We start from the raw sequence: 114,839 nt of genomic DNA on the forward strand, positions 1-114,839 counted from the left end.
TTAGTCAAAAGCGACACCGCTTACCGAGACCTCTAAGCATCCGTTTCCTAATTACAATATTATTATTATGTATGTGTAATGTACATTGTTTTTATTTCGGATATTATTGATTTTGGGTTTCAGTATTTTCTGAGGTTTTAACGGTATTCAATATCGGTTTAACTCATAATTATAATATTGTACCTACTTTGCATTTTGTATCTAGATTTACAAACACTTTTTCAACGATTGGACAGGTGTTTTTTTAATTATAGAGTGGTCAATACAGTCATTTACCAAAGATGATTTTTAAGCTTTAAGTGGAAAAGTTCACTTCTCTCTATCATAATCATGAAACCACCCTAACATAAAACATTTAAACGATTTTCTTAGTTTAAATTTTAGCTACAGAACATATATTTTACTTTTGAACTGAGCGATTACTTAATTCAAGCGTCAGTCTTAATTTATATTTTGTATATATAGGCGTATACCAACAAAAAACCTAAATAGTTATAATCAAGTCCTGGAAAATGAATGTTCATTTAAAGTAAAAATATATTCTATTATTTAATGAAGATTAAATAGGAAACGTTCATTGAACACTCTATTAAATTTGCTATAAATCGTTTATTTTACAAATACGGCGCTTATGTAATTTTCAATTTTCTTAATATTATACTGATACACTTGTCATGACAAAATTAAAACTCAAACGTGTGGGTACCTGAGCAATTAAATAGTTAATTTATATTAATTAGTTAATCCTCAGTCCACACTTAAGAAGATTCTAATTAGCAAAATACACGCAGCTTATGTCTTTCGCGTTATATCCATAAGCAGGGCTATACTGTGTTTTCTATTTCAGACTTCAATGAAAATGTCTTACTTGCTACAGAATTTTGCAATAAATATCTATATATTAGTGGTTTAATACATTAAAATACATCCACTATAAAATATTGCAGTCAGAGTTGTGCATCATTCGAATAAAACGTTATTAAAATAATCATCTAGATTACACATTATTCAAGTAAAAGTTTTTCAAATAATTTCAAAATGTATTGCTCAAATAATTTTTATTCGGTAATTTTTTTATTCAAATTATTCAAATAATTTTTAAACATATTATTTATATAGTTTTTAAGTGTTTTTTTAAGTAAATTTATTTTAAAACATTATTACTTATACATATATAATATATATATATTTTTTTTTTTACGAGTCGGGGTGACATGTCATTTTACAGGTAATTAAATGTATAAACATCATTACAAATAAACTATAGATAACACAACATAATATCAATTAGTCAAAAAGTCAACTGGTGTATATAAACTAAAATAAAATATGAAATAATGTCCTAAACAGATAATGGTAATTATATTAATGGTAACAATGGGTGGTTCTAAAAGGTAACGTATGAATCGTGTTTTAAAATTTTGTCGCTCCAAAATTCTGCCATTTTTATAGCCTTGCTATTTGCGTCTTGTAAGTCTGTTACGTCACATTTGATTGGGCATTCGTTGCAGTTTAGGAGGTGCGACATTGTCTGGACTTCTCTACATACACAGTTCGTGTCTTCATTCCCATCGCTTATTCCCCATTTTTTTAGGTTCTCCCTCGAACGTCCAACTCCTGTACGTAAGTGATTTAGTGTTCTCCAGACCATCCATTGATTGTTATGTCCTAGGGGTAACTTCTCCTCGACTTTTTGCTTTCTCTCTACCTCCCATAACTTTAATCTTGCTGTCTGTGGGTTATCTTCTAATTTCTTCGTGCATTTTAGAAAGCTCTTTCTTGATTTTAGTCGGAAACCTTCCACTTGTGTGTTATACATCGGATGCTTTTCATCCGTGATCTGTTTCGTCCGTTCTATGTCACTTGCAATTTGTCTACGTACATGTGGTGGCGCTATTCCTACTAGAGGATATAGTTTGTCTACTGGTGTTGGCTTTAAGCAGCCTGTTATAATGCGTACCGTTTCGTTTAAAGCAGTATCAATTTGTAATATATATATATATATATATATATATTACATTTAAAAAATATATATAAAAATAGTATACATAGGAAGCCAATTTTTTTTAAATACCTTAATTATCTTTTATTGAAGTATACGATCTGTATTTTTTTTCGAATAAGTATTTTTTTAAACTATTTACAATATTATATAATAGTATATTACATGATTTACATGAGGAGGAAACTTCACATTAGAGAGGCACTTCGTCATGTTTTATTCAAATAAACATTTTCACAACTCTGATTGCAGTTGTATAAAATAATATGCTTTGTAGTTAGGTACTAAATGAATTGTATACATACTTGGCCAATTGGGTTTCTGTTTTATAAGGCGGGATACACAGAATAATTATTGTTGGGGGCCGAAATCGGTTTGATAAAAGAAACAAATTATTGCCCTATCAAATTGGGTAGGTTGTAGGTACTCCATTGCGAGACGTTCATCCGTGTCCGCCATCATTTGTTTTTCTTCCGTAAATGACAATCATGGATATTTCTAAAGAAATATTTTTCTTACCAAGGTTATTCTTTTAATAATACATCTGAGTATTATGTCTATGAACCACCGAACATGCAACGGAGTTATATTATATATTATACCTACCTATATGACTATATTATTATTGACTATATAGTATATTATATAGCTGGTGTTAACAATCGAAGAAACAATATATGCAGGCGATTAACGCGGCAGGAAAAATTCGTTTTAGTTTAAAACCGTCGGTACAATGAAAGACTCATTTATCTATTGTTGTGCACTTTAATTTCTCACTGTGAGATAATAGTATGCATAATAATAAATATAATTGTTATGCCGTGCTTTCAGATTGTAGAAGTCCCAAGCCGGTAGTGTTAAGTAACATACAAACAGAAATCGAAAAAAAAATACTAATTAAAACGAGTTAAGTAGTAAAAAACAATACTAATAATAATAATAATAAGAATAGAATAACTTAGAACTCTCAGCTGCAAATCACAATTTTCAGTGCAGCATTTACAAAATTTAAAAAATATTGGAGATGGGAAAATTTATATTTTCGAGAATTTTAAGAAGTCACACAGAATTATTTTTAGTACCTATGCATAATTTTGCTCTATGCACTATATTATGCACTCATGACTAATATCTCCAATTACATAAAAACAATAAGTTATCCCAAAATGCACATAAGCTATAGAAATTAGAGAATTTCATTTTTATACAAAAACTTTATATGTAAACTTTATAGATTCAATTGTGTCTATTTTATATGCATTATTTATATATTTTTTTATAATATAAGAAAAATATACATTTCTTAGTAAATGTAATTCAGGCAGAATTAAATACAGAAAAGTCAATGATATTCAATAACTAATGTATTCTATACATAATATCACTTCTATAAAAAACAAATATAATTAGTACTAATTAACAGTTGAATTTAATTTCTATGTAGAACAAATCGAGGTAAAAGATAATTTGCTAAGTCTTAGCCGGAAATATATTTTTTTACTTTTCAGTTTTTACAACATAACTTTAGAAATTGAATCTAATACTGTTTGAAAGTGCGCAATACCAAAAAACTTTCTCAAATTATTTAAACATATATTTGTAAAATAAAAATAAATTACCCCTTGTTTTGGAAACTTCAATCATCGTTCCAAAATTGATAGTTCCTATAATGTTGTGAAATCGTGAAGAACGTCACGGGTGTCGAGTGGCCAAGTGGATTATAGCGGCCATTAAGAGGGCGTCGCGTCGCACCGGTGATTTTCAGTGGTAAAAACATGTTTAAGCAGTCTGAAAATAACTTGCTTAATTTTGGTTTTAGAGTAAAAGCACCCATTATAAAATTAAAAGAAAACAATATTCCGGAGGGCAAGACGGGGTTTTTTTAAAAAAAAAAATTAATTTTTTAGAAAGTTACAGTCATTTAAAAATGTTAAAACAGTCGTTATTTCTAAACTATGGATTGAGCGTTGTACTTAAAATAATGAAAAAAACGCACCGTCTTGTCCTCCGAAATATTGTTCTCTTTTAATTTTATAATTGGTGCTTTTACTCTAAATCCAAATTTAAGCGAGTTATTTTCAGTCTGCTTAAACAATTTGAGATGAAAAAACATTTTTAAATCGCTTTCAAGGATGATGTGATAGTCCAAAAAATAAATTAACTACTAAAATAGAGTCCTAGTTATTGAACTAAATATATAATTACACATCACAGTTTAACCTTTAAATTAAGATTTTGTAAAAAATTGTCTATACTTTACTCCTTAAAAATGGGCGGTGTAACGCCCTTTTAAAGTCCTCGCAGTCCCCGGTTTGAATCCCGAGAGTCTAAAACTATATTTGTAAAAAAAATATACTAAACCTTCATTGTGTATTGTTACTAGAAATATCTTTATCGATTTCATCATTCCCAATTTCCCTCGACGGGCCTGCCTTCTATGGGCGTCAGTTTAAAACTAAAATAGAAATATGTATACTAATATGTAACTCGCCATGAGCTGAATTACTTTTACCGTTATTTATATAGCATAACCGAATCGTTTAGGGTTAATTTATTAATATTTACATCTTTCACACTATTATCAGCCAATAATTCTACGGTTGTTGATGCCTACTGACATACTGATTGTCTATAATATTTTTTTGTCTGTTTTCTTCAACAACAAATGATTTAGTAAGCGGAATTTCTTCTGTAGGCTCATTTAAAGTAAATAATGTTTACTCCGGAACCATTGATTTTGTACAATTTTTAATTTCTTCATTTTGTTCAGTTGGCACTAATTCATCAAATATGATTTCACTTGAAGTCTGTAGAAAAAGTTGAAACGAAAGAATATTTCGTTTTAACTTTTTCTACAGACTCATTTTATGAACTTAAACTTAAATTTTCTTCTATTACATCATCTTCGGCTAAGACAGATTTATCAACTATATGTTTTAGAATACATGATTTCCTAGAATACATTTTTTGTCGAAAAGAAGTTTCTCGCTTATTACCAATAAAATCGTAATTTTCTTTTAAACCTAATTGATCTCCATTATTCCGATGAGATCTTTCTTGATTGTCTACAAGTTCATCGATATACTCATAGTCTTCTGTCACATCGTGAATATCTATTGAAATTACGCTACTAGAAAGATCTTCATCGATTTCATCGTTCTTAATTTCCCTCGACGGCCTGCTTCCTCTTCTATGGGTGTCAGTTTAAAACTAAAATAGAAATATGTATATATATTAAGTTGTGAACTACAAGAGTTATAAATAATTGGTATTTTTTAATAAAAACAATAACAACAATTTTAACTTGTAAAATTTAATTAATTAAATAAAGTTAAACTAACATTTGGGAATAAAATTAAAGTAACATTTTTTTTCATTGTTCCATGGATTTTATTAGCTAAACTACTTGTCAAAACCCAATCATAGCTATTATCAATCTTTATGGTCTTTTCTTAAGCCTTTAAACGTGGGTAGTTAGAACCGTGTGTCTTAAGAATTTACAAAGTTATACGTAATAAAAAAAATACATAGTATATCTTATGTGTTATTTCAATGGATGATTAAGAATAACTTTTGGGCCTACCGAGAAAAATTGTATTATCTTTTCTGTTTTACTAAATCAGTGTAATACTTTTTTACTGTGTATGTTTATACTGCTTGGTTTGGACTATTCTGGTTTGAACCTACTATCCACAGATTCACATCGAAGAGTTATAATCATTTTTGTAGATCTGTGAGTTGTGACTTCCCCGTCCCACTAAACTTCGACTACACAGTAATGGCTTATTTTTATTTACTTATTTTTTGGATTGTAGATCAGAAACGTCAACTTTCAAACATTGTTAAAAGTTTTATACAATTAAAATTTATCAATTATGTATAAATTGATTCATATGAAAATGCAAAAATATTATATATTTGTAAAAAATATATACCAACATTTCTTTTTGTTTCTTCTTCCAATCCTCCGAAAAGTTAATAACTTTGTTGAAGCGGTCCCTCATGCTGCTGGCACTTCTTTTTAACACCTAAACATCAGAATAAAAATCATTTTTTTAAATATTACAGTTGGACTGGCCAATAGTTCACACGTTCAACCGTGTGGGGTCTTTTCGATTTCATTTAATTTTAGTATATTTTTTCCCCAACTTATTGTTGTATTAAAAGCAACGATAGACAGTGTTTAAATTAATTATTATAAATATATTTTGTAATTAAAATGTTTGTGTATTTGAAGTGAATATTTCAATAAAAAACGTGAATCCAAAAAGGTTACGGTTTTAAAATTGCCTTTTAACACGATTAAATATGTTATTAGTTGATTGTTTTTGCTTGCTAGTTTATTGCCAGTTGAAAGTGTTGTTAAACAAAGATTATGTAAAAACATAGTAAAGACTACCGTTTCTTGCACACCGAGTTTGATGCCCCGTATACACGACTGCAGCACACACGTCCGATCCGGGTCTGTCCTGACTCCGATTTATTGGGCGCACACCAGTTGCCTCCCAAAAACACGAATTGCCTCCCTTGCTTATCGTAACTTTTAGGGTCAAAAAATACTAGTTGCCTCCCGTATCAGGTACTTAATATTTTTTATCCGAATTTCCTCCCAAAAATATCTGACTTCAAAAAAATTGTATCAATAATTTGTTTTTATACAATAATAGTATTTTATGCTGAATCATTTTTAAATCGTCAACGTTTGACGGCTATCGATATAGTTGTTATGTGTGGGTATTCCGATATCAATGTTATTATAAATTAAAGTAGTCTGTAGTGTCTAAAATGCGGTAATTGCGTGGTGTTTAATTTTAATTTAATTTGTGTAAAATGGAAGTAACTAAAGAAATGACAAACGAAATAGGTAAAACCCTAAACACTTTAAATGGTTTTAAATGTATTTTCCACAAAAAACTGATACATACAAAATTACTACTATCGGTTACCTATTACACATGCAAAGTAAAATACTATAGTTGGTTATTCTAAAATAGTATACAATTAGGTAGTATGCAGATTGCAAGTATTTATGTGAAATTATTAAAAATAAGTACAGTTTCGTTATACTGTGTACCTGGTTTAAAAGGGATCATTGGGAGGCAACTCGGATGAAAAATATTGAATACCTGACACGGGAGGAAACTAGTAGTTTATGACCCAAAATATTATGATAAGAAATAAAGGTCACCGGAGGGAATTCAGATATTCTTGGGAGGCAACTGGTGTATAATTTTGACAACTACCTGAGGATGGGAGGCAACTAGTGTGCGCCCTTTCCTGCATATGTTGGTCCATTAAAAAAAAATGTCCTACAATAGAACACTATTATAGGAAATTTTTTCCGACAGGATACTTATTACATAAATTATATATAAGACAGCGGTGTTTTTTTACTGTCCCCGTCGCATCGGTGCAAATGTACAAAACATTATTATTACATATTATAGGTATTAAAGCTGAATAATAATGTTTACATAGTATAACTAGTAAGTTTTAAGGAGCAGTGAGACTATCATGATTTTGTTTTTTGCAAATTAAAACTATTATCGTTGCAATCTTATGAATCTGCTATAGTTTGTAAGTCCGAGAATGTCGCTTGAGACATTAATCAATGTTAAATGTTAATTAACTAAGTGTAATGTATTGCGAAACATGGCTAGAGGAAGAAAAAAAATTGGGAATACCAGAAAGAAAGTTTCTAAGCAGGGGCGGATACAAGGGGGGGGGGCTATGGGGGCTTAAAGCCCCACCCTTATGTACTTAAATTGTATGCACTAAAAGTGATTTTTTTTTTATAATAATATAATATATATATTTTACAAAATGTATTTTTAGATTCGATGCGGAGCTGAAAAGGTATTGTTTTTACAATGTGTTTTTTTTTTGTCTGGATCTACGATATTTTTTAAACCGCTGAACTGATATCTTCGTGTAGCAGCTTTGTAGATCAGAAATCCTAAACAGGACCTTAAAAGATTTTAATTGGGCTAAACATTTTAAAAATTCACCCCTTCCTCCTAAAAATCGAAAAAACACCCAAAAAAATTCCATTTTTTTCAACTTAAAATTATGATGCTCTATAGCTTTTTTAAGAATAGTCAAATTAAAATAGTTTCAAATTTTCATGGAATATTCTTTAAACATAGTACTACTTAAACATTGACAAACGAAAAATATATCATAAGCCATTTCGCTTATAGGCTATAAGTTCATATTCATTTAAATAATTTTTGTGATTTAAAAAAAAAAACACTCCGTTATTAAAAACGATCTTATAACTTATAAGAATACAAAAATATTATAACATAATGTATTTAAAATCTTTTAAACATTGTTTTTATATTGTTATATTGTAATAAAAAATATTCTTAATGTGTAAATTTGTTGTATATTAGAATTGGGATAGTAAAAAATTAAAATTGTTTTGTTTAAACTTTGCCCCCCCCCCCTTTAAACATTTTGACCTTAGTCCGGCCCACGTGGTACAAAGTTCTGGATCCACCACTGTTTGTACAGTACAGTAAGGTGAGGATGTTCGTCATTATATACTCGTTTCCAAACCACCCATGAGGTAGAGTATTTGGCTCGTTTTTTTTAACGTGGTATCTCCATCTACGACGATGTTTCAAATTGTATTTACTGTAAATCACCAACAATGTGTGGTAGGGGTGGTGTCTCAGTGAAGTGATCTAATCAGTACTTAATTGGTATTGTGTGTGTAGCGTGCACTATTCAATGTTATTGAAGATATTGGGGGTAATGAAGATAACGACAATGAAGGTATCAAGGAGGTTAACCTGGAGGATCACGGGAGAGATTGAATCCGATTTGACGGCTTAGGCGACCATGCAACAGACTATAGTGGACTCAGGCTTCGAAGTCGATCCGGGCATAACTTAAGATTAACTTAATACTACAAAGAAATCCGGGTATCGACATCTTGGCCGGCCACCCAACAGACTATGATGGACTTAAGCGTAAAAACGAGTACCAATGAGGTTATCTAGCAGGATCGTGGGATAGATATTGGTAATTTAATTTATAAAAGAAATCTTGTTGGTGTAGTTATGTACAATGCGTTGTTATTTGATTAACTGGAGACGAATATTATGGTAAGTAATTGATTTTTACAAAGAAAACTCGAATAGTTGTATGAAGTATGAACTATAACGAGAACGATCTCAACGCGAAAGAGCGTAGTTACAAACGAAAAAAGGTTGTGATAGATATACCTACTAATGTTACCAAATAAACATGAAACATAAGACGTGCATTAGCGCCACTGTCGTCTGTCGATAGAATAGCTTTAATATGTCTGAAGAAATTTAACTACATTTAAGGAAATCTGTATATATTGTTCATTAGAATAGTGCACGCAGCACGAGTGTTACAAAAGTTAGCTGAATGATACTGAAATATGAAGTATTTTTAATGTGCGTTGTACCCATAACAGACCTACTATTGTGTAAGTAGTTTAGTTTAATTAGCTGAAATGATGGTAGTTCTAAAATGTGTAAATTTACATAAATAAATAAATTATAGTTTTGCAGTTAACCAAAATAGTTTATAAGGGGAGGACTGAGAATAAAATGGCATCATCGTACATAGACCTAATCCACACAGTATTTAGTAAAATGTTCAGATATTTTACCTTTATTTTTTATTCCAAGTGAGACCAGAATAGATTACTCACCAAACTCAGAATATGCTACATACCGGCCACCACCAAGCCTCCAGATGAAGCCCCTTCGAGTTTTTGGTCGACTTCGGTGGAACGCTTACGATAATTTTGTTTTGAATAGCTTGAAGGTCTTGGACAGCTTATGGTACATTATGACACTTGACAGTAATGATTAAGTCGTTCAAAAAAGTAATTGTCTTAACGTAAAATATAATTGCAGAGCGCTTCGACACGCTACATATTGTTCGTTAAAAATATTATAGTGTAGGTATTGACTTTTAATATATTATAAATGTACATTTGTTACTCACTGCTTGTTGTTAAACCAACAAGCAGAATTTACCATAGAAACGAATTGATTTCAGCCGTTAAAAACGCACATAGAATTTTGGCCACCAAAGGTTTGCAATTTTTGTGTTCAAAATTGTACAATTCGTTGTAATTACTCAAAATCTAATTTAAAAAATCATTAATAACCATAATATATATATATAAAGGCTAGCCTATTTCAAATAAGAATATTTCCGTTAGTACTTGGTATAGTTGCAAAAATTGTTCAAATTAAAGTACAAAACTAAAACGCATTTTGTTTACATAAAAAAAGAAAAAATCCATTTCAAACAAAACCTAGTAAAGTAGTCAAAACCCGTATATTTGTACAGATTTGAAATTTGATCATTCTACGTAGTCAACATTTTGGTCTAAAACGTCAAAAAATAAAAACAGACTGCTTTAACTTTTAAGTATCTTTAATGAATCTCCTTAATAATAAAAATTCACAATTTCAATCAAAATATGGTTATTAGGATTTGTTAATAAGACCAGAATAAAATAATATTATATTAGAAAATATATTGGATGTAAAAAGGCTTTTCAATAAAACTCATAGTATTTTATTGCAAGGTTAAATTTAGTACTTTTAACAAAAAAAATATAATTAATGCAAACTACTCACAATCTGTATTGAATTTCAACCAAAATTTGTCTGCTGGTGTTAAAACATTTTTCAAAGTATATTTTAAATAAGTAGTTTACATTTGGCTAAAGAGATATCGAAAAAAAATAAGACGGTTAAAAATTTACAAACGAATTTAAAATTTGACAAACCTTAAAGATGGAAAATTATTTTAGTAATAACAAAACTGTTATAATACTAATATATTGTTACTTGTTTCTCTGGAGATACCAATTTGTTGATTTAAAAATATATTTTTCACGTTCATATGTTTATAGGTAAATTATATTATATTAATAATTTAATAGGCGAAAATTCACTTTTTTTTTATTTATTTCACTTTTTCAAGCAAAGTTTTAGGAATTTATGGAGAACTAAACATAACTGGGGTAATTCGATCCAAAAGATTAAGTTGGCTAGGTGACGTGTTGAGGTCAAACACGATCACAAAAGTCCTGAATTGGAAACAACAAGAGAAACTTAAACAACGCCGGTCTGATAAAGTCGCATAGGATTTAAAAATACTAAGAGTGTATTACCAAGAGGCAGCGTAGGATAGAACTTGAAGGAAGTGTGTAGCAATGGACGTAAATGACCTTTGGAGCTGAAGAAAGAAAGGAGAAGAATTGTGTATAATTATTGTATCTGAACCCACGATATCTTCTAAATCACTGAACCTATTTCTTTATGTAGCAAGCTGCAAGTCTATTCATCAGAAATTGTACCCGGCAGGAATTTTATTGGGTCAAACTTTTAAGTTTAGCCATTCCCTTTAAAATCGAGAAAAACACCCAATACATTTTTCAACTAAAAACTACGCCGCATGCTTAAAATTCGAAAAATAGTCGAGAGATGGAATATTTTTGGATATACTCGTAGTTCTATCGATGTACGTTGAAAAATGAAAAAAAAAATATTAAAAGCCCTTACCCAGAGTGGATGGAAAATTTTTATTTTTCGAGCGTAGTTTTAGGATCTTAAATTTAAATATTAACTGCAGTAGATCTATAGTGGGATATAACATAATATTTTTCAATAGTATCTATATGAATGTATTATGGTAGGGTATAAGACATAAATAAAAAATTGGAGTATCAATTTTGTGACACAAAGGGTAGGGATGACATGGGTATCACATGATTGATAGGGGTATGGCAGGAATTAGGAATAGTAATAAGTGTGATAAAATGAAATCGATAATTCCTGGATAACTGATAAGATGTTATTGATAAAGTAATTATTATCTGATAAGAGATAATTGATGAGACAGAAAATCAACCGATCATAAGACTCGTCCATTAATGTCTTTCCTTTGAGAGAATGATTGAATTTTGATTTTTCTCAAAAACCTTTAGTCAAACTTAAGATTTTTGTTTGTAAGACCAAAAAGACAATTTCTATGAAGACCTGGAAGGAGTATATGATAGTTTACCGTTACATTGTGTAAAGATGGTAGTAGGGGATTTCAATGCGAAAGTTGGAAAAGAAAATAGGTTTAGACCAACAATAGGACCAGACAGCTTACATAACATCAGTAATAACAACGGAACCAGACTGGTCAATTTTGCTTCTTCGAAAGACCTTATAATTAGTAGCACATATTTTCCCCGAAAAGGCATACACAAGCATACATGGAAGTCACCTGATGGTAGGACGCAAAATCAAATAGACCACATACTAATAAACAAAAGACACGGTAGCTGCATTCAGAAGGTGAGATCGTATAGAGGAGCCGATGCAGATACCGACCACTACCTACTGTATGCAAAGTTCATTCTAAGACTATCAGTGAAATGGAAAATGGCATCGAAAAAAGCCAGAGAAAGATTCAACGTACAAATGTTAGAAAATATCGAAATAAGTAGAAAGTACGCCGAACATCTACAACAAAACCTAGAAATGACCAATAGTCACATAGAAAAGACGAATGACATGAACGTTTGTGTAAACAGTAGATGGACACAAATAAAACACGTAATGACTAACAGTGCAAATCAAGTCTTAGGAATGGAGAAAAAGCAGCGAAAAAAAGACTGGTTCAATGATTTATGTAGTGATGCCGTAACCAAGAGAAATGAACTGAGAAAAAGAATGTTACAAAATTCCTCACAGGAAAATATTGATATTTTCAAAGAACAAAGTAGGCAGACAAACATAATTTTGAGGAGAGAGAAACGGTTATATGAAAAGAAAAAGATAGAGGAGATTGAAAGGAGTAGATTCAATGCTAGAAAGTTTTTCAATGAAAGCGGAAGTATCAAAGCTGGTTTCAAACCACAGACAAGAATACTTTCAGATGATTTTGGAAACCTAATCACAGAAGAGAAGGATATAGTGAGCCATTTCAAAGAATACTTTAATCAGCTCTTAAATCAACCAGTAGTAGAGGAACGAAACTGTCTATTACTATACAGCAAAACCGAAGATAGAAAAACCTAAACAAGAAGAAATCGACAATATAATCAATAAGCTTAAGAACAATAAAGCACCCGGAGAAAACAATATAGTGGCCGAGTTACTGAAAAAAGGGGGTGCTAAAATAAGAAGAGAAATTATGGAGATGATTTCAATTATATGGGATACAGAAACCCTTCCAGAGGACTGGAATACTGCAGTAATATGTCCTATATTAAAAAAGGGGGATCCGACCAAAACAAAGAACTACAGAGGTATATCTCTCTTAGACACGTGTTACAAAGTGTATACGTCATTAATATTAGAAAGGATTAACCCATATGTAAACGAAATAGTCGGGGAATATCAAAGCGGCTTTAGAAAAGGTAAATCGACATTGGACCATATTTTTACACTGAGACAGATAATGGCTAAGTTTTATGAATTTGATAAAGAACTGCACCTTATATTTATAGACTATAAGCAAGCTTATGATAGCATTGATAGGGACAAACTATGGGAAGCACTGAAAGTACTAGGCATTCCTAAAAAGTACGTAAGTCTTATAAAAGGATGTAACAATGGAACTGTGTGCAGAGTTCGTTTCCTGCAAGAAATGTCTGAAACCTTTGAGGTAAAATCAGGCCTCAGACAAGGTGATGCTCTATCACCCACCTTGTTTAATCTAGCATTAGAAAAAGCAATTAAAGAAGTATGGGACGGTCGAAAAATGGAAATATGTGGGGAACGAGTAATATTGGCATACGCAGATGACATTGTAGTAATGGGAGAAACTAGAGATGAAGTCATAAATACTGCGTCCAAACTCTTGAAAGCAAGTAAAACCATAGGGCTGTGTGTAAATGAGGAAAAGACGAAATACTTAATGGTAACAAGAAGAAGTCCAAACATAGACCACATAACAGTAGATGACTATAGTTTCAAGAAAGTGGAGGTATTTAAGTACCTAGGTGTTAACATAAATAGCAACAACGACATGCATGAAGAAATCAATGATCGAATAGCATGCGGCAATCGATGGTACTATAGCATAAGGAGACTCCTTAAATCAAAACTACTGTCACATAACTCAAAGACACTACTGTATCATAGCTATCTACGACCAATAATCACATACGCGAGTGAAACATGGTCACTGACCAAAGGAGACAGCAGACGACTAATGACCTTCGAAAGAAAAGTACTGAGAAATTTATACGGCCCGAAATTCAATGCAGAAACACAAACTTACGAAAGAAGGAAAAATCAAGAACTACAGGAGTTATATAACAGGCCAAATATTATTTCATATATAAAAAGCAAACGACTAGAATGGTTCGGCCATGTTTGGAGAGCGGATGGACAAGTAATAAAAGAAGTCTTAGTTAACAAAATAAATAAAAAACGTCCATTAGGAAGACCAAGGACCCGATGGGTGGATGTTATAGCTCAAGATATCAAAAACATAGAAGAAGAGTCATCTTTTGACGACGCATACGATAGAGAGAAATGGAGAGGTTTTGTGATGGCAGCGATGGCACTTAATGGGCCGATAAGCTGAGGAAGAAGAAGAAGAAGAAGAAGACCAAAAAGGGGGACATTTCACTGACCGCATTAAATTCCCAGGATGTTATGTGTGAATAGTAACAGGTTTCTCAAAATATTGTCATTGATTTCATTATTGATTTTTCATTTCATGATACAAAATCTTAAATTTTTATTTAAAAAAGGTATTGTCATATTAATAGCAAATGTTTTTGGGTTATCTATAAAATAATAAAAAGCTATCCATTTGGGTAATCAATTATTATATAGATCTGTTGGGCCATAGAATAATAATATTCTATACATATTATTATGAATTCAACTGTGGTATTCTTAACAGATACACAGTTAATTAAAAACTAATAGTATCTTAAGTGATTTTTTTAATGTGTCTCACACTGCTACTATACTGTATATAAATTAGTCAAAAATCAAAATAAAGTGAACAACATCCCATAGTAAAATATAAAGTTCTTAATGTACTATTCTAATTTAAAAATTATAATAATTACAATACAAAATTATAACATCTGCAAAGTTGTTGAAAGCACTAAAAAAAGATTAATATGTAACAAATTAATTATAGTATTCAATAAACTGAATTCTGTGTCCCAAAGGAATTAATGCCATTACTATTAGGAAAAAACTGGGAACACCAAAGTAAGCATGGTGACAAATATATAAAAAGAAAACATTCAATTTTATAAAGATGTCATAGTTGGTAGCTCATTTGCTATCCAACAAACTTTGTATAAATAACTTATTACAGTATACTATTAAGATTATTGTGAACTAATGGTTTTTACTAATTTCACATAAACTAAATAATTTTAAAAAGCTCAAGCTGTGAATTTTTATGATTTAATGGATTGTTATTTATTATTTATAATTCATGTTATATTATTATCTATAAACAAAATTATTTTATAATTATCGTCAACAATACAAATTACAACCATTTTACTTATTTTATTATATATTTATTTTTACACACACTTTTAATTATAAAATAGTATAAAACTTAAGTAGTGTATTTGCTTCTGATTCTTTATTAACTATAAACATACACACAATGCTCATTATAAGAAGATAATTTTGATACATAATGTAAATAAAAAAAGGATGATTAGAATGATTTAACTAAACAGTTAATTATATTTATATATAAATATATTATAATAGAAACGAATGTTTTTTAAGTTGCCTAAACTGCCGTTATAGATTAATGAATTAATTGATGAGACCAGTCACGGATGGGTTTAGGTTAGGAAAAATGACCATATACTATGTAGAAATACAAAGAATAAGAAGTTTGCTGAGTGCTCAACGGAAAACAAATGTGTGGCAGTCCTAAACTGGTCGGATAAAATTCAAAATAAATAATATAGTAAAATAAAAATCATTAACTTAAACAACGACATCAAACACAGTCTTTTTTTTTTTACAATTCGTCGTGAGCTTCTTCTGATTTTGCTACAAGCTCTTCATCTTCATCTTCGTCTTCATCTTCAGGTACAGAGTCTTCAGATTTCTTTGCTTCTTGTTCTTCCTTCTTCCTCTCTTCTTCATCTTGGGCTTCCTTCATTTTCTTTTCACCCTCCTAAACACAAAACATCCGTAAGATCTCAAATTTTATTAAAATACTTAGAAGTTTATAATCAACTTACATATCTAGGTTTCCAGATAGCGTTAGCCTTTTCTTGGGCTAATTCAATGTCATCTGTGATCAGAATATTGTTGAATATGGTACCAGATTTCACTTGCCACAAATCAAATCCGATAGCACAAATTTCTTTCCTCGAGTACAATTTGTCATCTGGTTTGTATTCTGGATTATCAATCTCAGGATGCACCCAAACACCCTATACAATTTCATAAACAATCATGCGTCTATTAGTTTACATAATACGTAATACTATAATAATATATTATATTATAATATGTATTTATTAGCTTACAATATAAATATTTAAACATACCTTGAAGTTAGGATTATCAATTTGCTTAGGTTTCCATTCGCCCTTGAAATCTGGGTTATCGATCATTGCTGGTCCCCATTCTCCATCCATCTCATCATCCCAATCGTCTGGTTTAACAGCTGCAGGGTCAGGAATGTGTTCAGGCTTTTCCCAGTCTTCTGGTTTCTCGTCATTTGGATCATCGATAGTTGGCCTTTCATCCCAATCTTCTGGTTTCTTAGCATTAGGATCTTTGATTTTCTTAGGTGGTAAAAAGTCCCAATCAGCTTCCAACTCACCAGATTCTACCTTTTCATTGTCAATCAAAACTTCATAGGTATTATCTGGTTTTACAACAAGTGTGTAAAGATGTGAGTAGACATCATCACGGCAACGGATATCTTTATTGACTAATACATTTTTGCCGTTGTAACTAAATATTACATGTACTTTTTTGGTACCTGGTCCGCAAATATCGGGTCCTAGAAACAAACAATTAGAAATTCACAAATTAGTTTGATGTTTTAGTATTATTATTCTCATATGGAATTTTTGACTATTTTTTTTAGGCTTAGTTCAGCCTGCCCAGAAAGGGCAAGACTGCCAAAGATTGAGTATCAAACCGATGACAGTGAGCGCTAACGCACTACTATCCTAACCATTCTTCCTTCTATTTTATATATGGGTAAAACATATTATAATTTCTTTTACGACAAAAACCACTGAAAAAAATAGGTATACAATTTATATATTCTTGTTTTTATTTGTCATGAAATTTGATTTCATGTAACATTTTCTTGAAAAATATTATAAATAAATAAAAGATTGTAGCGACATAATAATTCTATTAAACTCATAATATCCCCTTGGTCTCTGTTTGAACATGCTACCATAATACATCATAAGTTAACTAGCAGATGATTCTAAATAACTAGAAAATATTTTAACTTAACTATACTCTATTCAGAATAAGAACAGGCTTTGGCGGCCGACCAGTTTTTGTCGGGCAGCGGTCTGGCACCGCCCATTTTATATTTCGTCTGTAGCCCCACCGGCGGCAGTGTTCAAGCTCCGTTGCTCGTAGTGAAGCCACGCCCATGCGCACAAGTCGGCCGCCGAAGTATGTTCTTATTCTGAATAGAGTATAGCTATTTTATTTTTGAAAATAATGTTCATTATCCCAATAGTCCATGTTAATAAAATAAATTCAGTGGATACTTATGAATAAAATAGTCAAGTGTTAAATCATATCATAATTTCCAAAACACACAGCTACAATCAACCTAAATCAATCAAATATAAGGGTGTGAGTTAAGCAGCTAAATGACATACGAACTTAGGTGGAATAGGGTACAGGATATTAGACACTATTGGAAAATGTCTAGGATGCTATGTGAGAGCGAAACAACAGTCAACAGATTTCTTAAAAATAGTTTTATTATTTAGTTAATTGCAATATATGGGTAATAACAGCAACAAATTATTATAGACAGACTATCAAACCTACCGTATTCTCTTAATATTCAAAATATAATTTTATACACATTATATCTTTTACAATGCTTTTATTAACTTTAGGACTTCTAACATCTACAGATTTGCATCGAAACATTAAATTGAAAATTATTTTATCAATTTATGTTATTAAATTGCTTTAATAACTTTCACCTGAATTTTTTTATAATCCAATATTTAATCTTTTTTTTTTAAATATTTATCAACCCGTTAATCTGTCTACTTTTGTTCACACCTATATAAAGTGCGTACATTTCTTACCTGAATCACAGTGACTAAATGTGACTTTGGTTGTTTTAACCTACAGCGCAACTAACAACAGGTTAAAGATATTGAATATTGTGTACCCATTAATAATTAATTATTATATTTACCTATAAATTAAGTGAAAATAACATACCTATTATTAAATTTGAACATGTAATATAATTTACTTATCTATATAAAAATTATTTAAATAAATCATTTTAACATAACAAATGAAAAACAACTTTAAAAATGTTATTCTTTCATTTCAAATATTACTTTTTATTATGATCTACCTTTTACTAATCCAAGTAAAATAACTGTCACACTTAAATAATACTATTCTTTTTGCATTGATTAACTACATATAGATAGGCGATAGCCTATTCTATATTGTGTTAAAGGGGACGGAGTGGCTAAATAGATTAAAGCAGCAGTGCCGCTGCACATTGTCGTTGGTTCGAATCTGATCATGAGCGTGACCGTTCACTAGTCAGAACAACCTAATTAGGACATGAGACCGCCATTTCCCTGCTATGCATGGCAAAAATGCCATGCGCTCACCTAGGCAACCAAACTAGGCCCTAATTCCCAATCAATATGCGCCATACGTTACAAAAAAAAAAAAAATTGTGTTAAGAACTTGCAGCTCATAAATTTCAGTCAGCAATGGGAGCCAGATAATACAGAAGCTAGAGTTCTAATTTTTATATTTGTATAGGGAATCTATGTGTAGTTAATCAACACTTAAAAGTATGGACTATACTTTTTTTAACTACATGCTTCAATCACTTTAATGTGATCATTATCTATTTAATGTCAAGATAGATATAATATTATATAGATATTGGTAATATATTATTTATCTGACGAGCAATAGCTGCAGATTCAATTGTTAAAGATAAATAGTTTATATTAACATACTATCTACATTCTAATTATTAGATTATCATAATTAGTGTATTTATATTTATTATATAACTGCCAACATTAAATAGAAAAGAATTCTAAACATTTGTCTAATATAAACTATCTCGTTTTCAACTAGTACAAAATGATTATAAAATGGTCATTGAACCAAATTGCTAATGCAAAGTTAGGATATAATATCAAAATATATCATACATGGAACTATCTACAAGGTGATCTCTCTTTATATTGTTTAATAATGTAATAGTCATACCAAAAAATGCATACTTTATACTTATACATTTTTTTATGGCTGAATGGCCTTAAAATAAAGCATATTATTACTGTTATGAATAATTCTGATGAAAATGACATGATAAAATGCTACAGAACATGTAAAAAAAAATACCCAGCCATTAATTTTATGGAATACTTGAATACTTCATACAACGTGAAAAATCATTGGTCAAGATAAGACAGGTAGATGAATAGGTACATAACTTTTAATTAGGATAAAAAATTTAAATAATAATGGAAAGTGATAGTATAGTATTATTATATTTACCGAACATAATTTCATAAGGAGTTTCGCCATGCATTTTCTTGGGCTCTAGTTCGCAGTTGAACAATTTGACATATCCACCGCCACAATCAATGTTTTGTTCGTGTTTGACTGTGTATTGAATGACCAAGTTCTTTCCGTCGTTGCTGAATGGTGAAAACTTCTTGGAAATTGCATAAAAACGTGCATCTTGTGACGTTTGTATGCCTTTGTCGGCTTCGCCATCGTTATAAAATGCTCCAGAACTGTGCACGAATTTTCCGAACTCTTTTCCAGGATGCTCGGAGTACGTCCATTCGTTTTCAAACGAGTCTGTTAGACACAAGCAAAATTAATTATAAGTAACATATAGGTAAATCTTGAGGGAATAAAACAAAACAACTTGGACAAACATTATTTGCGACTTGCAGATCATTGAAAAACACTCACCGTCGGGGAAGTTCTCTTCGAAGTAGATTTCCGCCCTGGCCACGGCCAAACAACAAAACAGAGCGCAAAACGCCAAATTTATCGGTGCTCTCATCTTGCGCGGGTGTCGCTTAAAGATTGTACGCTATGTTCCAATTGAATTATTATAAAATACAAATGGTTACACACGATAAAAAAGTACAATTCACACCCCGGACGAGTACTTGTGTAAGTAAATGTAATACGTGTTTGCCATAGACAAACGCAATCACCAGCGATGACAGTGACGAGTGACAACGACGGCAGACGTGAGCCGGGAGTTATCGCAATGTAGTTTTTGAAGTCGGCCAGATGGACAACGGTGATTGGCCCGGCTTTTCAGCCAACCGGGGTACAACACGCCGCGCCGTCAGTCGTGTCGACCACATAACCTAAAAATTATAATAAAAAAAACCTACTACATCCTAATATATTATTATGCGCGGCGTAATAGTGGTTCCCGCGAAAATTCAAAAATGTTGATTCCGTAGCGTGTGTAATGTTCTATACAATTGGATAAATGCACATTGAAACATTTTACATGAGAGCAAACAAACAGTAATTTGCACTTTCCTCCTATATGCAAATTTATATAATAATATTAAATGTAATATAATATTACTATTATTATTTTATTGTAACAATACATAGATTGGAGGATAAAACCGTTTTCGGAAAAAAATTGTATATAAAATATGTATATACATATCTATGTATAAATATAACCATACATTGAACTTTCTATTATTTAAAATATAACAAAGATAGTTAGATAATATCGCAAGTGTGCTGATATGTATAACATGATTGATGACAACAGCTGTGTACACGTATTAATTATTATTCTATTGATACAGCATTATATTATTAGGTTATAATTTGTATTTTACAGCTAAAAAAAAATGTTACCTACTCTAATTGTATCTAATTTATAAATTAACCGCAAAGGTATGTATAGAGCAATAGATTCACTAGGTGATGTTTCAGTTAGGTACTCTTTAATGTATTATATATTGATACTATTATGCGATGTAATAATTTATTGTATCCCATTTTATTCCCCATTTATTGTATTCTACCCTATACAATAGATCGCAATTACATGATACTCGATGTACAAATTAATTTTATATACATTACTTAGATCAACGTAGTATTTAATTTAAATTTTAATGTATTATAGTAATAAGAAGGCTACCTCCGCATAATTAAAACTATATTTAGGTAAAACAAAAACTAAGTCAAATTATTACTAATTATAATTAAAAGAAAAATCGTATTTAGAGTTATTTGGTCGTTATTTTCAAAAATTACCCTCCTTTCTCACAGTCATTATATTGTCATTAAACACAAATATCCATTCAACAATTTCACTCGTTAGTAACATTAAATTTTAATATATTCGCATTCTTTGGCTTAATAATAATTTTTTGATTTAATATTTTCTTTTTTTTCTAAATGATATAACCACAGAATAGTCTATTCTGTGATATAACTGTATCTTTTAAAAATACGATAAATATAATTTTTTAATTGTATAATTGTCATTCTACCTAAGTAATTAATTATAATTACAATAATTAATAATACTAATACATTTATCGGATATTTCAATTAAAATTAATGTATCGACTAAAAAATCATATAAAAGGTTTTAAATGTTGATAGTAAGTGGTAATTGTTAAAATACACAGTTAAAATATTATATTGAAAAGAAAGAATATAATTTATATTATTCACGTGTAAGATTAATTGATAGATATTCTAAACGACCTACGCAGGGCGTTAAATTAATTAAACTTGTTCGGTAATACCTAAAGTGTTCTACAGTGTTCTGTACATTTTTGCTTTTCAAATATTTATTCATTTTTATCCGGACAATGCAATTGAACCGAAGAACCAACTACGCTTAGATTTACTAACATATTTGCTCATTTTTACTTGATTACAAAAGAAGGTGGGACGTGGGTAATGTATTTTTAAAATATTGTGTAATATATGTATGTTGGTTTATTATTATCTTCTGTTAAACTTTAAAGTAATATAGTTCCTGTAGATACAGAAATCGATTTGAATACCAAATAAAAAGTTTTTATTAAAAACTCTAATATGAAAACTCAGATAAGCTTTCATTAGTTAAAATCTAGTAAGCTTGTGATAAAATATTTGTAAATCCTGTGTGAATTAAAAATATTTTTTAAAATTTGAAAAATAATAAACATTACAATGCGCTAGAAATGCTTTTTAAAATGTATAAGGTGTGAATAATTTATACGTATAACTATAAATAAATATGGTATGTAGTTAAAATCACTGTCTTGTATAATTGATAATATGGGTAAACATTTTAGTTATCAATAATATTGTATTTATTTTATCAACATACGACATACTACATGATAAATTTTGTTGAAATAAAAACTATAGAAATATAATCCATATTTCTTAATAAAGTATTTAAAATATTTTAACTAGGTTTTTTTCTTGTAAAACTACAGTCTACACAATATACAGATAAATGAAACTGAAAAATGTGTACATTGTTATTTAGGTGATAACAACATGCAATGTCCAATGATATCATAATTATAATTATTATACTAGGGTATTGTCAAACTTTCATTATAATAAATTATATCAAAACCAGTTCTAAACCATAAAAAAAACTTTATATGTAATCAGCAATTAGCAATAGTACAATGTTAGGTTAAATAATATTTTAAAACAAAAATAAACAACTTATGAAAATTGAAAACAGTTAGCATTTACGTAAAAGAAAAAACGATATGCACATACATTTTAATTTTTATTATAAATAATGGTCGTCTTGCAGTTTTTATGCATCGGAAAATATAAAACTGCATTTTGCTTTCCATAATATTTTTTAACATCCCCAGTTTTTTTTTAATTATATGGTAATTAATGGGGCATCTACCCTAGCATTTATTAAGGCGCATTGTAATTTTTCATTATAACATAACAGTTAAAATGTGTTTATATATATATTTAACGTTATATACTATGAAAAATATTCATATGCATCAAAATTAAAATTAATCTTATTCAACGTGTGTTATTGTATTATTGGGATGTATGCAACGGATGTAAACCACTGCACCATAACCACTTCCCCAGGATGTCTCTTGTAGAGCATGAGTCGTCCAACCGATCTAACAGGTCGTAGACTTGTTAGGTTAGAGATATATGTTTACAAATAGGTATTGTTAACATGCAATTTATTTCTCTTTGTTCCAAGCTAATTTATTTACCCTAATGATTTTCTTAAAAATACTGTAATATTGCATTGGCATTTCTCCCCTTCTTACTAGGCCTCAAGCCAAAAAAACTGTCAGCATAAAACAATGAAAATATTGCAAAATATATTGGCATTGTTTTTACTGATGAAAACTCATTTGGTTTCGAGTCCTACAGTCATTCTGCTCACTGATTGTAAACCTGAAGCTTGTATGTCGCCTGGGAAACAATGTTACTCTCTTGTGACTCGTGCTGCAACTTACCTGTTCGACCGACACCTGTATTTCATCAATACTGCTAGTGGCACTTTACTGATGTGTACCGGTGATGCCGTCCAACAGAACATCGAGCGCTATCGTGGGTTATCTGATAAATATGACTGGACAAGAACGGGTAAATACCAATTCTACATTTTTTTTTGCTCTATATTTGATAATAATCAAATCGTTTGAATGAATGTTTTTAGCACGAATAGCTATAGTGGGTACCATTCTGGGAACAGCACAACATTTCTTTTATCATAGGCTAGACAAAAAATATCCTGGTCAAGAAATGAAAACAATAGCAAAAAAAATTTTCTTCGACCAAACTTTATGCACACCTATTAACATACTCATTTTTATTTATGGCTTGGGATTTTTAGATAATAGAACATGGACTAAAATGAATGAAGAATTTAAAGACAAATTCATAACAATTTTTATGGTAAGTTATAAAATACATTTATCATACTTTAAAAATTTCAGTTAAAAAAATATAAATAAATTTGGGCCCTACTTTACATTGTTTACAAAACATAAGTATTATAAATATAAATTGAAGTAATAGCTTAATAGGTACTTATTGAATAATAGCACATTATCATCAATTACATTCCATAAAAAAAATTTATAACTAACAAAAAATGTATAATAATGACTAAAAAGAAAGGGTATATAATGGTTTGAAAAAAAACCAAATTAAATAATTATACTAATCAAACTTAATCTGAGAGGTAAGTTATTTAATATTTTTTTATTTTTTAGGTCGATTGTGGAATATTTATTCCAACTCAATGTGTTAACTTTAAGTTTGTGGGCCCAAAATACAGACTCTTATTCACTAATGTAATCTCTATTATGTATGATACATTTCTTTCATATATCAAGTACACAGTAAGTAGTAATATTTTAATTTTCTTTTAGAAATACTTTTAAACATTTTTAAATAGAATTCTATTTTTTTTCAGCATGATATTATCAAGTTAGTAGAAAAACAAAATAACAGAAATATTATAACAAATTGAATTAAGTAAATAAATAAAGGTTTATTTAATTACGTAATGTTGTTATAAAATTTGGTCTTACTGAAAGTGTATGCGATAATATATCTCTATAATACTAAATAAATAAAAATATCAAAAATATCAAAAAATGCAAGATTAGTTGAGATCGTGGACACCAGAAGCAACCAACTGTCTTGCCAGCCAATCAAGTCCATCGTGAAGGCCAGCACCACTCTGAGCATCACATGCTTGTATGTGCCAACTACGTCCACAACATAGTTTATACAGGCCAAACAATTCTGTTATAGTTTCAACAGTCACACAACTCGGTATATCCTGAGAAAAAAAAAATTGCATAAAACAGCTTTTAAGTGACAACGAATAATATTGAATTACTTGTTTGTTAGCTAAAATTAATAAAGCAGCATCTTTCAACTCTTTTTCTGTCATAAGCTTAGCCAATTCATTGGATGATTCTAAAAGTCGCTGCTGGTCACTAGAATCAATAACAAATACCACTGCCTACAAAGAAAAAAATAAAATTGAATGGAATTTTAAAGATAACTTTTTTTGATCAATTATTCGTCAAATAATTCATATTAAAAAAAATAAAAATGATTATTTATTTTACTTGTGTATTCAGGTAATAGTGTTTCCACAATGGTCTTAATTTAGGCTGTCCACCAACATCCCATATTGTAAACTTCATGTTTTTATAGTCAACAGTTTCCACATTAAATCCAAGTGTAGGTATCATAGTCATAAACTCATTCTGTTTCAACTTAAATAGCACACTTGTCTTCCCAGCTCCATCCAAGCCTAAAGTAACAACACGAATTTCCATTTTAGGACCAATGTGAACTCGATTATCCTAGAAAAGTTCAAAGTTGAAAAGTATTAATTAAAGCCATAAATTATAAATAACTATACAAAGATTATACTATACTTTTGTAAAAGTAATTGGTATACTGGCATCTGGTTGCAATTGTTCGGGCCCGAGTTCAGTAAACATTTGTTTGTGCTTTTCAATCACGTTTAAAGCCTGACTGATATCTGCACTTGCAGATATAATACGAGAATCATCTTGACGTACAGCCTGCTCACACTGTACACAAATTACAGCCACCTGGGATAATGACAAGGCTAAATCTTCTTGTAAACTTCTTAAAGAAGCCAATCTTTCACGGATATGTGTATCAACAGCACTCAATGCAGCAGCTTCTTGGACTTGTAAAGTTTCACGCAGATGTTGAAAGTACAATTGTACTCGAGCTCGTGCCATACAACCAGTACCATTGTTAGATGGATCATTATCGACTTGACTATTTGAATCCACTCCCTCTAGGCGTAACATAACTTGATCTTCAACATAATGTGACAAGTAATAGTTTTAAAATCAATCAGTTAAATATAAATATAAAAACTAACAGTATCTATTTGAGTTCAAGTGGATTATTTTTACCTAATCTTTGAATGGTATCATTGATTTCTTCCATTAGATTTCTCATTAATGGACCAGCACTTTTTACCATTGAACGTATGTTTTCTGCTTCCGCTTCAACTAAAGCATGCTAAATAATAAACAAGTATAATGAAGTATTATTTAACCAAGGATGGCAGTTTAAGTTTGCTAAATACCTTATGATTTTTATGAATACCATAGTCCTTACAAACAAAACACATAAGAGGAGGTGAAGGTTGACGACAACTATCTTGTAAACAAGTAAATTCAGCTACATGAGATGGATGTGATGGACAACGAGGTCTTTCTTGAGGTTTTTCCGATAACGGAACTCTTCGATGCTTCGCTAATGTTCGTGTACTGTGAGTTTGTTCAGAACAATAAAAACATAAATTTGTACAGCACACTGTACAATAAAGAACAGCTATATGGTTGTCATTTTCATCACAAGACACATGTAGCTATAAAATTATTGGCATTGGAATATTTTATAAATTAAATAATGGTTTTAATGTTTATTACTTGTTCTTCCTTTTTTATTGTCTCCGCATTCATATATGTATTAATATTCATCTCTGTTTTATTACTTTTTTGTAAGCGTTCTAATAGCTCTAACAGTGCAAAATTTTTTTTTAGTCCCCATACTCCTGATGACCCAATGGGTGTTGTTTGTCTATCAAATGGACATTGAACTGAAGAACATCGCTGGTACAATCGTAACAGACAGGAATGACATATAGTGTGGCCACAATATAAGAGACGTGGAACTTTATCTCCTTGAAGACTGAATATATCTTCACACACACGACATTCTAACAACTAAAGAATTAAAAATTTATTAAATATACATTGTAGTATAAATGCATTTATTTTTTTTAATTCATTTTTAACTTACTATATGTAATACAACTATAGATTGACAATTACAATAACATTAAATTAAGAACCCGTTTTTGAAAATAAAAGAAATCACTATTGGATCACTGGAAATGAATGGGAATTTAGAAGAAAAATATCAGAGATGGAGTAATCAAGAGAAAACAAAAAATTGCAAAAGATTTCTAATAAGTTCAGGACTTGAAGAAAAGATTGTCCATTGTGTCAAAGATTACAAAAAGGCATGTTATGATGAAATTAATATTTAAACCCTTAACTATAAACATTATACACTCATACACATGAAGGGGCTTAATATATATATTAGGTCCTTTCATTTGACTTCTAACTAATGAGTTTAATAATTGAGAAAAATACATATTTAAACATCAGTTTTTTAAGACTAATAAAAAACGTGCAAAATCTTCAATACATCGACTATAGATTAATTAATATGATTCGATCTTTTCGTGACCTTTCTTATTTAAAAATTGTAATTTGAAATAGTTAAAACTAGACACTTACGTCTATTTTGTCAGATACCGGCGCCACTCTGCTGAAAGACATCGAGCTATAATCGAAAGGACTGGCATTCATTATATTTTATTAGGTACCAAATAACAATATCACGAAATTAAGTTGAATCGCAATTAGAATCGTGAATCGCGATGCGTTATTAATTTATTTTAACGATATGCTGATATGATTATATGTTTGTACATGAAGGCCGAATAACTAATTTTACAGGGTTTATATATAATATAAATACTATAAATTATTGATAAAACATTATCAGTAATCAGCTGTTAATTCATGGACTACTTAATTCATGGAGAATTTTATTTTGTTGTATACGTAAAAAATGCAAGATGTCTTATCAATCATAAATAGTGTACACCGTACGGGCTAATGTTTGGAATTTCATTATAGAATTCCGTTTGTAAAGTGTACCTACTTTTTAGCAGAAAGGCAAATGCCATGTACCTATCAAGATTTACAAATTAATAAAAATTAACGTTAATTCTTATTTAAGCATTATATGCTAAATAATATTGAATTTTTTTGTTATTGTCGGTTTCCTTTCATTTTTTTTATATTTGGTATGTAGATATCGAGCCTATGTATTTTAATGATTAAACATTTTCATTTAATTTAATCGTATCCTCAAATTGTTACAACCAAGTTGTGAAAAGTGAAACGTGACTTTGATATTTGGCATTTTAAACTCATGTGAATTATAGCTTAGAACGCATTTTTACTGTAATATTACAGAAAACGTAAGTTTTTTATGACTCATATTTATAGATTAGTAATTAAAAAAATTGTACATTATTTTGATAAATTTAAAGAAGTACAATGTCAGAGCCTAATAAACTTACTCGGGACAGTGATGAGCTTTATGATGCATTAGATGAACTGATTGGCTCAGTCAATGCTCAAGAAAAAGAGGTTTGTAAAACATTTACATTTAATTATAAGAAAATAATCTTATTAAAATAACATAGGCATTAATGTATTGTGAAACTTTTTATTGTTGCTAAAAATTAGTATTAAGGCATTTATTATTATTTTTTTTTTTTATTGAACAAAAATAAAATGTAAATGCAGATAATATTAACTAATAATGACAAGTATCTATTCAATACAAATCTGTGATCTGCTAAACTATTATTGTGGTGGTTTTATAATGTGCTATTTCATACTGTATTGACTATTAGTAACAACATAACCAAATCAAAGCAAATGATACAGATTTAATAGTTTTATATGTACATCCAAATCTGTGACTGCCTGGACACTAAAAGCATACAAATTTATACATTGCAAGGTTTTTTTTTTTTAGAAAGAAACTGAAAAAAATAATGATTGCAATGGAACACAAAACAATAACAAAGAATATAATGGAATATCTAGTCCTGAAATCAGTAAAGATGAGGTAAAATATTAGAATAAAATCATTAAGAATACTATTTAATTTATAGCAAATTGAACTATTTTTATAATTAATTATTATTTATTAATATTATTGTTGTCTATAGTATGTATTATTTTAAATATTTATTTATTTCTATTATATTATTAAATTTTACAATTTGTCCACAATATGTATGAATTTTTACTTTTATAAATGAAAACATTTTTTATTGATTACACTCAGGGCCGTATTCAGACTGGTTTCCTCGGGTCATAGGTCCGTGGCTCGGCCCTACACCTATTTTTAAGGGGCCCGGATGATTTAGTTTTCCTGGGGCCCGGCAAAGCTGAGTACGGCTCTGATTACACTAGCTTCTTATTTCATAATGCCTAATTTTTATCATCTTAATTTTAGCTTCCATGCAAAGCTAAGATTGTATTTAATAATGTTTTTATTTACAGCAAGAACATAATCTCAAAGTATTGTCTGATATGATGGATTCATTTGATGCCCAAAATAAGCAATTAGAAGATGAAAAAGTTGACAATGATAACAGTTATAATGAAAGTAAAGATAGTCAAAATAACTCTGAAGATGGTAAAGAAGAGCTAGAGTTATCTGAAATGATTGTTTGTGATGAAGTAGCTTGTGATAGTGATGATGTATGTTACCCAATAATATTTTGTTTACTAGTATTAATAGTTAATTATTTTGTTTTTGTACGTAGGAAGACAATAAAATAGAAACTGACAGAAGTGAATCAAATTATAAAGACAAAAATGAAAAAGATAGCAAAAAACTAAAAAAAGATAAAGATAGTAATAAGAAGAAATCTGATAAAAAAACAGGTATGTTTTATGATAACTTTAATGCAGAAATGGTTCTAATTGATGGTTAAATTAAAAAATGTTGGAAACACAAAATTACGATTTTGAAAGAGAAAAGTTTAAGTTTTCCTTTATATTTGTTTGTAATAAATGCATTTATTTATGTTTACTGACTAGGTTGAAATATGGACTGATAATTTGCCACAATGTTGCAAAAAAAATATTCTCTCTATTTTTTATCGGATTATATATTAACCCACTGTTAGTCGCACAATTTTTGGTTACACTTAAATAAAGAGTGAACTACGTATATTTCTTACCTAAGTCACAGTGTGACTAAATGTGACTGTGGTCGTTGTAACCATAGCGCAACTCATAGTGGGTTAATAAATTAATTTTAACATTTTTTAATTAATCCATCATAATATTATTATATAACAATGAGTTGAGTCACATTACTTAATTTTAAAGTTAAAATGAACTTAGAGGTTAGATACTCAAACACATTAAAGTTTATGTGTTTGGCTCTTGAGCCTCAAATATAATTTTTTGCTAGTTATTTGTGATTTATTTCCTAAAACATTAAGTGATATTTTTTAGTGATTATGATTGCAAACTAGTTACATTAAAGAATAAATTACATATTCAAAGTTAATTAAATAATAAACATTATTTTTTAGTTAGACTTAAATTACTTGTGTTTTAGATTCTAAATCAAAAGAACGCTCAAGAAAAGAAGAATCTAGAAAAAGTGACAAGAAACGGTCACGAACCCCGAGTAAAGATAGGTCCAGCAAAGACAACTCAAAAAAGAGACCAAAAAGTGTATGACCCTTATTATTATTTTTATTATTTATAAATATATGCAAATTACTAAATTATAGTTTTAAAATTTTAGAATGATAAAGAAAAAGAATCGAAAAAACTTAGAGAACTCGATAAATTTTGGCAGACAGTACGTGATGATCCATCTGACTTTATTGGTTGGACATACTTATTGCAATATGTCGATGGAGCAGTAAGTTGGAGACAAATATATGCCACATGGAGAGGGATAAACTTTTTGTAGTTTACTTAAAATTTACAATTTTCTCTTAGACATTGCTTGCCTCAGGAATTAATTTATACCTAATTTTTATCCATTTTAAATGTGAAAATTAAGATGGTTTGTTACAGAGCTCTTGAATTTATAAGCAAACTCGAGCTCTCTCTTTCTGGCCCTCTAATAATGTTTAATTGCATACTTGTCAGACCTATATTAAAATATAGAAGCGTTCTTTGAGATCCTCCTCCTGCCACTTCTTAGCTCATTCTCATAACTAAACATGTTTAAAGGAAATTTCTTTGCTTTGTGGTTCTTACTCTAAATATTGAGTGTCCCCATGACTCATTTGTCAATACTTGTGTTTGATCTCTCTTGCTGATTGTAAGCTTACATCTGGTCTTTTATTTTTTAATTATAATTTATTTATTTAAAACTAGATTCTGATTATTGGTTGGTTAATATTTAATGTAATTTATAAGAAAATATTTATATTAACTAATTTTTTTATTTAGAAAAATATTGAAGCAGCTCGTGAAGCTTATGATGCGTTTTTAAATTTATATCCCTACTGTTATGGTTATTGGAGAAAATATGCAGATTATGAAAGAAAGAATGGAACAAAAGAGAATTGTGAAAAAGTAAGTGATTTATTTACAATTATTTCATTTAAAAGTTGTGAATGAAATACTTCCTTTTAAAAAAAAAACAATAAAAGTTAGTAACCAATAAAATTGGTTAATTTGGTATTTCAATACTTGAGGGGTACATTTAAGCAATAACTTATAAATGATTCTGTATGGCACATTTCATTTTCAACCCGTGTTGTGTTAACTAGAAACAGGTGGTATAAAAACAATAATTTTATTGTTTATCAGTTATTAGAATTTAATGACTTTAATAGAACATGTGTTTTCATATAGTATAGTTAGTTGTGAGTTTATAAGCATATTTGTTAAAGATAAAATAATTGTTTAGTGTTTTTAAATAGTTTTTATATAGCATATGAATCAGCATTCATTATTTTAACAGTTTAATTTATCTTTGTTATAATTATTTCTTTGTTAATATTAGCTTTAGCATATTATATACATTTTTGTAAAATTACTACTTTTTACTATGGATAAAGTTTAATAGATTATGTTTTCTAAATGTTTATTAAACTGTAATACATTTACTTATTTTGTACATTATTGTGATTTGTTGTTTACTATTGAAGTTTTTTAATTCATTTAATTAACAAATAATTATAAAATATTTTTGTAATAAAATTGTTAACTTAAATAAATACTTTAGTAATGATAAATTATAATTTTAACTAAAAGAGCTAAGATAAAGAAAAAAACAACCATTATTAGTTTTATTTGAAGAAAAATTACAGTAAAAAAAGTATAAAGAAATAATTCAAAACTTGATCACCGATAACTACATCTTTAACATTCAGACAGAAGATAAACATTTGACTTTTGGACAACAACTTTATTAAAAACGTGCAGTTTGGATGTGTAGCATTATTTGTTGTATTCAAGAAAAGCAATATTAACTTAGAACAATTTGTATATGATGTAAATTAACTTTTTATTAGTTTTTTTATTATTATATTATTCAAGTATTAAAATATATAGTGTAAAAAAAAAAATATCACAATTTTTCAGGTACTGTGATTGATTTTATCCTTAAACCTCAATTACAATTCCCTATGAGTAAACATTCTTTCAAGAATCCTTTTATAACTAACATGATTTTGGTCTAGATATTTTTTCATCAGGTTGCTGTCGGATAAAACAAATACACTTCATGCTTCAACTGTGGCCCAAATAAAGCACTATCATTTCACAAAAATGTATTAATTCATAAAATAAGCTAAAATTGTGTTTATTATATTCATTAATTTTTCAAATCAATTATCTAGTATATATATTATGTGTAATATGTCATCACAATATTTATCATGTATAAGGAAAAATGATCGTGTTTCCAATTTGTTTATGTATTTATGTATTGTTCAATATTTAGTAGTTAAGATCAGTTATTGTTTATTCTTGTCAATTAAGATAATTGCTAATTGTATTGTAATATTAAAAAGTTTTAAATATGTGGAACATTTCGACAGACGCCAAAAGCTGTTTTGGATTAATTTTGGGTAAGCGGTGAATTTATCAAACTAGTTTTAAGGTTATTTTTGTAAGTGTTAAATTGATATAATAATAATTACATTAAAAATTAAAAGGCATGTTTATAGTTTTTACTTTAAGTATATAATATGGCTGTTAATTAAACCAATGTGTTTATATATAAATGATAGTGATAATCTTGCTAAATATGTACAGGTATTTGACCGTGGATTGAAAGCAATACCTTTGAGTGTTGACTTGTGGATTCACTATATGGGTTATATGAAATCTGCTTATCCGGATGATCAAGACATGATAAGAGAACAGTTTGAAAGAGCAATAGAATCATGTGGAATTGAGTTTCGGTTAGTAAATTAATAATAAAAAAATATTTTCCATTTTTGAAATAAATATATATTAAATTGATAATTATAGATCGGATCGTTTGTGGGACCATTACATAAAATTTGAAATGGAATGTAAGCAATACTCAAAGGTGACTAGTATTTATGATCGCCTTATTGCCACCCCTACTCATGGATATTTAAATAATTTTGAAAAGTAAAACATTTATTTTTGTTAATAACCTCATCTTTCCTCCTTTTAAAGTTTATTTTTTATGTTTGCTATAGTTTTAAAGATTTTATTAAGAAGTATCCAAAAAATAAAATCTTGGAGACTGGTAAATTTTTAGAACTAAGGAAAGAAGTGTTAGTTGAAATTAAAGAAGCTGATGCAAAAAAGAATAAAAAAATGGATTCTGGTTCAGATTCAGATGACATGGCTGATCCCATGGAGCAGGTATTATAACTAATCATAATATTTTTTTGCTTTAAAATGAGAAACTTTTTTTGTTTTGTCCATTAGAGAACAAAAGAAGAAAACATGATGAAAGAAAGAATGATATCTGCACGAATACCGGTAAACAAGTCTACAGCAGAAATGGTTGCGCTGAGATTGCCTTATGAAGAAATGGTTAGCATTATTTAAAAATATGTCTAAAAATATATAAAAATACATATTACCTATTTCAGATAAAACGACCATATTTTCATGTTAAACCTTTGGAGAGATCACAGATAAGGAACTGGAAAGAATATCTAGATTTTGAAATTGGACAAGGGTGTTATAAGCGCATAATAGTGCTATTTGAAAGATGTTTAATAGCTTGTGCACTCTATGAAGAGTTTTGGACTAAAGTAATGATTAGTAATGTATAATATAAGCAACTGAGTATAACTGTTAAGTTTATTTTTCGTGTTAGTATGTGAGTTACTTAGAAAGCTTAGAATCTGATGACCAAGAGCTCAAAAATCGAATCGAAGATGTATATATTAGAGCCTGTATGGTGCATCATAAAAACAAACCGGGGATTAATTTATCTTGGGCACTTCATTTAGAAAACAATGGTAATGTATATTTATTTGTTATTTATGTAAATGTTACGTATAATTTGTTTTGTTATCATCAGGTAATTATAACAAAGCTGCTCAAATTTTGGATATGCTTGATAGTATTGCTCCCCACAAAATGATGATAATTCAAAGAAGGATTAACTTGGAAAGAAGAAGAGGTTGTAATGAAAGAGTATGCGAACTGTATGAACATTATGTCGGCACAGCAGACTCGTCGTTAACTTCAGTTTTGTTAACTGTTAAGTACGCTCGATTCGTTTGGAAAGTTAGTAAAATTTAAATTTATATTCTATTATTTTGTCGTGGCCGAGAGGGGTACCTCGGTGGTGTCTACGCACTAGCCATAGTTTGAATCTCGGTCGCTGGTCGTTTCTCTAGCTGGGCGGGCAACCGTCTGGAGTGAGAAATGCCATCCGACTGGTTCAGAAGAATGGGAAACCACCACACTATACCCACTTCCCCAAGAATGCAACTCCTGCAACGACAAGGCAAAACCTTTAGTAGAAAAACATGTTATTCTATTCAAATTCTATTTTTATGAAGATTTTGTGTTATAGATACAAGGTGATATTCATCGAGCTTCTGAAATTTTATGGGCTGAAGTAAAAAAACTTCAAGTAAATATAACGTCATTTAAGATAATTCATTTTTATTTATTTTTTTTTTTTTTGTATGTTAAAGAATGTACAAAAAAGTAGTCGTCTACTATTGCAACTAATTGAAATCAAAATGAATGACGATCCAATGGACATAAATGCTGTAGTTGAACTTATCGATAAAATATTAAACATGAAATCTATTGAAGTTGAACAGCAAGTGGTTTATGCTCAACGTAAAGTAGAATACCTAGAGGAGTTTGGCAAAGATATATTTTTGTAAGTCAATTGATTAACTTCATTTTTTTTATCTAAGGTCTCAATAATTTTATTTTGTATCTTTGTAAGAACGCAGTGGTGAAAATCAAAAAGATTTAAGTGATTTTGTATAGTTTTACTGGTGAGAAAAATAAATTGTATTTTGTTTTTTCAATATCTTCTTCAATAATTAAAGAAAAATTGAAAACAAGTACAAGTAGTAAGATATATTGTTAACAAATAATGCATGATTAAAAAGTCGTTTTTGAAAAATGGTCATGTGTAACCTTTTGGTTCAAATATAACTGAAACGTTACAATTCTGAAGACACTGTATACGTCTTAACTCCTGAATACTTATTCAATTATATAAAATATAAATTTAAGTCATTTATTATTATTTGACATTGACTGTAAGTCATTTCATTTTTTTATAATAACAGTGCACTAATGATTATATAATAAAAAGAAATAGGGTTTTTTTTTGTTGATAAATATCTCTTAAACACATTAGGTAATTAACGTTATATCACAGAATATAACCACTATCAGTGTCTTATCAGTAAACTGTGTTCTTTCATTTATTATAAACCTTTGGTAAACAATTTTTTTTATAATATCTTAATTAACGATTATTCAATATCATACTAGAAGAGTTAAACTGTTTAGTAATAGTTAAAATTATAACAGAGAAACATTATATTGTTTATTATTTTACTCCATTATTGAAAACATTAAAACATGCCGCTTCAAAGTTATATACCGTATACACAAGAATCACATTTTCCAATTGAAAATTTACCTTACGGTGTATTTTCTACTCAAAATGACTCAACACATAGAATTGGAGTTGCAATCGGTGAAAAAATACTCGACTTGAAGTCTACAAATAATATATTCGATCATACTTTAAGTGAAATATTTCAACAACCATCTTTGCACAGCCTGATGGCTTCGAGTAAGTATACATGGGCTCAGGCGAGGAAATCAATACAGTCATATTTGAGTATTGAAAATGCCGATAACATTAAAAATGGTGTATTTTGGAATCAGAATGAAGTTACTATGCATTTGCCAGTTTCAATAGGAGATTATACAGATTATTTTTCGTGTTACTATCATGCTATCAACTGTGGCAACATCATGATGCCACAGAGACCATTAGCCGAAAATTGGAAGCATATGCCTATTGCTTATCATGGTCGTTCATCATCTGTAATTATATCAGGAACTCCAGTTACACGGCCCAAGGGTCAGTTTTTAAAAAATGGACAGTTACATTTTGGTCCCACAGAAATGCTTGATTATGAATTGGAAATGGCGTTTTTCGTTGGTGGTACATTAAATTCTTTAGGTGATCCGATACAGACTACCAAAGCTTCTGATTACATATTTGGAATGGTAATGTTAAATGATTGGAGTGCTAGAGATATTCAACTCAGAGAATCTACTCCTCTCGGGCCGTTCCTTTCAAAAAATTTTTCCACAAGCATATCGCCATGGGTTGTAACAATGGAAGCGCTAAACCATTTTAAAGTAGATAACTTCAAACAAGATTTTGTACCAATGCAATACTTGCGTCATGACGAAAAATACAATTTCAATATACATCTCAATGCTAGTGTTTGCTCAAAAGGATCACAAAACATTAGTAGTATTTGCGATACAAACTATAAATATCTTTATTGGACGCCATTGCAACAAATAGCCCATCACACAATTAATGGTTGCAATCTACAGCCAGGGGATTTACTGTCTTCAGGAACAATAAGTGGTCCCAAAGACGAACAATGTGGTTGTCTGTTTGAGAGGACAAGAGGAGGCGAAAGGACTATTAATTTAGTTGATAGGGAATTGAAATTTTTTAATGACGGAGATGAAGTTATATTGTCCGGTTATTGCCAAGGTGACGGATATAAGATAGGGTTTGGGACTTGTAGCGGCAAAATTATTCCAGCTATATCATAACATTTAAAATTACATTAAATATATATATGTATAAGTATTTAAAAAGTTTATTACTACTAATTATAAATTAATTATTTGTTTTGGTGTGTTTGAATTATAGAATAAACAAAGCTATTTCTGAGCTAAAAGGCTACTTACAAATATATGGTGAAATTGAAAAAAAATCTATTGAAGATGCTACTGAAAGTAAAATAGCATAGTTTGTGTTAATAATTGTACTATTTTTTTTAATGTAAATAAAATAATATGTTTAGGCAACATTTTAATATTGATGCATTTAATTATGTTTTTCTTTATTTAAACTATTAATTTGTTGTTTTCATTTACTAAAAAGATAAAAAAAATATTGTGTTTATGTGCTCTATCTCACCATAGGCTCAACATAACATATTTATAAAATAAATAAAGTTAAAAAAACAAATTATTTATACTGTAAAAGGAAAGGGTTTTAATATATTGTAATATTAAATTTAAAAAAGTATATATATATTTAATTACTTGTTGTTATGTATCACAGTAGTTTTATAAAACCTTTCACAAAAATCAGTTGTACATTAATTTTTTTTTAATGAATAAAAGTAAAATTTACTGCACAAGAAATTTATAATTTACCTTAAGATTATAAATTTAAAATTCTATTGAAATTTATTAGAACAATATCCAAACCTAAATTCACAGTCCTCGGTAGGCTCTAACATTATTGATGACTCGTCTTCTAATCCAACTACGTTGCCTGTAAATTACACATGACAACTTAGAATGGTATACAAACAAGAGATTAAAATATTTACTAAATAAACTTACACAATTCTAAATTGTTGTATACTGGCCATGATTTAGAATAAATTGATTGCTTTTGAATATTTTTTATATGAATCATTTTAACACATTTCATAGTTTCTAGCATCTGTAAATGTTTTTTTTTAAATTATAAAACGGGTGTTAAAATAATATTAGCATGACATTTTAATACTTCGACAAGTTCTCGAATATAAACTGGCGGAATAACTGACAAATACTCCTTCTTAAGATTTTTCAAATAAATACCAGGTTTCATAATAATTTTTGACAAAACTGAATTCAAATAATATTCCATAACTTGTTTGTTGACAGTTAAGTCTAATCGCGTCCATGGCCGTATATTTATAAGGTCAAAGTCTTCACTTTTTTTCCTTAAAAAATTATTTAAATGGTCAGGAATAAAAACAAGTTTTAAATATGTATTGTAATTACTCTACTAGTAGTTCTCCTCGTAATTTTTTAGCGGGAGGGCTGCCTATACTGATGTCTGACAACCTAAAGAATTCAAAACATTTTATTGTGTTCATTAAATTAAAAAAAAAAAATTACCCATCTTTGTTTTCTTCGTTCATCTGATTTTTTTCAGTCTCTTCATTACAACTCCAATTGGCACTAGGTATTTTCGCCAACCACATGTTTGCAAATTTGTAATGAACATACATCGGAAATTCAATTCCAGCCCTCAATACCAAATTGTGGCTCATTAGATCTTTTAGGGTTTTCATAAGAACATCAAGAGGTATATTACTAAAAAATTCCTAAAAAAAAAAAAAATTAAAAATTAATATTCATGTATAAGGGTGTTATATTTTCAAAAACATTTTATACTTTAATATCTTTTTGTGTCGCTCCGTTAAGTTCTTTTGCCTTACAAAAAGATAATAAGCGTTCACTTAAATTATTGAGATTGTTAAGAACTTGAATGTTTGGATTAAAAGTAGGACACCTAGATGAAATTATAACAGTTTTTTAAGTTTTAAATCATAAATTATAAAACATATTAAACGATTATACGTAATTATAATTTTAACAATCTATTAAATCTTGTTTCGGCAAATAAATGTTTTTTTTATAATTGTCATACTTGCCTAATTAATTCCTCTAAAATAGAATTTATTTCTGCTTCAATGTTTGGAATAGATTTTATTAACTTACAAATAACCTAATAAAAAAAAAAAAGTAATTATTATATATTTCCTGTGTTTGTTTTTAAAAATTTACTTGATAATTATTTAACTGTTTTGTAACAGAAGTGATTATTTTTAAATATTCAACAGATTCATTACTAGTTGAAAGCAAGTCAAAATGGCGACTTCGCATACTGGAAAAAACAAATTGACATAAATTATTGAAAAATAGACGTTGTATGCTTAACATAGAAAATATTCAACTGTACCCTATTGAAGTAAAGTAACGCAAGTAGATTTTGTCAAAAATTAATTCTCTGTTTGGGATATATCCATTTAAAGATCATTATATAGTATATTAATCATATAAGTTTACATAGCCAAACAATTATAAATTTGAGTCATATTATCTTGTTCACACAATAATATAATTATTTCTCTTTTTTTATTCATGTAATATATGAGGTTTGCAACTTGGTTACTTCACCTCTGGGATACGGATACTATATGCCAATGATTTACCGTTTTAATGTGTTTTTTAAACAATTAGATCCAGTGTTTAAAACTTCTTCATCAGGCATGTATTCCAAATACTAAAAATAAATATAAAAATATTGTAGTACAGAAGTAATTTAAATTTAGCTAAATAAAAAGTGGCGTTCTAGCATGTTCATAACCCAAGTAAAATTAATTAATTTTTCATTTACAAAAAAACCACTAAAGAATCAAAATATAAATAGATTTCTTGCCTTTTTATCAAATTCTATAGAAAGCTCTATTACACCACTTGTGCATAAACTTGTAAATAATGTACAAAGTCCACAAGATGGATAAAGTAGGAGCATTTTTCTTTCAGACAAATCATCTTTAATTTCTCCGTAAGTAAGGTAAGCTTCTTTATAACGATTCACATCTACTTTCCCAACAATTGTGTTACTGAATCTATATTAATTTAAAACATAAGTTTTGTAAATAAGTAGGTACACGGATTATGAGTAAAAGTAAATTTATCAGATAATACTTATTACTTAGTTGAATAATCATAAGTCTTTGATTGAATAATATGTGAGGTAGACAGCAAAACTTGGAGGGATTCTTTATGATACTGACTGCACGTAATTAGGTTTTCTTCTTTTATGATATCAAATGCGTGCTTTAAAATTTCATCCGGATACTGTTTGAACGCTTGTAAATAACTTAACGAAATTCTAGGATCACTACTTTGATTGCTTAACGAACTCTAAAAATATAAAAATATTGAATTAAAATAAAGCTATTTCCTAATATAATAATGTTTTACATCAAATACAACTCTCACATGTATAAGAGAATTAACCAAAGATAATTGAATTTCACGTAATGAAAAATTGTAATCAATTTCTTGGCTAATATTTTGCAAATCAACAAATGATTTGGAGGTATTGTCAAATTCCATGTCTGACATTAAGTTATCTAATTTTTCATCATTGGGTTTATCAATTGGCTGTTCTATCTTATGCTGAAGTAAAGATCTGGTTTCAATTACAATTCCACGTTCTTGCAACAATAACACAAGTTTCTTAATATCCGTTACCATCAATTCTCTCATAGCTTTAAATTTTTTTGCTTTGTGCAGTTCATACTGCATTTGAATATCATTCTAAACAAAAATTGTAATTAATATTATACATACATATGTTATTCTTTAAATTACATAAATACTTTAAATAATTCTTGAATTTCTTCATCATTTTTAAGATTTTCATACAAATTGTTAACTTTGCTCTCAATCAATGAGTTCCTCATTAGGTAACGTATACGTCGAAGATAATTGTCAACACTTTTCATACGATAAAACTGTAAATATAATTTAAAAAAAAAATGTATGTTTTAGTTTAATTAAATAAATAATTTAAAATTACCTTTCCAAAAACTGTTTTTACAATGTCTTTGATACCATATGAAAGAAATGCATGACTCTTGACTTGTTTAATAAGAAAAGTCCCTATTTTCCAAAATAGCAGCACATTATCTTCGCCAGGTGTCCATTTATATCTCCTAAAATTTTAAATCTAGATAATTTTGTTTTAAACGCATATACACATAGGCATCTAAGGGTCATATATGTCCTGCGGTTGCTTGCAGCTTGTCCTGTTAACTAAGGGGGGATATTAAGTGGGCCTCACACGATCAGTATTACTGACTGAAATACTCTGTAGTCCTCAAAAGGTCAGTAGGTACTAATAGTGCCGATACTCTTTTTTTCGGTATTCAACTGCTGTACAGTTGACTTTGATGTCAACTCTCGTTTTTAATTTTTTTTTGTAAATACGTCTTTATATTATAAAAATATAATTAAATTATATTAATTTTTCATAAAGCTGTCTACTGTAGCTTCGGTTTTAGAGATTTATTTACAATTCGCAGTATATCATAAGCATATATTTTTTATTGTAATTTCAATAGTTTCTACTACCCACATCCCACAGTGCTGTTAACTCTCTATATTTAGCAATAAAATCTAGCTAAATTTGTCGCTCATGACTTTCTCATAAAATTGCTGTGTAAATAATAGTGAAAAACTACCATTATCCACCACATAACATCAATATTATAACCAGTAAACAAATACTGAGGATTCTATATCTGATTTTTCTATTTCTACAATATTATATTACGCGGTTCATTAGGCTTTTAAAATAGACCCTCTGGACACCTCCTCTTACACACGTCTCTAAATAAAAGATATTATATATTATTAAGTGTGAATGGTTTTTGTGATACGTGAAAAGGTTTAGAAAAAAGTTTAATATTTGATAAGATTAGGCAATAATAACAATAGTATATTTATACTTACATTTGATATAGTTTATTGGAAGTAATTTCTGCTTTTTTGGTTTCTTTTTTTTTACGATGTTTTTGCATTCTTTGTAATAACAAAATATTTAATTTAGTTTTTTTTTTAGGAGCCAAAATTTTTTTTTTCATATTCCAGTTTCTAGTAAGATGTCTAAAACATAAAAAGTCATATTATATTCTATTTCAGGAAAGGGATTATAAAAGTTTGCAAAAAACGAATAAGTATAATACAATTTAATAATTAACTAATATTATTTATTTTTTAAAAGTAATCTACAATCCTATGACATAGTCGATCTATTTCAACATTTCCTAATTTTCAGAAATTCTGAATTTTGTCTGGATTTTTATTCAGAATTTTCAAACTAGATTCGCAAGTTAAGAGCCCAACATTTTTAAGATTTTGAATCGTACAACTAATTATAAAATAAGATGTAATAAAAATGTTTGAAATACAAAACAATACAGTCTACTTACGAATATAAATGGCTATCAAATCCAGCAGCTCCTTTATTATCACCAGGTATAGTACCATTATCTTGAGATACAGCTTCCAATGTACTTCTTGATGCACAACATTCTTCTATGACATCCTTAGTTCTTTGAAGCATCTCTCGACGTTTGAGTTTATTTGAAATATTTGAAATTCTATAACCTAAGAATATAATAATATATATATTTTTTTAAATTTACTTTTTAAAGGACTCAACTATGTTACTTTTTTACTCTCTTCATTTTCTATTTTAGTATTTACTAACCAAGAGGAGTGTTTGTACAAAAGTACCAAGTGTCTAACCAATAGTTTTCTATCTCATAACTGCTAAAGAACTCATATGAACGGCGTTCATACTCCATATCAGATACTTGATAGTAGCTTGGACTGCTTTGAACAGTATTTAAAAGACAGGCTCGTCTATTTAAATAAGCGTAAATCTAAAGATATCGGATATGTGCTATAAAAATATAAATACTTATAAATTAGCATTAAAAATAAAAATTACCAATTCAGTATCTCTGTAGGTTTTTGGACCAAATTGTACCAAGCCTATAGTACATAATAGGCGTAAAACATTTAAAGTATTTCGAATGTGTCTGTAAACAAATAATTACACTAATAATATAGTATTATAAATTGTATAAGATATATTATACCTACTTCTTTAACCCTTGTGATAGCATGCTGCGAACTTCAGAGGACAAGGTCATTAGTGGTAAGTATTTATAAATAGGATGTGTAGCGTAAATTGCCAATTTCTCTAAATTAATTTTTGATTTATTGAAATTTACGATTTTTAACATCAAATCTAAGGGCATATGATGAATAATGTCGCTCACAAAGAACCATCCTTCAGGATATTCTAAAGAAAAAGGAAACATTTTTAAATTATGAAATTAAACATAAAGTAAAATCAATTGTTATACTTGGATATTTTGGTAATGGAGGCACAAACATTTTCCAACCAATAGTTGGGTTATATACTTTTGGGATTTGAGCTTCTTCCCCTCGAACTAAATCTTTTCTATAACTTGAAACAGTTTTTTCAGTTTCTTCACATGAGTTTACTAAGCTTTTATTGGGGTGATCGTATACAATATAAAATAGATACTCATGTAATGATCTCATTTTCATAAATCTTGGTAGTTTGAGACTAAATATATCCTAAAACAATATATATATATATATATATATATATATATAACTTTAGTATTTAAGAACAATTGTAGGTAATGACTAAGATACTAACAATTTTTGGTTCTGGAGACTTATGCACAGTTAAATTCCACTTTTTATTTGCCTTGGTTGTTTTCAATGTATTATTAAATCTATTTAAGAAACTGTTCATGTATGAAATAATGTCTGGCTGACCTAAAATACATATTAAAAATGAACATTTATTTACCTGATGTAACAAACATTTAATCTTTAATAAGGTATGTGTAGTATTTTAAATGTACTTATTTAGGTAAATGGATATACATCATCCTATACTCTAAAGTAGTAATTTAAATTATATTATAGAAATAAGAAACTTAAAAACATCTCGCTATCTCCTTGACTAATTAAGAGTATTGAGTATTTATGTCACTTAATTTTTACTTACAAAAATTGACACTGGGGGTAGCGACGAATGTTTGATTAATAGTTTTTGTTCCATAACTAACTTTGTACAAAACAGATTGTAATCTGCCTTTAGTTTCAAAATAGCCAACAATTTTTATTAATGTTTTAACATCAAGGGTACCAATAAATTTTGGATTTTCTTTTTCTGTACTAATAATTGTCTAGAAAACAAAAAGTAAAAATATTTAACATCAAATTAGGAATAAAATATTGATGGTTCCTGCTAAAGGGTCTAAGCGACATTTTTTGTAGTTTTCACGAGAGCTAAAAACATTTGTTTGGGGATTACATTTTTTTTTTTTAAACAGCAATAACATAATAGAGAGACCCTATTTTTTGAGCAGAAAACATATGAAGTGCTGTTTTGTAAACTTTAAATTTTAATTGTTTGTTAAATAATGGTCACAGCTTTTTTTGCACATGCACATTGGATGAAGTACATTTTTTTCCATCCAATAATATATCATCGCTGATACTGTAACACCGCGTATCTCAATTCCAAGGATTTTCAGGAGAAGCAAAATAAGTTATTCAAATGTATAGGTTTTGATATAAACTGTATTATCATTTTTATGATTTATAGTGAAACTATAAGTCTGATAAAAAAACACCATTAACAAAATATTTTCGGCGGCACGCGATTTATTTATCAATCAATATTGGTAATAATCTCATTTGGCCAAATTTTGATATACATGCTGTTGCAGTATCAGTGACGATACGCCATTTCCTTTGATCTTAAGAGTTGCTTAGAACCTTTTAGTAACCATCAATATTGTGAATTATTTTAGGGTTCAAGTGGACTAGTGATTGATGGTGGTGGAACCACCAAAGGGTGGACTTCAGCTCCCAAAACACGGTTTTATTTGCCAGACAGCAATTGGAGACTCCCAACAATAAATTCTTTTTTTTTTTTTTAAATTACTTACCTTTTTTAAGTTTATTAAACTAATTATATTATCTTTACTTAACAAATTGAATATAATTCTCTGTCGGAAGAAAAAACGATCAGTCATAGACACACTTTGTCTGTAACAATAGTAATAATTTATCATTAATAAAGTTTAAAATTATTATAACACTATATAATAATAAATAAATCACAAAAATGATTTTAGCATCAGATACACTAATATGAAGGGCACAGAGGAAGAAGTGTAGTGTTCTTTTATTTTCTTAATTTTTGAGTTAATGGTACATTGGGGCTAATATTGAATTTTGAAATCTATTTGGCGAAAGACTATTATAGTGGGGCCAACCAACTTAGGGCTTTGACATGTTCACCTCCAGTGCCGATCTCTAATCGGCAGCAGTAGTGGCCGCCCGCCGATCTGTGACCATTACTAGGTACATATCTAGAGATACGTTTATAAATGATTTGGCCATCGGGGAACGACCATTTTTTTTTACATTGGCTATGCAGTATGTGTCTATACTTAATTTCATGCAATTGGTTTAATTTTTTATCACGAGATCGCAGGACAGTGCAAGCAAAATTTTATCGGAAATCACGGCTACTGGCGCCCCGTCCGGAGTTTTACATGCAGAGGTGAACAAGTTAAAAATGGTTGACACGTAGATATGTACTCACAAACTTACTTTGTTTTTGACTCTTCTGAAAAATTGTCAAAAATGGACAAATACCCTTCTTCCCCTGTGTCTATCATATGTATAAATTCCTTTATCAAATAACCATTTAATGTACGTTTAAATTAAAAAATTATATGAAAACTTAAGTACTTTAATACTCACTTAGAAGTTTCAAATAATTTTTGACAGTACCCATACTCCATTGTTCTTGTGGTTGTTTGTTCTGCATTATTTTTACAGCCATCATTCTATATCAAACAGAATTGTTTTATACTAATGCCTATGATTAAATGTTGACTTTATTATATTATAACTTTATCCATAAATAGTTTTAATGTCTTACTAACTAGTAAATTGATCATATTCCATTATGTAATAAAAACTATCAATAAATCAATATTTAATAATACATTTTAAAACTTACTATTATTAATACATTAGGTGGTGATGTGTTGCTAGAAATACTTGGGCTGTTTGAAATAGTTGAATCTAATTTTTTACCAGTATTATCTATATTTGAATTATCTTTTTGACTATTTTCTTGCAAGTCAATATTATTTTCTGTATTGTTTATATTATTGTCTAGTGACACACCAGCAGTATTCAGGACTGTACCATCAAATTGTGCCCCCGTTTCAAAAGTGTGTTCTTGTAACTCCAATTCATCTTTATAGGTAAGAACATTTTGTTGATCAACATTTTCACATTTAATATTTGGTGTTGGATAATGATTTTTAGCATAATAACTATAAAAAAAATGTTTATATTAGAATTTATTGTTTGATTATTAGTATATCTTGAGTAATTACACATGAGCTTTAGAACGGCCTCGGTCACAATGATTTTTACTAAGATTGCCCAACTTGATGTGATGTTTTAAAATATTATTTAAATTACCATCAGAGGTAAACCTGAATTTGCGAGAAATTTCTGAAAGTGTAGCACCGTCACTCTGGTTTTCAATCCATCTAAGAATTTGTCTCTCAAAGGAACAGTCTAGTTTGAATTCACGGTCTATTCATTTAGTAACAATCAAAAATTTAATTTTACTTATGCTTTATTTACTATTTACTTTATAACAATTAATTAAACTACCTTTAGATGTTACAACTGTTTCTGGCTCTGAATTAAGATTGTCAGGTTTATTATTACACTTCAACTGAATGCATCTAAGGACTTTTTCTGTTCTTGGCTCTTTTTTACTTAAATATTCATTTATAGTAGCATTTGGAAAAAGTTCTCTATACTTTAATATCTGGAATAGTATTACAATATTAATTAAATTTAATAGAGTAAGATAAAACTTGTATGTAATAAACTGTAAAAATAATAAAGTACTTGGAAACTTTTTTACATTTTGTATTATTATAATTTTAATAAAATAAAAATTTTTTGCTTACCAGATTAGTATCACACAATTTTTTAAGTTGTGGCTGCTTAAATGTTTTAGCTAAACTAACACTACACGCTGTTTTAACTTGATCATAAGTAGCTATTTGATTTGGCTGTTTTTTTAAATAATCCACAATTTTAGATACCATAACATCAATTATCGACTGCTGTTTTATAAAAAATCTTACTAAACTTGAAACTACAACTCGATTGGACATCTGAGAACTATTCCCAGCATATGAAATTATCTATAAAAAAATATACGACTTTATTGTTAATACTGAAAAATGTTAGTTTTTAAAACAGCTTTAACTAACTTGATTTTTTATCAAACCATCAAGAGTTAATCGGTTCCTTATATACGATAATGCTTTAGAATCAGGAAAAACATTTCTTAATGAATGTGAACCATGAGATGCTTCTCCTAAGTAACGTGACCGTCCTATTCTTTCTAAAACTAAGTAGGTTCGAACTGGAAGATTTAAAGAAAATTGTTTTTCTTCTGGAATTAAAGCTTTTTTTCGAGTTTCTTGAGAGGCCACAATTACCAAACATCTACTCCACCTACAAATAAAAATAAAGTATTTAAAAAATTCAAAGATTATTTATTTCTGAATTTGTAACTTTCACAAAAAAAAAAAAGAATGAAATAGAAAGTATATAAATTAGTGTACCGTTTTTCAGCTTCTTCAACTGTAATTTTCCTAGGGAATGTTCCAAGATTAAATCTTGTATAATAGTCTTTACAAGATCCCATAATTGGACCATCTTCAATACAGTGATTTGGGTATATATCTTTAGGCATATTTTTCTAAAAATAAATATTATTAATAGTAACAAACTACTCATTCAAAACACATAATATATTAAATCATACAGGTTCGTAAATAGAGCCAAATTTACTGTGAATGTACTCATATCTGTTGAAAATCACTAATGGTTCTCTAGGGTTTTGGAGTCTATAAAACTCTACATCTTTTAAACACACTATGATTGACCATATTATTGTTTTTACAGATCCATCAATAAGTTTGATGGGCCAATCAGGACGAACTGAAAGTCTTGTACATAGTGCTAAAGAAACAAAAATAATGTATGTTAAATCAATACAAATTTGTTACAATTAAAATTTTACCTTCTATAGTAATACCATCCAGTCCTTCTAAAGCTATTTCATCGAGTACAATGGCACTCAAATCACGTTGAAATCTATGCATTTTAAAATAATATGTTTACATTGTTAACATTTTATTGTTTATGTATCGATTAATAATAGTTCTTAACCTGTAAACAATGGTAAAGTCTTTAGTGAATGAAAAAAAGCGTCAAAAATGGCATTATATGATAATTAATAATTATTTAATAATAATAATCTAAAACCAAAAAAAAAATGTGTATCACATCTTGTGAAACTTATTTAATAAGTTTGAGTTATCAGAAATCAGATGGGAGACTGGGATATTTGCATTATATAAAAGCACGATTATAAAGAACTTACAATTTTTAAAGTTCTTTTTTTCGATTAAAATTTATAAAGTTCTTACTTCTTTTTAACCGTGAATAAAAGTACATTATCATAATATCATTATACAATTTACATAGGTACCACGGCTGATATAGAAAACATATGAGTTAACCATGAATGCGGATAAAGATAAAACCGTGACCATGGTACAGTTAAAACAATAGATTATAACGAGTTTAATAATCTAGCAACCGGTATAGCCATGTTGTGAAAGCTGATAACAAATTCCTATTTTTTAACATTTAACATGCCTATTTATTTAATGTTTCGTCTCGCTAGTTGCTAACGAAAACCGTATACTGTAAAATCGAAGCCACGAGCCGACAGTTTTTCATATTTGTATGGTTTGTAAATAATACTTATTTCTATTTCTGTAAAAATATAATTGTATTTTTTTTACCGATCATTACAATACCGAATGTTTAATTATCATGTCATCTGGAGAAGCAACAGCTCAAGAAAAATTACATACTGTGTATCCTTAAGTAAAATTAGTATAATAAGTTAAATTAAGTTGTTCTAAATATGTTGTTGTGTAAACTTAATTGGGGCATTATTAGCCGCATGTACCATGCAACCACCCCTGTAGCGGCTGCAGCTTCTGCAACGGTGAGCAATATCAGACCCGACGCCTTCTATTCTATCAATACAGAAAATCCGCCACTTGCTAAAAGTTTCTATGTAGGAATTTTCAATACAAATGTATTTAATTTGAAAGTAAAAGCTACTGAAGTTTTATCCAGTTCAAATCTTTTTGGTGTAAAAGTACCTAAACATTTTGGCGGTACGGAACTTTCTGTTACTGAAATATCAAATGCTTTCAAAGCTATTGGGTTAAAAAATTATAAACATTATTTGGCTCATGGAAGTGTAGTACAATGCATTACTAAACATGGATCTGATGAACAAAAAACAAAGTTTTTGCCATTATTAGCATCTGGTGAAAATGTAGCAACGTTTTGTGCTTATGAGAGTCAACATGGTTATGATGTTGAAAATACAAGTACCAAAGCATCATTTATTAATGGCAAATGGGTTATAAATGGAACAAAAAGTTGGGTAGTCAATGCTAAAAAATCAGATGTATTGTTAGTACTTGCTAAGACTATGGATGAATGTAATAGACCAGAAAGTAAGATGGAGTTCTTCAGCGCATTTCTTGTAAAAAAGTCATCGAATGGTGTTAAAATTATTGATAATGGAAGTTATTCTGATGTTATATTTGATAATGTTCAAGTGGATTCTATGTTGGGATTAGAAAATGAAGGTTTATTATGTCATTCAATATTATTTACCGCAGATTTCATAGAATCTGCGTCTGCTACTGTTGGAGAGTTGAAGAAAATAACAAAATCATTTTCTGAAGATTTTATCACTAATAACCAGTTAAAATTACTAAAACTTGGTAAAATTAACAGTATTTTATACTCAATGGATTGTGTTTTACATTTTACTAGTTTAATCTTAGATTCGTATAAAACAGAAACTGAATATGAACAAATACTTGCAAGAATATTTGTAACTGAATCTACCTATGCATGTTTAGATTTGCTAAATGATTTGGGATTACCTAAAACTGCATATTCATATATTGAAGATTCTTTATTGTTTGATGGAAGAGGAACTCTACTTTCAATAGTGGGTTCACTACTAGGTATTCAGCATGCTGGACAGTTTATGGCTAATGAAGTGAAACAATTAAGAAATCCATTAATGTTTCCCAAGTACACATTGAGTCATATTGCTAAGATACAAAGTTCTTTAAAAGATAAACCAAAATTAAAACAATATATTGAACGCTACCTACATCCTTCATTAAAGAAACAAGCACTCGACCTGGAGTATTGTTTAAGTAGAATACAGTTTGCAGTACAAAATATGTTTATCAATCTTGGTCCTGACACTTGTCATTATCAAATGATACTCGAGCGGATAAATAGTGTTGCTTTAAATACATATGCAATGTCAGCTATTTTACATAATGTATCAGGACATTTGTCAAGTAAAAATTCTCAAATATATCCAACCGAGTTGGTGCATGCTAGTGTTTTTTGCAATAATGCACGTGCTCACTGTAGTAAAACCGTAACTGAAATATTGGATGCTCCAAACAACGTCACAGATCCATTATACAAATTACTTGGGCAACAAATTTTTGTAGACAAGGATTATTACTTAGAACATCCTCTAAAAAGAAATATTGTTTAAGTGTAGTTTATATTAACTAGACCTGTGCGTGTATATAAATATATATATATTTATGTATGTGCATGTAAATAAATTGCATAATTTTATTTTTTGTTGAACATCTTTCCTAAATAATAATTACCTCAGGATTCTTAAATTTAATGCTGAAACAATACATCACGCAAAAGCTATTTACCACGCCATTAGAGTAGAAAAAGAACCAAATAATTCAGTTCAAAGAAAATGTGATGTTGAAGGACACTATGTTAATGTGTAAGCTTATAAAATAAATTTCTATTTGTTTTTCATGCTACATTTATAAATTAGTATCTCAATTTATTATTTCTTCATTTCAGAAAGCTCGAGTCTCCTCATCTAAATTCTTTACGTGCAAGCTCTAACGGTTTGTTAGATATTCTAAAACTTTTATCTGAAGTTGTTAAGAATTTTGATCTCCAACACCCATCAGTTGAATATGATCACTTCTGAAGCTCCTCGTCAAAATACACCCTCGCCAACTGAAAGTCGTGCTAACTATGGATTTGCTTTGTATTTAGCATCCAAGACAGCTTTTGTAGTATATTTGGTATGGGCTTTCATTCCAAGTCATTGGTTAGCAGTTATTGGTTTAACGTATTTACCTCAAAAATATTGGGCTGTTGTTTTGCCTGTGTGGACGTGTTGTGCCATTATGGCGACAGCTTTGTTGTATCCAGCTATTAATATGCTGCTTATCCCACCGATGAATGATACTCGTATAATAACTGATGCTTTTGCTCGACGTCCTATGTCAGATATTAGATCAGGAGGCATACCAACAGTATCAGACCTTGAACTAGCAGATGTGTGTAAAACATTGTACTTGGAACCTAATTAAAGTTATTTACTTTTTTTCTATAAGCTATACTAAATATTTTTTTAAATGTTAAAATCTATGGATTTTTAAAAATATACTGTAAATTGTTTCCAAGCCGAGAAATAAGTAGGTAATAAAGTTTCTTTTGAAGGCTAATAAACAAATGTTATTTTAGAATGTAACATATATTAAGGCACTGTTAATAAATATTATTTACTTATCCTAATTTATTTTGTTTCTTTAAAACAACAATGTTGTATGTCTAATAATAATTCCCATCACTACAAATAGCAAATAAAAAATTGACTATTCAACAAATATACAGTATAATGATTTTCAAATAGATAACTATTGAAATGGTTAGAAAAGTTGTTTATAATTAACAACTAGTTTAACTTACAATTGGTAGGTGAATATAATGATAAAATACAAATAGGAACAAAAGGTAAAATGTATATATTGGTATTAATTAATTAAAACATGTATAATAGATAATATTATATAGCGTTAGTAAATTTTAAATAATAATTTATTCCAATTTCCACCAAACTATTTGGTGGCATTTGACAGCCAGTCTGTGACAATTGTTTCGTGTCGCTCTAACCATTTAATATTGTTAGATACAGCTTCAAGAGCAGTTTTTCGGCCAGATGCACCAGCACCAGCCTCTGGATGTTTATTGAAAAATTCTTTCATCTGAAAACAATATAAAGGTGTTAAATTATTATTTAAGTAGAGGTATGGTTTTTTTATTTAGTAATATTTGTACCTCTTCTAGACGTCTTGGAGTGTTAAAATTGGCACAAACTGAAGGAATAAGTCTTCCAAATGCACGATCATTAAGAGTAAAGCGATCTACTAAATATTTCCACTCATCCCTTAAATAATGAAAAAAATATATTATATAATATAAAATTACTTGATTAATTATTTTATTGAAAAATCAAATTATAATTACCTTAAGAAGTCCCACAGTAAAGGAGATCCAGATGGGTTTCGCCCCATGTTAATTAATAGAATGAAATAATCTTGTGAACGGATATAACTTTCATTTTTTGCTAGCTGTAATAATCTAATGAAAATAAAAAATACATCAAAATTAGCTTTAACTATGGTAAATTTTTTAAAAAATCAGGTGAATGATAGATTTTGACTTCCACGTGTCTTATTCAATTGTACACATTAAATAACCATAAATTATTTTATAAGTAAAATTAACATACTTTACCAGCCAGACTACTGTAGAATAAGTTTTTTTTTTTTATAATTTTACAAGAACTAAATAATGAAAAAATATAACCCATATATCTGTTCATGTATTTTTAATGACATGTAGAGGCAAGAATGTTAATCTTTGATTCCCAATATTTGTACACGGCGTATAATGCTATTAGTGCTATAATATATTGCTCAATTTCTCAAAAAAAAAAAAAAAAAGGCACTTATTGTGCCTCCTTATTGTATGTAAGCGCCTATATAAGAGTTTATTATGGGCGAATCTATACATGACATCCATATACGGGGTGGGGTAAAAGATATGCATCGGTTTTTAAGGGCTGCAGAAAAAAAAATATTCAACTTAGAGAAATTAGGTTTATATTGTTCGATTCAGTAGATAATCTAGTTTCTTACATTCAGTTTTAATGATTACATCAGTAAAATGGCGACCATCAGCATTGTGCACTCTTGAAGACGATTGCCGAAGTTTTCAACCGCTTGTCGGCACATTCAGATGGGTAAAGCCATTATTTCCTCCCTAATTCTCATCTTAAATTCTTCCAGGTTGTGTGAACGATGTTTAAAAACCTTTTCCTTTAGGTATCCCCAAAGAAAAAAGTTGCAAATGCTCAAATCTGGTGAGCGCGCAGGTCTGAAATTGAGACAAATGTTCCCCGACCACCTGGTTTCTAAAGGAAAAAGTTTTTAAACATCGTCCACATAGCCTGGAAGAATTTAAGATGAGAATTAGGAAGGACATAATTGCTATACCCATCCGAATGTGCCGACAAACGGTTGAAAAGAGGCTTCACCCTGTGGGATTCTTATAATGAGTGGACTTTTTGGTTAGTTTTGGCCTAAAATTTGAATGACCCGTTAGGCATTACAGCCGTAGGCGATAAAGTGGATTTTTTTTATCATAAATTTAATTATATTTTATTGTTAATCTTACATTTATTTGGTTATGTATATTCTTATTTGTCTTTTTATAGGTCTTGTGAAAATTTTCCTGTCATTATTTGTAAAAACATTTGTTAATTCATTTAAAATTTAATATGTATTATTGTTTACTGAACTTCCTGTGCCTTTTGGGCAAAAATAAATAAATAAATCAACATTATAATATATTAATGTTATTAATGTCTTAAATATTTTGAAATTGAGTGGAACACGAGAAAGATGTTTTTAAAATATATACCTTTTTTTTTCTTCAAATATTGAACACTAAAAACTAATGTTTTCATCATAATAAAAAAATGGGCCGAGTACAATTAGTATTTCTTTTGAAATTTTGTATTTAACTTTCCAGTGGGCGCGCTATTTGTGATAACATGAGTAGTTGCACATTGTATAATTTACAACAGCGATAATCATACATCCAATTTACTTGTATCAAATATTGTTGCATTTACTGTACCTTAAACCTTAATTTAATAATAGGTTTTAATAAAAGCAATATACACACACAAAACATAAACATAAACAACAATCTAAGTAAAACAAAAATTGTAAATACAAAGCAGTTAAAAACAACAGTAAAAAAAATGTCTGTAACTAATATTAAATAATGCTTCTTGAATTTAAAAAAGAAAAGGAATTTTGTCTATACCCTGTTCGCTGAGAGAGCATGCCGGGTTTGCGCATGTAGACTGAAGACTAAGGCTGGCAGACAGGGCGCACTCCGGGGGGAACGCTAGTCACACTGGGTGCGGCGCGGGGATGCGCAGAACAGCTAAATTTCATTGGGTAGCGGCATGCTCTCTTAGCGAACAGGGTATAGGTAAAATATGATTTTCTTTTGGTTCCAGAGTAATGATTACCAATTCGGTGGTACTTACGAGAAATTGCTTTTTTGAAAATAAAAATACTTATTGTACTCAATACTTATCCCATTTTGAAACTATGATGAAAACATTTGTTTTGGGTGTCCAATTCTATAGGAAAAGTTTTATAAAATTTCATCTTCATGTTTCACTTATTTTTGATGTTTGAGATTGCGCCAAAGTTAAAAATAAATAAAAACTAGGGGTCCATTTTTGGACAAACTAAACAAAAAAGTCCATTGGTCAAAATTTTCCCACAAAGTGGTGGTTTCTTTTTTATTGTATACAATAATATTGTTATATGTTAAAGTAAATGGAAAAAGTTTTTTTATCTAATCTAATGATCTTAAATATGAGACTAACCTGGTTAATATCCATGGTTCTTTCACAGCGGTTAAAGCATACATTAATTTTACTTTTTCTTGAGGTTCGTTTTCATTTAAATACATTTTCCATAATTGATTCCATTCGTCAACATTCCCACTAGCCATTCCTAAAAATAAATGAGCGGTGGAGAAAATGTTTTCAGATACTTGCTTTTTTTAAAATTTTATTGATTACCATAATAGTAAACTACACTTCTTATATCTGGATCTGGCTTAACTTTATCAGTTAAGTATTTTTTAAATAGTTCCAAAGCTTTTACTTGATAACTCGGCAAACCAACTAAACAACCCAAATTAAGAATGACTCCTCGTATTTTTCGTTCCAAAAAGTTTCTGTCATTTGAATCGTTCCAGAAGTCTTGTTTAAGACTAACCAATAAGTTTTGAATATATTTCTATAAAAATATAAAAAAATATTTTAAAATTATTATTAGAACTGTAACATATTTTATCTAGCTATTAGTATTTTCTTACATCCAAGTTGTAATGGGCTGGTCGATAATATAAATTTATCCTTAAATTGATCAAGTTAGACGCCGCAACATACCATGGTACATAATGGTCTTCGGATATTAAATATCTAGTCATATCTAGAGCAATACTGTATGGTGAATGGCTTGCTTCAGCTAAACTGAATGCATCGTGAATCAAATTTGATCGATCAGCAGCATTAAGAGTCTAAAAATAAAATAATGACTTGTATTTTATTTTTCCCTAGCTTTTTTCAAAAAAACAGCTGGGATCAGCCAACCAAATCTTTACTTTACAAATTTCTATGTTCATCAATATTGCTCTATTTATTCGACACATCTGAATGTCTAAATATCCAGCTACATGTTTTTTCCTAATACCTTCTACTTCTCGATCCATCTTTACAAATTGCTTTTAACAATTTTACATTTTTCTTTCACTCAAAATAACACTTTTTTTTCACACAGCACTTCTATAGCCTCTTTCCGCTCCTAATTAAACCACATTTTATTTAACTTGCCATATAGTTTTTATTATTATGTTCCCTATAAATTATCCCAAATACATCATTAAATTGATTTACTTTAGTTAACAATTGTTCTCTAAGTAAAATAATATATTGTGTTTTGGTCTCTACCACTTACATATAACCTCCACATTACTATAAGTATTCTTTTTTAGACATATTTAATCTCAAGCTATTCCATGGCACTTTTATGCATTATATCTACATTATCTGTAAATAAAATAAGAACTATGTTTTATAATTATAATTTATAAAAACCAATTACGTTAATATTGTTTTTTAACAAATGACTCAATAATGCCCAATCGTTTTCAGAATAATTCACCATGTAATATCCCACTTGTCTATGATTAAATTTTATCCATTCTGCGTTCGAGATATCTATATTGACTTTAAAAAAAAAAATTAATTATAATTCTTAATCTTGCTACATATTTTATTAAAACTTACTAGTGTTTTGATCTTTTGTCAACCAAACTTTGTGTACTATTTTATCATTTGAAGTAATATAAGTGATTGGGATTTCCCATTTATATTTGTAGAGAGATACATCAGAGGAATATTCAGCATTTGGATCAGCCAAAAAACGCTGCTGAGTCAATGATAACTTAGTTCCATTTCGAACAACAGATACCACTGGAAATCCTGCTTGACGAGTCCAAGTGTCCATCACCTTATTATATTTTAGGTAGGTAATATTTAAATATATTGTACCACATTATAGATTACCTATTATTTACCTTTTTTACATCAACAGAATTTTGGGCTGCAGCTTGTAATTCTGCCCATAAATCATCAGTTTCGGCATTGCTAAATTTATGACGTTGTAAATATGCACTAACGCCGGCTCGAAAAACCTCTTCCCCGAGCATTCCTTCTAACATACGTATAACAGAAGATCCCTTCAAATAGTTAAAATTTTAAAAATACTTAAGTTTAAGGTACAAAGAACTAGATAAATTATTCAATAGATATTCTAAATCTACCTTATCATATGAAATACGATCAAAAATTTCAGTTATCTGATCTGGGTGAGAAACATCTTGAACAATAGCGTGTGAACTAAGTTTGTCATCTAAAGATTGTACGGGTTGCAAACTATGTACCAAAAAAATGGTATCCTGAGAATATAATAAGATGTTTAAAAAATGTACAGTTACAAAAATTACCTTTAAATAAAATTATAAATAATATATTTACAACATCCCAATCTGGATGAACAACATTTATTGCTTTAAATTCCATGTACGAAGCGAAGCCTTCATTGAGCCAGAGGTCATTCCACCATTTCATAGTGGCTGAAAAATAGGGACAATTGTTACATGGCAGTTTCACAATTTCAGATTAACACCAAAATGTATGAATAGTTATTTACTTACCAAGATTTCCAAACCACATATGTGCCAACTCATGAGCAACAGTCAATGCTACTTGTTCTTTGTTAGTAATAGAACTAACACTTTCTTTGTACAAAACACTCGTCTCTCGAAAAGTTACAAGACCCCAATGTTCCATAGCGCCAGAAACAAAATCTGGAATCGCTATGAGATCTACATAATAATGAAAATTGTCAAAAATGAGTAATTCATACTGTATTTGAATTAATAAACACAATTATTAACCTAATTTAGGTAATGGATATTGGATGCCAAAATAGTTTACATAGAAGTTTATAGATTTAAGACCAACAAATTGAGCATATTTCATATTGTCTGATTGTCCACGTCTAGCATACACTGTTAATGGAAATCCTTGGTCTGCTATAACAGGCTCAAGCGATTGAAAATCACACACTATGAAACACGCAAGGTACGTAGACATTGGTACAGTATTCGCAAAATTAACTGATGTCAATCCATTCGACGGGACATTCGGTTCTTCAGACTATAAAGTAAAATATAAAGCGTGTTGTAGACAATTTTAAACACAATGTATCAAAACATACCTCTTGATTCATGTTGGACAATGCAATATAGTTATTACTAGATGGCCGAATAAGGCTTATCTTAAACTTTGATTTAAGTTGAGGTTCATCAAAACATGGAAAGGCTAGACGAGCATAAGTGGGTTCAAATTTTGATGTAGCTATAAACTTTTGTTCCTTAGTTTCAATGTCTGTATACACACTACGATAAAATCCAATTATTTTACTGGTTAAACTGCCTTCAAATTTTAATTGCAGTTTATGTTCTCCAACACTCAGAGCTTTGTCAGGAACAACAATCCAAGATTCATGTTCAGAATATGGAAAACCTTTTACAACACTTGAATTCAATACAGTTTCTTTTATATTCAACCCTTTTGAATGTAATTTAATATAATTTTGAGTACTATCCAATGTCAATATAATGTCGACAGAACCTGTGAAAGTTCCGTGTTCAAGATTTGGATGTAAATTAATGAAATACTGTGTTGGACGAATGTACTGAGACAGACGATGTGTTAATTCCCATGGTTTTCCAGACATAACCATCTAAAATTGAAAAATAATAATTTTAAATTACTTTAAATAATTAAAATTTATCAAAAAACAATACAGTAATATTGTTAAGATTTGTAGTAAAATATCAAAAGTTGTTATAACACATTTTTCGTAAAAACACATTAAAAGCTTTAAAAAAAAATGTATTACTCTAGTGTTACTAATAATATAAGAAAAGTATTTTTAAAAATTTAATTCAGTAATTTTACTACAGATATTTGACTTACAAAATATAGTAAAATATTTACTAAATAAAAACTTGAAAAATAATAACAATACAATAGTTTTCTTTTTTTTTATTGCTCACCTCCATGATTTTCTGCATAAAATAGTAATAAAACCAACTATAGTTAAATTACTATAAGTAAAAATTACTATATCCTAAAAAGACGTGTTTGCTGAGTATTAATCACTTCATTAAATAAATAATAATGACTTAATGATTTACCAATGGGTAATGGCTATTGATTAAAACTTATAAATACAGTTTTTTATTAACTTTAAGTGACTATGAAATAATAAAGGTTTTAAAAAACTAACTAAAGAGTAAAGATCCAGTCATTCTATAATTTGATAACTTATCTATAACTGGTCATCGGTATTTTATTATGTGATAATAATATTATGTTATTTTAACTACCAGTACCGGCATAATTTATACCGGAGTTAAAGGTTTGGTGACCTAATCAACAATTTATTATTATTAACATTGATTACTACTTCAGTTGCATTTTAAGTTTTAACTTAATCGATTTCGTATGTTATCATAACATCTTATATTAAATTTTAATATTAATATTTTTTTAATTTTCACCCGTAAACACATTAAAAAAAAAACATTCGTTTTTGGGAAAATTGCCTACTCAAAATTCATTAAAACCTTTTTTAATTCAAATTTCAACAAACGAATCATTTGTATAAGTTTTGTTCTGGGTAACGAGTTTTGGACGAATAGATATATAACGTTCAAATCATTTGAATGATTGCCTAGTAGAGTTACCGGATTTTACTAATTTTTAATAATAATAATCCGTAGGTATTCTGGATGACAATAGGTACAACAATCAATTATTAGTTTTACAAAATCAGTTGTATTTTATTAGAGTAGAAACGTTTTCTTTATTTCTTTTTTTTGAGCTTAATTTTGGGACTAGAAAAAGTAAAAATTATACGGAAGGTAGATTTAGAGTAGGACTACAACATGTATATTTTTCCCAGAAATCTTTGGTCAAACTTGGACTTAATAAAAAACCAAATAAAAATAAAAGTTATAAAATTAATATGGTCAGAGGCGTATATACAATTTTCTCGAGGGAAGGGATATGAAATATTTTTTTTGGAGCTTAATTTTTCTTAAAGTATCATAGACTTTTTTAGTTTTTTCGGGGGCAAGGTACCCCAAAATTAATAATAGTCCCCCAAAAATATGTAAAATATGCTCATGTCCTAGCCAAAAATAGTCTATCATCAAAAAATAAAATTGGGTTTAGCTCCTTTTACCTTTGAAGATTTTGACTTCAGTAACTCCCGTGTTAGTGTAAGGCATTTAATAACAATGAACATAATAATATTTATACTTTATTTTATTCATAAGGTTTTACCCGGTTTCGCCAGGATGGTCCTATTTTTAATTTATTTGTTAATGTTGTGATATCACTCACAGGATAACAAAGTGAATAAATATCGGTATATATTTAACTGTTAAAAATATATACCTACATATATTAGTAGATTAGTAAGTCGCCTAACAGATTACAGAATACGGGATCTGTTCTGTGTATACTTAAGTCTTATAAAAAAAAAGGGCAAGGGAGGGGATCTATCCCACATATCCCCCCCCCATAAATACGCCACTTGAGTATGGTTAAACGCGAAAAGTCTACAGGGGAAAAGCCCGAAGCAAAGTGAAGACTAGTTGTGAAAAAAGCTAGCTACAAAAAGATAATTACATCTCACGCCTCACATTCAGATGAATGTGAGTCGTAAGATGTAATTTAGCAGTTGCGTACGTGTCCCATACTTTGTATCAGACTTATATATGTATATTATATATGTATAGACCGCAGGCTTAAAACATTAGACCCAACTATTTGTATCCACCAAGTTAGGTAGTTTTAACCCAAATTATTTAATTTAGATATTGGTTTTCGAGTGTTCATAATTGTTTTTAAGTTAAGGGCGCTCACATGGAAGGGCAAGGGGGGCAAGGGCGCCCTTGGTATTGAATACTTGGTTTGGTTTAATTATTTCTGGTTTCGATTACCCACTTTTTAGGGCATGAGATATCAGGTTAAAAGTCGTTGTTATTACTGAAGAAAAGTTTTTTGAATTTACCTATTTAGAAGTTTTAAACATCTTAGTTATCATTTTTAGCTTCTATGCGAAGCTGAGAAGGTATTGTTTTTACAATTATGTATTTTAATTTTTGTGTCTAGACCCTCGATATGATTTTTTAAACCGTTGAACCGATTTCTTCGTGTAGCAACTTTTATAGATTATAAATCATACTTAAAAGGTATTTAAATAGGCCAAACATTAAAAAAATTCACTCTTTCCCCTTCACAATCGAGAAAAACGCCCAAAAAGATCACATATTTTTCAACTTAAAATTACGATACCCTATAACTTTTTTAAGAATAGTCGATTTAGTTCCAAATTTGTATGGAATATTCTTTAAACATAGTACATTATTACTACTGACAAGGGTGCCCGCAGATGAAAATTCAGGGGGGAGGGCTGGCTATGATTTTGTAATATATTTTAAAAATTTGGGATATTGAATATACATTTTTTTAACTTGCAGAGAAGCTAGGGGAAGTTGTCCTCCCCCCCCCCATGTGGGCGCCCTAGACTACGAGTACACATTTACAAACCAACAAAATATCATAAATCCTTTCACCCTTAAAGGGATATATATATTTTATTTTCTATATTTCACTTATTCAAGTAAAGTTTTAGGGATTTAGCCTTTAGGTCTGAAAATTTGACTTAAGGTAGATCTAGAATAGAACTATAACATATACAATTTTCTCAAAAATCTGCAGTCAAACTTGTTTTTTTTTATTAACGAAAAACCCCAAAAAGAAAAGGGAAAAATTACACTGACCGTAGTTAATTTCCCGGTAGCTATGTGTAAATGACAACAGGTAATAAAAATATTTTCATTTTATGGTTAATTACGATAATTGGGTAACTAAGGCAATACATTTTTATAGAAAGACGATCAACTCTAATGGTATCTAATTCTAAAAATGTATTTTTAAGCACATAATTGTCATTAGGTACAATGATTTTATCGATATTTGTATTTTGATCTGTGTACACTAGACCTCCCTTACTACTGCTACTACTGGCGTTTATTTAAAAGTGATTTTATCACTTTCAGCTATAATAATTCTTGTAGATCTGTGACGTCCCCGTCCCTACTGTACCCCGATATTTTGTTAAAATTGTTTTTTAACGCTTTTATCACGCTGATAAATATTAACCTAATGAAGTTCAAATTGATATACCGGAAATACTTATTTTCATAAAGTTATTATTTACTAGTTATAGCTAAGCCATTTTATCTGCCTTTGGTTTTTTTTTTGTTTTATTAAAGAGCCTCTACATAGTCTAAGACGGCCCTGACTAAAATACATGTGGGTTTTTTCATTACTTATACCCCGTTTTGAATGATTAAAAAAATTCAATGTATAGGGTTAACTTATACTGCAATATAAAAAAAATTTTAATTTTTTTTTTGTCTACGCTTAATGGGTTTGTTTTTTGAGTTTTGCTTCTTAAAAGAGGACTCTGGAAAATTTGTTTTTCAAATCTCGGGATGGGAGTAAGACCAATAAAGAACGCATTCTTATCGAAAATAGAACAACTTGGCATTCTGTTCGTGTATGTCGACTGTGTAATTTTTATATCCATTGATAGCCAATAATGTGGGTTCGAATTTTCTCTAAAATTTTACAAGTATGATTACAGTTTGTCTAAATGAACTAATAAAAAATTGTTAGTGATTGGATTTCATTTTGAAGAGAATCTTTTCCCCGTGATCTGTTGAACCCCTAGACTTTGAAACTAGCACAGTCTATACTTTAGGTAGATGGCATAGATAAAGTTTGTAAAACGAATGCACTGCCATTTTTCTAAAAAGGAATGAATCAATGAATACATTCTTAAATTCTTTCCAAACACTGATTTTTAATGGGAAGGATCGCATCGGATACGTATGTTATATACACTGCTCACCGGTTTGTCACGAGTCAATCGGTCAGGGGTCCTGTACGATTGTCCTAAACCGCCGTTATCCGTTTTCATGGCAACAATGACTACAACGATAATTGCTGCGATCAAAATCAACGAGCTGGAAAGTCTAAGCGACGTAACAATAGCTGCCATCTCTCCCTTGACCGAATAACCGGAACTTTTAAAACAACCGCACTCGACGAAGCTCAGCAATAAAACGTTTTATCTTGTTATGCACCTGATTAAACAATATGATATTTTGCAAACGCGTAGATTACATCTAATATAATATAATACCTGTGATTGTTATCGATGAACAATAACTACAACCAATTACAATAATAATCATGACAACCGCGCGCGTTCGTTAGCTCTCGTTTGCCGACCGGTGTAAATATTGATGATCGTTTTGTCGACCGCCGACCAGGAACAACCGGCGATAACCGAGCACAAATATACCTAATATTGTATATTGTATAATTATTATAATTTAAACGGACTTTGAACGAATAGAAAACGATTTTTTTTTTGTTCTTGTCGACAGACGTTTTTTGTACACTGCGTGGTGGATCGTAATCCTGGTTGTCGCTGACAGAAGTTTAGCGGTATCAGAGAAAGTGTGGAACTAATTTAAAATCAATTTAGCAATTGACCTTCCGGCGGTCATCATAATAACCGCGTGTCGAATGCGAGAGTAAGATAGAGAGGGAGGTAGGAAAATGAGACGGAGAGAGCCATAAATAATTATTGTAACGATTTATGAATTTAAGAACATTGAGCAATGACGCATGTGTACCACAGCATGAGGTTCGATTGCAAATAAATTCTCTATGGGTACCTTATATCGAAAATGTTAAAAGAATTAAGAAACAGCATTAACCATTTGTAATCAGGTGTATATATTGAATGACAGTAATCGGATTCGATAAAAGGTATTTTGCTTCAGAAAAAACATTTTTTTTTGTTGGAAAGAAAATTGAGTACTTTACCCGTAACTATATCTGGACCCTTGATTGTTAGTAAAATTTTAGGTTAAAATCTAAACCAACTTAAAACTCAAAATAATTGTATATTCATTTTTTTTTCTAATATATTTTGTATTATTTATCATAATATTTTTGTTAAAGACTTTCCTGTTTTGGTCCAGACTCCAGAATCGAATTGTACTGACCCTCCTATTATTGTAGGGCTATGGCGCTGAATTTTAGATTCGTGTCAGACGTTACTTGCACCTCTGTGTGATCAATTACTTTTCGAGATATAAGATGTAATTAGATGGCAGGTTCCTAATCAGAGGTATCCGCTTACGCTTAAGGGCCTCATTTATTTCTATTAGAAATTAAATAAATACCTTAGTTTAATTTTAAAGACCGTTTCTAGTTTGAATTGTTGAAGTCGCACAATTTTTATTTACAAATAAGAAAATAAGTTTTGAATACTTTTGACAAGGTACCTATCACAACAAAAATTGTACACTTTTCAACATAAGCGTATACGCATATAGGTACACTATACATATATACTCCACACGTCTTGCTCAGATATTTTTCTAGAATAGCAATAACGATACTATTTAGTAATAACAATCAGTGGAGTAGTTATGGGGGGGGGATGATGGGGATAGATCTCCCCCCCCACGTTCTTTTTTTATGTTAGACTTATGATATATGTAAAGTAGAAACATAATAGCTTTAACCTACCCCGTCCTTATCTTAGTTTTCAAATTGTACCTATCATATGCAATAAGCCACGCGGAAAACTAGTTTTTTTCCAATATTTAATTGTATGATAACTAGTGATAACTAGGGTCTGATAATCAATGACGCAATGTACCCATTACTATACTTTTATCTATTCTGTGCCCATACCTACCCACGTCTCATGTGTAAAGTGACAACACTGATACTTTTATCAAAATAACAAAGTACTCTCCAGAAATACAAAATTTTGATGTTTCACTTGTTGAGCTGAAGTTGTGGACGCGCAAAATTAGCAAAACTAATAAAGTTCTAAAATAGGCTCTTCAAGCTCTTACTGAGTGTGATGCTAAAATTTTTCCCTAATATTTTTAAAATTATAAACATTTTATGCACATTGCCTGTATCTACCACCACGCCTGAGCAGATGTTTTCCACTCTAAAAAGAGTAAACACGTGTTTAAGAAATACCATGTGGGAAGTAAGAACAAAAAATGCTAACATTTTATGCATTGTGATTAAATAATTGTCAACACATTTTAATAATAAATTACTATTATTTCTCTTAAAACAGGATAGATTTAATGGATAAGCTATGTTGGCAGTTCGTAAAAATATAAAACTTGACACTGAGGCAGTAATTAATTAACTAGCGTAAGGAACTCGAAAAATAGATCTTGTTTTATAAATTATTATTTAAAAAAATGAGTTTTCCAAGTCAATAAAGTTAATTTATTTCAGATTTTCAATGTATATTATATTATAAAATACATAACTGTGTACAGTAGTATATTAAAAAAAAAAGTAAACTTGCATGAGGAGTGTGAGAGACGTTGCCCCCCACTTTATGTTTATTCAAAAATTCATCTATCTCCCCAGAACAAAATCATAACTACTGATAACAATAAGTACTTAATTATTTATAATGATTTTTTAACGTGTTAGAAATTGTAATCACTAATATTTCCATTTCAACTCCACCTCACAGTTACAGGGAAATAACCAATAATAACGACAACAACTATGTATGTAGTGAGTATGCTTATAAGACGCAGTAGGTGATATAATAAAACAAATTTCATTTGAAGGGTATCAAATTATAATAGGGATATATATCCATTTTCCACACAACTCGAAGCAAAGGTAAGAGGTTGCTATCCGCCCTCAATAAAGCATAAGTGTTTGTTTATTTTGTATAGGTGCAATACTACATAAGAAAAATCAATTTATAGTTTATACATAGATAGAAAACTTATATCCCGTGCTCCAATTGGAAGTGTACCTATATTGATATATCAACAATTCTTTATAACACAAAACAAAAACTAAAAAAAAAAAATTAGTGGTACGTTTTTAATTGTATAACAATAACAGTGTAATACTATTTCTATTTAGGTATGTAGTTTTTGAAATAAGCAAACTATACGTAGATAATGATTAAGCCATTGGAAATAGAACTCCGTAGTGAATGTAAACAAAAAGAGTATAATATTATAGCGTTGTTATTTCATAACCCACATGAGTTGTATTCAGTGTGTTGTAAATAAAACTGTTTGTTTATTATTTACATTTAATTTTGCAATTTGCGAGAACGCATTGTAATTTTTTCAATTAAAAGAAAAAATATCAATAATTTATTTCGCATGCTTAAATTATTAAATTGCTTTGACTATTATTTGATTGTGAACAAATTATTATACTATATTATTCTTAATATTTATGAGCCACATGCTTGGAGATAAAGCGGGCCAATATACTTTATCAACACCTTTTTTTTTTTTGGTGCCCGATTAATTTTCGATTTTTAAATTTTGCGCCTATCGTAATTCTAAATAAAGTTTATTAGCTCTAGATTTCTTATAGATTTTATAAAAGTAGATTTATAAGGATCCAATTAGCGAGAAGGGAGGGACGTATTAAAGATAGATCGCATCTTTCGTCTCGATTTTGTAGAGATCATTCGTCCTATTAAAAGTGTATGCTAGTTATAAGTTATACTTATAGGTTATATAAATATAATTATTGCAAATTAAGAGTTTCTCGCTTAATTTAATAAAACGTGTAAATTACGTTTTTATAAGAAAATCTATAACTAACAAACTGTTCAACCGTACACTGGAATAATCTACAAATATAATTAACTTTAAATTATTGAACATGTACCTATTTCTGTCTGCGATGCCAATCCAAATCTACGGCAAATAGAGATTTGAAATTTTGAACATAGGTAATTTAAAATCGTTCTCCAATGAACCTAATCGATTCTAATTTCGAAATCATAATGTTGTTCACCTTGTTTATGAATCGATTATGTGAGAACGACTTAAGTCACAACATTAAAATTTTACAGGGCAAGGAAAAAGCGTCTTGCTACTAATAGTGTTTCTCTTGTGAACGGCAAAACCCTATTTAAATCTCTATTTAGATCGAAAAAAACTCCCAGACAAGAGGTGTTTCAAGAACACTTGTAGAATCGAAACCTACAAAAAATAATTGGAGCATGCTACTTCAACGTTTTTGTACTTAACATTTTACACTACCCTTAACTATCTAATAAAACGTATTTTACTATTCATTAAGCCAAAAACAATATCCAATTATTAAAGAGTTAAAAAGTGAATGTATAATAATATTATAACATACAACAGTTTTAGAGTAGGTACTCTTAGAAAACGTTTTTGACGAGTTAGTAAACAGCGTACGCCAGTAGTTAGTTAGTAAATAGTGTACGCCAAGGAGCGTCGAAAAGCATGATGTATCATTCAACGAACCAGCTTTCCGTGAAGCAGTTACAGCAGTGACTATATTCGCGTTAAACAATGTTCAACTTAATGTGCTTAATATCTAGTTACTGGAAGCTATGCGGAATGTTTTCAATTCAGCTCGACTATAACCGATCGCAAATCGTGTTCACATTACTCGTTCTGATTACTTGTTTACTCAGTATTGCTATTACACCGTGGAGCATTTGCATGTTGGACGGATGGTGCGATGATGAGATGTCCACCGCATTGAGAAGATTGTATACCAGGGTGTTGGCATGTACTAGTCTACTATCGCGGTTGACCTTGACCTATAAGGTCAAGAGGAATCTGACAAAATACAAAGAGAGAAGCGATGCCTACGAAGAAAGTTGGCCAATCAGTGACGACTATCTTAAACGTTTTCGAACGTATTCATACCTGATGATCACCTTGATGGCTATTATATTCCCTATAAATTTCATGCGGTTGTATTTGATGTACAAGTACGAGCCGGAAAGTGACGTTACATATTTGATAGTATTCTTCTTATGTGCATACATTCAGAATTGGAGTATGTGTTGTATGGAAACTCATTTTCTCTTGCTGTGCTTCTCGGTACACCTGAAGTTGTGTGATATTAACCAAGCATTAGAAATACTAAAAACTAAAATAATGATCAACAACAGGTATCCAATTGTGTTGCGTTCGACCAGAGCGACCGTTCTGTGTCAACGTACGTCCACCGAAAGGTGTATTGATAATCTTCAGATAGCATATACAGCGGAACAACTCAGGACCAGACATGCCTTTGCTCGAGATGCAATTAGCGATTTAAATAATTTGTTCGGAATACAACTGGGACTTTCCTTGTGTGCATTGAGCGTAATGACTCTGTTTGATATTTACAACGAATCTTTTCACATGAGTGGAACATTGTCCAGATCAAAATTAATTTATGGTTGGTTATTGCAATACATATTACGGTATATTTTAATTACAATAACGGCTCATTATACCACCAAAGAGGTACGTAAATATAATAATTTTACTTTAAAACTGTATGCATTCATAATGATTAGCAATTAATATAAGTTTTTGCGCTTTGCTAGTTACCTACTTAAAATCCCTTGTCCACCGCACGATTATAGCCCTGTAGCTAATTTACTTGGCCTACCTTCCTTGGCCGAGCGGAGACGCACTGCTGGTATTAGGTTTATTGATGGGCTGTTGAAGGGTAAAGTGGAATCGTCTGCTCTCCTCACACTACTTTGCTTTAAAGTGCCTCAACGTCCATCGCGAACTAATGCTCTTTTTTACATCCCGCGTGCCACCACAAACTATTTGGCAAATGAGCCATTACGGCGGCTAATGTCAAATGCCAATGTAGAACCCAATTTTAATTTTAATTTTTAAGTCTAATTTTTTATGTAATTATATTTAGTTTTGTTTAGTTTATAAGTTGCTGTTCAGTTGTGTATTTAATGTTTTTCTAAATTGTACAAGTATGCATGTATATATATATATATATATAAAGGGCCCAGCCCGTATACAATAAATAAATAAATAAATAAATATATTATTATTATTATAATACCGACTGCCGCAGCGAAAAAAGTCGTAACTTGATTTTTATTATGTTTGAGGAGAGCATTCCAAATTTAAATTCTATTTTTTATGTATTTTCTCATACTGTTTACTGTTAACTAATGTCGAGTTTAATGGCTTTTTTTAAACACAAGACAATTAGAAAATTCTGACTTTTGTTTTGTAAATTGCTTACAACATTGTAGGCGATTTTAAAAACAAATGGACGTGCTAGAAAAAATCTAAAGCCAGTTTCGGATTTGGAAAAAATCCTATAAAATGTATGCATATTATACGTTTTCCAAAAGTTTTTTTTTTGTATTTACCTTTTTATTGTATAAACAATTCAACTTAAAAAATTTCCTAAAAAAATGTTAAATATAACTACTTTCAAGTAAAACAAAAATTGTTGAGCATGTTTTAATACAATTTAACTAGATAATTGTTTTAATTAAGATTACCTTATACTACCATGTTAGGTAATTACTAAAATGCGTCACACATAATTATAAATTCATAAATGGATAATATACTTGTAACACATTTAAAGTCTAGTACCTATCATACTTACGGGTTATACTTTGGAATATTCACGCAACCCGGCATTAGTGTTTTAAAGTAGCCGCACAATAACAACCATTATTTATTTAGTTTATTAAATGCTGCCAGTAACAATATGTGTATTACACTTTTTTAGGCTCTGAAAACAAAAATGATTATTACTGATGCAGATCATCGAAATTTGGATAAAAACACAAAATATGAGGTATATTTCATAATTCAAAAACCATTTAAAAATCCTGTTTGTTTTAATAATGACTTATGATTAATCAAAAGTTATATACTTTACGCACACATGTCCAAAAATGTTTGTTTAAAGGGGCATGTTGTAGTGCAGCATTTATAGCTGTAAAATAAACATGTATATATGTATTTTTTTTTGGCTTACAGGCCATGAAAGCCTTTTGCCGCTTTTACCACATCCACCCACAGTTCCCGATCATCCGCATCCTCAATATTTGTCGTTCCCAAGCTTTCCAGATCTATGTTTACTCTATCGAGCCATCGCTGACGGGGCCTTCCTCTTGGCCTCTTTCCGTTGGGTTTATTGATTAGTACTTAATGAATTAGGTTATCCTTTGCCCTCCAAAAATTAATGGAAAATAGTTTTAACTTTAACTCTAATATACGATAAGTTTTACAAGAATACACTACATTTTCTGGACAATAATCAAACAAGAACTATACATTTTTTAATTAGGAGATACTAACCTGTAATTCATTTAAATCATTAAATCTTTAGTTGCAGTTATTTTTGATGCAGATAAACAATCATTCACTCAACTTCAAAGCGTTTGACTGTGTAATACTAAATACACATCTCATAACTTCTGTAAGTAATAAATTGTTGTGTTTAAAATAAAAAAATATTGTATTTTTATTACAAAATCAATTAGCGTTAATAAATATAAATTATTTCAATGTTAACACAAAGTATGAATTTCCTAGTAATTATGTAGTAAGTTTTTATACTTGTAAACACAAGTATAAAAAATAAAATCTAAAAAACTTACATTTTTAAATATATATTTATTTTTTTTCCGGAAAAATTAGTATAACAAGTATTTATTTTTTTTTATAGTCAATTAGTAACTAGTATTTGTAGATACTTAATTAAATGATGAAATTTGGGTTAATATATAAAAAAAACGTTATAAATAATAAATATAAATTGTATAAAATATAAAGTCGAAATTTAATACTATAAAAAATGTGTGTAATATGTTGATTATATTGCTTTTTCTTAGGACTCTTTTAATAGTGACAGGTTCCTTGAGAGTTGAACTATCTGTAACGTAACAAGGGGATTTTAATAATACATTTTTAATTGATTAAGAAGTGTTGCAGTTGATGCAAATAGGTCGAGGTTCCCGTTTAAAATAAAATAGAATTAATGAGTTAACTAAGTAAAACTAATCCTAAGTCTTGTAATAACAATTGTTATTACTTTCAAGACGTTCGGAGAGTAATTCAATGGAAACGCTTTTTTTCATTTAATTGTTCAAAGTTTATTTGTTGTCAAGCATAGTTGATATTTATAATTAATAGATTTCTTGGATATTTTCACTGAATAATAAATTATGTTTTAAAACATTTTTTCAGACAATAACTGTTGGAATCACATACCTTTTTATACTAATTCAGTTTCATTCTAATATGGCTTAAAACTTATACAACATGAAGAATAACATCCATAGTTAGAACGATTTAACCGAAAAAACTTACTTTTATTAATGATAAAACAACTAATATTTTAAATTCTAAAAGTAGTCGTATTTTTTTAATAATATTTTGTTTGTAGTTTTAACTGTATAAACATAATTACTGTCCTTCTCAACAAAGAATAATTTTAAACATGTAAAATTAAACTTAAATTTGTATTTTATTTTCTATAGTTTTCATGAATAAACGATGTGATCTATATTTATGCAATTACTGTGATAATTTGAGTTTTGAGTATAAAAGTTTTTTTCGAAAAAACTCATACATTATTTTAATGAGCAAACATTGGGATAATTTATCATAGGTAGATTTGTTTCTTAAAAATACATCATTAAACTGTCATAATAAATGTAAGTATACCATAAAGTAATAAATTATTTTATCTACGTAGTAAGTATGTATATAATACATTAAATAAGTGTCCAGAACGGATAAATGACAGCCGATTACTGGCTTATGATACATTAATGGCCAAGTAGACAAGGCGTTTTCAACAGATTTCTTTTAATTAATCATGTCTCTAATGAAATGTATTGGTCATGTGATATATGCCATTGCCGGAGGCACAGTTTTGATATCATGTATTTTCAACTTTTTGGTTTCTTCGTGGATGCCGTGTATAATGGACGGAGTTGATTGCAATAACAAAGGATTCACATCCCTGTCAGGAATGTATTCGAGGTTCGTTGCCGCGACTTGTTTTGTATCGTGCTTGATTATGCTTTACAAATTCAGTTTTTCGATGAAGGGGTACAACAATAACGTGGAGGCGTACAGTAACTACTCACCAGTCACCCGGAAGGACCGCCGCAGTTATTTGATATTTACGTGGACTGTCACAGTCTCCTTATTGACAATCATCCTTCCTATAAATGTACTTCGGTTGAGAATCATGTACAACAATCATACAAACACGTTAGTTTGGATATTTTTCGTAGTTATGTATGTAGAAAATCTTTTTATTTCCGTTTCGGAATTGTATTTTGCGTCAAAGTGCTGGAATCTGTACTTGAAGTTTAGCAGTATAAACGCCGACTTGAAGCAACTCAAGGACGAAGTGTCAAATGTTTTCCCACTGTCTACGAACGTGCAGCTAAAAAAAAGTTATCACCCTAGATGGTTACACCGACAACATCGGATTACTAGCTTTATAAATTTTTATAGTCCCCCGAAAGGACAAAGACAACTAGCCACTGTTGTTGAAATCCTTAGAATCAGACATCGGCTGATCCGTGAAGCGGTTACCAATCTCACCGAATTGTTTGGCCTTCCGATGTGTTTGTCTCTATGTTCACTGTGCGTAATGGCATTGTTTGATATCTACTACGAAGTATTCAATTTGTTGAACTATCGGAGTCGATCAAGCATATTTATATATGGTTGGTTGACACAATACTCATATCGGTTCTACATGATTGTAATGGTAGCTGATACCATGATGAAGCAGGTGAGTTTTTTTTAAAACTAACAATCTAACAAATATAAACATAGTAAATATAGGGTTTTAAGTAATTTTGATTAGAAATTTGTAATTATAATAATACATTTTAGATAGTGTAAAGTTGAACCAAAATAAGTAGGTTTATAATTGGTAGTTAAATACGTGTTCGGTTGCCTTATCACACGCTGATTGTTTTAAATCATTAAACAGATTCTAACGTGCACTACTCTCAGGGCCGAAAGGACTAAATGGGTCAAGTTCATTCTGATGGCAGTGCAAGTATAAGCTACTTATACCATATATTATACCTAATTTCAATATACATTTTACTCTAAAAAAGATTAAGGCAAAGGGAAAGCAGCGGTTTAGTTTTAAAGGGTTGACAAAAAGCGGTTGTCATAGAGTACTTAGCAAGTTAGTACGAAGCTAATAAAATAATAACCAACTTTAAGCCACCCATTCTCAACTTTGAAATAAGCCATAACTACCAATAATAGTGTATTACAGTTTCTTAAGTAGTTCCTATATTAAAAAATGTAACATTCAAAAAAGCCAGTACAGTGGGGCGAGGCATAGTGGGGATGTAGCATGGTAGGGTCGGGACATAGTGGGGACGGTTTCCTTTAACATTTGTATGGATTAAGTTATTAGTTAAAACAAATTTGTATTATTCCTTAGTATTTTCTTATTTAAAAGGCGTTACGTTTATATTATGTTAGAAGTATAAACACCAATTATTATCCTAATAAATTTAATAGTAGTATAATTTTGTGAGCTGTACGTAGGTGGACTTTTAAAATTGTGCCTAGTGGAACATCACTGAATCATATCATGGATATGTTTTGGCATTATAAAATATAGATAACTATATTTTATATAGTTATATTTTATTATGATACAATATAATTCATCCTCCGTCCATTCCCCTACCGCCCAACCCTTCTCCCCTACCAAACAATTTCTTACCTCCTATACTCTCTTCTTAACAGAAGTATAATATCATAATATGACAATATAAAAGTTACACTGCAGTCTGTATCCGTCCACATCTCTATCAGCATCTCCACTTCCATCTCTATCTCCATTTTCATATCCACTTCAACCTACATCTGCGTGCTTTACCCAACTGCACTGAACCTCCTGTCCTTTAGGGTTTCTACCAACAACGCGCGCCGAAAACTTGGCAACTTTAAACGTGTTTTTGTCAAAAAATAAATAATTCGCACGTAGTGAATTCGGTTGACTTGTGGTTTGGCGCATTTTTTTCCTTAACTTACTGGCCATTGCATGAACATTAAAGTGTATTATTTATGATTACTTAATTAATAATAAATATTGTTTTCTAGACATTTTGTATACAAAAAATAGTTATTATTCGTTAAAAATGATCCTGAATTTTTAATTACATTTTTTTTTTTAAATTTTAGCATCACACAAAGCGTAAAAACATATTATAACAAAAAAATGATGGAATTTTTTTTTAAATAATTAGAGCGACCTGTCCGCTGCACGGCGCAAGATCGGAATACCAAATTTGAGCAGCTGTAACACCGCCATTTTTAATTTTCTCGCAATAGAATTTTTAAAAAAAATACTTTGAATGGTCAATTTTATGATGTAATTTATTTATAAATCTTAGCACTTCATAAAAAAAAATATATAGGAAAAAACAGCTTTTTTCACGACCCCTCTTAATTTTAAACTTAAATAAAATATTTATATTTTTTTATGTTAGAGTATAACATAAATAAAAATATTTTCAAAAAAAACTCCAAAATTTCAATTTATTTTAAGAGTAACCTAATATTAGGCGTTCGTGAAAAGAATCACCCAGTGTATACATGGTATACTAATATAATTGACATCCTTACGATGCCGAGGGGGGAGGTTACAATGCAATAACCAGGTATGTTTAGGATATGCCCAAACCTAGTCCTACTCATCAAACCATTTCACCACACGTGTTAAAATATTTAGTCTGTTAACAACAAATAAACACGCAACCAATCAATAACAAAAAATACTATTACCGTGTAAAATAATGAGAGTAATAATAATATGTTATCCGTTAATGAAATGTTGTTAGTATAATCAAAAAAATGTTTTTATAATATTTCTATTCATGAATACGTAATATAACTTGAAAGCAAATTGTTAGCGAAAAGTAATTAAATTCCATATGATCCGCCTAGTAAAACATTAGACGTTGCCGTACTTTCTAGCAGGGCGGTAACTATGTATTGTATATCGCTTGCTTGGCCAGCGCTAGTTTTTTGGAATGTGTTCGGCATGTTCTCGTATGATTTCCGTCCAAAGAAATTACAATTCGTTTCATCTGTATTGTTGTTCGTGTCGTGCTATTACAATTTCATCAGTACGCCGTACTCAGTTGATTGGCGCAAGATTAGTTTGTTCGCTATTATCAAAGGAACGTTTCCCAGAGTATTAGGAAGCACGTGCATATTATCGAGACTGATTTTATTTTGGAAAATTAAACGCAATTTAGGCGACTACAAAAATAACATAATAGCGTTCGAAACTCTAACCGCGGCGACTCCCGACGAACTACAACGTATAAAGAAAATATCACTTCAAATCATGTGTTTATTATTTGCTTTGGTTTTACCAGTTTACGGGCTAAAGACATACACCGATTATACATCTCAACCAGAATTTTCCAGATTAATATTATATCTGTTACTTTGTCTACAAACCCTTAGCACGTGCTGCCTAGAAATGCACTTTTTTATATTGTGCTACATAATTTACCAAAAGATCCAGCTAATCAACGATGACCTGTCTATGCTGAAAGTAGATACGATTATCAGGAACAATTATCCTTTTCTTTCGCATTCTGGCGATCGTTACATAACAACGAACTTTAACTATTCCGGTTTTAAGTTGAATGGCATGTCTAAAGCGTGTTTCGTCAGATACCTCCGTATCAAATACTATATAATCGGCAAAGCTGTCAAGAATCTAAACAACGTATTTGGCATACAATTGGGCATATTCCTGTGTACGCTGTGGTTAATGGCATTGTTCGATTTGTATTATGATTTGACCCGAGGTAACCATCCGGACTCAGATAATATATTCATATCAAAACTAATCTTATACGGATGGATTTTGCAATATACAACTAGATTTATCTTGATCACGTTAATCGCGCACATTACGACTAAAGAGGTAAATATCGTTTAAATAGCACATATTATGTCTAGACTGTTAGCGAGTAGGATAAGATGGCAATATTTTTAAACACGGTCATCGAATGTTTGATGGGTTTTTGTGCATGTGTATGTGTACGTTCCCACGAACATTTTATTGATATTTGATATTTTCCATAGAGTACCGATTATTTCGACAGTATAGACCCGGCTTAACGGGTTGTTTTCAAGAAAATAGATAGTTTCAATAAAGGTAATAATCGGTTAAACCTATTATCCGGATTAGTTTTACTAATGTGAGCCTATATTAATAAATGTTCGTAAGTTTTATTTTGGATAAATAACGAAAGCCTAACAATATTTAAGGAAGTTTATTCCTCAATTTTGGTTACTACTTACTAGTTAAAACAAGAATATTATGTCACACATTTAATTTTTTTTTTTTTTTATTATATTTTAATTGTTTCAACATACTCTTGTTTTTACAATATATTAATTAATAAGTTACATAATTAGGTAGGCATAATAAAGTAATAAAATAATTTATAATTATTTTAATTTAGCAAATTGTACATAAATTATGAGTTGTTTTAATTGGTCATTAATCTGATGATACACATCTGCTGAAGAAAAAAATGTAGTATTAGAAATTAGGTAGATAAAACACAATGGTCTTTATTACATACTTTTAATTCCAGAACTCAAGAAATAAATTATTTGTATTTCGTTAAAAATCTTAAGTCACTTACGTGAACATCATAATTAAATAAGCTTAAGATCATGACGCTCTAAATCAATATTTTATATCAATAAAAAATTGAGGGTCGGTGAATTAGTAAGATATGTTAGCAAAACATTAATTAGTCTACATTTTTTTAAAAGCGTGGATCCGGAAAAAGTTTAGAAAACTTTTTTTAAAAGGCAACGATTTTACCAAATTGTGTATAACGTATGTTCTACCTTATCTCTTTTTTCTGCTTTATAAATAATAAATGTCAAATTCTAACTGTACAAATTTACATTAAATATTGTTTTAGAATTTATAAGATGATACAACATGTATAATAGTATTCTACAACACTCAGATATTTTTTAAACGATGTGTAATTAATATTTCTATAATTTAGGCTTACAAGACTAAAGTGCTCATAACCGATATAAACAATCGTTTTTTAGATCCAGGCACAAAAGAAGAAGTAATTCATCTGACTTGCTTATAATTAAAATTACTTTATTTATCAATCACCATATTTGAACTATTTTAGCTGCAGCTGTTTTTCAATCAAATATCCAGCAATTCAATGGAATTCACAGCTTGTGATTTTTTCACATTAAATACTCACCTGATAACTTCTGTAAGTTTATTTATTGTAATTATCCATAAAATTGTATTTAATTATTAACTTAATATGTTTAATAGGCAATTGCTGCAGGAACGACATACTTGGTTATACTTCTGCAATTTAACTCTAGCAATAAACAATAATTTAATTTATACTTGCATATGCTTGTAGCGAAGAATACATGCAGTAAGTTTGCTGGTATATTATTTTTTTGTTCTTAGAGACTATTGTAAAAATAACTTAATATTTTAACTCTTTTAAACTTTAAAACAAAATTAATATTTTCAAGTGAAATCTTCTACGGGTGGATATTATTTTATATGAAATTGTAATGTATACTGTATGTATAACTACCTACTTTAATGACCCACAACATAAATATGACTGAACGAAAATTTTCCAAATTCATGCAATACTCTCTTATAAGTAAGTAGAACATCTGGTAAAATAAAAAAAAATTGAAACCTTGCTACTGGTGTTGAAATAATATCTTCACCGCCAAACTTTTACCAGATGTTCTACTTACCTACTATTAATGTAGGTAGTCTTCAGCAATCCACCCATGTTTGAAACCGTAAATTAGTAATAAAAAAAAACTTATTGGTTCAAAAATGATATGGGTCATAACCAAACCTTTTTATAAACCCTTTTTTTATTTTTTAACCCCAAAATTTCTTTTTGAAAAATTAAAAAAATACCATTTCTCAGGGTTAAAAAATTAAAAATTTTTTTTTTTCAAAACATGGTTAAGTTACACCTAATTAGAATTTTAACTGTGCAGGTCTCATGTCTATACCACAATCGGCGATTAAATTACAGCATCCGGAAAAACTACATAGGTCCAAAAAAAAATGTTTGAAATGTTTTGTCATTAATTTTGTTTTATTTATTTATTTACTGAATTGATTCCATTTACAATATATAATATTTTTATATTTTATAAAAATTAATCAATTTTTAATAAATATATTTTTAATATTAAGGAACTATAGTCGCACCCACATTAGGTGATTTCACGTGAAATGATCCATTTAACTTAAACTTTAATATTTTTGCATAACATAATTATAGTCAATACTCAATTATTAAGTAGATTGTAGATATTTCATAAAATTTATCAAATTTTAATACATGAAGATTAAACTATATATTTGAAGTAAAAAATAGTTTATGTATAAAATTAAATTATTCATGTATAAAGTTTAAAATTATATCTATTACTTTGTCTACAAACCCTTAGCGTTCTTTCGCATTCTGGCAATCGTTACGTAAAATTGAACGTAGTCAACTCCTTCAACTATTCCGGCTTCAAGTTTAATGGCATGTCCAAAGCGTGTTTTGTCAGATACCTCCGTATCAAATATCAACTTACTGTCCTTGTAATAACATTGTTCATTTTGTATTGTGATTTGACCCGAGGTAACTATCCGGACTCAGATTCATATCAAAAATAATCCTATATGGATGGATTTTGCAATATACAACTAGATTTATCTTGATCACGTTAATCGCGCACATTACGACTAAAGAGGTAAATATCGATTAAATAGCACATATTATGTCTAGACTGTTAGTCGAGTTGGATGACAATATTTTTAAACCAGGCCGTCCAATCAATATTTGTCCATCTTAAACCGAGTCCAAACTGCCGCGCAAGTGTTTGTCAATTAAATGTGTTTTTGTGCGCGTATGGTGTACGCATGTAGCAGTTAGCACACCGATCATTTTGACAGTGTGGACGGTTTGGTCGCGTGAAAAACACTCCAACGTTTTACATACATTATGAGGCGCTATAACTTTTATATAATATCAGTGGCGTATTTACGGGGGGGGGGGAGGGATAGATCCCCCCTTGGCCTTTTTGTATTGTGAAATTTATGCATACAAATGTTGTATTTTAATTTGACTCCACATCGAAAACTCACACAACTATTAATGATGCGTTGCATAAAGAATTAATGAATTTAATGGTTAATTAAAATTGTATGGACCAATCACTGGCCACTAAATTATGTTTCTAAACATATATTGGTTCATTAAAAGTTAATTTAATATGAATTATATAAGATATATATTATTAATATTGTAATTAATTCATTTATTATTAATTAAGTACTTGAAAATTGCTATATCACGGTATAAATTAAATTTTTGATTTTGATTTATTCTTGTTTTACATTTTATCCCAATATCCATTAACTCTTAAAAATATTTTGTACTTTTCCTGTGTCTACTGCCACACCAGAACGATGCTTTTCTAGTTTAATGAGGATTAAGTCCTATCTTAGGAATAGTATGACAGAAGTAAATATTTTTTTAAATTTATTATTGGAATATAATTATAAATTAGTACCTAATTGGTAATTAGTTAATAGTTTATTCTTTTATTATTAGAACAGACTGAATGGGTTGGCTTTATTGACATGTCACCGGTCAATAAAAAAGTTGCCAGATGAGGTTATCGATTAACTAAGTCTCCAAAAAAATAGAAAACTAGATTTTGTGTTATGATTATGACAGTATATAAGAAAATTATGTTTAACTGCCACTACTATAATAGTATAGTGGAACTTAAACATTATTTTCTTATTATTCTAGGAATAATACATTATAAATAATTTTTTAAGTTATAATTAAGAGTCATAAGTTTGGTAGATTTTAAAATAAAAATATTGTTGTTATGCTGTTTAGTTGCTTGGGGGGTGTGGCGGCAAAGCCCCCCACAAGTCTGTGGAATATTACTTATTTTATCCCCCTCCTAAACGAATTCCTAAATACGCCACTGTACAATATCAATATACGATGACAAACTTATTAAATATATACTCTTTTCTCTAGAACGAGTGGAAACTTTTTCTTTATTATTTAATTTTTTTAGGTACAGTTTTAGGGTTTAAGGTCTGAAAATTAGACTGAATGTAGAATCTAAATTGGACTAAAAATCTGTAGTCAAACTTAAAAAAGGGGAAAATTTTTACTTTGACTGTAGTCAGTTTCTAGGATGTTATCTGCGAGTGAATCAATTGTCCAGCAGGCATTTGAAAATTATTTATAATATTGTTATTTATTATACATAGGTTTTTATTTCAAACAAACGCTTACATTGTTTTAATGAGCAAACATTGGGATAGTTTGTCTTAGGTAAACTTTATACACCATTAAACTGTCGTGTTAAATAGTAAGTATACCATAATAAAAGTATTTTATCTACGTAGTAAGGTTTTACACCAAATAAGTATTCATGACGAGTAAACGACAGCCGATTACAGAATTAGAATATATCAATGACCAAGTAGAAAAGGTGATTTTAACTGATTTGTTTTAATTGATCATGACTGTATTGAAATATATTGGTCGTGTGGTATATGCCATTACTTTAAGCACACTTTTGATATCATGTGCTGTCAACTTTTCATTGTCTTCGTGGATACCGTGCATAATGGACGGAGTTGATTGCAATAACAAAGGATTTACATCCCTGTCAGGAATGTTTTCGAGGTTCGTAGCCACGACTTGTTTTATATCGTGCTTGATTATGCTTTATAAATACAGCTTTTCGATGAAGGGGTACAACAATAACGTCGAGGCATACGATAACTACTCTCCAGTTACTCGAAAGGACCGTCGCAGTTATTTGGTATTTACCTGGACTGTCACACTCTCCTTATTGTCAATCATCCTTCCTATAAATATCCTTCGGTTGAAAATCTTGTACGCAAATCAAACAATTTTCGTAGCTTGGATGTTTATGGTGTTTTTGTACATAGAAAATCTTTTTATTTCCGTTTTGGAGTTGTACTTCGCGTCCAAGTGCTGGAATCTGTACTTGAAGTTTAGCAGTATAAACTCTGACCTAAAACGGCTCAAGGACGAAGTCTCCAATGATTTCCCACTGTCAACGGACGGGCAGCTAAAAAAACGTTATCACCTTAGATGGGTGCACCGACAACATCGGATTACTAATGATAAAAGCTTTCATCGTACACCGAACGGACAAGCCACTGTTGTCGAAATCCTTAGAATCCGGCATCGACTAATCCGTGAAGCGGTCACCAATCTCACCGAATTGTTTGGCATTCCGCTGTGTTTGTCTTTATGCTCACTGTGCGTAATGGCATTATTTGATATCTACTACGAAGTATTCATTTTGATGAACTTTCGGAATCGATCAAACTTATTTATTTATGGTTGGTTGGCACAATACTCATATCGGTTCTATATGATTGTAATGGTTGCTAATACCATGATGAAGCAGGTGAGCGTTATTTTTAAAATTAACAAATATGCACTTATTAAAACTATTAAATATAGGGGTTTAAGTGATGTATTCAATCTATGTGATAACATTTATTATTAAGTGGGACTACAAAGATAAAAGTCGTATTTATTTTATTTTAGATACGGTTTTATGGTTATGTACATAAATTAAAAATATTATAGCAAATTGTGCTAAAAAAATTGATCTAATGATAATGTAATTAACAACGTCAACCAATATTTATTTCGAATTACTAAAATTCAATTTTTTTTCTAATATGTTGTGTACTAAATTTATAATTAGATACTTGTTCATTAATGTTTCCTGTTTTCATGACTTCAACATATCAACATATACCATTTTTATTTTGTATATCTTCATTTGAAAATCCAATACCTAATTTCTAAATTTCGTACAACAGAAATAAACGCTTCGATGCTAATCTTTAGAGTATAGATGATAAAAGTTCAAGTATCTATAAAAGGATCATGTTAAAAAATAATGTGGTTAAAATTGAGTTTTCAGTATGTGGATAGTTACCATTAGCATTGGTTGTCCACCTATCCTATTTTGGTACCCATATATCGTAATTATAATGATAATATTTTTTAGATACCTGTTGAATGTTTTCATTCCGAAATAGCAACTTAGAAATGTACTATGGTTAGTGTAATTTTTGGATTTTTTTTATTTTCTTAACTTATTAATAAATTAGTTTGGTTACAAATTTTTGAGAAAATTGTATATGTTATAGCTCTACTATGGATCTACCTTCAGTCTAATTTTCAGACAAGAAGTCATAAAAAGTAATATAAAAAAAGTTTCCTTTTTTTCTAGGGGAAAGAGCTTTTTAAATATATTTTTGGTTTGCCAATGTATATGGATAATACTATACCTAAAGATTATTTTGTACAAATTTGAAACTAATTTGACTATTTTTAAAAAAAGGTATAGAGCGCTGTATTTGTAAGTTAAAATATATGTAATAACTCTGAGTGTTTTTCAAATTTTGAAAGGATAAAGAGTGAATTTTTTAATTTATGGCTCAACTAAGTACATTTCTGGTACGATTTCTTATCCATAGATTTGCTACATGAAGAAATCGGTTCAGTAGTTTTAGAGGTAACAAAAAAAATTGTTAAGTCAATACCGTTTTCGATTTTAAACTTTTAAAATTTTATAAGAGTCAAGTTCCTTTTCATGTATGATTTCTAAACTTAGATATGCTACATGAAGAAATCGGTTCAGTGGTTTAGAGGGTATTGCAGGCCCAGGCACAAAAATAGAAACACAGCATTGTAAAAATAATACCTTTTCAGCTCCCTATCGTTAAATTTACTTAAAGAAAACATTATAATGCGAGATCACACACAATAAGATCTTTAAGATATATATAGTTTTTAGTTTAAGTTGGTTAGTGGTTGGGCCTAAGAAGTTCCCATGCACTCAGATCTGCAGGTCGATTGTGCACACCTTCTCTCCGAAGTCCTATTTCACAGTCATAATTTCATTAAGATTATGTAAGATAAGATTATATTATAATGTAGTATTTTTTAATATTATACACACTAAATAAAACCCTACCATGGAGTAGGCAGAAAACCGTTTTGTAGTTTTTCTTTTTTAAAGAATTTTGTTTATTCTGTAAATTTTTATCTTTTTTAGTACTTTTTAAAGCTATATCAACTTTAAAATCTTAAATGATAACGTATATATTTAATTAACTTTTTTAGTTAAAAATAATTTGTTGAACATTTTGGCTGGTCGATAACTAGTTTTAAAGTTTAAAAATTAAGACGTGACGTAGCGTGGAGCATAGAATTTGTTTTTATCTGCGCGCTTTCCTCAACCGAACTCCACCCTCTGTCCTTAATTTTAAACATAAATAAAAATGTTTTCAAAAAGAAACGCTACAAAATTTCAATTTTTTGAGAGTATAGTAGTGTTGGGCGTTAAAAGAATCACCGAGCATATACATAATATGTTTGTAATGATACTAATAAAATTGGATCCCTATACGATATCATTATATATTTATTATTTTAAAATATCGATATATGGGGGGGGGGGACATTGCAATATTAACCTGATATGTTAAAGCAATGCCAAAACCTAGTCCTACTCATCAAACCTTTTAACCACACACGTTAAAATATTATGTTGTCTGTTAATAACAAATAAACACGGAACCAGTCAATAACATAAAAATACCATTATCGTGTAAAATAATGAGCGTAATAATATATTATAAAAAGGTTTTTTACTACAGTCGAAATATTGTTTTCATAACAATTATTAGGAGTTCCAAGAATTAAAGAAATGGGGATTATTAAGGAAAATATAACTCGCATAACAAATTGTTAGCGAAAAGTAACGAAATTCCATATCACCGCCTTAGTAAAACATTAGAAGTTGTCGTACTTGTCTAGCAGGGTGATAACTATGTATTGTATAACGCTTGCTTGGCCAGCGCTAGTTTTTTGGAATGTGTTCGGCATGTTCTCGAATGATTTCCGTCCAAAGAAACTACAATTCGTTTCATCTGTATTGTTGTTCGTGTCGTGCTATTACAATTTCATCAGTACACCGTACTTAGTTGATTGGCGCAAGTTAAGCTTGTTCGCTATTATCAAAGGAACGTTTCCTAGAGTATTGGCAACAACGTGCATATTATCGAGACTGATTTTATTTTGGAAAATTGAACGCAATTTAGGCGACTACAAAAATAACATAATAGCGTTCGAAACTCTAACCGCGGCGACTCCCGACGAACTACAACGTATAAAGAAAATATCCCTTCAAATCATATGTTTATTATTTGCTTTGGTTTTTCCGGTTTACGGGCTAAAAATATACATCGACTATAGGTATCAGCCAGAATTTTCCAAATTACTATTATATCTGTTACTTTGTCTACAAACCCTTAGCACGTGCTGCCTAGAAATGCACTTTTTCATACTGTGCTACATCATTTACCAAAAGATCCAGCTAATCAACGTTGACCTGACTATGCTGAGAGTAGACACGAATATCACAAACAATTATCCGTTTCTTTTACCTTCCGGTGATCGTTACGTAAAGTTGAACATAGTCAACTCTTTCAACTATTCCGGCTTCAAGTTTAATGGCATGTCCAAAGCGTGTTTTGTCAGATACCTCCGTATCAAATATCAACTTACTGTCGAGGCTGTCAAGAATCTGAACGACGTATTTGGGATACAATTGGGCTTGTTCCTGTGCACCTTGTGGTTAATGACCTCGTTGACTATGTATTATGATTTAACCCGTGGTGAACATTCAAGCTATGATAATATTACCATATCCAAAATAATCTTATACGGATGGGTTTTGCAATACACAACTCGATTTATCTTGATCACATTAATCGCACACACTACGACTAAAGAGGTAAATATGGTTTAAATATTACATGCTAAAACATGTCCATCTTACGGGTAGTTATCGAGAAAAACGATAGTCTCGATAATAAATAATTATCAGTTAAAGGTTAGATCCATGCGGGTTTTACTAATGTTAAATAATAAATGAGGTGTAAACTAGTTTGATAAGATATTGCAAACGATGATGTACATTATATTATAATATGAGTTGGTCTGGTCTGCTTTGTTTGGGGTGTGCAATGCCATAGGAATGTTTATAGATACAATAAACAATACAATTATTAAAATCAAAGAAGCCTAGCTTTCTATCTGTTGTACCTAGTTTCACACGGGTAGTGGAATTATGTTTTAGTAGTCGCCGCTCCCCCATAACACATTCACGGGTTACAGGCAAGTCGTCGACTCGTCCCCGTCGTCTGTTGTTACCCAGACCTATTTATAAAATATAAAAAATCGCATGTAAATCGATGCTGCCTATTTTATAAACTGCTAAAGAAAAACACAATTAGAATTAACTTACCTTTAACTCCTGGAGGTCAATTATTCGTGTTACTTTAAACAAATTAAGACGCTCACGTACACATAATAATTAACATGAGGCTTTAAATTCATTTATTATACACTACAAAAACGCTTGCGAAGTCGAGTCGACATGTAACCTTTCTTGATATTTAAATTTTGGAGAATTATTTCAAAAATGTTTATAAAAAATATGTTTATGGTATACAACTTTAAAGCGTTGTAGTAGATGAACTAATACATGTCAAGGTGATTCTTATAAGTTCCTAAACAAAAAAAAATCCATTTATTGGTTTAGGAAATCTGCAAGTGGAAATAAAAAAACCTTAAATTGACATTATTTTAATTGTTAAAACTTCAAAAATGAATCTCTTATGCCTGTTTTGGTAAAATATAAATGTTGTCAAATTCTAATAAATACAAATTTATACTAGGTAGAATTTTAGAATTCAATATACGATACAACGTATGTAATAATATTGTACCACATACAGATATTTTTTAAACGATGTATAATTAATATTTCTATAATTTAGGCTTGCAAGACTAAAGTGCTCATAACCGATATAAACAATCGTTTTTTAGATCCAGGCACAAAAGAAGAAGTAATTCATCTGACTCGCTTATAATTAAAATTACTTTATTTATCACCATGTTTGAACTATTTTAGCTGCAACTTTTTTTCAATCAAATATCCAGCAATTCAATGGAATTCACAGCTTGTGATTTTTTCACTTTAAATACTCACCTGATAACTTCTGTAAGTTTATTTATTGTAATTATCCATAAAATTTTATTTAATTATTAACTTAATATGTTTAATAGGCAATTGCTGCAGGAACGACATACTTGGTTATACTTCTGCAGTTTAACTCTAGCAATAAACAATAATTTAATTTATACTTGCATATGCTTTTAATATGTATTATTTTCCTAGTTCCTAGTTACTAAAAATAATTATTATAACTGAAACTACGATTCAGTTGAATCGTCTGTCTATAAAAACTATTTTTCAGATACCCATTGACTGTTGATTCACTCACATACAGCAGCCTAAAAACTTACTACGGCCAAAATGTAATTTTCCGCCTTTTTTCGGGGTTCCTTAATAAATAAAAAAAGTTTGTCAAAAGATTTTTAAAAATATTACTTTATCTTATAACTCTTTTCTAGATCTACTTTGAATCTAATTTTTAGATCTTAAGCCAAAACTTCCTTTAAAAAAGTAAATATAAGAAACAGTTTCACCCCTTCTTGGCCTATACTTTATTTGTCTACGTTTATGGATAATACTTCATCTAAAGAATATTACATACCTATTCATTTAAACTAATTTGATCATTTTTAATTAAAGTTACAGTACGCCATAATTTTTAAGTTGAAAAAAAATGTATTTTTTTTATAGTTTTTTCTCAATTTTGAATAAGGGGAGGTGTTCGTTTTGATTTTTGGTCCGATAACGTACCTTATACGTCGTGTTTGAGAAAAATTATCATGGATCTAGGTCAAAAAATTAAAAAATTAAATTAAAAAAAAAACACCTTTTTATAAAACCAATACCTTCTCGGCGTCGAGTTGCAGCTAAAATATCTATAAAAACAAAATTGATTGTGATGTCATTTTTCAAATTTGCTCAAGGAACTGACGTGGAAGTCATAATGATGATGATGTAAAATTCATAAGTACACTGTCGACGTCTGTAGAGCTATAACAACAATTCGTTAGTTCCGATAAATAAAGTATACAAAAAAGAAACTAACCGTTACCGTTATTTTATTATGGGAAATTAACGCAGATATGTACATAAGAGAGTGTCAAATACACACGGGGTAATGGGTACCCGAATAAACGGCACATAGACATAGACGGTGTAAATTATTAAGTACAACACGTTGTTATAAACAAAAATAAGTACGCATAAGGTTTAATTTTGAACACATTTCCAAAGCTATCGAAAATCATATTATATGCTACTACGAGACAGGTGAGATTTAATGAACGAGAAACACAATACCAAGCTATGATGTTTTCGAAAATATTGAAACACATTCAAAACAAAGGCTATTTCGTTTATTCAGCCATTTTGGTGGCCACTTGCATTTATAATTATCTAAAGACGCCGTATTGTGTGTGCGTGTTGGACGGCTACTGCGCGGACTCCATGTCCAAGCTCGTGCACTCCATGTACTTTCAATTGATGGCCATCGCCACGTTGGTGTCCAGGGTGACAATGGTGTACAAGAACATCAGGGGTTTCCCGGAGTACGACGAGAAGATGGAACGTTACGAGATGTACTCGCCGACGTCCGTAGCCAAAGCGAAGCTGCATCGGTTGTTCTCGTTTATCATCGTGTCTACCTGTCTGATCATGATAGTACCGATAAATCTATTCCGGCTCTATCTGATCAGCCGTTACCAGTGGAAAGGCGACTACGTGATTGTGGTGTTCTTCGTGTACCTGTACATGCAGAACCTGAGCATGTGCCTGACCGAGGTGAACTTCATCCTGACTTGTTTCGGACTAAATCAAAAATTTCAACTCATCAACGAGGACATGGACGAACTTCGGTCGGTGATCATCGAAATCAACAAGTATCCCAACGTGCTGCGATCGAATTGGCGCGATCAAACTACTCTTAAGACCAAAGACGACGGCAACAGCAAAATACCAATGTTCCATTCGAGAACGTTAAGATCGTTTGTCAACCGGCCGCTGACCAGGACCGTGGAGCGACTTCGGGCCAGACACCAGTATGCCAGAAACGCTATGGAGGACTTGAACGGGTTGTACGGCATCCAACTGGGGTTGTCTCTGTGCGTGTTGTGTGCCATGGCATTGTTTGACATCTACGGTGAAGCTTTTAGGGACAGCGATTCGTCAAATTCATTCATATTCATATATGGCTGGCTCCTACAGTACTCGTTCAGGTTTTGTGCAATCGTGATCATAGCTCATCTCACTACGGAACAGGTACCTCTTATAGGATTTTAGGAATGTTTTAAAAACATATAGAGTGTACAAAAAGCGTACGGCCCCGGGTCGTTCTGAATCTAAATTTCCCCATTTCTTTGCATAAGATGCGACATCTCATATCTCATTTTTTTTTTTTGCCAAATCAAGTTGAGCCACTGTTTTCTTTTCAGTGTAGACGAAAAAGCGAACGGTGGGCTTATACTTATGATAAAGTCAATATGTATTAGGTAACGCTATAATCGAATAGTAGTCATTAATAATGTTATTGAAAATTATTTTTTTGCTCTCCTGTAAAATTGAAAAAATTAGATATGTGGTGTAGCATCTCAAGCGACGATTTGGTAAAACAAAATTTATATTTATTTTCAAATAAACATTTAAACAACATCGGAGTGTTGGAAAAATTACCGAAAATCCGAAAATTAATGATTTACGCGTACCTAAAATTACTGTTCTTTTTTAAAGTTAAAAATATATAGTAATTTCGATTTAAGTTACATCAATAATTTACAATTTGGTGCGATCAGTCATTAGAGACACTACATACAAGATTGTATGGTAAAATATCAAGTGACTTACTGGATAGAAAGAGAAATCACACATCTTATCACAAATCAGCAATCAAGTATAATATACGAATACCCACCAAAAGTTTTGAATAAAATATTTGCACTTAACAAAATGATCGTCCCCTTACCAATTTTTAGGTAAATAATAAAATGGATAAACATCACCTCATATCTACACTCTGTACACGGCCAGACAAACTCATTTGACTAATAATCACAAATATGTCATTCTTACTTTGTTGATAACTATATAAAAATGGATATTTTTTTATATTTAGGCACGCAAATCAGAAAAATTTATAACTGACATAAACAATCGTTATTTGGACAATAACACAAAAGAAGAGGTATGTGCAAACTGGTTAAAATTTAAAACTTAATGTTTTTTTTTAAATATTATAGGCATTACTAAAATAAATAATAAAAGGTGTGTGATCCAAGTAAAAACATAAGGAATACATAATACATACAATTTTACAAAATTAATATAATTTTGATTCTTATATTGTTTTTACACAGTTACTATTATTTATGAATCAAATATCCAGCCATGACATAGAGTTTACTGCATGCGATTTTTTTACTCTCAATCCACATCTTATAACTTCAGTAAGTAGACGTTGTTACACATTACCTAATTAGTTTAAAACCTTATCAATTTTGTTTTCAGACAATTGCAGCAGGTACTACTTATCTCATAATACTATTTCAATTTCACTAAAAGACAAATGAATATATATGCTGAAGTTAATAAAAAATTAGCTTGTAAAAATGTCTTTACAATTTGTATTGCTTAGAGCTAAATAAATAGTACAAGTATAAAAATGTAGTGTTTATTATAATAGTATTCTATTATAGTATAAGTCAAGTTACTTAAATTGACAAGTTATTGTATCGAAATAAGTTAAAAATTAGAGTGGCTATTATTAATCGAAAGTAAATACAATTTTTTTTATTAAAATTCAGTTTCTTATGTAAAATAATAATTACAGCTTACTTAAAGTTGTATTTTTAAAGTAACAAAAAGTCATTAAAATTGAGTTTATTATCTAAAAAGTTAATTTTTCGGGGATGGGGTGCTCCAAAAGTTTTCCAAAATTAGCGTTATCGCCTATATATTATATATTAATACATTATAGAAGTTGTTTTGGGGTAGCTAACCACTTTTTTTAAACTTACTTTTACACTTAAAAAAAATATATTTTACACGTATTACCTGCCAATTTTTGGTCGGTTTATATAGCAAGGTATTATAAGAAATTAGGTGGGTACGTTAAGAATAAAACAATTAGATATCTTAAAATTTCAGTTAAAATTGTATTTACAACAATACATACTACAATTTAGGTTTACACGTATAAGGAAATAATTGTAAAATCTAAATTATTTGATTATTTTAATTGGATTTTTAAATCTAAATTTCTTATTGAAATCATTTTGAATAAAACAATCTAACCTGAGTTATTTCATGTTATGCGTATTGTCTACTTATTTGTGTTTTAAAAGACAAAATAAAAAAAACTAAGCATAATTATAGTTATATAATGCACTGTTGTAATATTACATCAATGTATCAATGCTAATAAACATAAATGTATTGAGATCATCAGTTTATGTTAAAAGAGAAAATTGTTGTAGTTGAACTGAAGACGTACCGAAAATTAGCTCTATACATACATAATGAATTAGAAATTTTAAATAAGTTTTATTTTACATAATTTTTTTCACTAAGAATGTAAAAACTTATGATTTTAGAGCAAAAATGCTTAAAAAATACGAAAAATGACAAGATTTTGGCAACAACTTCATGTTCTTTTTTATGATAACCCTAATATTTAGCTTAATGTTTAACATTTTAAATCACATTTTTTTACTTTGTCTCCAAAATTTTGTTATCTTTCGATTTCATAATGAATGTTTTGTTCCCATGAACTTAGTAAAACGCATTCTGCGTAACTATTTTTAGATGAAAAAAATATTTAAAATCGCTGATAACGATGCTGTGGTAGTCCAAAAAATAAATTAGTTGCAAAATAAGAATTATGATTACTAAACTAATAATTACACATTATTATATTATAGTTTAACCTTGAAAATACGATTTTGTAAAAATTGCCCATTTCTGACTCCTTAATAAATTGAGGTATTACAATATTTTTTTAGAGTATAAATAAAAATACATTTTATTCTTTAAAAAAAATTTATTGCTGCAAAATGAGAATCTGTTTATGGTGCTGGATTTATTTAATCATACGCAATTAATCATAACGATCTGGACTGATGACTATTGTAGAATGGCTGAACTAGTTAAATGGGCTGCAAATGGTGTGATTAACAACGGCTAACGTGACTCGCATTTATGAGGTCCTTCCATGAACGTAGTTATTCTCAACTATAAAACTTACAACTTAAAACGGTATGCTACCTAAGCCCTATCAACACAATTAAAAGGAAAAAACGTTGCATAGCAGCTACCAATTTATCAATATTGTATTTATAGTTTTTATTACTTCATAATTCATAAATGGAACGTAATGGACTATATTATATTTCTTTCAGCAATTATTTATAAAATATTTTACATAAAACCCTACATTTTATATTATTTTTAGCAAGACAATCTTTACTGTTTAAAGTATAAAAAAAAAATTTGTTTTTAGCAATTAATAAATAAAAAATGTGCTAAATCTTTTATAAACAAAATTATAATTAAAAAGATAAAAAAAAAACATATATTATACAATTTAATAAACATAGTTCTAATATGTACTGTACTTTTGTACCCTCTTTTATTTATTTATATAAATAATTAATATAACTAGTTGATTGACTACTAATATATAAAAAATACGTTATATCTTTTATAAATAAAATTATAATTATGAAAGTAAAAAAAATATAAATATGTACACTTTAATAATCACGGTTCTAATATCTACTGAATAGGTATGTATCCTTTCCCATATTTTATTCTAAAAATAATTTATATTGTAAAGTACATACAATTTTATACTGTATTTAAGCTTAAAACATATTAATAAAATAATTTAAATTACGATGATTTCTTTTTCGTATACTACAATATAATTATCAACATTAAATTATATATTTACATTTTACATACAAAAAAAAAAATAAGATAACATTTTTTAAAGTCTTTCTCAATTATAATTTAGCTATATCTTAAAAATAATAAGTTCACGCCATGTGTACATAAATTGTTATCACTTATGAAATAGAATTACCTTAAATATTGGTTCATTTGTACTTGATGATGTCACTAGGGTTGTGTGCTGGATAAATGTTTCATGGCTACGAGCATATCAGTGAGCATTTTTACGCGAGAGCTCATTATTGGTTTTTCATTTGGATCGAATTCATTTTCTATTTCTTGATTGGTATCCGCTTGGTGCATTTTCACTCGAGTCTCTTGCTGATCTGGCATTTCTTTTAAAGTCGTTTCTCGCTCTTTTTTGTGGCATACAGGACAACCTGAAGAAGCTTCACTTCGAACATGTTTTTCAATGTCATCTTCATTTTCGATTTTGGATGAATCAGCTTTGTGTTCGGTTTTAGGATCAACATGACAAACAGGACAATGACCATCATGTGCATTGGATTCCTTGGGGTTTTCTGGTACAACATCGTTTTCGCCGGAAATCTGGTACCCTTCTCTGGATTTTATCATGTGTGGTGCATACACGTTCAAGACTTTATCCAAAATTTCGGAATCGAAGTAGTTATACGAATTATCTAGATCCTCGTTATTTTGTCCATTGTGAACGTAGGTTCTAATCTGAGGCTTACTTAACATTAAGCGTAGATTCGAATTACGGGTTCTATTCAAATCATCCTCGTCGTTTCTGCCGGATTGCGGTAATTGTCTAGTGTCGTTTGGTGTGCCTAAGTACAAATCGTTATTTATAATCTGTATTATGTGTATGGGTGGTATTGGTTCTTGGTTGTTTTCTTTGTTACTTTGAATATCTCTGGGTGCAATGGAATTTATTGCTTGTTTGTCAGAATCAGAATTAGAGTCGTCCATAGGCAACTGAACCATGTTTGAATGATCAACATTATCCGACACTGGTTCCATTGCAAGTGAATGTTCGTTATGTCCATTTACTAAACGGAAATCACCAGTCAATAATTTAGTAAGGGATATAGCTGAATGTTGTCCATTTGATTTATCAACTGGCACGAATATGTCGGAAATATGCCCAGAATTCTCACTATCGCAGACTTTGCGTCCAACCAACGGGATTTTGAACACGCCGTTTAGGACTTTCACTTGTGGTAATACCTCCAGTCTACTTTGACAAGATAACTTTTTTTTTGAATCTTGGACATTATCCATACTATCGTCCAGTATTTGACTGGATAATGAAGATTCAAGCGCATGATTATTCGACGACTGTTCATTTTGACTGGATTCTAAGTTCGGTTTGGTTCCTCGCCAATAATTTTTGTTATATTGATTATAACCATAATGATCTTCGTGATTCAGAACTGGAGTGGGTTGATAGGGTCTCGGGCCGTTTCCTGAGTTACCAGAAGCGGACCAATATTCCCTAGCGTTTGTATTTGGTAGCAGTGATTTTTTAGTTAATTCCTCAAATCGTATTGGTGTTAAATCTTCTTCATTATACGGTGCATGTTCATCGCTATCTAGTTTATTTGAAGACAGTGTAGGTGATTTAGTTATCAAATTTGGAGTGTTCGATGACTTAAATTTTAAATTATAGCGTGATTCTTCAGCTTTTTGTTTAGTATTTTGGTTTCGCAACGTTATTTGTGATGTAGGTTTAGATTTATTACTAGTATACGATTGCAAACGATCTCTAATTGCGGCGGCTGATGAAATAAATTTTGGTTTTAATTTTGATACATTCTTAACAGATGAGTTAACATTTTCTTCAGATATCATTGGTTTGTCAATAGACTCTGGTTCAAAAGTCACGGCATTTTCATTTTCTTCAACCACGGCATCGTAATTATAATTGGAAATTTCATCTGGATAGCTTTCATTTGGTGAGTCCATATTTATTGGCTCTTCAGGAATGTAAAGTTCTTCATTTTTAGAATCAGAAATTAATGGTTGATTATTTTCTGTATCATATATGCTTTTATCTTCAACTAACTCATCGTTGGGATCTTTATCCACACTAAATGGTTGAAAAGATTTTGATCTTAAAATTGACATTTTTGGTGGTTTTTTAGTTGTTTCGATTTCTATTTCTTCTGTTACGTCATTTGGTAAGACCTGCGAATTTAATTGTAGCAATTCAGCATTACTTATTTTTTTATTTCTGGCCATTTTTTTAGTGGTTTTATAGTCGTTGTTATCGTTGGTAGTTTCATCGGAATATTTATCAATCTCAGGGATAAATTGTGTCGGTTGAGCAGACATCGTTATAGAATGTAATTTACTTGAAGATAATGGTTTCGACTTTTTTGAGATTTTTGTAATAACGCTATCACCAGGGTTTTCTCGTGAAAACGGAATTGGTGTCGTTATTAAAAATTTGTTTAAAGGCCTTTTCGATAATAGGTTGTTTGTATTTGAATTTTTTTTCAGAACATCATCGTTATTAGTTTCAGGTGTCTCTTCGCTATTGCTAGTAGAAATAATTCCCAAATTTAAATGTTCTGATTTAGATTTTATTTTTGTCAAGAGTTTTTTGGGTACATAAACACCATTATTATCAGCTACCTTGTGTGCCAGTAAAGGTGTTGCAATTTTTGGATTTACAGCAGTGAACTTCTTCATTGCACTTTTATCGTTAACATTAGTATTGTCTTCGTCTGTTTGTTTTAAGTGTAAATCAGGTTTGGAGGAATATATGGAATTTGATGATAATTTCAATTTTGTTGTAGCTAAGTATTCATTTGTATCTTCGCCTGTTTCTTGTGAGGATGGAGAAGGTGAAGTAGTTGTTGCAATTTTATTGGAAAGCTTTTTGGATGCTATTAAAGTTTTCATATTTATTTTTGATGGTTTAGTAGCATTTACTTTAAGATCGTTTTCGTGATTACTTGTTGAGTGTATATTAAGTTTTGAAGGAGACAATGCTTTTGATAATGGTCTCAAAATTTTAGCATTTGAATGTTCATACGATTTTTCAGCGAATTCCTCTTGAGACGGTATAGTTGTTGTTATTGACATGGTTTTAATCAAAGACTTTTTAGGCAATTTCGTAAGCTTTTTACTTTTGATAGGTACTTCTGTGGTAACATAATCGTTTACTCGAGTAATTTCTTCTGGATCTTTGTTCAATTGTGCGTCTAATTTTAATGTAGGTGCAGACTTTGATAAAGCATTTATTTTCGTCTTAGGTTTTGTTTTCTGAGATATTTGTGTTTTGTTAGTCATATCATCATTTTCTTCTTGTGGGTTCTGTAAAACCCCGTTGTTAACTTGTTTTCTCCCATCTTTTGTTGTGTACACATTTGTTTTGCCGTCATCAGACATAATATCTGAAGATTTTTCCAATACTAGTGACGTTGAAGTCTTCAGTTTTTGTTTTTTTTGCTCACTTGTATTACTACTATCTTCAGGCGATTTCTCTTGGGCTACATTTGGTAACGATGTAAATTGTTTTTTTGTTGTATGGCTCTTTTTTGCAACATCGGTATTATCACTATTCCTACCGATTTCGGAAGATTTATCATTTAGACGGTCTGAATATTTCAGTATACTAGGTGTTGGATTTCTTTTAGTATTATCATACGTACCTCTTTCTGTCTCTGTTAAGTATCTTCTTTTGTTATCAAAACGATTTTTGTTACTACTTGTAAGAACGGTTTCAGTTATTTCTTTTTGTTTTGTAATAATTTCTTTAATAGCAATATCTTTGTTTTCTTCTTCAGACTTATTGCAACTTCCATTTTCACTACAATTTGAGTTGACCCTTTTATTATGATTAGTCTTTTGCTTTAGTTTAGATTTAGATACTTCTGTAGGTAATGCAGACTTCTCCAGTGGCTTTAGTAAGATCTTTGGGGCCTTCCTTACGAAAATTGGTGTTTTGTTTGTAACTGCATTCTCTTCAGCACTATCACTGTTGTTTAATTTTGGTTCTGACGCTAAAGGAGTTAACCGGTTTGAATTAACTTTATATGGTTTTTTACTTGTTACATTTTCCGAACTTTTTAATTTATTGGAAATTGTTGGATTAACGATTTTTAACTTTTTTGTGCTATTTTTATGTTCAATTGGTGATATTTGGTTCGTTGTAGTTTTGCCAAGTTTTTTGTTGTCATCTAATAATTCTTCTGTATTAAATGGTTGCAATGATTTCAAAAATGGGTTTGAAAGTTTTTTATTCTTTATAGTTTCTTGTTCTTCATCTATACTTTCGATCGGTTCATTCAGCGATAGTTGACTTAACTTTCCTGTTGATTGGGTATTATATTTATTTTTAGTTAATAACTTTTGGGACGTTGAAGTCAGATCCTTAATTGCTTTGCTATCACCATTACTCTTTTCAGAAGATTCATTTTCTAAATGTAAATTTGCAAGTGGTCCATTTAAACTTTTCATTCGTTGTAATATCTCCAAGACTTTTGGATTTCTTTTTGTCTCTTCATCCTTATATGGTTCAAGAGTAGTTTTTATAGACTTATTTTTAGCTTTATTATTTTTTACTAAAGATTTTTCTGTGACTGCGTTTCCTTCATCATTCTCTTCAGAAGTTCTGTCTAAATGCTCGTCAAGTTTAGGCGAAGACAACGATTTTAATAAAAGTTTCGAACTTCTAGGTATTTTCATAGTTAAATATTTGTCAGAATCTTCAGGTGTATCTAGCGGTATTGGAGAAGATGTTGTTTGTATAGATTTATTTGTAAGCGTTTTAAGTATTTCAATAATATCTTCTGAACTCCTGCTCAATGGTAAAGTATTTTTTGAATTATTACTATTATTTTTATTTCTAGTTGGCGTCTGATTAGTAGTTGCACTATTGTTTGGCTTATTGTGTTCATCGGAAGTTGTGCTAAAATTTTCATCAAAAATTCTCGTACCGGCTAGATTTTCCGAATTTTCTGTATTTTCGTACACTGATAAATCGTCGGGTAGCATTGGTTTTCTACCATTCTGATTTTCTGATTTCTTTTTGGTTTTTTGTATGGTGTCGATAGGTTTTTTGTTATTATGATTCACTGAACTTTTGTTACTATTGAGTTTTTTGGCAATATTTTCAAGAAATTTTTGATTATGTATTTTATGTTTATTCGGTGACGTATAGGTGTTTGATTTTATTTCTGTAAAATTTTTTATTGTCGTTGAACTCACAATATTTTTAAATTTATTTTCATGGTATTCGCGTTCCAATTCATGTTCTAGAGAACTTCTATCTTCCTCTAGCGAACTAGAATCTGCGTTTATAATTACGCTTTCCATGTCGTCGTTATTCGGATAATCATATAGACTAGATTCTCTTTCATTTTCATTGCTATTTTGTCCTGTATGTAGAATTTGTTTCCCTGAGTCTGCGTCGCTTATTGTTGTTTCGGGATAGTACATTGGCATATTACTTGGATTATCATTTAACGTGCTGTCATTTTCATCGGCTCGAACCGCTGAATCTACTAAAGTGTCATCCATACTTCCAGTTGTTGGTGTCAATGGATTGTTCTCATCAGTTTTACTTGAATATTCAACTGTTGAACCTATATTTTCAACGTCTTGTGGTTGTAAATATGTTGGCTGTTGACTTGGAACATTTGCTTTATTTCTTAGAATTTGTTTTCTTACCCACTTTCCATTTACAAATGTATTTTCGGGACTTGAATTTAACATATCCATTATTTTAGCGCCTTTCGTGTTTTTAAACTTGACTACCATAGTTTCTTCTGAAGACCTGTTTGATAGTTTATCATCGATATTTTTGTCTTCATTTTTTGACAAAGTTTCTCGAATTGAAGTACGATTTGATTTTTTTGCCTTTCGTAGCTCATTTATTAATTCTTGTAAAATTGTCTGAAATTTCTTATCTTCGACATTTGTCGAGTTTGTATCATCGGATTCGGTATTTTTACTTTCACTCTGCTGATTTAATGGTTGTATAATTTTACAGTCTTTACATGTAATTACAGCATTTTGTTCATCATCAACATTCTTAGGCGATAATTCCTGTGGATTGTTATTTCTCCGAGCACTAACATTTTGGTCACATCTCTTTGCACATCTTTTTCGTTCCTGTGATTCACTTCGAGATCTTGTTACTGGGTTTGAATTTTTCTCAATTTCTATTTCCAAACTTTTATCTTCAACCAATCCGTTTACGTTTTTTATTTCATAATCGTCGTCGTACACACTGTCTTTATAATAAGGATCCGTTTCATCCTGCACCGGTTGAAAATCTAACATTATTTTAATGTGCCGACCGGAATCATCCCATCTGCCACCATGAATGTCATTCTGATCGAGATACCTAGCAAAACGTTTATGCGAGGGACTAATAATTTGAATATCTTTTAACGGTTTAGCGATAGGAACAATGAAAGTTTCCACAGAACTATTGAATGTGCTTGCTCTTACGGCATTAGATGAATTTGATTCAATGTCACTAAAATTCCTGAAAATCAATTTTAAAATAATATAACACTACTAAATTTATTAAAACGCTTTTTCTTATATTTTAATAATTAATTAAGTACCTAAATTAAAGAAACATTATTACTCAAACACGTGTACCTTATTCGGCTTAGTCTTTAGTAAATATAAAATAATTTTCTTTTATATAATTAGTAAGCGACACTTGTGATTTTAATGAAAAAATATTTATAAAAAAATCCTTAATTACAAAAATAATACATAAAATGTTATCATCATCAGCGCTCACGACAGACTGAAAATTTATAAATATGTCATCAATGTATGAAATAATTAACAAACAAATTAAAAGCACCGAATTAGTATTATTAAATCCATTAATATAATATGAGGAAAACTTACTCGTTTTGTGGTAATATTGGTGTAACTTTTGCGATTTCATCGTTGATACTAACAGATAAATCTTCATTCGATGTTGAATTGATGTTTTTAGCCGTAATTATAACGAACAAACCCCAAAAAACTATTTTATGGCACATAATTCTGCCTAAAATATAATAATGAAAACAAATTAATCTAGATACTTAAACTTAAAAAATCTACGTATAAAAAAATTATAGTTAGATTTTATAAATACTAATAAGTGTTACCTTTTATTTATTTATAATCAAAGTTCATATTATATTTTCTTATAAATATATATCATCAGTGAAATATTAACATAAAATAACATTTTTTTATAATTGACCATGTTTTAAAAATTGGGATAAGCTTAGGTTACATCTTACTCTAATCTCAAAGATAATCTGCCACGAAAAAGTGAAGACAATCGAAATTTCCTAGTCGGGGGGAATAAACAAAGAAAGTAAGCAAACCAACAGAAAAAAAAGGCAAGCACATCGTCGCCAACAAAGAAGAAAAGTGCCAAACACTAGAAAATATACTAGGCATAATTATTTACTACTATTATATAAACTCGTGAGAAATTATATTAATTTTAAATTACACCAAGTATAAACTATAAAAAGAAACCGAATAAATAAAACCATTTCATTTTTTTTTTTAAATATGAAATGCAGAATTATTAGTAGTTGGTCATGATAACATTGATGTTATGTTTTATAATTTTATTGATTTTTAATATTTCTATACTGTCACATGGTGTTTAACCATTTTAATAGAACATGTCCTATAATTTATTAAGGCGCATTGTATAGGCAATTTCTCATTAACATTTAACATTAAGCTAAAATATGTAATCATACATATTACCATAAAAAGTAAGGATCTTTTTTAATATTTAATTTTTTTCAACTTTATAACGCATGTAGAATCTATTTTTGTACAAAAACATATGTTTCTATTTCGAACAGAACTTACCTAAAATAATACCGTTTAAGATTTGAAAAAAACATTGAATTTTTTATAACATTTAGACATCAATCATGACACAATTTTAAAAATTGTTTTGTTAATTAATTATTTCAATGTAAAAAACTGCAGTTTCTAACATGCTTAAACTAAAATGATTAATAAATAAAAAATTATGACACCATCAATACCTTGAAAATGTTATGAAGAGTTAAAATATTTTTTCAAAACTTAAATCGATGTATTAGGAACGTTCTAGTATGTTTCAAGTAGAAGAGTTGTTTTCGACTAAAAGTACGCAGGTGTAGATACTCCTTCACGAAGACCATGTACTCACTAGTGCTCCTTAACTATAAACTATATAATTATTATAGTATACTTTTTATAATTAACGTCAATCTAGAGGCTAGTATGCAAGCTACTATACAAGGGATAACATAATAACTATAATTGTGTGAAAAGGGCTTTAGATAAAAAAGGAAATATATTAGTTGAAGTATACTTCTCAAAATTACCATTCAAAAGCATAGCCGAATAATCGACGGTAAAGTTTTTAAAGTATCGAAATTATAGTAGGATATATTCAAGGAGATACGATATTGTCAGTGCGAGTGATTTAAATGGTAAAAAATTAGTTAAGCAAAAACGGCTGATTCTGTGCAATTTAAAAGAACTAATCTTAATAACAAAATGGGGTTTTTTAAATTTGATGATTTAAGAACTAAATAGTGTGTTTTTGCCGGATCAAGAACAACCTTAACCATTTTGAATCCCCCACCCAAAAAAAAATGTGGAGAATACGCCACAGACATTGGTTAGATGTGCATTCCACGCTGTGTAAAATTGACATAATTTGTACATTTACAAGGTGATATAGTAAGGATAGAAAAGTGGTATAGTAAAGATTAAAATAATAAAATATTTTTAAAAAACCCTTAACCACAAAAAATAATACACTTTAGTTAAAACGCATTATTTTTCGTAGTTTAAGGTTTTTTAAATACTTTATTATTTTATTCGACACTCATACCTATTTTCAGAAAAAAATTAGATACTTGTCAATAAGGTGAGTAATGTAGCGACGTACCTATTATTGTATATATTATATATATATAACAGTGGCGCAATTAGGTTCACAATTTTTGGTGGGGTTTAGTTCTTGACCATCCTAATAATAACCGAATAAAGATTGATCCGCAGGAGCTTGTTGATAAATCTCGAAAGATCTTAAGAAAATCCAAAAAGCTTAGCCTCTTTAGCCCTCCCAACCCCAAATTGTGATTAAATTAAGTCCATAATGTATCTCATATTTTACGTGAAGCATTTTATTTAGGAATACATTTTAGATATTTAATTGTTTTGCTTCTTGATATTTACCCAACACTGAACCCTTTTAATCCATTGTTATTATTTAAATTTTCAATTCAACTATTGTCAGCAAAATTTCGATAATAAGCTGTACGACATAACAAAAAAATTGTTTAGTACTTAAAAATAATAAAACAGCTGACTAATAACAGAGTTGTCTATGATTTTAAAAACCTTTATGTATGGATACGGGCACGTATTATTAGGTATTTGCATAATCTAAGACACACTATAATAAACTGAATGTCACTTTACTAGCTTTAACTGATATTATGGTAATTAACGAAATTTAAACAAATGGGTCATTAAACTTCACATTAACACAATTACACATCGTGCAGGTAGCATTTTGCATAGCATAACAATGAACTAAGGAAGTGGTCAATGTGACAAAAGTAAACAACAACAGAAAATTAATTTTTTTTTAACGCGTTGTAAAAGTTTTGTATTATGAATAATAGCGTTTTAAAAATTACTGATCAGTGATCACGTACACAACATCAATAGCATAATATATAGATGTAAGCATTATTTATTGATTATTATTTATGTAAAAAATATTAATTATGATTTATGATAGATAAATTTAAATATATTTTATAAAAACAGCTACGCGTCGAAGCTGAAAATGACATTCATGTAACGATTATTTTTATCATTAGACCTAGTATACGCAGAAATATTGTCCAAATTATACAGTTAATAATTTTGAAATAACAATAATGCATGTTGACAGACTTGTTTATTTAATACCAATAATGTTATATATATTTATAAATGTTACATAAACCTTATTTATTTTCCATGTATTATTAAATGTATCTGTCGTGTAATATTATATTATGTAAATTAGAATTTTTCATTCCTAAATAAAGATTATTATTGTTATTATGATTGAAATAAATATTACTATTTTAAAATTACTTTTTTTACCACTTTTGCATGGATACGATATGTTAAATTTGTTAAATTAACACAATATTTTACTTAATTTGGCAAAGTAAAATACAGTAAAAGACCTAAAACGCTTAATTTTAATATGAATGGGCTAACATTTTGGCTAAATAACTATATGAAGAAAAACAAATTTTAAAATTACACTATACGCTAGTGAATACATTTTTAAACTAGTACATGTTTGAATCAAAATGTAATTTTCGAGACATATGGGACATTCTATTTTTGAACGAATTGGCTTAAGATGTTAAAAAAGTTATCGCCAATCCAAAAATACAATAACAAATATACTATATTTCAAAACACATCACCGTAATAGCTTAAACTTATTATAAATTATAATAAACGACTATATTACGTCAATGTAGTGCATAGGCGTTAGGTCAATTTTGATCATAAATCAAGGTCGATTACAAAAAGTAAGCTGAACTTTCTTAATTAAAAGCAATTGATGGTAAATTAATAAATAAAAAGGAGACCACGTAACGCATAATTTAAAAATTATAATTAATGCTAAATAGTTGTCAATAATAGTACTTATTATCATTATATCGTTTAATGTTTATGTTATTCATACTGTTCGTTTCTTTAACGACTTATTTCACAATGGTATTTTGTTAAAAAAAAATTACAATATTAAAATCTAAAACAATGATAGATGAGAAATTGCTGATAAGTTAAGTAAAAACAAATAAATCAAATGTAAAGTGTTCAACTCTGTACCTTTTCATAAATACTTTTTGTGTTGAAGTAAAAGCAGGTACTTTTACAATTTACGCCTGTAATCCTATTTTAGCTTGACATATATTAAATGCCTAAATATAAAAATATATTAAATGTTTTCTCACCAAGAAATTCGAACGAACGCTCTGCTTAATTCAGATGTATAACCACTATTCAATATTCATTCTAGTATTATACTCCAAAATTCAAACACTTGTCACAATGTCACATCAGAGTTTCAAGACGCATTAAACTGGACTGTTTTCTTAAGAGGACAACGGCACTTCCAAATGGAGGCATAAGATTATGTAAACACGGTCTGCCACCACATACTTGTTCTCTAAGGATTTTTTTTTTTTGCTAGAATTTTGTTTTGTAAACAAAGTTTTAACTAGAAAAATACTACGTTAACGAATACCGGGTACTCGTCGCATGGGCTAACAGATAATAACCCTATATCTGATTGAATAATAACAATATCGTTTTTTTTTTCTATACTTTGACTCAAACTAATAAAATATATAATATATTATTTTATGGTGTCATTTATTCATGTATATAAACATAATATAGTGTAACACAAATGTCAACAGTAAATCAATGGCATTTCAATTTTGTGACCGTCATTATAAACAACGAACCACACTAGACTAAAATGACATCTTAAAATACTTAGAATTGAGCTATAAGGATTTTAAATTTTAGGGGTTTTTATTTGAAACGGCTATTATCGGTTGATAGGGTAAGCCGTAGGAAAAACAAGAAAAAAATAAGCTCAATTTTATATAAACTCATAGTTATTATATAATAATTACAATTTTTTTTAAAGTTTTAAATAAAGTTGTATGTTATGTGTTCGTCAATATGTTTCATAATAATAAATAAAGAGTTATTTGAAACGACTATTATATTATATTGAGAATTTACGCGGAACTTGTGTTTGTGCAACTTTGTACGTTGTAAATGACCAACTTCAAAAAGTAAGACAAAACGCAAATAAGTATGAAAAAACTAAGAGTAAATTAAAAAAAATATTTTTCCATATATTTTAATTAGTTATAAATTATATTATCAAGTCGATAACGTTATTATTAACAGGATTACTCGTTAAAAAAACTACAGTAATAAACAAATAATAAATACCAACAAAAATACGTAACACTGAAACAATTACAATACAAAAAATGCTTAAATAAAAAATAATACAAAAAAGTTTTTAAAAAAGTATATCACTGTTTAGTATTTTAACTAGTTTAAGATATTTTAACGGACGGACAAAGGTGAACAGTGAGTGGAGTGGAGTGGCGATTTCGATGCGTCACCGAATTTCTTACTTGCTCGTTACGTTGAAATCAATTTTTGGTTTGGCTCGGATCTGGAAATAGCCATTTACTTGACTAGATTAAAATATTTTGGCAGAGGGATTGAAAAAAAAATAAGCTAATAATTACGGCATAATACATGTCGACCGACCCATTGCTTTTTTTGAACGTTGCCAAATTTGAAACTAGTTCGATTTCGACTACTTTTTAATTTAACCCTTTGAGTCATACATACATTTTTTTCTCCAAATTATTTTGACGGCAATTCCAAAAAGATACCACAATTAACAACCAGAGAAAAAATATTAAAAAGGTTGTTTCAATTAATACCACTATAACTCAAAGGGTAAGTAAGAGAAATATGTACATTTTTTTAGTATTTTTCTCGATTTTAAAGGCCAAGGACTTTTTAAATTTTGTCCCAGTAAGTTACTTTTTAGGTATGGTTTCTGGTCTATAGAGTTGCTACACAAACAATTTAGTTCAGCGGTATAGAAGATAAAAATTTTTTTAAAAAATGCAGTACATTTTAAATATAAATCCGTATAAGGACGAGGAAGATAACAGCCGTTCAGTGGAAGCAGCTAGTTGAGAGGAAGCAAAATATATACAATAATGATTACATGACACAAAATAATAGTTTGTGAAAAATAGAGTTTGTGACACTCTGGTTAAGACACTCGTTTAATACCAATTTTATAATATTATTCATAATTATTACCTTTTCTAATATTCCAGAATAAAAGCAGTGTTTGACTTATGCTATAAATATAGTGTTCCAGAAAGCAGCTACATTTTGAAAATTCTATAACTTTTTTAATATTCGTCCAAAAAACAAATAACACGTACATATACCATTGTGTTAAGGAGGTCCTGAAGTAATTAATAAATATAAATGATCAAGTGAAGTTAAAACAGCTAGCACGCTTAGTAGGGGAAATGATGCAACAATTTTAAGATCGAGTATGGTTTTTTTTCTAGGTATCTTAAATGGTTTAACAAAACATTTAAAAAAATACGATATAACTCTAGTTGCATCCAAAATTAACTTAAAATCTTTAATAGGTAGCAGTGTAGCAACAAAGAAAAAAAAACCAGTACAGTGGGGTCGGGGCATAGTGGGGACGGAGCATAGTTGGGTCGGGGCATAGTGGTGAGGGGGAGGTCACAGGTTTACAGGAATTTTTAAATCTGAAAGTGATAAAATCACTTTCGAATAAACGCTTCGATGCAAATCGGTAGTTAGTATTTTCAAGCCAGTACAGTCCAAACCAAGCACAGTTTAAACCAGCAAAGTTAGGAAGTTTTAAATGAAGGTTCTGTAATTACAAATGAGCATCAAAGCGTTTATTTGAAAGCAATTTTATCCGAGAGGACCAGTACAGTAGAGTATTGGCATAATGTAATCAAAGCAATGAGGAAACGGAGAGGTCACAGGTCTACAAGAATTATTATAAATAAAAGTGATAAAATTGAATAAAATCGCTATTATATACTTCCATTAGAGCAATCTCACACAAACTATTTATACTTCATAGATTATATTATTTCAAAGCTATATTATACTTCTATTTTACTAGATTGACAATGTACAAAATAAAATGCAACTAAAAAAACCTTTTCATAGATCCTTAAAATGTAAAGGGTGGGATAGTGAAACGGGTTTTACCATTTAAATACATTAGAAAATCGCCGTTTTACTGCCTCATCCTGTATATTAATTTCTTGTTATTTTCTAAAGAAAAATCGATATTCTTACATTTAAATTAAAATAAATCTTATACTGGTACTGTGATGGAGAAAACAATAAATTTTACCTACATATATTACTTATTAGTTAAATATTATTAACGTCTATAGCCACTAGCGGTCGGCTGTTGCCTGTTATTTAACAATAACCTTTTATGGAGATTTTAAAAATAGTGTTTTTTTAATAATCGCATAGGAGCAGTATCATGATGTTAAATGTTCACGAGATTTGATCTAGTCATAAAATAAAGTATTATCATTTATGACTTAATTATTATTAAAATTTATCTTAATCTGTACATAGTAATAAAATAATGAAATATTTTATACAAAATTAGAGCTACAAGTTGATAAGCTAAAAAATTAAAATTAGCACGAAGCAGATTATCTAATATTAGACAATTTTAACAATCAAGCGTGAATCTCTTTAAATGAATAACAGTATAACAATATGCAAAACATTAATTTTCCTTTAAAAAAATTGTGTAATAAAAAATACATTTTGAGGCGGTATACTGCATAAAAACAAAAACTTAATCTGAATCCAAAAAACAACAGTCCTCTTCATAATTTACAGGTAGTTGGACCTTAAATACTCATAGTTGACCTTCGATAAGGTTATATAACGTAGGCTATAAAATAACGAGATAACGACAGTGGTTTTGTCGTATCAGAATCATTAAGTGTCTTAATAAGTACACGGATATGTTTTTTTCCCAATAAATCGAGTGTCTACTATAATCAGTTGTCTGTGATATCATGTAATAAACACAATATTATGACACCGATCATTAGGCCCTACACCGGGTTTTTAGTAAAAAAAAAAAAAAAATTGAATTTGTGTAAACTTTAAGTCAAAAGTGGTACTTGAGCACAAAACTTAATAGTATCATTCTGCATAGATATACATAAAATTTTTTTAATGATTTGATCAATTTTTTTAAAGATTTTAGGTGTTTTTGTTAAAATATACGCAATCTGCGAAAACGCAGTTTCCCGGCAATTAAAAAAAAACTGTAGTGCCGAATTTTTCACCCGTTTAATATGTTATGGATACATATGAGTTCCAACTACTGGCAAATTTTCAACCCAAAAGTTTTAAAATTACGGCTAAAAACCCCAAAAAACAAAAAAACTTGTACCCCCCCTAGGGGGGGTAGGAAATGGGTATAGTTTAAATTTGACACAACTGACGTGTGCGGGCATACCAAATAATTATTTCTTATACGTTTCAACTCGATCCGACTCTTTTTCTCGAAATTATAGCCAATAAAAGTTTTAACTTAAAAACTCGTACGGTTTTTTTTTTGTTTTTTTAAATTTCGTCTGTGAAGACTTAAACTTTTTCAACTTTTACCCCCCCAAAGTACAAACTAGATAAAATTTGTGATTTATAGAGTTGCTATTCGAAGGAATTGGTCTAGCATTAAATAAGTTACAGTGTATACAGCGAAAAAAAAAGCCCACATCAGAGTAAAACCAATACCTTCTCGCTTTGCATCGAAGCTAATAGTTCGTTTGTACTTTAGAGGTGCCTAGAACCCGAAAAAACGGGCAGTATTTTCTATCAAATGGTAGAACTCGTTTTTCAAAATATTTGTATCATTCACATAAAAATTGAAGTCAACGTTTTTTAACTTGGGTCATATTTTTAAAAATTTCAAATACCTATTACTTTTTGTCAATTAAAAAAAATATTTTTTAAATAATATAATATTATAGGTAAATGTCAAAAATATGTATATTAACTTAATTACCTTTAAATCCATATAATTTTTACTTCCATAGTATTAAAACATTTTAAGTTATTGTGGGAAGTCTAAATATTTTTCGTTTTTTTACTCCAGGCTAAGGAAATAATTACAATATATTTCTTTGATACTTACAATTTGTGTACACCATGATGCAAAATTCCTTTTTTTCACTATACCCTAATTAATGTATACATACATTAATAAAGAATTTTTAGCTATTAATAAAACTGCTGTTGATTTGAATTCACTTTTATTACAATATCAAAATATAATATATTTAAAGTATTATACTAGTGAATAAAAATCAAATAATAAAAAATATGTTATCATATAGGTAAGTAAATAAATAATAAATTAAAGCTTTTTATCGCTGTACACATTACATAAAGTGGGTTCTTAATTAATACAACATGTTATATCATACTGAATGACAACGGACTTAAATTAATTTTAAAAGTGGAATGTTCTTTTAATATACTTCCAGAAGTTTTGCATATGATTTAAAAATGTCTGAACGACAGAGTTGGTCATCTTTTTAGGCGTATCTTCGTCGAAGTCGATATCCTCCAAGAGGGACTTTCGTTTTTTCACGTTAGTTTTTGCTCTTTTGCTACTGTTAGCATTTATATTCTCGTCATCTTCAATATTGTCTAAAACAGATTTTTTTTCTAATAATGCGTTGAGATCCTCTTTCGCTAGATTGTCTTCATCGTCCACTGGTCTGATATTATTTGACATTTTCCAGTTTCCTAGGTACATGTCATCTTCTATTATTTCGTTGGTTTTTGGATCAACTTCTTGCTTATTTTTATCAACATAAGTGTTGACTTCATTCAGTTTCAATGTTAAGTCAGCTAATGATCTTGGATACCGAACGGCTTCACGTTTCAAAACAGAGGCAACGTCAATGTCAATATCATTAGATCCAAATCCATCTCTCTCCGATACTAAAATGTCATTCATATCCATCATATCATCTTCAACTATATCATTTTCCAATGAACGTTTATGCACTTTTGGTTTTGCTGAGCGGAGCTTATTTTCCAATTCAACTCGGAACATTTTGTGTTTTTCTTCTAGTGCTTTAAGTTTAGCTGCAGTTGAACCTTCTTTCAGATCGAATTTTTTTTCTTGTTTAGCCACTCTTTCCTCCTTTTTCCCAATAGGACTGACTATATGTTCGGATTGCAATTTTGACTTAACGTCTTTGAGATTGTCTAATATTACCTCGGCGACTTTTTCATTGGTTTCAGTTTGAATTTGGTCAACATTCTTTGGTGTTCTTACTTTGCTCAGGACTTGAGCTGGTTTAGTCTTTAATTTTTGCATATGACGTTCCGTTGTCTCACGGCTTTCTCTGACTTTCGAATTTCCACTGTCGATTTCTTCTAGGTCATGGGTATTTCGAAGGGTTTTTGGTTTTGGCAGTCTCAATGGCTTTGGTATAGAAGGCAAAGACTTGCTGAGCTTACTCTTAATGTCCTTAGGTGTATCCGTTGAAGTGTATGTCAATTGATCAGTGTTTGTCTTTTCACTTTCGGAGTTTTTCACATTTTCTACATTTTTACTAGCACTAACGATTTCGATTTTTTCGTTTTCGGTATTTTTGACATTTTCTATTTCCTTCTCAGTGTTAGCAATCGTAGAAGATTCAATTGACCTTTTATTATATTCCAGATTAGCTTCTTCATTCTTCATCTGAAGCGAAGTATCGTTTATATCTACAACGGGAATAAGAGTTTTGGCGGAATTTGCAACGATGGTTTCTGAGTTTTCTTTTGGTATAACTTTTTCAGTTGTAGTTGAGCTTACTAATTCTTCTTTGGATTTATATTGCTGTTTTCGTCTAAGCAGTCTATGAGAAGAAACTCGTTCGTTGGCTTTTGCTAAAGCTTGTTCTTTTCTGCTTTTAATTTTCTGAATGTAAGATTCCCTTTTTGGTACTGGTTTTGCTTCTGTTACACTAGCCGGCGTTGTTGCTGGAGTTGGGCTGGTTGCAGTTTGTTGCGTCATCTCTGAAGCTTTAGCGGGCGATTGTGATTCAGGAATTGCCGGATGATTTTTTATTTCCTCTCTTTTAGGTCGGTCGGTATTATTATCCACGTCCTGGTCAGAAGTAGGTGCAATTGTCATATCAATTACAGGTAGGTCGTCAGATTTTGAAAGTTCTTTTAAAGTTTCATCTGGCTTGATTGTAGTAATAGCTTTAATTAATTCATCAACTTCTGTTGAACTAGAATCGTCGCTGATGGATCTTTTAACTATTTTTAATTTTTGAGTGGATCTTAATGGTTCCGTAGGAGTATCCAAGTTGGCATGTGGATCGAAACGGACTTTTCTCTCAGGATGTCTTTTGCCAACAACTGCTTGAGCGAGAATATGATATTTCTCTCTTCTGCTATGTGTTGGTGATACGCTACTGTGATCGATTGGCATTGTCATTGTGGTTATTTCTGGTGCAGCTGTCGTCGGTGGCTCCATACTATATTCTGGATTTTTTAACGATTTTGGGAATTTGGAAAGCCAATTGTTGTTAGAAAAAGTAACATATTTTACAACGGGTTCAGAAAAACGCTCCCCGTTGTTCTCATCTTCGTTAAGTTTTTCTTTCATTTCGTTGCTATAGGTTTTTGATTCTTCTTGATTATCACTTTTTCGTGTATGATAATTACCACTGCTTCTTGTGTATTTTGTCCTGAATGACACATAATTATTTTTCTCGCCTGATATTGATTCATCATCTTGGTCCATTAAGAGTGCATCATAGTCAACATTGTCAAAATCTTCGAGATCCGAAAGTGAGTTCTTAGGTCCATTCTTGGACATGTCACGTTCTTCGATCTGGACAGCCATGCAAGCCTTTGACTTAGAATCAGGTAACACGAAGAAAAATACAGATTGACTAGGAATAGTGATAATGCGGTTTGACTCTCGTATTTTTGGTGACAAAACTGGAAGTTCTCCATCAACTGACAAGCTCAACTTTTGACCATTTAGCAAAGTAGTCCTAAGTTATTAATAAAACAAATAATATCAGTATAATTATTAATTCAAATAATTCGATATACTTACAATGATTTAACAGCTCTTTTGTCTTTATTTTTTCTGTTGTTTGCAGTCAAAAAGTATTGATGTAATGGTACACTTTGACGGCTGCCAGTTTTTAAAGATATTTTTACGCTCTCTGATTCCATGTTTACACCAAACACTGTTATTGCACCTCTATTATAACGAAACTCTGGAGCTAATATGCCTTCATTAGGGTTAAATGAAGTCTCTCGAGTACAATGAGCGACGGATTCTATACGGGTTTTGTTTACTGATTGTATTTTGACATCAAAAACTTCAGATCCAATCAAAGCTTTGTGCAAAATAGAAACCCAATAATCCTGTAATATAATTTTAAACATATTTTTAAAAATAGTTTTGTATTTAATAATATTTGTATGGAGGAAAAAAATTAACTTATTAAATATGTATGTAAAACTAATATAATATTATGTCATCATTAACTAATAAATAATATTTATTTCTAACACCACCCCTAAATGATTAACAAATAACAATTTTTTCAGTAAAAGCGATAAATATCCAAAATATTTTTATGAAATTATTAGGATAAGCTATTATTTAAAATAAATGATATACCCTAGTAAAGAAATATAATATCAAGTGGTTACTTATATAATTTTATTTAATCGTATTATGTTTATTTTAAACCCCTATTTTACTAATGACCAATAAAATGAACATTTTTAAAATCACATTTTTAATAAAGTGGCATTTTAATCTATATGCAATAACCAGGAGTTCTAATTATGTTTATAATAACAATATTAATCTAGTATTTTTTTTAAATCAATACTTTGTTTTTTTTCTACGGATATTTATAATATTATTATCTCAGACTGTATGTCTTAGACTAAAGTCTATATTTGTAACCTTATTTCCTAAACATAAGAGCATTATTATTTAAAACATCATATTTACCGGTGTTGGTTCTTTTAGAGAAGTCATTGAAGGTTTCCTCATCATGACATTTATTCCAATTCGAGCACCAGCAACAAGTCGTTGAGCCCAAATCAATCCATCAGAAAAGTCTCCTTTTCGGTCTTTGTTTCCGGATTCAACAATCCATATTGGTTTTCTGCTTGTTAATTTTCCCAAGTATTTATTCATTAAATCCCTTTGCCATACTTTCGTTTCCATTTGGTTTTCAATATAATTTAACATTTCTGTTGGGTTTTCAACGCTTCTTTCACTCGCAAATGGCCTGAAAATAATTAAAAATTATATTTTTCACTCCAATTGCATTACTGCCATTTATTTCATACTGTTAATTTTTCTATAAAAAATGTATACGAGAAAACAATTTTTAAAATGTCTATTTTGTAAAATTGTGTAATACAATATCGTGTTATTCTAATAGTAAACTTTGTAAAAAATAGGGTTTATACAAATGTATTATTGGTCCAAGATTTCGTATTAAGTCCAAATTTATTGAGTTAAGTATTATGAAATGTATGTGTCACACACAAATATTAAACTAAATTTAAATTACGAAAGAACTTACAGTATAAAATATTATCTGATGATTTTTTTAGGGACTTTGTTGAATAGGGCCCACGCTTTTCTTTTTAGTCAAAAATTAAAGATGTTTAACATTATGTAAAATTGTTGTTAATTTTCGGTTGTTTAGATCACTTTTTACTATTTTTTAGAAAAGCATGTTTTTAAAAAAGTTTTTTTTTTTTTACTTTTTAGTTCTATTAAAGGTATTAAATCATTGCTGATATGATTACAGGATATTGTATTGTCGTCCAAGATGAGTGTCTGTGCCAAGTTTCAGCTCTCTACGACATCGGGAAGTGGTTTAAATTAATTTTGCAAGATTTGAAAAATACCCGTACAAACGTACGTACGTACGTGTTAGCGAGCTAAAGAAAAGCATGTAAAAATATTGACTTTAAAGTTTTATGCATTGTAATTATTATTTAACATTAGGATAAAGTTACGGGCAAAATTCACATTTTACTAAATTCACATTGAACTAATTAATTGTTAATCGATTTCGATTTTAAAACTATTATTTCTTTTTTTAATATATAATTTACACCCCATCAATGTATGATAAATAAATATAACTTTACTTACACTTGGTATGTCAATGCTGTAAGGGATGGACCAGCCTCGGCGATAAAACTTTTCAGATATCGAGCATCGTCTTGGGAGTCACAAGACTTAGCGTCGGGGCCTACTATCGGTGTACTTATGTATCTGGGGAACGCCTCCAATACTTTTCGCAGTCTTGTGGCATCTTTTCCTAGAGATGCGCCGTCAACGCGTGAGTTGCCTGCTTGCATATCTTGATAACGAATAACCAACATTAATTTGTATAAATAATTTTTATATTGTAAAAAATAAAAATAAAACATTCAAACCGAACTCCTGAAAGCTTACCGTGCCCAAGTTGGAATGCCATATCATAACCATGCTTGTCCGAAAAAGATATAAGATCTAAGGTGTTGCTGAGGTTCCAACTACCGTGTTGCCTGTTCATCACATTAAGTGCGACCACCAAGTCCAGGTCAGTTTGGGCTATGAAATCGTTCATCTGCGACCAATGCCATCCCGTGATCGTGATGTTCTTGCCGCGTTTAACGGGGATGGCCGGCGACGATTGGGATGTATCTTGGGCCCCTTGGAATATAAAGCTGTTGCATTCAGGGCCTGATATTCGCAAGTATGCTGGACTTAACGCTTTGGCCATGTTAATAGCGGCAGACCTGCGAGTAGAATATTTTTGAAAACTATCGCATGTCGACTCCAAAAATTGTTTTAAATGTATGTCTTATAATAACGCACGTGTGTTTCAAGAAAGACCCGAGTCAAAAATTAATGTTTTGAGGAAATTGCGAAAACCCGTTAAGTAAGCCTATCAAAAAGCATTTACATAAATAATAATTTTTTCTAAATTCTATAGGCACTAGGAAAAAAGTATTCGATATAATAGTTATTGCATACTTCGGCGACTACAAATGTCGATTTTTAACTTTTGTCACTTTTAAAATGCAAGTGCGATTTTTATACAAAACATACTATATTATATTATATAAAAACGTACCCAAGATTGTCCTGTAATGCGGAGAATATCGTTGACGGATCCAGCGTGATACTCAAAAAATGGTCATTGACAGCATGCGCGTATCTCTTAGTGTTGACGTTCACCGATACGATATTGGAAGGCGATGGTGGAGGCGACAAGGTTGGAACATTGGGATTCTGAGGGTAAGCCGAACAAGCTCCGAACAGGAGCAAAGCTCCTAGCCAAATGGTATTTGACATTATGATCTTTAAAATAAACGAAACTATTACTCTTTAAAGTCGGTTATACTAATTGAATCGCGATCAGCGATCTATTATCTAAATTTAGTCCAACACAATGATATATAAGTAAAAGTGTTCAAAAGGCAAGCATTTATGTCAGAGATGTACATATTTCATTTAACATTCTATAAAAACCACGTTTTTTACCGCTATTTCCAAAGGACGAAACAATTTGTTTTTTTGTAACAATATAAAAATGAATAACCGCTTACCAAGAACGGAGTTGTAATGTCTTCAGTGAATACAAGCGTTTACTTTTGCAAATCAGTAAAAATTTGTAAAAAAAACACTCATACAAGCATACACGTACAGTAGTGGAGCGCCGATTTTTGTTTAACGCTATTCTGAAAACTTGACACAATTTATAAGATATTATGCTTGATCCGCGTATATATATATATGGATGGATGGACATTTCCAAGTGGAACTGTAAACATAACAAATGTGTTGTTGTTTTAAACGCGAACGTGTACGTATAATCGTGTCATTTTTTTAACAACATCGAATCAGATGGAATCATCGTGGGTATATTTTGTTTTCAAAACTCGTTCATCCGTCTGTCAGTACGGCGAACATTTTCCGCGTTTCGTTTTGTTTTGTTGTCGTTCAGGTGCTGTTCAACCACAAAGATGAAATACACTCATACAAGAATGCGGAATGAAAACCTAAACTAATCTTTGCATAGTATAAAATGTCATGTCTTCTTATTTAACTTCATTGATAATTACCTTGAAACCCCTAAACTTAATAACAATTCGTATTTAGCTTGTTATACAGCGAATTATGTTGAAAAGTGACATAATAATGCGGTTTCACAGTAATCGCCTATAAACAAATTGTATCATTCAACACACTATACAGATTCACACTATGTAGTAAAT

The 114,839-nt window shown here is 29.8% G+C and overlaps 16 protein-coding genes across 24 annotated transcripts; 10 read left to right on the top strand and 6 right to left on the bottom strand.

Annotated features, from left to right (window-relative positions):
* Positions 1 to 15,610: 15,610 nt before the first annotated feature.
* LOC126838687 (calreticulin) lies at positions 15,611 to 20,485 on the bottom strand. The gene is made up of 5 exons (XM_050573317.1): positions 20,197 to 20,485; positions 19,771 to 20,079; positions 16,557 to 17,017; positions 16,245 to 16,439; positions 15,611 to 16,177 (listed from the first exon to the last, which is right to left on the bottom strand). The coding sequence occupies exons 1-5, from the start codon at positions 20,288 to 20,290 to the stop codon at positions 16,019 to 16,021; spliced, it is 1,218 nt and encodes a 405-aa protein (XP_050429274.1). The 5' UTR covers positions 20,291 to 20,485; the 3' UTR covers positions 15,611 to 16,018.
* Positions 20,486 to 21,928: 1,443 nt separating this feature from the next.
* Positions 21,929 to 25,630, top strand: LOC126838688 (mpv17-like protein 2). Of its 3 annotated transcripts, none has more exons than XM_050573318.1 (5): positions 21,929 to 22,182; positions 23,544 to 23,862; positions 23,936 to 24,174; positions 24,495 to 24,623; positions 24,698 to 25,630. In XM_050573318.1, exons 2-5 carry the CDS (start codon positions 23,577 to 23,579, stop codon positions 24,752 to 24,754), a joined length of 711 nt encoding a protein of 236 aa, XP_050429275.1. In that variant the 5' UTR covers positions 21,929 to 22,182; positions 23,544 to 23,576; the 3' UTR covers positions 24,755 to 25,630. The 3 variants fall into 3 exon arrangements, with proteins under 3 accessions (XP_050429275.1, XP_050429277.1, XP_050429276.1); XM_050573320.1 differs by having other exon boundaries at positions 21,929 to 22,171; XM_050573319.1 differs by lacking the exon at positions 21,929 to 22,182 and adding an exon at positions 23,158 to 23,432.
* LOC126838684 (E3 ubiquitin-protein ligase TRIM23-like) lies at positions 24,151 to 27,810 on the bottom strand. The gene is made up of 8 exons (XM_050573314.1): positions 27,597 to 27,810; positions 26,718 to 27,014; positions 26,372 to 26,656; positions 26,196 to 26,304; positions 25,680 to 26,095; positions 25,365 to 25,604; positions 25,130 to 25,255; positions 24,151 to 25,069 (listed from the first exon to the last, which is right to left on the bottom strand). Exons 1-8 carry the CDS (start codon positions 27,666 to 27,668, stop codon positions 24,890 to 24,892), a joined length of 1,725 nt encoding a protein of 574 aa, XP_050429271.1. The 5' UTR covers positions 27,669 to 27,810; the 3' UTR covers positions 24,151 to 24,889.
* Positions 27,811 to 27,964: 154 nt separating this feature from the next.
* On the top strand, positions 27,965 to 37,486 carry LOC126838683 (pre-mRNA-processing factor 39-like). Its single transcript, XM_050573313.1, has 18 exons — positions 27,965 to 28,348; positions 28,421 to 28,520; positions 28,915 to 29,007; positions 29,448 to 29,648; positions 29,714 to 29,834; positions 30,520 to 30,638; positions 30,712 to 30,831; positions 31,371 to 31,496; positions 33,186 to 33,334; positions 33,405 to 33,530; positions 33,602 to 33,770; positions 33,837 to 33,944; positions 34,004 to 34,168; positions 34,234 to 34,378; positions 34,441 to 34,649; positions 34,942 to 35,001; positions 35,066 to 35,259; positions 37,306 to 37,486. Exons 2-18 carry the CDS (start codon positions 28,428 to 28,430, stop codon positions 37,403 to 37,405), a joined length of 2,298 nt encoding a protein of 765 aa, XP_050429270.1. The 5' UTR covers positions 27,965 to 28,348; positions 28,421 to 28,427; the 3' UTR covers positions 37,406 to 37,486.
* Positions 35,814 to 37,486, top strand: LOC126838686 (fumarylacetoacetase). The gene has a single exon (XM_050573316.1). It carries the CDS (start codon positions 35,979 to 35,981, stop codon positions 37,203 to 37,205), a length of 1,227 nt encoding a protein of 408 aa, XP_050429273.1. The 5' UTR covers positions 35,814 to 35,978; the 3' UTR covers positions 37,206 to 37,486.
* Positions 37,487 to 37,674: 188 nt separating this feature from the next.
* Positions 37,675 to 48,680, bottom strand: LOC126838682 (uncharacterized). 3 transcript variants are annotated; one of them, XM_050573312.1, is made up of 33 exons: positions 48,574 to 48,680; positions 48,211 to 48,359; positions 47,953 to 48,149; positions 47,750 to 47,886; positions 47,393 to 47,639; positions 47,084 to 47,323; positions 46,779 to 46,938; positions 46,493 to 46,697; positions 46,108 to 46,429; positions 45,846 to 45,931; positions 45,023 to 45,122; positions 44,074 to 44,254; positions 43,717 to 43,838; positions 43,394 to 43,631; positions 43,128 to 43,329; positions 42,973 to 43,063; positions 42,730 to 42,904; positions 42,449 to 42,626; positions 41,970 to 42,122; positions 41,035 to 41,170; positions 40,835 to 40,969; positions 40,452 to 40,772; positions 40,162 to 40,373; positions 39,883 to 40,075; positions 39,656 to 39,726; positions 39,228 to 39,327; positions 39,095 to 39,168; positions 38,835 to 38,952; positions 38,556 to 38,764; positions 38,439 to 38,501; positions 38,179 to 38,377; positions 38,010 to 38,112; positions 37,675 to 37,938 (listed from the first exon to the last, which is right to left on the bottom strand). In XM_050573312.1, the coding sequence occupies exons 2-33, from the start codon at positions 48,290 to 48,292 to the stop codon at positions 37,841 to 37,843; spliced, it is 5,148 nt and encodes a 1,715-aa protein (XP_050429269.1). In that variant the 5' UTR covers positions 48,293 to 48,359; positions 48,574 to 48,680; the 3' UTR covers positions 37,675 to 37,840. The 3 variants fall into 3 exon arrangements, 2 of the variants coding, with proteins under 2 accessions (XP_050429269.1, XP_050429268.1); XM_050573311.1 differs by lacking the exon at positions 48,574 to 48,680 and having other exon boundaries at positions 48,211 to 48,470; XR_007685723.1 differs by lacking the exons at positions 37,675 to 37,938; positions 38,010 to 38,112; positions 38,179 to 38,377; ... (1 more) ...; positions 38,556 to 38,764; positions 48,574 to 48,680 and having other exon boundaries at positions 38,836 to 38,952; positions 39,244 to 39,327; positions 48,211 to 48,473.
* Positions 48,681 to 48,823: 143 nt separating this feature from the next.
* LOC126837995 (complex I assembly factor ACAD9, mitochondrial-like) lies at positions 48,824 to 51,195 on the top strand. The gene is made up of 2 exons (XM_050572052.1): positions 48,824 to 51,060; positions 51,144 to 51,195. The coding sequence occupies exon 1, from the start codon at positions 49,126 to 49,128 to the stop codon at positions 50,806 to 50,808; it is 1,683 nt and encodes a 560-aa protein (XP_050428009.1). The 5' UTR covers positions 48,824 to 49,125; the 3' UTR covers positions 50,809 to 51,060; positions 51,144 to 51,195.
* An 881-nt stretch (positions 51,196 to 52,076) lies between these two features.
* Positions 52,077 to 63,342, bottom strand: LOC126837994 (glutamyl aminopeptidase-like). 4 transcript variants are annotated; one of them, XM_050572047.1, is made up of 16 exons: positions 63,086 to 63,341; positions 62,792 to 63,026; positions 58,013 to 58,540; positions 57,690 to 57,951; positions 57,447 to 57,617; positions 57,268 to 57,365; positions 57,054 to 57,188; positions 56,808 to 56,969; positions 56,518 to 56,740; positions 56,333 to 56,457; positions 55,545 to 55,748; positions 55,246 to 55,465; positions 55,048 to 55,177; positions 52,602 to 52,715; positions 52,413 to 52,521; positions 52,077 to 52,339 (listed from the first exon to the last, which is right to left on the bottom strand). In XM_050572047.1, exons 2-16 carry the CDS (start codon positions 62,939 to 62,941, stop codon positions 52,193 to 52,195), a joined length of 2,778 nt encoding a protein of 925 aa, XP_050428004.1. In that variant the 5' UTR covers positions 62,942 to 63,026; positions 63,086 to 63,341; the 3' UTR covers positions 52,077 to 52,192. The 4 variants fall into 4 exon arrangements, with proteins under 4 accessions (XP_050428004.1, XP_050428006.1, XP_050428005.1 ...); XM_050572049.1 differs by lacking the exons at positions 62,792 to 63,026; positions 63,086 to 63,341 and adding exons at positions 58,857 to 58,930; positions 58,998 to 59,016; XM_050572048.1 differs by lacking the exons at positions 62,792 to 63,026; positions 63,086 to 63,341 and adding an exon at positions 58,857 to 59,090.
* A 2,054-nt stretch (positions 63,343 to 65,396) lies between these two features.
* Positions 65,397 to 71,051, top strand: LOC126838775 (uncharacterized). 2 transcript variants are annotated; one of them, XM_050573466.1, is made up of 4 exons: positions 65,397 to 65,517; positions 69,511 to 69,579; positions 70,117 to 70,206; positions 70,977 to 71,051. In XM_050573466.1, exons 1-4 carry the CDS (start codon positions 65,509 to 65,511, stop codon positions 71,037 to 71,039), a joined length of 231 nt encoding a protein of 76 aa, XP_050429423.1. In that variant the 5' UTR covers positions 65,397 to 65,508; the 3' UTR covers positions 71,040 to 71,051. The 2 variants fall into 2 exon arrangements, with proteins under 2 accessions (XP_050429423.1, XP_050429422.1); XM_050573465.1 differs by lacking the exon at positions 65,397 to 65,517 and adding an exon at positions 67,270 to 68,255.
* A 559-nt stretch (positions 71,052 to 71,610) lies between these two features.
* Positions 71,611 to 72,822, top strand: LOC126839397 (uncharacterized). The gene is made up of 2 exons (XM_050574715.1): positions 71,611 to 72,543; positions 72,748 to 72,822. Exons 1-2 carry the CDS (start codon positions 71,611 to 71,613, stop codon positions 72,820 to 72,822), a joined length of 1,008 nt encoding a protein of 335 aa, XP_050430672.1.
* A 2,313-nt stretch (positions 72,823 to 75,135) lies between these two features.
* Positions 75,136 to 77,890, top strand: LOC126839406 (gustatory receptor for sugar taste 43a-like). Its single transcript, XM_050574728.1, has 5 exons — positions 75,136 to 75,726; positions 76,835 to 76,903; positions 76,973 to 77,062; positions 77,128 to 77,236; positions 77,832 to 77,890. The coding sequence occupies exons 1-4, from the start codon at positions 75,136 to 75,138 to the stop codon at positions 77,191 to 77,193; spliced, it is 816 nt and encodes a 271-aa protein (XP_050430685.1). The 3' UTR covers positions 77,194 to 77,236; positions 77,832 to 77,890.
* A 2,491-nt stretch (positions 77,891 to 80,381) lies between these two features.
* On the top strand, positions 80,382 to 81,959 carry LOC126839407 (uncharacterized). Its single transcript, XM_050574729.1, has 2 exons — positions 80,382 to 81,305; positions 81,921 to 81,959. Exons 1-2 carry the CDS (start codon positions 80,382 to 80,384, stop codon positions 81,957 to 81,959), a joined length of 963 nt encoding a protein of 320 aa, XP_050430686.1.
* A 934-nt stretch (positions 81,960 to 82,893) lies between these two features.
* LOC126839408 (gustatory receptor for sugar taste 43a-like) lies at positions 82,894 to 86,119 on the top strand. Its single transcript, XM_050574731.1, has 5 exons — positions 82,894 to 82,898; positions 84,236 to 84,716; positions 85,765 to 85,833; positions 85,899 to 85,988; positions 86,054 to 86,119. The coding sequence occupies exons 1-5, from the start codon at positions 82,894 to 82,896 to the stop codon at positions 86,117 to 86,119; spliced, it is 711 nt and encodes a 236-aa protein (XP_050430688.1).
* Positions 86,120 to 87,389: 1,270 nt separating this feature from the next.
* LOC126839409 (uncharacterized) lies at positions 87,390 to 89,413 on the top strand. Its single transcript, XM_050574732.1, has 3 exons — positions 87,390 to 88,199; positions 89,050 to 89,118; positions 89,291 to 89,413. The coding sequence occupies exons 1-3, from the start codon at positions 87,390 to 87,392 to the stop codon at positions 89,411 to 89,413; spliced, it is 1,002 nt and encodes a 333-aa protein (XP_050430689.1).
* Positions 89,414 to 91,901: 2,488 nt separating this feature from the next.
* On the bottom strand, positions 91,902 to 102,987 carry LOC126839000 (putative mediator of RNA polymerase II transcription subunit 26). Its single transcript, XM_050573884.1, has 3 exons — positions 102,872 to 102,987; positions 98,730 to 98,874; positions 91,902 to 98,349 (listed from the first exon to the last, which is right to left on the bottom strand). The coding sequence occupies exons 2-3, from the start codon at positions 98,864 to 98,866 to the stop codon at positions 92,052 to 92,054; spliced, it is 6,435 nt and encodes a 2,144-aa protein (XP_050429841.1). The 5' UTR covers positions 98,867 to 98,874; positions 102,872 to 102,987; the 3' UTR covers positions 91,902 to 92,051.
* Positions 102,988 to 107,875: 4,888 nt separating this feature from the next.
* LOC126839001 (uncharacterized) lies at positions 107,876 to 114,599 on the bottom strand. Its single transcript, XM_050573886.1, has 7 exons — positions 114,171 to 114,599; positions 113,696 to 113,922; positions 113,032 to 113,357; positions 112,726 to 112,936; positions 111,562 to 111,844; positions 110,644 to 110,960; positions 107,876 to 110,578 (listed from the first exon to the last, which is right to left on the bottom strand). The coding sequence occupies exons 2-7, from the start codon at positions 113,914 to 113,916 to the stop codon at positions 108,022 to 108,024; spliced, it is 3,915 nt and encodes a 1,304-aa protein (XP_050429843.1). The 5' UTR covers positions 113,917 to 113,922; positions 114,171 to 114,599; the 3' UTR covers positions 107,876 to 108,021.
* Positions 114,600 to 114,839: the final 240 nt, after the last annotated feature.

This window comes from Adelges cooleyi, unplaced genomic scaffold, assembly GCF_023614345.1.
Source record: "Adelges cooleyi isolate 19-005CV unplaced genomic scaffold, UGA_ACOO_1.1 ACOO_flye_CR_arks_rails_tigmint_CR_PRNA_30, whole genome shotgun sequence".
Taxonomy (NCBI): Eukaryota; Metazoa; Arthropoda; class Insecta; order Hemiptera; family Adelgidae; genus Adelges; species Adelges cooleyi.

Coding starts and splice junctions, on each gene's coding strand:
- LOC126839001 (XM_050573886.1), bottom strand. CDS start 113,916: ATGTCAAATACCATTTGGCTAGGAGCTTTGCTCCTGTTCGGAGCTTGT. Junction 112,937..113,031: donor GGCATTCCAACTTGGGCACG/GTAAGCTTTCAG, acceptor TTCGTTATCAAG/ATATGCAAGCAGGCAACTCA. Junction 111,845..112,725: donor ACAGCATTGACATACCAAGT/GTAAGTAAAGTT, acceptor AATTATTTTCAG/GCCATTTGCGAGTGAAAGAA.
- LOC126838684 (XM_050573314.1), bottom strand. CDS start 27,668: ATGAATGCCAGTCCTTTCGATTATAGCTCGATGTCTTTCAGCAGAGTG. Junction 27,015..27,596: donor CGGTATCTGACAAAATAGAC/GTAAGTGTCTAG, acceptor TTAATTCTTTAG/TTGTTAGAATGTCGTGTGTG. Junction 25,070..25,129: donor TAATTTTAGCTAACAAACAA/GTAATTCAATAT, acceptor TTTTTTTCTCAG/GATATACCGAGTTGTGTGAC.
- LOC126837995 (XM_050572052.1), top strand. CDS start 49,126: ATGTTGTTGTGTAAACTTAATTGGGGCATTATTAGCCGCATGTACCAT.
- LOC126837994 (XM_050572047.1), bottom strand. CDS start 62,941: ATGGCAGCTATTGTTACGTCGCTTAGACTTTCCAGCTCGTTGATTTTG. Junction 56,741..56,807: donor ATTCTGTTGATGTAAAAAAG/GTAAATAATAGG, acceptor AAATATAATAAG/GTGATGGACACTTGGACTCG. Junction 55,466..55,544: donor CAGCCCATTACAACTTGGAT/GTAAGAAAATAC, acceptor ATATTTTTATAG/AAATATATTCAAAACTTATT.
- LOC126838683 (XM_050573313.1), top strand. CDS start 28,428: ATGTCAGAGCCTAATAAACTTACTCGGGACAGTGATGAGCTTTATGAT. Junction 29,649..29,713: donor TAGCTTGTGATAGTGATGAT/GTATGTTACCCA, acceptor TTTTGTACGTAG/GAAGACAATAAAATAGAAAC. Junction 34,650..34,941: donor ACGCTCGATTCGTTTGGAAA/GTTAGTAAAATT, acceptor TTTGTGTTATAG/ATACAAGGTGATATTCATCG.
- LOC126839406 (XM_050574728.1), top strand. CDS start 75,136: ATGTGTTTATTATTTGCTTTGGTTTTACCAGTTTACGGGCTAAAGACA. Junction 75,727..76,834: donor CGCACATTACGACTAAAGAG/GTAAATATCGTT, acceptor TCTATAATTTAG/GCTTACAAGACTAAAGTGCT. Junction 76,904..76,972: donor ATCCAGGCACAAAAGAAGAA/GTAATTCATCTG, acceptor GAACTATTTTAG/CTGCAGCTGTTTTTCAATCA.
- LOC126839409 (XM_050574732.1), top strand. CDS start 87,390: ATGTCCAAGCTCGTGCACTCCATGTACTTTCAATTGATGGCCATCGCC. Junction 88,200..89,049: donor CTCATCTCACTACGGAACAG/GTACCTCTTATA, acceptor TTTTATATTTAG/GCACGCAAATCAGAAAAATT. Junction 89,119..89,290: donor ACAATAACACAAAAGAAGAG/GTATGTGCAAAC, acceptor GTTTTTACACAG/TTACTATTATTTATGAATCA.
- LOC126839397 (XM_050574715.1), top strand. CDS start 71,611: ATGTCTCTAATGAAATGTATTGGTCATGTGATATATGCCATTGCCGGA. Junction 72,544..72,747: donor CTGATACCATGATGAAGCAG/GTGAGTTTTTTT, acceptor ATCATTAAACAG/ATTCTAACGTGCACTACTCT.
- LOC126839408 (XM_050574731.1), top strand. Junction 84,717..85,764: donor CACACACTACGACTAAAGAG/GTAAATATGGTT, acceptor TCTATAATTTAG/GCTTGCAAGACTAAAGTGCT. Junction 85,989..86,053: donor ATACTCACCTGATAACTTCT/GTAAGTTTATTT, acceptor TATGTTTAATAG/GCAATTGCTGCAGGAACGAC.
- LOC126838682 (XM_050573312.1), bottom strand. CDS start 48,292: ATGCATAGATTTCAACGTGATTTGAGTGCCATTGTACTCGATGAAATA. Junction 39,328..39,655: donor TTAAAAAACACATTAAAACG/GTAAATCATTGG, acceptor TGTTTTTTCCAG/TATGCGAAGTCGCCATTTTG. Junction 38,953..39,094: donor ATTTTAGAGGAATTAATTAG/GCAAGTATGACA, acceptor AATTTCATCTAG/GTGTCCTACTTTTAATCCAA.
- LOC126839407 (XM_050574729.1), top strand. CDS start 80,382: ATGACTGTATTGAAATATATTGGTCGTGTGGTATATGCCATTACTTTA. Junction 81,306..81,920: donor CTAATACCATGATGAAGCAG/GTGAGCGTTATT, acceptor AATATTTTTTAG/ATACCTGTTGAATGTTTTCA.
- LOC126838686 (XM_050573316.1), top strand. CDS start 35,979: ATGCCGCTTCAAAGTTATATACCGTATACACAAGAATCACATTTTCCA.
- LOC126838775 (XM_050573465.1), top strand. CDS start 67,305: ATGTTCAACTTAATGTGCTTAATATCTAGTTACTGGAAGCTATGCGGA. Junction 69,580..70,116: donor ATAAAAACACAAAATATGAG/GTATATTTCATA, acceptor TTAAATCTTTAG/TTGCAGTTATTTTTGATGCA. Junction 70,207..70,976: donor ATACACATCTCATAACTTCT/GTAAGTAATAAA, acceptor ACATTTTTTCAG/ACAATAACTGTTGGAATCAC.
- LOC126838688 (XM_050573318.1), top strand. CDS start 23,577: ATGAAAATATTGCAAAATATATTGGCATTGTTTTTACTGATGAAAACT. Junction 23,863..23,935: donor ATATGACTGGACAAGAACGG/GTAAATACCAAT, acceptor GAATGTTTTTAG/CACGAATAGCTATAGTGGGT. Junction 24,175..24,494: donor AATTCATAACAATTTTTATG/GTAAGTTATAAA, acceptor TTTATTTTTTAG/GTCGATTGTGGAATATTTAT.
- LOC126838687 (XM_050573317.1), bottom strand. CDS start 20,290: ATGAGAGCACCGATAAATTTGGCGTTTTGCGCTCTGTTTTGTTGTTTG. Junction 20,080..20,196: donor CGAAGAGAACTTCCCCGACG/GTGAGTGTTTTT, acceptor TGTGTCTAACAG/ACTCGTTTGAAAACGAATGG. Junction 17,018..19,770: donor TCCTTATGAAATTATGTTCG/GTAAATATAATA, acceptor GTTTGTTTCTAG/GACCCGATATTTGCGGACCA.
- LOC126839000 (XM_050573884.1), bottom strand. CDS start 98,866: ATGTGCCATAAAATAGTTTTTTGGGGTTTGTTCGTTATAATTACGGCT. Junction 98,350..98,729: donor CCAATATTACCACAAAACGA/GTAAGTTTTCCT, acceptor ATTGATTTTCAG/GAATTTTAGTGACATTGAAT.